This window comes from Myxine glutinosa, chromosome 7 (genome assembly GCF_964187855.1).
Source record: "Myxine glutinosa chromosome 7, kmMyxGlut1.1, whole genome shotgun sequence".
NCBI lineage: Eukaryota > Metazoa > Chordata > Myxini > Myxiniformes > Myxinidae > Myxine > Myxine glutinosa.
Genome location: NC_136267.1, coordinates 121,066,839 through 121,204,719, shown reverse-complemented (window position 1 = coordinate 121,204,719; position 137,881 = coordinate 121,066,839). Strand labels below are relative to the sequence as shown.

The 137,881-nt window shown below is 46.8% G+C and overlaps 1 protein-coding gene across 1 annotated transcript; it reads right to left on the bottom strand.

The window, feature by feature from the left end:
- Nucleotides 1–36,348: 36,348 nt before the first annotated feature.
- LOC137430809 (receptor-type tyrosine-protein phosphatase beta-like) lies at nucleotides 36,349–87,970 on the bottom strand. The gene is made up of 16 exons (XM_078782731.1): nucleotides 87,643–87,970; nucleotides 86,779–87,057; nucleotides 86,414–86,563; nucleotides 79,236–79,458; nucleotides 78,759–78,859; nucleotides 65,327–65,432; nucleotides 63,351–63,419; nucleotides 59,599–59,680; nucleotides 56,864–56,954; nucleotides 56,155–56,231; nucleotides 55,785–55,919; nucleotides 52,938–53,060; nucleotides 52,671–52,834; nucleotides 51,940–52,075; nucleotides 51,620–51,734; nucleotides 36,349–37,015 (listed from the first exon to the last, which is right to left on the bottom strand). The coding sequence occupies exons 1-16, from the start codon at nucleotides 87,968–87,970 to the stop codon at nucleotides 36,990–36,992; spliced, it is 2,205 nt and encodes a 734-aa protein (XP_078638857.1). The 3' UTR covers nucleotides 36,349–36,989.
- Between the last annotated feature and the right edge of the window lie 49,911 nt (nucleotides 87,971–137,881).

Sequence of the window (137,881 nt, the reverse complement as noted above, 5' to 3'; positions counted from 1 at the left end):
CTCCAGGTCCAATCCCACTCCCGGACACCAAATGTTGCGGTTTTGGCGAAGCCCGTTCCCTTACCAAGGGGAGATTAAGCCCCTTGTTCTCCTTGGGTCTTCGAACCGCGAGACTGAGTCGCTACTTCCGGTCGGACGCGGGAAAGGGTCTCGGGACAATTTTCGCACGTACCTAAGTACCCACGCCGCCGCGAAAGCGGGGATCGAGTCTCCACGAACCACACGTAATTGAGTACACCCGAGCGGATGGCGTACCACGTGGTCCATGCTGTTACCTTGCTATTGGACCCCGATCAGAGCGATATAATTCGTACCATGCCAAGTCAATGATGGAGAGACAAAAGCGGTTGAATCAAAGGAATAACAGATTTAATTATTATTTACACTATGTACAATGGTAGAAGAAGCAGAGACACAAGGCAGTCTTAAGCAGTCTTCACTTATTTCCCAGACAATGGGCCCACCCACACTCACAGGGGGATGACGGAAGAATGTTCCTGCACTGAACGCGCCGGCCTTGGTCGTCCATGTACAGCTCACCCGGCGTGGCCCTCTGGCGGTCACCGCACATACCCCGGCGAAGGCAGGCAGGCAGGCAGGAAAATCCTCACAGCACGTATCTCAGCAAAAGCAGGCAGGCAGGAAAATATGCACGTCTGTAGCCCGGCACGGCTGTCTTTCACAGCGCGATTAATACAACTGCGCGCTTTCACTCTCGTAACTGAACTCAGCGCAACTTGCCCTCCAACTCTTCGGGGATCTGACTTCAGCTCAACTGAGAACTCAACTCGTAACTCAACAGAGGACCCCGGCTCATAACTCGTCACTCCAGCTCATAACTTGGCGCATCCCTTCTCATAACTCAATTCAACACCGCGCATCCCTTCTCATAACTCAATTCAACACCGCGCTTCCCTTCTCATAACTCATGGGCTTGCCCTGCACGCATCTCATAACTTGTCTCAGCGCATCCACTCTCAAAACTTAGCGCTCCGAACCAACTCTCATAACTCATGGGCTCCCCTCTCATAACTGAGGTGGGGGCTCTGGGCACAGGGTTATATTGCCCCCGCCCTAGCCCGCATCGAATGTTCCAAACCCCGCCTTTTGTCGTAGTGGTAAGTCACTCCCCTCGAGCCCTGATTGGCGGCTCGTGCTTACTGGTCACTCCCACTCCTCCTGCCCCACCTTCCTCCGGCCTTGATCGACTTGTTCAGGACAGCCTCGTGGTATTTCGCGCCAAAACCCAAAGCATCGAGGCATCGTAAAGGACCTAACTCTCATTGTTCTACTCAACGCAAAACTAAACACAGGAAAGGACTACGCTTACATTTACTATGAAATAACTGAGCTTTAAACGAGGCTACGTGTTGTAGTGTAACTAAACTATGAGGGGAAATTGACCTTTATTGTAAAAACACAAAACTGCAACAATATATATACAGTGAAACCTTGACTTACGAGTTTAATTCGTTCTGTGACCGAGCTCGTAACTCAATTTGCTCGTTTCTCAGATTAAATTTCCCCATTAAAATGCATTGAAATGCTATTAATCCGTTCCAGCCCCCCAAAAACCACACCAATTTTTTTTGTTACGTGTTTTTAAATAAGAAAAATGTACTTTATAAATAACAAATAATGTATAAACAACCACGACCTCGTATATACTGTACATAATAAGCGGCGTTACGCGCGCTGCTTGTAAACAAGGAGGAAGCGGACAACGCGGTAATTTGTAAGAGTCTTTATTCAAGAGCTCACTGTAACACTGGCGCGCTCCGGGCTGCGCGCCCGGTGTATATCCTGAGGCCACGCCTACCCCTCGGCGTGGCCCCCGCCCACTTGGTGCGCGGAATGATGTCACCACGCCAGTGAGCTTCCGTGTCAGACACAATGTAAAGAAATAAACTGGTTTTATTAAGTGTATTTACCTTGAAGATCAGACGAAGATGCTGGCGGAGGTGGAGGAGATGACTTTTGCCTTTTTCGCCACACTTTCCTCGCTTTCACTTGCAGGGCGTTTCAATAAAAACCTGTCCAACGAGGTTTGTTTCTTCCTCCCTTTCAAAATGTTTCGATCGTACTGCCTCGCCAAGTCGACAACACGCACACCTCGCTCATGTTTTTCGACGATTGCGTGTTTTATATCCAAGCACATCATCCTCTTCTTCTTCTCAGTACTGCCCTTGGCACTCAATTTCTTAGGACCCATGGTTAAAACTAAGAAATTTTCCAAATTAACAAAAATGCGAAAACAAAGCAGCAGCGATATACGGCAGAGATGCTTGCACGGCAAGATAACCACGTGACCGGAACCCACCTGGTGGCGGGTGGCGTAAGCTCGTAACTCAGATCTCGGCTCGCATCTCAAAGCAAAAAACCGCCCGAGCAACGGCTCGTATCTCGGAAAACTCGTAAGTTGGTGCACTCGTAAGTCAAGGTTTCACTGTATATATATTGTTGCGGATCCAGGGGTCGGCGCTCTCCTTACCAAGGGGGGTTAATCCCCTTGTCTTTTACACTGGCCGATTTCCCCCAGTCGTGGAAATTACACGCTCCTTTGCGGGTGAGATTGGCCAGGGTGATTGGTCAATGGGTTCCCAGATACCTTTGCCAATCCCTCCGCAAAGCAGGGATATAACTCCCTGCTCGGACCCGGACAAGATGGAAATTGCCGAGAGGTTTCAGCAATCCGAGGTCCGAGCCGTTAGCGGTTGACTAACCCGATTCTGAGCGGTTCCTATATCATGCCACAGGTATTCAATTGGGAAAAGACAAAAGTGACCGGATGGAGAGGAAACCAAAAGTAAGGAAAGAACACAGGTTTATTAACTATGTACAATACTAAAGAGGAAATGAAAGGGAATGTACAGTGAAGAAGAAGAAGCAGATACACAGTGCAAACCTTATACAGTCTTATATTATCACACGCCCAGGACAGAACAAACACACTTACACGAGAGGATGGGGTGGCAGGGATGGTAGGAAGCGAAGGGTCCAGGTAGCTGGGAGGCGTCGAGGTTCGGGCAGGTGGTTCAGCGGTGAGGTCCGGCTCCAGGATCACGCTCCACTCCGGTCCACGTTTCACCCTGGGTCCACGCTTCGGTTCGCGGCGAAACCCGACAGGCAGCGTGGTTAATATTGTCGCGGTAGCGGACCGACCCGCTCTCTCTCTCTCTTCGACTTGCCTCTGGTGGTTCGACTCTGTCACTCTCCTTCGGTCTGACTTCCAACTCCCAACCAACTGTCGAAGTAGTCCCACGCGGCCGGTTATATTGGCCGATCGCGTATTAAGCCGCCTGTTTTTTCGAAACGCCCACCGGTGAGCTTGCCTCGGCCCTGATTAGTCGCGAGGGCTCCCGGACTCCGCCCCTTGATGGTGCGTTGATGGGGCCACGCCTCATTCCTGGCGCTTCGGTAACTCCTCCCCCTTCTTCTCCAACTCTGCCATGTGGCTTATGGCATCTTTAGATTGGCGCTGCGGCTGGCAGAGACACGCCATATAATTTGGAGAGGGTAAAGCCGCCAAATGAATAGGATGGGAATTTGAGAAGGGGGCTAGGTTATTTGATTAATGCAACGCAGAGTCAAACTATTGGGAACACATCCTTACCTGAAACACATACGAATGAAATAACTAAAGAAGATCCTATTGTGTCCTACGTGTTGCTCGTGGCCTATCTGGGATGCTCTCGTTTAACATTAGAAAATGGTGATATTTACAGGGGATTATTTATAAGGGATTATTACAAATATTTACAAAGTGGAGGGTTCTCAAAACCACAACAATATATATATATATATATATATATATATATATATATATATATATATATATATATATATATATATATATATATATATATATATACATATACATATACATATTGTTACGAATTCCGGGTTTAAGGGGGTTACAATTCAGGTCATTTCTGATTAATGTATTGTTACGGACACGGTTTTTAGATGTTATATTGACCGAGCGGTGGTGTATTTAACCGCGTCCGAACAGTTACTCCCCGATTAGAACCCGATTCCAACCGAACGTTGACTAATCGCGCTACAGATATTCAATTGGGAAACCTCTAAAGCGACCGAAAGAGAAGAAGAGAGAAGAAAGACAGAGTTTGGAGGAAGAACAGATTTATTATACACACACAAGCAATATTTTAGAGCGACCAATATTATTTACAGCAATAGATGGAAAAGAGCAGTCACACAGTGCATTGTTAACTTATTCTATTTCATTTACTTAATCCCCAAGACAAACGAGTAGGACAGGACGTTCACACTCACACGATGGATATTGCAGGCAGGTAATGGCTCGAGGTTGATTGCTTGAGAGGAAGGCAAGGTCGGAGGCCGCAGCACCCCTCGCGGTTTTGGCGGGAAAACCTCCGTCGCGTATCCGCGGCCGTCACGCGCTGGCTCGGCACACCTGCTCCTCCTCCTGGGGTGGAGCCGTCTCCCTCCGTTCAGCGCGTCTCTCCAACGACAGGGGGGTATTGCAGGCAGGCAGGTAGGTAGGTAGGTAGGTAGGGCTTGCGGTGGATTGCGCTCCTCTTCCAGGTCATCCCCCAGCGTATCTCTCAAGGCCTCTCTGTAAAGCAGTTCCTTACATTCCTTTTTATCACCTCCGGCGGAATTAAGCCGCCGGCTCCGAGGGCACACCTACCGGGTCACTCACCGCGGTGTTGATTGGCTGTTAGGGCCGGTTCACTCCTGCCCTCTTCTGACGAGGTGGAGCCACGCCTTTCTTCTCCAACCTTACCTCGTGGCCAATGGTGGTTGAAGAGAAAAACCGACCAAAATGCGGAAGGCAAATGGAAGGGAGGTTTTGGGGAAATTGGAAGGGCCTACGCTTATTTTGTTTGATACAATGCAAAGTCAATCTAGTGGAAAACACATACTTAGCCTACATGGAATAAGGAAATACACTATTTAAAAGATATATCGTGACCTGCGTGTATGTTCTATGAAATTAATTAGGAGGACGGCTGCGACCATTATTTACATTACCAGGATGTTACCATACCAAAACCATACTCTTCACATCCGTTACCCTTCCTCCAAAATTGTTACACTCCTCAAAACCCGTTACACTTCCCAAAACCCGTTACACTTCTCAAAATCGTTACACTGCACCCTCCTTTCTTCAGGCACGTCCTCGGGCCTACTAGACTTAACTGAGTGTGACATGTAGGTGTAATTCCCTCTACAATTAACCTGACCCTGAGTGTGACAATTTTAAAACACAAATAAGTATGTCCCCCTATTGCATTGCATCCTGTCTAACAGACTCAAGCCCACAGCTAACCGAATTACGGAATTATTCTGAAACTATACATTTACGGTGGGGAGCATTATTTACAATGACGTGATTTCTTATTTACAACGCAACCCAGGACCTGTGTGTTTTTTTCTTTTTCTTTTTAGGGAACAAGAGAAAGAAATTCCTGTTGGGAGGGAGGAGACAGCACGCATTGCATCGATGCACCAGTACCAGTACCAATACCACCAAAGCACCCAAAAGCACCAAAAGCACCACAAGCACCACAAAGCACCACTCGGTGCGCAGTCACCATGGTTCATAATAAACACAACAAAACAACTGGTGGTGGTCTTCTCCTTGTCTGCTGGGCCGATGTTCTTCCTGACGTCTTCTGGCTTCATGCGGCCTATTTGGACATAATAAAAAGCACAACTTGTGTTCGTTTTTTATTATTATTTAGGGCCTCAGGGGCCAACTAAGGGTGGTCCACCTGTTTGGCATAGGTGCCACCTTACCGAGGCCCGCAAGCAAGATTCCCTGGCCACTATGACCGGTCTCCAACAGAGGTGCTCTGCCCCAGAACCTGGGGTCCATCAAGTGGTACTTGGCCGCCGAACAGCGGTCCATAAAGTGGTACATCAACGCAATGCGTGCTGGTTCTGGGAATCTCGGGCGCACAATGGCCACCTCACGCACGCTCCCCTCGGCACCCAATGGCGCACAGGTCATGTGGGAGACAAAAGAAAGACAATTGAGCGAGGGGTAAGGTCACAAGGGTACACGTCAACCAAGGCAATGCAAGGTGAAATGCGTACGGAGGGCGAAGTGAGAAAGCTCGTCCCTACCGTACGTCACCCCCCTGTCACCTACACTACCCTTGCTCTTACCCCATATTTACAAAATCTACCCATTTACAAATTCGTCACTACTGTCACGTCTTCCCCATATTTCCCTTATACCAAATTCGTCACCACAATCCCTCTACTTCAAAATTTGCCATCATCAAATTCATCATCAATCCTCATAAGGAGGCAGAGATGGAACATCAAAGCACAATGTCACACCCACGTCATGATGCGTCTCACAATCCAAACATTTGCATCATAAAAAATAATCAAAACATGGCATGGTGTGGAGTACCTGTCACCTCAGGTGAGTGGATGCAGATGGTGTGAGGAGATCCTTCATCCTAACTATCCTCTAAATGACTTTAACACACTTTACACTACCCGGGGTCTTTCCCTGCCAATTCATTGGCCAACTTACACTATGGGTTCTAATAACCAATTCCCATTGGCCAAACTGTGGTGCTCCTCAATTTTGGGGTCTCACTCCCCCGATTCATCTCCCGGTGCTCTAGCACAATTTCTGGGCTGCGACGTGTACCTCTCCCAACAGGTCTACCCACCTGCACACCTCCACCACTGTAGTTGCCACCCGAGCTTACCTAGCTCCTCACCCTAACCTATCTAACTGGGGGCAGCCCCTCTCCTGGCTCTGTCACCCCTTGGTGCCCTTTGGCACTGGGCTACCCGGGTCCGTCCTCCGGATCCTCGGGCCCCATCCACACAACTACTACCGGCTCCCAGAGCCCACCTGCGGCCTCACCTGGCCGACATCCTTACAGTGGTGGAGTGCCCAAACCAACTACACACACTAACAGGCTACACGCCCAGCCATTTCCACAACACCAACGCACCCATCCACATACCATTCTGTCACCCGCACCACAGATGCCAATATCCAACTACAATTTACCTATACCCTCTACCTAACACTTACACTACCCGCCCCGGGTATCCGCGATGGGGGTCCACTCTTCCCCCATTCACACCTTCGCACCATCCACTCCACTCCACAATTTCCACCATTCTCACTCCACGACCATCCATTTCACTACTCCATACCATTTATTCCATACAGCCACATACACCTGTTCTTCATTCACCTGTCGTTGCACACCTGTGCAATCATACCTGGTGCCACCTGCACCCTCCTTTCTTCCTGGACCATTTGGTCAACACAACACGCAATCACCACTACTCCCTCATACACTGCTCCACACACCTGTTCAGTTGCACACCTGTGCAATCACACCTGTTCCATTCTCACCTGTTCAATCCTCACACACACGGCATCATCTCAGCTAACTACTCCCCTCTGAAACTTGCGCTTCCCAGTCGTCCCTTTAAACTATTGCGCTCCCACGTCATTATCATCCATACTAATCTACCTGTGTCCCCACTACAGGTATCAGTCACTAACTAACCTTAACGTCACCTAATGTCAATCTCTTCTAGATCCCTATCATTATCCAAGCCCTCCCTGGCTCGGTTGTCATAGCCACCCCATAAACTATTGCGCATTTGCCCCCACCTGTGAGGGATGGTGGATTTGCCATCCCACCACATCGGGGGTCTCTCACTACCAATTTCGCTCGTCCAAATCCAACAATTCAAAAATTTTCCATTTACTGCCAATTCTATTCACTTTTCTAAATTTCGTTTCAAATCACTACTATCACTATCACCATCACCCGTCTACTTATTACATCCTCTCGGTGCGCCAATTCACATCACCCGTCTACTTATTACATCCTCTCGGTGCGCCAATTCACATCTACAGCCCGGCTTCGTACAGCCGAGCAATGAACGCGGGTCGTTTTTTTGCCAGCGGCTGGATACGTCCCGCATTCGGGGCAGGGACGGAGGCTTACCCGGGCCGAGATCCCATGCACCACTTCGGCGTGGAGCCATCCAATGTCCCGATCTCGACCTGCCGGCACGTCTCAATAGAAAGTGGTCGCCATGACGACCCTTCCTATCGAGCTGCCCGCTCCGCCTTGTGGAGCCCGGACGCGGCCGCTCCACGCGAGGCCCAGCGTGGATCGCGCACGGCGGTCCTTTCGAACCCGCCGTGGCTCGGATCTCCGCTGGTTCTCGCGGCACGCGAAGCCCGGCACGCACCGAGGGCCCGATCCGGCTAAAAGTCGACCTAACCTTTAACCCGGTTACCGTCGACGCTTCACCTGCAGGCTTACATGCATACGCTACCTCTTTCTTGCTCATACATGCAGCCGTTCCCATTCTCCTCGTACCTTTTCTTTCACACCTCGGTACACTCACTCCGCTCACCGACTTGGTCACACACCTGACCACCGAACACTTTGGCACACATTCGTTGCTCGCACACCTCACCAATACACCGCTTCGCGCCCCCTCCTCGGTCACCTCCTTTGTGACAATCACAGGTGTGCTCTCACCCGCACACCCAACCACGTGTCTCACTACCAATTCCAGCGTGCATTCCCACTCACGCTCTACCATTCCAGGTGTGCATCCTTCCATCCCAGGTGTACATCCTCGCTCACCTATCACAACCAGCTCACGCTCCGTTTCACTCTCACTACTCTCACCTCCACTCTCAGTCGCGCACTCACCCTTACTCTTGACAGCATGCGCTTTCCCCATGCACCCGTCCGTTACACACCTTTCTCGCGCATCCTCCCGCGCACACTTCTTCGTTACTTCCTCCGTAACACTCACCACAGGCATGCATTCTCCCTTACTCTTGACAGCATGCGCTTTCCCCATGCACCCGTCCGTTACACACCTTTCTCGCGCGTCCTCCCGCGCACACTTTTTCGTTACTTCCTCCGTAACACTCACCACACCGCGCTTCCCTGTGCTCCCTCGCACACGCGCTTTGACCAATTCACTCTTGACGGCACACTCACTCCTCGGCGTGCACTTTTTCCTCACACACCCCATGGTCGGACATTCTCGCACACCCCTTTTTTCGCACACCTGTCCTGTCACACACCTCACCAACGGCCTTTCACGAACACCCGGATCCAAACCAATCCCCAAGCCGACTGAATCTCCCCTCACATCATGTACATTGCCACTCACCTCCGTACCTCGTCGCACCTTCTCTGCCACCTGCAAACTTTTTATTTGGTTAGTGAGCACCGCATCATGATTTGAACACAGACCTTGTACACATTCCATCACCTCCTCCCGGATTTCTCTCTTAGTTTCTGTCCGTCCCTTCTTAATTTCACTCACCTCTTCTCCCACTTCCTCTAATTTTTGTTTAACCTCTTTTATTTCCCGGTGCGTCTCCTCAAGTTCGTCCTCTAAGGCTACCGTGACCGTTTCTACGTGCGTCCTTACCTCCCGGTCCTTCGTCTCCATTGCTTCTGTCACCTCTTCCACCCTCATTGTCAGTTCCTCCCGTACCATCTGACATTGCCTCTGCGTCGCTATTAATTCGTTTTTAATTTCTTTTTGTGTCGCCTTTAACCCTCCTAGTACCGCCGTGTTCTTTTGAACCTGCTCCACTAACTTAGTTTGTCCCTCTGTCAGCTGCTCCACCTCCTCCGTCAGATCTTCTATTCCCCCCTGTAACTTTGCCGTATTATTTCTCACCTCTTTCTCTATACGCTTTTCGCCTCGCTTTACCTCCTCGCGTAGCCCCGAGACCTCCTCACTCATCCCTCTTCGTATTTCCTCCATCTGGTTCCCCATCTGTTCGATTTCCCGGGCGGATTGTTCCCCCATTTCCCGCAATTTGTCCTCCATCCTATTTTCTAACCCCATTAACCCATTTTTCACCCCTTCTATCCCATTGTCTAATCCCTCAAATTTCTTGTCTAACTCCTTAAAATTATTGTCTAATCCCTCACCGGTACCCCTCGCTTCGTCCCTCATTACCCCCAATTGCTCACTCTGAGCATCCATCCGGTTCCCCATTACCCCCATTTGGTTTCCCATCCTGTTTTCCATCCCTTTGAAATTATCGTCTGTTTTTACCATAAAGGCCATCATCTGTTTCATAAACAGGTTCCAATTCATTGGCATCTCGGGTTCGGCTACCGCGACCATGGGCGTGGCTAAATTTGGTGCCGCAACAACCATGTGCGCGAGGACGCCATCTTGTGCACCTGATACACCCTCAACCGCCTCCTCATTGCTCTCCTCCTCCCTTTCTTCCACATACATTTCCCCTGGTTCCTGGGTTACCCCTAACCCGTCTATCTCCCCCACCGACATCCGATCGCCTTGATTGTCCATGGCGCGATCTCAAAATTCGGGTTTTATAAAACAACACAATTTTGGCAGCTCGTAATTTTGACCAAGATTTTTTTTTTTTTAAATTTGGGCCTAACAAATTTAGTCCCGGGTCCGAATCCGACTCCTCGACACCAATTGTTACGGTACTAACACAATTGGTGTCCAAAATTTGGGCTAAATAAATTTAGTCCCAGGTTCGAATCCCATCTCCTGACTACCAATTGTTACGGACACGGTTTTTAGATGTTATATTGACCGAGCGGTGGTGTATTTAACCGCGTCCGAACAGTTACTCCCCGATTAGAACCCGATTCCAACCGAACGTTGACTAATCGCGCTACAGATATTCAATTGGGAAACCTCTAAAGCGACCGAAAGAGAAGAAGAGAGAAGAAAGACAGAGTTTGGAGGAAGAACAGATTTATTATACACACACAAGCAATATTTTAGAGCGACCAATATTATTTACAGCAATAGATGGAAAAGAGCAGTCACACAGTGCATTGTTAACTTATTCTATTTCATTTACTTAATCCCCAAGACAAACGAGTAGGACAGGACGTTCACACTCACACGATGGATATTGCAGGCAGGTAATGGCTCGAGGTTGATTGCTTGAGAGGAAGGCAAGGTCGGAGGCCGCAGCACCCCTCGCGGTTTTGGCGGGAAAACCTCCGTCGCGTATCCGCGGCCGTCACGCGCTGGCTCGGCACACCTGCTCCTCTTCCTGGGGTGGAGCCGTCTCCCTCCGTTCAGCGCGTCTCTCCAACGACAGGGGGGTATTGCAGGCAGGCAGGTAGGTAGGTAGGTAGGTAGGTAGGTAGGGCTTGCGGTGGATTGCGCTCCTCTTCCAGGTCATCCCCCAGCGTATCTCTCAAGGCCTCTCTGTAAAGCAGTTCCTTACATTCCTTTTTATCACCTCCGGCGGAATTAAGCCGCCGGCTCCGAGGGCACACCTACCGGGTCACTCACCGCGGTGTTGATTGGCTGTTAGGGCCGGTTCACTCCTGCCCTCTTCTGACGAGGTGGAGCCACGCCTTTCTTCTCCAACCTTACCTCGTGGCCAATGGTGGTTGAAGAGAAAAACCGACCAAAATGCGGAAGGCAAATGGAAGGGAGGTTTTGGGGAAATTGGAAGGGCCTACGCTTATTTTGTTTGATACAATGCAAAGTCAATCTAGTGGAAAACACATACTTAGCCTACATGGAATAAGGAAATACACTATTTAAAAGATATATCGTGACCTGCGTGTATGTTCTATGAAATTAATTAGGAGGACGGCTGCGACCATTATTTACATTACCAGGATGTTACCATACCAAAACCATACTCTTCACATCCGTTACCCTTCCTCCAAAATTGTTACACTCCTCAAAACCCGTTACACTTCCCAAAACCCGTTACACTTCTCAAAATCGTTACAGTATATTCTATTAAAGGTTGTTGTGATTAAAGGGTCAGGAGCCCTTCTGGGGAAAAGGAGACCGGAAACGGGATTGTGAAGAAGAGGAGGAGGAAAAGAAAGGGCGGCCATCTTAAGCTTGGAGAGCTCCGACGCGAGCGGAGGCGATCGTTACCTACTTTGGAACGGAGTTGGAAAAGCCCGTCTGGCAAGAGGAGTTACCTGCGCGGGGTGATTGATTGCCGGTTACGTGTCAAGGTGCCGTGTGGTCCTGGAAGGAACCAAGCACCCGGCGCTGTTCGCCTCGACGCCTACAAGGGCGTGTACGGGTCGCACCTTGGGCCTGGCACGCGAAATAGATTGGAAGGAGACGGTTGAGAGTTGAGACTGCAGCTCGAGACCGAGCCGCCGAACGTGAAGGACAAGGGAACCGTGCGTCTGTGAACCGAAGTCCGCGCGTCAGGAGAGCTCCGGATTACTGCGGAACCTGCGAAGTCGGGTATCCTCACGGAGGTTGTCGAGTATCCTCACTCCCAGCCCCAGATTGGAATCGGACCTAGATTCCCCGATCGCTGGATCGACTCGACGTCACCTGGGAGGCGTGCAGAGACATTGAGGGCAAGGGCCGTGAGTGTTGCCAACACTGTTGTGGGTTAAGGTGGCGCCACCTATACTATAGATAAGGATTGTATGGAAGTGCTGTAAACGCATTGTGATTCCTGTGCGGGATTTGGGAATATATTGGGGTTTGTTCGTAACCCTTGGTGTGGACTCGTTATTGATTGACTTATCTTCACCCAAGGACCATACATCTTTCTGCCGGGGCTCCCCTCGAGGTTGACCCCGTAACAATATATATATATATATGTATATATATATATATCTATATATATATATATATATATATATATATATATATATATATATATATATATATATATGTATATATGTATATGTATATGTATATATGTATATGTATATATATATATATATATATGTATATATATATATATATATATATATATATATATATATATATATATATATATATATATATATATATATATATATATATATATACTGTATATACAGACTTGGCATTTAATATGGAATATATATTTTTTCCTGACTTGGATTTACTTTCTGAACTCAGTATATCAATCTGGTGAGTTTCTTTTACCCTTCGGTGATGTCTTTGTTGAAAGAACCATGTCATTGATTGTCTTTCGCAGCAAGAAGTCAATAACGGGATGATATCACAGGTGGCGTGACAAAATGTAAGGACAGGTACATTTGACGGCTTCACAATCGGGTATATAAGGGTTGTTGCGTTCTGTATTAGTGGAAAACAACTGCTGCACGTCTCCAAAAGTTATTGCCGCTTCCTCTGGAGATGGTCCGTCAACTCGACAATGCTGTTTGTCATGGAGTGGTGGCTTTACGAAATTACGGCATGAAACAGCTTGCTATTGCTCGGCAGTACGGCATCACTCAAGGTCAGGTGTCAAAGATCCTGAAACGAAATGCTCAGAGGGGTGTCACTACTCCAATACCGAGCCCAGGACGTCCCCGCAGAACCACAAGGTGGGATGATCGCCAGCTGCACCGGTTAGCCCGCAATGGCCGTACCAAGTCAGCTAATCGGCTCAGGGCTGAGTGGCAGCAACTGACAAATGTGCCTGTATCCAGAAGGCGTCAACCAATGACTGGTTCAAGCAGGCTATCGTGCCAGGCATCCCCTGAGAAAGCCACGCCTGACCAGACAACACCGCCAGCGCCGATTGCAGTGGGCCAGAGAGCACCGTCAATGGCAGCCAGGACACTGGAATCACGTGATCTTCAGTGACGAGTCTAGATTTCTGGTCTATCATCAAGATGGCCGCGTCAGAGTGCACAGACAAGTGCACGAAGCCTACAACTAAGATTGTATAGTGCCAAGAGTCCAAGCTGGAGGTGGTGGAGTGACCGTTTGGGCTGCTTTTCATGCAGGGGGCAAAACTGACCTGGTTGTTCTGAATGGAAACCTGAACCAGTTCAAGTACAGGGCCATTCTGGAAGAAACATTGCTTCCATTTGCTCGTGCAGCCTTTCGAGGAAACTTTGTCTTCCAAGATGACAATGCACGGCCTCATCGTGCTCGCATGATCCAACACTTTCTTGCTGACCGTGGTGTAGAGCATATGGAGTGGCCTGCCATGTCCCCGGATATAAATCTGATAGAGAACTTGTGGGCAGAATTAACGCGTCAAATCGACCACTTGGACCAGCAGCCGACCTCTGTGTGTGAATTGCAGCAGGCTATTGTCACTGCATGGCAAGCGATTCCTGTCCAAACCTTGGCAAATCTTGTGAACAGCATGCCTCAACGTGTAAGTGCTCTCCTGAATGCTCGTGGGGGTTACACGAAGTACTGAACTGTAATTTTACTGTCCGTAATCCCAGTCGTAATTTAAATTTGTTTTTGTTAAAAAATTTTTTGGCTAATGTGCAAAATATAGAGATACTTCTGGAAAACGTACAGATGTTTAACACAGTACTGTCCATGAATTGAGTTCGATATCAGTTTACATCACTTTCAAGGATCAATTTATTTGTTTCGAAATGTCAAATGTGGTTTTTGTTTCTTTTAAAGGTCACATTAACAAAATCTAGAATAATTTCAACATAATTCCAATGAACTTTTGGTTCTAAGACATCTCGAAAAGTAAGTTCACCCCCATAAAAAAATATTCCATATTAAATGCCTAGTCTGTATATATATACATACATACATACATACATGCACCAGCCGAAAGCACCCAGCATTGCCCGGGTTCTTTTTCAATGAATTACTCGCGGCCATAGAAGATTGACTACTATAATTCAGCTCAGCTTTTAATTGCAAAATGGGCCCAGCCCTGCCGAGATGGGCCTCGACCGGCCTCGCCACCTAGCCTATAACCTTCCCGGGGCCCGTCCCGACATTTTTGGTTTTAGAGGTTTCCTCCTATTTTTCACCGTTCAGGAGATTAGCGCATGCAGACAAACAAACAAACACTTTCTTTTATATATATATAGAAGAAGATATAAGAAGCAGAAGAAGACCGGGCACTTCCGGTCCCTCGGGCGAAGAGGCTTGCTTCGATCTCTCCACGGCATGGAAGTTTGAGTGTTTTCCCATTCGTATCTTTGTCGGGTTTCTGCTGGTTGTTTTGTTGTGTGTGTGTTGTTGTGTGTTTCTGTTTAGTTTTGGTTTTGTGGTTGTTGCGGATTTGTGTGTGATTGGTCGTTTTTTATTCGCGCCTCGTGCGCAGCCTGGTCTTTCCGGGCTCCCTTCCCCCCCGTCAGTGTTTTGTGAGTGTAAGTTCTTTCCTTCATAGTATTTGCTTGTTTCTTTGATTTTCTTTTCTCCCCCCTGCCTCTCGCGGGCATCTTACCCTTTGTCCAGCGTTTTTAAAAACAGGACAAACGGATAGACAAAGAATTCTATGTCGATTTCTTCTCTCCTCCCGGACACGTGCTTGTTCGTTCTCCTCCTCATCTCGACTTGTGCCCCGCCCCCTGTATCTCGTTTTTCTTCCGCCTCTGCTCCTTCTTTCTCAAATCCACGTTCTCGCTTGGAGACTTTTCCCAGATAGTTTTTCATGGTTTTCATGGTTCTGTTTGGATATTGTTGGAATATGTTTAAGCCGCAGCCGTGATGGACGCCGCCCCCCCCCCCCCAGAATGTCCATGTTTTAAACGTTTCCCAGTGTGTACCCTGGTTAGAATAGGTACACCGTATCCCTGCGTGTCGTAAGAGACGACTAAGAGGGTTGGCGTCAGGAAGGGCATCCGGCCATAAAAACATTGCCTCAAAAAAGAGAACCATGACAATTACAAGAACATATGAGCAGGGTACAGCCCGAAGTGGAGATCGGTTCCTGAGGTTTGGGACATGGAATGTAGGGACAATGACAGGGAGATCAGGAGAAGTGGTGGAAGTATTGGTCAGAAGAAGAGTGGACATATGTTGTGTGCAAGAGACGAGATGGAAGGGAAGTGGTGTGAGAATGGTGAAGGGTAGGCAGGGACGGAAATACAAGATTGTGTGGCAAGGGTGCCTGGAGGGCGTGAATGGTGTTGGTGTCCTGTTTTCTGAGGAGTTTGTAGACAGTGTGGTGAGTGTGACTAGAGTGAGTGATAGGTTGATGATGGTGAAAATGATGATTGGAAAGCTCTTGGTGAACGTCATCTCGGGATATGCTCCGCAGGTTGGTCGAAGCGATGAAGAGGACAAGTTCTGGTGTGCGATAGAGAAGCTGATGGAAAACGTGAAAGATGAGGAAGTTGTTGTGGTGGGAGGAGACCTAAATGGACATGTGGGAAGGAGTATGGATGGTTTTGAGGGAGTTCATGGGGGTTACGGATATGGTGTGAGAAATGGGGAAGGTGAAAGGATTTTGGAGTTTGCTGATGGAGCTGATTTGTTATACTCAGTTCCAGAAAGAGGATAATAAGCTTGTTACATACACCTCAGGTGGGTCGACGACAACCGTTGACTACCTGATGTTGCGTAGACGAGATAGGGGGCACCTCCGGGACACAAAGATGATCCCGGGGGAGGAGGCTGTTTCACAGCACCACTTGGTTGTCTGCGACATGAGGGTGAAAGGTGGGAGGAGAGCTCGGCGGTGAAGTACCAACCGAGAATGAAGGTGTGGAGGTTGAAAGAGGTGACAGTAAGGGAGGCATTAAAAGAGAGGCTGAGTCGGGTAGAGGATGATGTGGTTGAGCTTGAAAGTGGTTGGATGTCAATGAAAGCTAGTCTGTTGGGAGCCGTTGGTGAGGTATGTGGATGGACAAAAGGACCACCGAGGCACTCGGAAACATGGTGGTGGGATGATGAAGTTGGAAAGAGGATTGACGAGAAGAGGAAGAAGTTCAAGGAGTCGCAGAAAGCGAAGGGTACAGGAGCAGAAAAAGTAGAGCATGAAAGTTACAAGGCAGCCAAGAAGGCTGCAAAGAAAGAGGTAGCAAAGGCGCAGGAGGCATGGAGGAAAATGTTCGGAGAACGCTTGGATTCGGAAGAGGGTCAGAAAGCAGTATTCAGGATTGCAAAGCAGATAGCGAAAGAGAGGTGTGATGTGATGGGGGTGAGTTGCTTGAAGGATGAAATGGGACAAATCGTTGTCGACCCAGATGGAATTAAAGGAAGATGGAAAAGATATATGGAAATGCTGTTGAATACAGAGAATGAATGGGATGGCAACATAGAGAGTTACCCAGTTTTAGGACCGGCAGAGAGGATAACTGAGAAGGAAGTTGAGGAAGCGATAAAAGCAATGAAGAGTGGAAAATCGGGAGGGCCGACGGGAGTTGTGGGAGATATGTTGAAGGCAGCAGGAAGTTGGGGTGTGAAGAGAATGACAGAGATCTGTAATCTGGTGGTGAAAGAAGGCCGCATTCCAGTCGATTGGGAACCGAGTACCCTCGTCCCTCTTTCCAAGGGGAAAGGTGACCCTCTGGAGTGTAGCTCATACCGAGTGATAAAGTTATTGGAGCATGTAATGAACGTGTTGGAAAGGGTGTTGGAGAGGAGGATAAGGAAGAAAGTGAAGATCGACGAAATGCAGTTTGGATTTATGCCAGGAAGAGGAACAACAGATGCGCTTTTCATTGTGAGGCAGTTGCAGGAGAAGTACATGGAGAAGAGGAAGAAGTTGTTTCTTGGGTTTGTTGATCTGGAGAAAGCATTCGATAGGGTTCCACGCAAAGTATTGACATGGGCATTGAGGAAGTTAGGAGTGGAGGAATGGTTGATCAGAGTAGTGATGGCAATGTACAAAAGAGCGCGCACAGCTGTAAGGACGAAGGACGGGAACAGTGGTGAGTTTGAGGTGAAGGTGGGAGTGCATCAGGGGTCGGTACTAAGTCCACTACTATTTGTAGCTGTGATGGAGGTGCTGGCTCAGAACGTAAAGGAGGGTTTACCGTGGGAGTTGTTGTATGCAGATGATCTGGTGTTGATTGCGGAAAGTATGGATGGACTGAAGGAAAAGATGAACAAGTGGAAGGAATGTATGGAGACAAAAGGTCTGAAGGTGAATATCGGAAAGACGAAGGTGATGGCAAGTGGTAAAGCATGTGGTGAGGTGGAAAGAACTGGGAAGTGGCCCTGTGCTGTGTGTAGGAAGGGTGCCGGAGTGAACTCCATTCAATGTACAATGTGCGCTGAGTGGGTTCATCAAAAATGTAGTGGTCTGAGAGGGTCATTAACCAGTGTGGCAGCTACATTCAAATGTAAGGTGTGCACAGAGGGAGCTGCAGATGGAGGAAATGTTGAGTTGGATCTTGGAGACGGCGTGAAGCTGGAAGGTGTGAAAACACTTTGCTACCTCGGAGACATGCTGAATGGAGAAGGTGGATCAGACTCAGCAACGGTTGCTAGAGTGAGATGTGCATGGAAGAAGTTTCGGGAACTGAGTGGCGTGTTGATGATGAGGGGTGTCGTTGAAGCTGAAGGGAAAGGTGTATGCTGCATGTGTGAGAAGTGTTATGATTTATGGGAGCGAGACATGGGTAATGAACGTAGAGCAGCAACGAAGGTTGGAAAGGGTGGAAATGCGAATGGTTCGACGGATGTGCGGAGTATCGTTGAGAGAGAGGAAGACAAATGATGAATTGCGAAAGATGATGGGAATATAGCCTGTGATTGATGCTGTGAAGAGGAACAGGTTGAGATGGTTTGGTCATGTGTTGAGGAAGGATGAAAGTGACTGGTTGAGAAGAGTGATGGAAATGAATGTAGAAGGAAGTAGAGGACGGGGAAGACCGAGAAAGACTTGGCTAAAGATGGTGGAAGAAGAAATGTGGGCAAGGAGGTTAACAAGGAGAGATGCAGAAAATAGGGCAAAATGGAGAAGATTGTCATGGGGACCGCAAGGCTAACCCTTGCTCTAGTAGGGAAAATGGCCTTTAAAATGCATGTTGTTGTTGTTGTATATATATATATTGTTGTGGATTTGAGAATTGTGTTTTTTAGTGTGTAAATATCACCCTTCGTGTTGTGTGTAAAGGTCAAAGGTCGTCCCTTAGTTAGTCCATATACAATCACGTAGCAAATCATAGATTTCCCTTTTCAGTAGTTATCTCCTTATTATGTGTATTAGTTTAAGGCTCTGTCTTCCATTAATGGACACTGCATTGCACCGAATTGAAATAAGGTAGATTCCCTTCCAATTCCCCATTTGTCAGCAATTGCCAACTGCACTCCACCATTAGCCACGAGGTAATTTCGGAGAAGAAAGGTGTGTCTCCACCATCGTCATCGGAAGGTGGAGCCAGCGAGCCCCCACCCGCCAATCAGGACTGGTGAGATACCAGCACGGGCGTGGCGCGGGTTGATCGTGAGGCGCGATATAAAAGCGCCCGCGCGAGCCTTTTGAGGGATGCGGCAGATGAGCCTTTGGGAAGCACGCGACGCACCCCCACCTGAGATGATTGAGGAAGTGGATGACCAAGGGAGCCCCCACGAACCAACGAGCTTGGAGACCATCGCCGTTTTGACCACAGCAGCTTGAGCGGTGACGGCAACTGCAGCCAAAAGCAACGTCGCCGTACGAGAGACGGTTGAGGAGAGTCGGCGGCTGCTCAACTCGGGCCGCGATCATACCAACCACCCGCATCCTCCCCGCCTTGTGATCCCGCTTCGTCCGTCCAGCCATTCCTCTGCTCCAGCTGAACCTGCCTCTCCTTCCAGTCCTTCGTTCCTGCCCTCAACCCCCATGTAAGTGTGCTTGTAGTCTGTCTTTTGTCTTGTCCTGGGGTGAAGTAAGACCGTTTAGTTAAGCTAGTGTTGCACTGTGTCCTTCTGGTCCGTCCCTCTTTCTGCCTTTATTTTATTATCCTTCCTCCTCCTTGGTTTCTTTTGAATTGTAAATAGTAGTAATAAATTATATTGGTATTTCCTAATTTTGCCTTCTTCTTCTTCACATCCGTCGTTTTTGTGATTTCCCTCATTGAAAACCTGTGGCGCGATTTTGGCCAACTTTCAGGATTGGGTTAGTCTCTGCTAATGGTTCGTGCCGCGGTTGCTAGACCGCTCGGCAATTAACATCTGTCCGCGGTTACAAACGAGGTTGTGCACCTGCCTCTTCGGGGGTAGCTGTGCAACTTCAGGACTCACGTCGGTCAGTCAAAGACAAGGGGGTTGATCCCCCCTTGATAAGGGGAAGAAGGCCGACGGAGAGATCCGCAAAAATTGGTGTCAGGAGTGTCGGATTCGGACCTGAAGCACGAATAGCGCGCTCAAAATTTAGAGCGGCCAAAATTTAATAAAAAATAAAAAAAATCCCAAATTTGAAAATCGCGCCATGGATGATCAAGGCGACAGGATGCCGGTGGGGGAATTAGAAGAGGGGTTAGGGGTAACCCAGTACCAGAGGGAAGAAATGGAGGAGGAGAGCAATGAGGATGTGGTTGAGGGGGTATCAGGCGCACAAAATGGCGCCCTCGCGCACGAGGTGGCAGCAGCACCAAATGGCGCGGCGCACATGACCGCAGCAGCGGGCTTTGATGTGGGGGACTTCATGGCGCAATTCACCGCGATGCTGAGAATAGAGGGGGAGAAATTGGGAAACCAGATACAAAAATGTGGGGAGAGCATACGGAAATGTGGGAAGAGCGCACAAAAATGTGGGGAGACCATGGATCGCATGTTGAGCGAGAGGGTCCCAAGGGTGCACGACGAGGTAAAGCGGGTGGAGGAGCACTGGTTGGGCGAAGTGGAGAAAAGCACAGGTAACTGGACCGGGGTAGAAATCGCGACCCGGGGTATGGGGCAGCCGGCGACCGCTGAAGTCGAGGGAATTTTAATAAAGCCAACGGTCGTTAAAGAAAAAGTAGTGGGAATTGAAATTGAAAAGACGACAGAGGTAGCCTGGGAATTGAAGGGAGAAATGGATTATGTACAAAGTCTGAATTCGCATCCTGATGCCGTACTTGCTAATCCTTATAAAGATTTGCAGGTGCGCGTGGAGAAAAAGATCCCAAAGGTGAGTCGTGCTGTGTATGGCGCTAAGAGGTTTTTCGGCAGAGTGTTCGGCGCGAAGAGAATTGTTGCACGCTTGGGATCGCAAAAGCCCCCGGGCGTTCGTGGAGGGTCCGTTGTGTGCTGTCTTAAAGCGAATGGCATGCGTGTGAGGAAAAAGTGTGCGTCAAAGAGTGAGCGTGTTACAAAGCGCGAGTGTGAAACCGAGTGCGAGCGAGAATGCACGTCGGGGTGTACAGAGTGTGACACAGGGAGTGAGAGCGATACGGAGTGTACGTGCGAGGGTGAGTGTGACACGGAGAGTAAGGTGGTGGTTTAACGTGTGCGAGGAAGCACACCTGAGTTGGTTGTGGCGCGTGTGCGGGAGGGCACATCGGAGCGCGTGAGTGGGTGGATGCGACAGTGCACGCCCATGGTGAGTGGTACGGAGTACGTACCGAGTGGGGAGAGTGCGCAAGACGGTGCGCGAGGTGTGTTAAGGGAGTGTGCGAACGGCGAGTGTGCGCGAGAGGTGTGGTGTGTAACAGGGAGTGCGTTGGTGGAATGGATGGAGTGTGTGGAATGTACGGGCGGCGTTGGAACGCCGGGCTTGGTGAGTGTGGAAAGAGTCGCGTATGCGTGTGAGCATGCGAGTAAGGCATCGACGTTGAACAGGGTAGCGTTTAGGGTGATGGATAGCCGACGCGGGCACTCGGTGCGCGGCGCGCTTTGTTGGATGCGAAGCTTCGCGCGGATCGCGCTTTGTTGGATGCGAAGCTTCGCGCGGATCGATGCTGCGTCTCCCCGCTATGGAGCGTCGCGCAAGATTCGGGTCGGGCCCCGCACTGAATGGTCAGAGCCGCGTCAGAGCGGCGATCGGCGCGATTCCGGGGGAGGGGAGCCGGGTCGGACCTTCGCTCCCTGGCGGGGACGGAGTTCCGACCGGGCGAGCCTCGGTCATCGGGCCGGAGACCGCAAGGTGCCGCGCCGCGATGGTGCGTGGAATCTCGGGCCGAGCATGCCTCCTCCCCAGAATCGTGAATGCCGGACGGACCCAACCTGCAGGCGACCAAACCACCCGCATTCATTGCTCGGCTTTACGAAGCCGCGCTTTGAGGATGTAAAGACGCACCGAGGTTCAAGTTAATGGACATTTGGTAGGGATAGGGAATTTGTGATTAAAAAAAAAAATTGATGGCAAAATTGATAGTGAGAGATACCCGATGTGCAGGGATGGCAACTCTGCCATCCCTCACACCCGGGGGCACATGAGCAATAGTTTTATGGGGTTTGGCAGTGAAAACTAGCCCGGGAGGGTTAGGATAAAATGTGTAGAGACCTAGAGATGACCATACGTAACGGTAAGGTAAGTAGCAACATTGGACAGGTAGTCGGGGACATAGAGAGGGTAGTTGGATAATAATGACGAGGGAGCGCAATAATATAAGGGGCGACGGGGAAGCGCGAGTTTTAGCAGGGCACCAGGTAGATCAGATGATGCCGTGTGTATTTAAAAGTGAACAGGTATATGGAGCAGTGTATGAGTGAGTAATGGTGATTGTGTGTTGTGTTGAGCAAATGGCTTTGGAGGAAGGAAGGTGCAGGAAGCATCAGGTGTACGAGTGGTGGCACCAGGTGTGATTGCACAGGTGTGCAACTGAAAAGGTGTATGGAACAGGTGTATGAGTGAGTAATGGTGATTGTGTGTTGTGTTGACCGAATGGTCCTGGAGGAAGGAGGGTGCAGGAAGCACCAGGAGTGATGGCACAGGTGTGCAAATACAGGTGTATGGAGAATGGTTGTATGAAATAAATGGTATGGAATATATGGAGTATGGAATGGATGGTATGGAGTGAGTATGGTGGAAACTGTGGAGTGGAGTGGATGGTGCGAAGGTGTGGATGGGGGAAAGGAGGATGGACCCCATCACGAATACCCGGGGAGGGTAGTTTAAGAGTTAGGGAGAGGGAGTAGGTAAATTGTGGTTGGATATTGGCATCTGTGGTGCGTGTGGAAGAATGGTGTTTGGATGGGTGCATTAGTGACGTGGAAATGGCTGGGCGTGTGGCCTGTTAGTATGTGTAGTTGAATGGGCACTCCACCACTGTGAGGATTTCGGCCAGGTGAGGCCGCAGGTGGGCTCTGGGAGCCGTTAGAGTTGTGGATGGGGCCCGAGGATCCGGAGGACGGACCCGGGTAGCCCAGTGCCAGAGAGGGCACCGAGTGGGGAGAGCACCAGAGGGCCTTCCCCAGTTAGATAGGTTAGGGTGAGGAGCAGGTAAGCTCGGAGGCAACTACAGTGGTGGAGGTGTGCAGGTGGGTAGACCTGCTGGGAGAGCTACACGACTCAGCCCGGAAATTGTGCAAGGGCACAGGGAGTTGAATCGGGGGAGTGAGACCCCAAATTGATGAAGCACCACAGCTTGGTCAATGGGAATTGGTTCTTAAAACCCATAGAGTAAGTTGGCCAATGGTTTGGCAGGGAAAGACCCCGGGTAGTGTAAAGTGTGTTAATGTCCTTTAGGAAGTAGTTAGGATTAAGAATCTCCTCGCACCATCTACATCCACTCACCTGAGGTGACAAAACTCCACACCATGCCAGGTTTTTATTATTTTTGTGCAAATGTTTGGATGTGAGACGCATCATGATGTGGGCGTGACATTGTGCTGATGTTCCATCTCTCCCTCCTTATGAGGATTGATGATGAATTTGGATGATGGCAAATTTTGGTTAGAGGGATTGTGGGGACGAATTTGGTATAGGGGAGATATGGGGAAGACGTGACGGTAGCGACGAATTTGTAAATGTGTAGATTTGTGTACATATGGGGTAAGGGCAAGGGTAGAGTAGGTAACAGGGGGGGTGATGTACGGTAGGGACGAGCTTTCTCACTTCGCTCTCCGTACGCACCTTGTTTTGCATTGCCTTGTTTGATGTGTACCCTTGTGACCTTACCCCTCGCTCACCTGTTTTCTGTTCCCCTGTCTCCCACCCGAGGACTGTGCTCTCTGGGCACCGAGGGGAGCGTGCGGGAGTCCGCCATTGTGTGCCAGAACCCCCGCAACCAGCTGCTTGCATCGATGCACCACTAATGGACCACATGTCTGTGGCTGAGCACCACTCATGGACCCCACGGGTTGGGGCATGGCCCCTCTGCTGGAACCGGCCATGATGGCCCGAGATCTTGCTGGCGGACCTTGGTCACATGGCACCTATGCCATACAGGTGAACCACCCCTAGTCGGCCCCTGTGGGCCATAAATAAAAAACGGACACGTTTGTGCATTTTTTATTATATCCAAATAGGCCGCCAGCAAGAAGATGAGAATGACAACATCAAGAACGACAACAGCCAGCAGGGGGAGCCGAAGAGGAAGACCAGCACCAGGGGTGTGTTTATTGTTTATTACGAACTGTGATGACTGTGCACTGGTTGGTGCTTTTGGTGCTTTATGGTGTTTTGGTACATTTTTGGTGCTTTCTGGTGCGTCGATGCAGGGCAGGCTGTCTCCCCCCCAAAAAGAACAATCACAGGTCCTGGGTTAGTTTTGTAAATACCAGCGTCAATTGTAAATAATGCTCCCCACCGTAAATGTGTAGTTTGAAAACCATTCCGCAATTCGGTTAGCTGTGGGCGTAAATCTGTTAGGCAGGGTGCAATGCAGCAGGGGGACATACTTATTTGTGTTTTAAAACTGTCACACTCAGGGTCAGGTTAAATGTAGAGGGAACTACACCTACGTGCCACACTAAAGGTAAAAGTTGAATAGGCCCGGGACGTGCCTAAGAGGATGAGGGTGCAGTGTTGTGGATTTGAGAATTGTGTTTTTTTTGTGTGTAAATATCACCCTCCGTGTTGTGTGTAAAGGTCAAAGGTCGTCCCTTAGTTAGTCCATATACAATCACGTAGCAAATCATAGCTTTCCCTTTTCAGTAGTTATCTCCTTATTATGTGTATTAGTTTAAAGCTCTGTCTTCCATTAATGGACACTGCATTGCACCGAATTGAAATAAGGTAGATTCCTTTCCAATTCCCCATTTGTCAACAATTGCCAACTGCACCACCATTAGCCACGAGGTAATTTCGGAGAAGAAAGGCGTGTCTCCACCATCGTCATCGGAAGGTGGAGCCAGCGAGCCCCCACCCGCCAATCAGGACTGGTGAGATACCAGCACGGGCATGGCACGGGTTGATCGCGAGGCGCGATATAAAAGCGCCCACGCGAGCCTTTTGAGGGATGCGGCAGATGAGTCTTTGGGAAGCACGCGACGCACCCCCACCTGAGAAGATTGAGGAAGTGGATGACCAAGGGAGCCCCCACGAACCAACGAGCTTGGAGACCATCGCCGTTTTGACCATGGCAGCTTGAGAGGTGACGGCAGCTGCAGCCAAAAGCAACGTCGCCGTACGAGAGACGGTTGAGGAGAGTCGGCGGCTGCTCAACTCGGGCCGCGATCATACCAACCACCCGCATCCTCCCTGCCTTGTGATCCCGCCTCGTCCGTCCAGCCATTCCTCTGCTCCAGCTGAACCTTCCTCTCCTTCCAGTCCTTCGTTCCTGCCTTCATCCCCCGTGTAAGTGTGCTTGTAGTCTGTCTTTTGTCTTGTCCTGGGGTGAAGTAAGACCGTTTAGTTAAGCTAGTGTTGCACTGTGTCCTTCTGGTCCGTCCCTCTTTCTGCCTTTATTTTATTATCCTTCCTCCTCCTTGTTTTCTTTTGAATTGTAAATAGTAGTAATAAATTATCTTGGTATTTCCTACTTTTGCCTTCTTCTTCTTCACATCCGTCATTTTTGTGATTTCCCTCATTGAAAACCTGTGGCGCGATTTTGGCCAACGTTCAGGATCGGGTTAGTCTCTGCTAATGGTTCGTGCCGCGGTTGCTAGACCGCTCAGCAATTAACATCTGTCCGCGGTTACGAACGAGGTTGTGCACCTGCCTCTTCGGGGGTAGCTGTGCAACTTCAGGACTCACGTCGGTCAGTCAAAGACAAGGGGGTTGATCCCCCCTTGATAAGGGGAAGAAGGCCGACGGAGAGATCCGCAACAATATATATATATATATATATATATATATATATATATATATATTGTTGCGGATATGGCATTTGGCCTCAATATCCGCTTGTAAATACTCCCCTATTTCCCCAATACTCCCCAACTATCCCCAATCCCCCATTCCCTAGTCCCATTGCCTGTAAATAACACTCTGTAGAACCGACCTTCCCCTTTTTCCCCCATTAAATGTCGTGCCCAGGTCCACCGCATCTCACGTAGACAACTTTCGGACATCTTGCTAGTTATTCTTAGTCTATGTCAGTTAAGGACTCGTTTCCATTAATTATGACTCTTCGTTGCACCAGAATGTGATTGTATGGCACCAGTAGTGAGTTTAGGACCTTCCCATACCTCCTCCCATCTTCTTCCCCAAACAACAACAACAACTACAACAACAGAGGGGCGCGGCACGGCGTGCGGGGAGTGTGCGTCCTCACACCGGCTCGGTTAGCCGCCATGACCATGCGCTCCGACGGGGTTACCACGAAGGGGCTCCCTGTCAGCCCCTCGTCAAGGGCGGAGCCGGTAACCCCCCCGCACGCACCCAATGAGAAGCAACGGGCCGATTCCATCTGGGGCGGAGCTAACGAGCCGAGGGCGTGTCACTCCCCGCCGGATATACGCGGCGACTTACCGGATGTGACGTCAGATGCGCCCCCAGCTTGAGAAGACAATAACCACATCCGAGCGCTGCGACCTCCCCGCATCTCTAGACCGGACCGGGTCGATCCTGCCCTGAGCCCAGGTGCACCTGGAGCCATCGATTCTGCCTTTCCTTGCCATCAATCCCCGTGTGAGTCAGGTTTTGTCCTGTTTATCTGTCGTCTGTTGGGGCTATTATAAGAGTGTGTCTAAGTGCTTGTCTTTCTATGCTGTCCCTCTCATTCCTGTAATCTAACCTTCCGCCCTAATATAACCTCCTCCGGAGGTCTTGAGAACTGAACCCTTGGTGTCGTGTCATTTGAATCCCAGCCGTTGTGTCCTTTTCCTTCATTGACCTAGCGACTCGGCAACGTTCGAGTATAATCGGGTAAACGTGCAGGCGCGGTCATACCAAACCGCTCGGTAAACCAACATCCACCACCGCGTCTGTAACAATTGGTGTCGAGGAGTGGAATTCGGACCCGGGACTAAATTTATTAGGCCCAAATTTTGGAACACCAATTGTACCACTAGGGTAACAATTGGTGTTGGGGAGGTAGAATCGATCCGGAGCGCGTTTCCCGCGCTCGACGAAATTATAACGGCGAAATTTGATTTTGTTATACGGAAATAAAAACCCGAATTTTGAAAGTCGCGCTATGGCAGACCAAGTCGGCTGGGGTCCGGTAGTGGAGAGTGAGGCAGGGTCGGTCCAGGACCAAATTGAGGGACAGGAGGAGAGCGAAGCAGCGAGGGTAGCAGACGCACAAAATAGCGTCGTTGTGCCCGACATTGCGGGAGCGCAAAATGGCGCCTCGCTTGTCACCGCGCCCGCGACCGTGGCAGCGCCCCTGGTGGATTCGAACCTTTTCCTCCTGCAAATGGGGGCCCTTATGGAGAGGCTAGAAGCAAAAATGGGGGTAATGGGAAACGAAATGGGGGTAATGAGGGACGAAGCGAGGGGTACCAGTGAGGGGTTAGACAATAATTTTAAGGGATTAGACAAGAAATTTGGGAAGTTAGACAATAATTTTGAGGAGTTAGACAAGAAATTTGGGAAGTTAGACAATAATTTTGAGGGGTTAGACAACGGGATAAAAGAGGTGAGAAATGGGTTAATAGGGTTAGAAAACAGTATGGAAGGCAAATTGAGGGACATGAGGGACCAAGCGGAAAGGGAAGTTAAACAAATGGAGCAGCAGATAGAGGGGGTCAGAATGGGGGTAGAAACCAAACTGGATGCTCACAGGGAGGAAATGGAGCAGATGAGGGTGGCATCTGGGCAGGAGATGCAAGTGATGGGAGAGGAGATCAGAAGAGGAGTGAGTGAGGAGGTCGGAGGAGTGCGCGAGGAGGTGAGGCACTGTAAGGAGCACATGGAGAAGGAGGTGAGAAAGGGGACTGTAAAGTTACAAGGGGGCATAGAGGTCCTGACGCAGGAGGTGGAACAGCTGACAGAGGGACAAAAAGAAGTAACGGAGCAGGTTCAAAGGAACACTGCGGTATTAGGAGGGTTAAAGGCGACACAGAAAGAACTAAAAGATGACTTGATAGCGACGAAGAGGGAATGTCAGATGGTACGTGAGGGACTGACAACGAGGTTGGACGAGGTGGTAGAGGTAATGGAGACGAAGGACCGGCAGGTGAGGACGCACATGGAAACGGTCAAGGTAGCCTTGGAGGACGAGCTGGAGGAGACGTACCGGGGAATAAAAGAGGTGAAGCAGAAACTAGAAGAAGTGGAAGAAGGGATGAGCGAAATTAAGAAGCGACGGAGAGGGGATAAGAAAGAAATAAAAGAGGAGATAAAAGAATTGGTCCAAAGTCTGTGTTTGGATCGTGATGATGTGCTCATTAACCGGATGAGGGATTCGCAGGTGATGGAGGAGAAGCGAAGAGGAAGAGGACCCGGTGTAAGTGGTGACCAATATGGTCGTGCGTATGATGCGCCAGGGGATTTAAGAAGCTTGGGGGTCGAGATGGACCCGGATGTTCGTGAGAGGCCGTTGGTGAAGTGTGCGACAGGTCTGGTGTGCGAAAAAGGAGGTGTGCGAGAAAGTCCGACTCTGGGGTGTGTGAGGAAAAAGTGCGTGCCGAGGAGTGAGTGTGCCGTCAAGAGTGAGTCGGTCGTAGCACGTGTGCGAGGGAGCACATGGAAGCGTGGTGTGGTGAGTGTTACGGAGGGTGTGACGGGAGAGTGTGCGCGAGAAAGGTGTGTGACGGACAGGTGCATGAGGAAAGAGTGCGCTGTCAGAAGTAAGGAAGAGTGTCCACCTGTGGTGAGTGTTACAGAGGGTGTAACGGGAGAGTGTGCGCGAGAAAGGTGTGTGACGGACAGGTGCATGAGGAAAGAGTGCGCTGTCAAGAGTAAGGGTGAGTGCGCGGTCAAGAATGGAGGTGAGAGTAGTGAGAGTGACAAGGAGAGTGAGTTGGTTGTGACAGGTGAGCGAGGATGTACACCTGGGATGGAAGGATGCACACCTGGAATGGTAGAGCGTGAGTGGGAATGCACGCTGGAGTTGGTGGTGAGGCACGTGGTTGAGTGTGCGAATGAGGGCACACCTGTGATTGTCACAGAGGAGGTGACCGAGGAGGGGGCGCGAAGCGGTGTATTGGTGAGGTGTGCGAGCAACGAATGTGTGCCAAAGTGTTCGGTGGTCAGGTGTGTGACCAAGGCTGTGAGTGGAATGGGTGTACCTGGGTGTGTAAGGAAAGGTACGAGGAGCATGGGCACGGCTGGATGTGTGAGCAAGGAACGGGCTGCGGGGTGTAAGCGTCCAGGTGAAGCATCGACGTTAGACGGGGTAGAGTTTAGAACGACTTATAGCCGAATCGGGCCCTCGGTGCGTGCTGGGCCTCGCTTTGAATGGCCGCGTCCGTGCTCCACTAGGCGGAGCGGGCAGCCCGATAGAAAGGGTCGTCATGGCGACCACTTTTTGTTGAGGCAGTCCGGCAGGTCGAGATCGGGACATTGGATGGCTCCACGCCGAGATGGTGCGTGGGATCTCGGCCCGGGTAAGCCCCCGTCCCTGCACCGAGTGCCGGACGCATCCAGCCGCTGGCACAGAACAACCCGCATTCATGGCTTGGCTTTACGAAGCCGGGCTTTGGACAGGAATTGGCGCACCGAGAGGTATTAGTGAGTAGACTGGGTGATGAGGTTAGTGTTTTGGACCCAAAATTAGAGAAAAACAAAATTTGATGATTGGCAAAGGATTGGCAGTAATGATTGGCAGATGATGGGTAGTGATTGGCAAATTTTTGATTTGTTGAAATTTGATGTGCAAAATTGGTAGTGAGAGACCCCCGATGTGGTGGGATGGCAAATCCACCATCCCTCACAGAAGGTGGGGGCAAATGCGCAATCGTTTATGGGGTGTATGGCAGTGAAAACTAGCCCGGGTGGGTTAGGTTATATTGATAGGGCCCTAGAAGATGACATTAGGTGACGTTAAGATTAGTTAGTGACTGATACCTGTAGTGGGGACGCAGGTAGATTAGTATGGATGATAATGACGAGGGAGCGCAATAGTTTAAAGGGACGACTGGGAAGCGCAAGTTTCAGAAGGGAGTAGTTAGCTGAGATGATGCCGTGTGTGTGAGAATTGAACAGGTGTGATTGCACAGGTGTGCAACTGGACAGGTGTGTGGAGCAGTGTATGAGTAATGAGTGTTGTGGATCAGCGCGAATGCGCTTGGGGAGAGAAGGGTGCAGGTGGCACCAGGTGTGAGAGCACAGGTGTGCAAGTACAGGTGTGTGGAATACATGGAGCAGAGAATGACTGGTGTGGAGAGAGTTGGAGTAAGTGGTACGGAGTGGTGTGCATGGTGCGAAGGTGTGAATGGGGGAAGAGTGGACCCCCATCACGGATACCCGGGGCGGGTAGTGTAAGTGTTAGGTAGAGGGTATAGGTAAATTGTGGTTGGATATTGGCATCTGTGGTGCAGGGTTGCAGAATGGTATTGCGGATGGGTGCATTAGTGTCGTGGAAATGGCTGGGCGTGTAGCCTGTTAGTGTGTGTAGTTGGTTGGGCACTCCACCACTGTGAGGATGTCGGCCAGGTGAGGCCGCAGGTGGGCTCTGGGAGCCGGTAGTTGTGAGTGGGTGCCTGAGGATCCCGGGTGTGGATCGGGCAGCCCAGTGCCAGAGAGGGCACCGAGTGGGGAGAGCGCCAGAGGGCCTTCCCCAGGTAGTTAGGTTAGGGTAAGGAGCAGGTAAGCTCGGAGGCAACTGCAGTGGTGGAGGTGTGCAGGTGGGTAGACCCACTGGGAGAGGTACACGCCACAGCCCAGAAATTGTGCGAGGGCACCGGGAGATGAATCGGGGGAGTGAGACCCCAAATTGAAAAGCACCACAGTTTGGCCAATGGGAATTGGTTTTTAGAACCCATAGTGTAAGAGGGCCAATGGTTTGGCCGGAGAAAGACCCCGGGTAGTGTAAAGTTGTTAAAGTCATTTAGGAAATAGTTAGGATTGATGAACCTGTCGCACCATACGCAGCCACTTACCTGTGGTGATGATGATGACTCCACACCTGTGTTTTCTTTGTTTTGGTGCAGGAAATGAGAATTGCTGTGGATTTGTGAGACGCATCACGACGTGGATGAGACATTGGGGTGATTCCATCTCTCCCTCCCTAGGAGGGACTGATGATGAATTGGTGATAGCAAATTATGATGTTGAGTTGGAGATGGCAAATTTTGATGAAAGTTGAAAATGGCAAATTTGATTGGTTAGGAGGGAGAGAAGACGAATTTGGTTTATGGGAGGAACGGGGAAGACAGTAGGGATGTTTGTTGATTTGTAAAATAGATGTTTATGGGTAGTGTTGTGTTTTGTGGATACAGTAAGGGGTAAGGGAGGGGCCATGTAGGTTACCTGGTGGGAGGGGGGGGCGTACGATAGGAACGTACCTGTCTCACCTGGTTCCCATGTGCCCCCAGTGTGCATCATCTTATATTGCGTGCACTTTTGCGCCCTTACCACCTTACTCACTTGTCTGCTTCTTTTGTCTCCCACCTCCGAGGATCTGGCTTTGGGGTAGAGAGAGAGGAGAGAGAGGTGCTGGCTACGCAGTTGTGGGCCTGCACTTTCGCTGCTTGCTGCCTGGATCGATACACCATATGGACCGCAATGTTTGTGGCCACCCACAATGGACCGCAGTTCTTTTGCGGCCAAGCACCACCCGTGGATGGACCTATGGGTCAACGTGGCACCTATGCCATACAAGGTGAACCACTAACAGTTGGCCCCCTGACGGCCACAATAAAGAAATGGACGCGGTTGGCGCCTTTCTTTATTTTTCTAAGGAAGTAAGAAGGCCAAGTGCACCACACGAAGGCAAGACCAGCGGCAGAACATCGGCCGGCTGCGACACCACACAATGATCACTAAACATTTTATTGGTGCACCGGATGGTGCTGACTGTGTGATGGGGTGGTGCTTTTGGTGCTTGGATGGGGTGCTCTGCACATTATTAAAGGCCGTAGGCCACAGAGCACTCGTGGGTTGGTGTATCGATGCTGGCATGCGTGCTCTCTCTATGCATAACATCTGCATGTGTTCCTCCAAAAACAGGTCCTGGATCGTAGTGTAAATATCAGCGTAGTCTTGTAAATAATGCTCCCTACCGGCTGTATGTTTAGTTTGAGAATTCTTTCCGCAATTCGGTTATCCTGTGGGTGTGTTTCTGTGAGGAGAAGGGTGCAACGTCGCAGGGGGACATATTTACTCATTTGTGAATATCTGTAAAACTGTCGCACTCAGGGTAGAGTTAATAGTAGAGGGAACTACATCTGCGTGCCACACTAAAGTAGGTAAAAATTTATCGGGTTGGGACGCCCCGAGGGTAGAGAAGGGTGCAATGTTGCGGATATGGCATTTGGCCTCAATATCCGCTTGTAAATACTCCCCTATTTCCCCAATACTCCCCAACTATCCCCAATCCCCCATTCCCTAGTCCCATTGCCTGTAAATAACACTCTGTAGAACCGACCTTCCCCTTTTTCCCCCATTAAATGTCGTGCCCAGGTCCACCGCATCTCACGTAGACAACTTTCGGACATCTTGCTAGTTATTCTTAGTCTATGTCAGTTAAGGACTCGTTTCCATTAATTATGACTCTTCGTTGCACCAGAATGTGATTGTATGGCACCAGTAGTGAGTTTAGGACCTTCCCATACCTCCTCCCATCTTCTTCCCCAAACAACAACAACAACTACAACAACAGAGGGGCGCGGCGCGGCGTGCGGGGAGTGTGCGTCCTCACACCGGCTCGGTTAGCCGCCATGACCATGCGCTCCGACGGGGTTACCACGAAGGGGCTCCCTGTCAGCCCCTCGTCAAGGGCGGAGCCGGTAACCCCCCCGCACGCACCCAATGAGAAGCAACGGGCCGATTCCATCTGGGGCGGAGCTAACGAGCCGAGGGCGTGTCACTCCCCGCCGGATATACGCGGCGACTTACCGGATGTGACGTCAGATGCGCCCCCAGCTTGAGAAGACAATAACCACATCCGAGCGCTGCGACCTCCCCGCATCTCTAGACCGGACCGGGTCGATCCTGCCCTGAGCCCAGGTGCACCTGGAGCCATCGATTCTGCCTTTCCTTGCCATCAATCCCCGTGTGAGTCAGGTTTTGTCCTGTTTATCTGTCGTCTGTTGGGGCTATTATAAGAGTGTGTCTAAGTGCTTGTCTTTCTATGCTGTCCCTCTCATTCCTGTAATCTAACCTTCCGCCCTAATATAACCTCCTCCGGAGGTCTTGAGAACTGAACCCTTGGTGTCGTGTCATTTGAATCCCAGCCGTTGTGTCCTTTTCCTTCATTGACCTAGCGTAGCGCGACTCGGCAACGTTCGAGTATAATCGGGTAAACGTGCAGGCGCGGTCATACCAAACCGCTCGGTAAACCAACATCCACCACCGCGTCTGTAACAATATATATATATATATATATATATATATATATATATATATATATATATATATATTGTTGCGGATATGGGATTTGCATCCATCCATATCCGCTTGTAAATATTCCCCTATTTCCTCAATACTTCCCAACTATCCCCAATCCCCCATTCCCTAGTCCCATTTTCTGTAAACAACACTCTGTAGACCCGACCTCCCCCTATTTCCCCCATTAAATGTCGTGCCCAGGTTCACCGCATCTCATGTAAGACAACATAAAGGACACCATGCTAGTTATTCTTAGTCTATGTCAGTTAAGGACTCGTTTCCATTAATTCTGACCCTTCGTTGCACCAGAATGTGATTGTATGGCACCGTTAGGAAGTTTAGGACCTCCCAATACCTCCCCGCAGCTCTTCCTCACGGTTCAGCAACAACAGCAACAGCAACGGCGGCGGCGTGCACAGGGAGTGCGCGTCCTCACTCCGGCTTGGTTGGTAGGGGGTGTTGGGAGGGCATGAGGCCTTCCCAGCGAGCCGCCATCGAACATGTGCTCGACGGGGTTACCAAATAGGGGCTCCCTGTCAGCTCCTCGTCAAGGGCGGAGCCCGGTAACCCCCGCACCCAATGGAAGCGGCGGACCGGTCCCATCTGGGGCGGAGCCAACCAGCCGAGGGCGTGTCACTCCCCGTTGAGCATGCGCAGCCGAGGGAGTGGTGACGTCAGATGCGCGCTGAGCTTGGAGAAAGAAAGACGCCACCTCCGAGCGCTGTGAGGCCTCCCTGCATCTCTTGGACCGTGCTTTATCCTGTCCCTGAGCCAAGGTGCACCTTGTGCTATCGACTGCCTGTCCCTTCCTGCCATCAATCCCTGTGTAAGTCAGCCTTGTTCCGTTTGTCTGTGGTCTGTCTGGGCTAAGATAAGATTGTAATTTAAGTGCCTATCTCTTCTGTGTCTTTTACCTCACTCTACCTTGTAATCTACCCCTTTTCTCCACCACTAATTATACCCTCCTCCGGAGGTCTTGAGAACTGTACCCCTGGCGTCGTTTCATTTATCCCAGTCGTTGTGTCCTTTCCAATCATTGATTTAGCGTAGCGCGATTTGGCCAACGTTCGGGTGGAATCGGGTGAGTTGGGGAAGAATTGGGGGAACTGTTAGGTCGCGGCAATACCACCGCTCGGTAAATAACATCTAATCCGCGATCCGTAACAATATATATATATATATATATATATATATACGTATATATATATATATATATATATATATATATATATATATATATATACACACAGAACATGACCAAAGTATGCGGACACCCCTTCTAATTAGTGGATTCGGCTGTTTCAGCCACACCCATTGCTGACAGGTATATAAAATCAAGCACACAGCCATGCAATCTCCATAGAAAAACATTGACAGTAGAATGGGCCGTACTGAAGAGCTCAGTGACTTCCAACGTGGCACCGTCATAGAATGCTGCCTTTCCAACAAGTCAGTTCATCAAATTTCTGCCCTGGTCAACTGTAAGTGCTGTTATTGTAAAGTGGAAACGTCTAGCAGCAGCAACAGGTCAGCCGCAAAGTGGTGCGCCACACAAGGTCCTCGGTTGCAACACTCACTACCGAATTCCAAACTCCCTCTGGAAGCAATGTCAGCACAACAACTGTTCGTCGGGATCTTCATGAAATGGGTTTCCATGGCCGAGCAGCCACACACAAGCCTCAGATCACCATGCGCAATGCCAAGCGTCGGCTGGAGTGGTGTAAAGCTCGCCACCATTGGACTCTGGAGCAGGGGAAAACGCGTTATCTGGAGTGATGAATCACACTTCACCATATGGCAGTCCGACGGACGAATCTGGGTTTGGCAGATGCCAGGTGAACGCTACCTGCCTGAATGCATAGTGCCAACTGTAAAGTTTATTGGAGGAAGAATAATGGTCTGGGGCTGTTTTTCATGGTTCGGGCTCGACCCCTTAGTTCCAGTGAAGGGAAATCTTAACGCTACAGCATACAATGACATTCGAGACGATTGTGTGCTGACAACTTTGTGGCAACAGTTTGGGGGAAGGCCCTTTCCTGTTTCAGCATGAAAATGCCCCCATGCACAAAGCGAGGCCCATACAGAAATGGTTTGTGGAGATCGGTGTGGAAGAACTTGACTGGCCTGCACAGAGCCCTGACCTCATCCCCATTGAACACCTTTGGGATTAATTGGAATGCCGACTGCGAGCCAGACCTAATCGCCCAACATCAGTGCCTGACCTCACTGATGCTCTTGTGGATGAATGGAAGCAAATGCCCGCAGCAATGTTTCAACATCGAGTGGAAAGCCTTCTCGGAAGAGTGGAGGCTGTTATAGCAGCAAAGGGGAGGGGGGGGGGGGGGGTACCAACTCCATATTAATGACCATGATTTTTTTTATTTTTTTTTTGTATACAAGATCGAGGCTCGTAAAAGAGCGAACATTAATCACACAGAAAGACAAACCGACACATAAAACAAATAACATCGGGAGCGGTAGACAAGATGGGGAGAGAGGGGGAAGGACACAAACACAACATTTGAGAGCAGGGACCGAGAGACATGGAGACATCGAGAGATCTGTGGGAGGGAGAGGGCTTTGGGAGGGGAGGCATGGAAGGGGGGGGGGGGGGTGGGAGAGGTATAAAACATATGGACACTGCCAGGACTTCCAGGAAAGAAGTTGGAATTTCAAACAAGGTGGATCTGGGGTGAATTAGCAGGGGTAGAAAAGATCAAGGTTTTGGATGGGGGAAGATAAGAGATGGTGGTGAACAGCTGTTTTAAAGACCTGGAGGGAGGAGTGGGATTGAAGGGAGTGTGGGAGTTTGTTCCAGAGGCGGAAGAAATTTGGAAGATGTGTGATGTTTGGGTGTCCACATACTTTTGGTCATGTGGTGTATTATTATTTATTTATTTTTTTTTTTGATGGAGAGCGAGAAAGAAAGAGAAAACAATTTGGCAACCACAAAATGGTTAAAAGCAATTGTTTAATTCAGTCATTGCATGGAAATGAGGGAGGGGGGGGGGGGGAGGAGGAGGGTTGAAAGGCATTGCACTCAGAGGTCGGTTTATCTGTTCACGTCTCACGTCGCTTATATCAAAATGGTGACGTCAATTCAAATCAATGGCACCATATTTCCCATCACCTGGTGGCTCCAATGTACATTTGCGATCATTGATCCCATCATTATTTAACCCTTATCAATTTGTACAAAATTATAAATAGTGCAGTTTTAATATTATAATTATTGTTGTTATAATTCTTGTTATCATTATTATTATATTATTATTATTGCCATTAATGTGCTGAAGCTCTTGTCCATTGAAATGGCTTTCCTTAAACCTCTCCACAAAATGGTGTCGAAAGGCAACTAAACTTTTTACACACTCTGGACACAACAGTACGTATTATTACACAACTTTATACGAAAACATTTATTCACAATAAACCAATGTTGCATTGTCCTGTTTTTAATATTTATAAGTTATGTGCAAGTAAGGATGGAATGACATGGCTAATGCCCATTGAAGGAGCAAATTAAAGCTGAAATCACTGTTGTAGTTGTATCCACAATGCTCTTCCAAACGAGATGGAATCAGAACTTCCATTACCGAAACTCCAAAGAGCCAGCATCTGAAACAAAACAACGTGAGATGTCAACATTCTACATTTTCCATAGACATACGAGGTAAACATCATTAAGTAGGCCTAAGGCTCATTATCGAGGTGCAACTTTACTCTATTTGTCACCCTCTACTGCTATTTGCCCCTCCACATCACTCCTTAAGGTGGGTTTTCACGGGACACGCGAACGGTTCGCGAAGGATGCGAATGTCGAAAAAATGGCAAAGTCCAACATTCGTATTTTAGGCTCCAAAAGTTCGCCAAACATGCGCGGGGGTTCGGAAGCGTCGTCAATTGTTCGCAGGAGTCGTTTTTTGTTCGGCGGGTATTTCAAAAATGTTTGAAATTTATAGCGAACGTTTCCAGCATCCCGGGTCGTGATTTGCTCTCAAAAATGTCTAAAAAGCTTCGTCATATGCGCACGACCTACTCACGACGTGCGTGATGTTCGCAAAATCTTCGTTAAACCCCAAACAGATTCCGACAGTTTCAGTGTCAGGGCAACCTTGAGTCCAACAGGTAGAGCTTTCCTCATTTTGGTGTCTTGCTTCAGCAGTCGGGGAGTGAGTCTGTCCACCAGTACCCTGAAGAGGTCAGGATCCATTCTGAGCAGTCTCTTGTATGTTGTCAGGTCTCCTTCTTCCAGTGCCTCCATGAGCTGTCCGTACCAACCATGCTGAAGTCTCTGCTGCTCCAGCAACCAGTTGTGGACCCACACAGTCTTTACATACTGCTTTCTCTTTTTCTCTGGTGCCTTTCCTTCCTCTTCTTCACACTTGCGCTTCCAACACAGTCCCACAGCAACAAGCAGCAGAGCTTTTTTTTTTTTTTTTTTGTATACAAGATCGAGGCTCGTGAAAGAGCTAACATTTATCACACAGAAAGACAAACCAACAAACCGACACATAACCGACAAACCGACACATAAAACAAATAACATCGGGAGCGGTAGACAAGATGGGGAGAGAGGGGGAAGGACACAAACACAACATTTGAGAGCAGGAACCGAGAGACATGGAGACATCGAGAGATCTGTGGGAGGGAGAGGGCTTTGGGGAGGAGGCATGGGAAAGGGGGTGGGAGAGGCATAAAACATATGGACACTGCCAGGACTACCAGGAAAGAAGTTGGAATTACAAACAAGGTGGATCTGGGGTGAATTAGAGGGGGTAGAAAAGATCAAGGTTTTGGATGGGGGAAGATAGGAGATGGTGGTGAACAGCTGTTTTAAAGACCTGGAGGGAGGAGTGGGATTGAAGGGAGTGTGGGAGTTTGTTCCAGAGGCGGGAGAAAAGAGGAATGAAGGAGTGAAGGTGAGCAGAGAGCCGAGATTTCGGCAGTTTAACCATCAGAGGCTTGCTGGCAGATCTTGTGCGACCTGTAGGAATATTTGGGGGACAGAGGACAGAGAGAGCTGGGGGAGCAAGGCCGGAGAGGAGTCGGTAGAAGACAGAAAGACCACCTACCTGCCTGCGGTGAGTGAGTGAAAGGCCCTCAGAGATAGCTTCCTCTTCAATATCAAAAGCTTCCTCTTCATCAATGGACAGGACAGATTTCAGAGCTTGCTGGTCCATCTTCTGTTACTGACCTATGGGCAAGAACTACTGGCAATACATTTCAAGGCATTTATATACTGCCCAAGTGTCGGTCGGATCGCCGGTCGCAAGATAATCGCGCGACATATGTACAAATTTCGCATGAATGTCGCACGACGTTCATTATTCGCGAAATATGCGCAAAAAGTTTGCATGTGTCGCGAAATGTCCGCACGAATGTTGCCCAAGATTCGTCCAACATTCGTGTTGTTCGCATTTTAGTCGCGTGTTCTTCGTGTATGTGGACTGGCCATAGTTCGGCAATGCTACACACGACATTCACCCATACGTTGTGAGAACTACGCACAAACTGCGCAAGAATAGTTTACGGCTCCATTGTCGCGACACATTCGGAGAAAAACTTCTCCGAATGTTGGACTTTGCCATTTTTTCGACATTCGCATCCTTCGCGAACCGTTCGCGTGTCCCGTGAAAACCCACCTTTACCATAAACCTTGGAAAAACTCACCCAACAATCAGAAAACTGAGGCGAAAGATTTCACTCGGCCGAAAGAGCTTGATGTGGGTGGTACCCACACCCTTTTCAAAAGATGGCATGTTGTACCTTGTTACATTCTGAGGTTACATTGTTACATTCTGCCGTTACATTCAAACCACAAGCCGTTACATTCTGAGGGTGTCGCCAATCTGTGTGCGAGGAGCCAAGTCTCCGAATCAAGCTTTTCTTTGATGCTGCACTTGCAATTTAACGGAAGGCAATACAGGCCATGTCATGTTTGTGATGCAGACCATGTGGAAGACTATATTATGCATGTGACCAGAAGCGGGTTAAATGAGTGAAGCAGGAATGTAAGAGCACACTGACGTTTTACTGCTGTGTGCATCCTCATTTAGAGTCAAAATTAACATGAACTGTGTGCGGAAACAATGATACGAACGAGTGCTTTTTGAACGAGTGCTTTGACGGCTTCTTCTTTCACGAGTGCTTCTTCTTATATGGCATACATGTTCATGCTGATTCGCTTCACTCATACGTTTTTCGTTTTTCATCACAAAGGGAACCAAGAAATCATGTGAAAATGGAAAGCCCATCTGTGTCCGTTTGTATTCAGACTTCTTCTTTTGTACGCTCAAAATAACGAAAACAGTTTAAAAAAAAAATACATAATGAAAATTGATGATTTTATGCAGCCTTGACCTCTGACCTGTTGATATTTAAAAAAAATCCCCTTGTTGCTTTTGATTGGTGAACCAACTCGGTGACCCAATATGCAAATTCTTTAATTTTCAGGTCAATCGGATGAAAATTGACGATTTCATGTGATGCTCACCTTTGACCTTTTGACCAAATTATTACTTTGCCTTCTCCAAATTCTCTTAATAAAGCTTTGGTGAAAATTTGATGACAAAACTCAAATGGTAAATTTAAATTTTACGTCAATTGTCCTTTCCTCCTGACAAGGTGGAAAAGTTTCTGTCAACCCTCGACTCTGATTCTGCAACTGGACCCGACGGCATCAGCCCACGGGTCCTAAAATCCTGCTCTGCTGCTCTATCTCACCCTCTCTCTGTTCTCTTCACCCTCTCTTTTGCTCAAGGTCAACTGCCATCTGCTTGGAAATCAGCCAACATCACCGCTTTGCACAAAAAAGGTGCAAAAACAGATCCTAGCAACTACAGACCAATCAGCCTTCTCCCAATTATCAGCAAAGTCATGGAATCCATCATTGCTTCGGATATGAAATCTTTCCTCTTCTCCAATGGCTTGATCTCTGATCATCAATTTGGTTTCAGACCAGGTCACTCTACTCTGGACATGCTGCTTCTGCTGTCTCAACAATGGATGGAGGTCCTCAATGCCAAACAGGAAATTAGAGCTGTCTCCCTCGACATATCACGTGCCTTCGACACGGTCTGGCACCCCGCTCTGCTCACCAAACTCTCCTCCTTTGGTGTCCATGGAAATCTCCACGCATGGCTGGCGGACTTCCTCTCTAGTCGTCGTCAACGTGTGGCCCTGAATGGGTTTCTCTCATCTCCTCTTCCTGTTCAGGCTGGAGTTCCCCAAGGCAGTGTTCTGGGCCCCGTGCTTTTTCTGGTCTTCATCAATGATCTCTCTGACTCTCTCGAAAATCCTCTCTATCTCTTTGCTGATGACTCCACTCTCTGCCGCTCCATTCCTCTTCCCTCAGATCGGCAGTCTGCTGCCTCCTCACTCTCTGAAGACCTGGACAAAATCACAGACTGGTCAAACAAGTGGAACATGTCTTTCAATCCTGACAAATCTCACACTCTTACTATGTCCCTCCGAAAAGATCGACTGGACAACCCTCCCATCTACTTTCTCAACAATCCTCTCCAAGAAGTTCTGTCGCTCAAGATTTTGGGTCTCACTATCTGCCATGATCTTTCTTGGGAAAACCACATTTCCAAGCTGGCCTCCAAAGCCAGTCGCCGACTGGGCATCCTCCGTCGTGCGAAGTCCTTCCTCGGCACACCTGAGCTCCTCACCACATACAAGGCTTTCATCCGCAGCTCAATGGAATACTGTTCTCCCCTATGGGCCGGTGCTCCTGCCTCACACCTAGCTCGGCTTCACGCTGTTGAAACCAAAGCTTTCAGAATTATTGGAATCTCCCGCGATGAAGCTATCTCTGAGGGCCTTTCACTCACTCACCGCAGGCAGGTAGGTGGTCTTTCTGTCTTCTACCGACTCCTCTCCGGCCTTGCACCCCCAGCTCTCTCTGTGCTCTGTCCCCCAAATATTCCTACAGGTCGCACAAGATCTGCCAGCAACCCTCTGATGGTTAAACTGCCGAAATCTCGGCTCTCTGCTCACCTTCACTCTTTCATTCCTCTTTTCTCCCGCCTCTGGAACAAACTCCCTCACTCCCTTCAATCCCACTCCTCCCTCCAGGTCTTTAAAACAGCTGTTCACCACCATCTCTTATCTTCCCCCATCCAAAACCTTGATCTTTTCTACCCCCGCTAATTCACCCCAGATCCACCTTGTTTGAAATTCCAACTTCTTTCCTGGAAGTCCTGGCAGTGTCCATATGTTTCCCCCCCAAGTGTCCCCCCCCAAGCACCCAATGATCATGTTTTATACCTCTCCCACCGCCCCCTTCCCATGCCCCCCCCCCCACCAAAGCCCTCACCCTCTCTCAGATCTCTCGATGTCTCCATGTCTCTCGGTCCCTGCTCTCAAATATTGTGTTTGTGTCCTTCCCCCTCTCTCCCCATCTTGTCTACCGCTCCCGATGTTATATGTTTTATGTGTCGGTTTGTCTTTCTGTGTGATTAATGTTCGCTCTTTCACGAGCCTCGATCTTGTATACAAAAAAAACAAAAAAAACAAAAAAAAAAAATTGGATTAAAATTAATGATTTTATGTGACGCTGACCTTTGACCTTTTGACAAAATTATTAATTTCCTTCTCTGTATTATCACATTAAAGATTTGGTAAAAATGTGATGCCGATAGCTCAAATGGTAAAGAGTTACGGCCAGAGGCGTAGGGAGCCAGCACGGGACCCGAGGCAAACAACCTCGGGGCCCCCACCCCCACTCCCACCTGGACCTTTCTCTCTTTTATAACCTTTTAAGGAACTTTCTTCAATGAAAAACAAAAAACTAAAAAAAAAAAATTGTCACTTTTATCTAGCCGTATGATCGAAAATAAAGGAGATAGCGGGACGTTTGGACAGATCAAGTCAATTCGCACCCTCGACTGTTGAACACTTTCTCCATAAGATTGGAAAAAAGTATGTTGAGAAGATGGCTAATAATTTTTACGGCGTAGCCCATAGGGCAAATCCATCTAGAACAGTGTTTGTCCGTCTGTATGTATGTCCCCTCAAATGTATACCAATCAGAGCTGAGGATCTGGTCACATGACAAGTGTGATGTGATTACATCTGATGTCATTAGGGTGGTATGGCGGCTGACTCTCCACACTCCGGCATTTTGATTCCAATTTTGTTCAGGCCGAACATATTGTCGACCCTGTTATATATCACAATCGCCATGCTCTACCTTTACGATTTTCATTCTGTGTGAAACACAAACAAACTGATTGTTAAAATGACCATCAAATATCAAAAGCATCGGTGTTACGGCTCTTCCAACAAAATGGTACGTACAGGCCTTAGGCTTCATGCCTCACCTTCGGGCCATTTCGGACAAATTAAGCCCAGGTTTCTTAATACAGTAGTGTATCGTTTCAGTCGTATCGATTTCATAACAGTAATAATAAACATAGGGGCAATACCCTTGGTGCTCACCTGGTAGAATAAACAGTATACTGTACATTTTTTAATGCCATGAACAAACTTTGGAACATCATTTGGTTCATCTTTGGTACATGAAGGTTGTGGTCAAGTTTCATAAAAATTCTGTGCGTAGTTTCTGAGAAGAAAGCAAATACCTATTTTGGGGGGAACCCCCCCCCCCCCCCATATATTCCCAAAGGGGCAGATTTTTTTTAATGCCGTGAACAAACTTCGGTACATCACGGGTGATGAAGGTTGTGGTGAAGTTTCATCAAAATTGTGTGTGTAGTTTCAGAAAACAAAGCAAATACCTATTTTGGAGGGTCAAACCTGGACCCACTTTGACCCCCCCAGACTCCCTTAGACTTTGATTTTCTTAGTGCCGTGAAAAAACTTTGGTACAGCACGGGTGATGAAGGTTGTGGTCAAGTCTCATCGAAATAGTGTATGTAGTTTCAGAGGAAAAAGCAAATTCCTATTTTGGGGGGTCAAACCTGGATCCACTTTGATCCCGCTAAACCACGTTAGACCCCGATTTTTTTAATGCCGTGAACAAAATTTAGTCACAACACAACAAATATAATTTGTGCCAAATTTGGTCGCAATCCCATCAGCGGTTTCAGAGAAGAAGTTTCAAGTGTTTATGGACTGACAGACGGACAATGCGCCATCGCATAAGCTCCCCTGAACTCGTTCCAGGTGAGCTAATAATATAGTAAATATGACCATAACACTTTAATCCCCATGTCGTGAATACAAAGTTAATGGATTGAAGCGGTGTATGGTTCATGAATCAATAATAAGTGGTGTACGGTCCGAACAACCGCGGAAATAAGAAATTCAGCTCGGTTTTTTAATAGCATGTTATTAATCCAACCCTGGTGGGGTATATAGATTACAGTGGATCTCCCCTCAGTTCTGTAAGTAAAACTTACCTCACGTAAGTAAAAGTAAAAGTGGATTCCTCCAAATTTATTTGTTCAATGTTGTAGACAGCATTAGCGACTGTTAAAAAAGCTAATCATGTGTGTTTGTGGTTTATAATATATTACAAGCCCGGCCACGCAATCCCAACTGCTGTTAGACTTTCGGTTTCGGTCTTGTTTTTGGACAAAGAGGATACAAACCCATTTATTTTGGGTACAAAGAGGATACAAACTCTTAACTCCTGTGCTTCTGGTCAACGCACATTTCTGGTTAATAGCAATTTTCTGTAAAGTTTGAAACTGTACCATTAACAGCGGTAAATGCTGTTTTGTTTCTGGCAAGAAAACCGGCAAGGAAAGCAAAATCAGCTTCTGGGTTTAAATGTAACGATGAGGAAATGAGGATGAGCCGATGTGGGGTTTCACTGTACTGTTTAAAAAAAAAAAAATGACAAGAGAAGCTCGGGCCCTGAGCCAGAGACCCCCCTGACTCCCCTGGTTACGGCCCAGACAGACACACACACAGACAGACAAATAGATACACAGAAGTGATTACGATACCTCGTCTCCTGCTGTGCAGGGGACAGGCTAATAAAAATATTTCTGCTTCGTTCACAATTCCGACTCCTCTTACTGCACATTTTACAGACTTGGCATTTAATATGGATTATATATTTTTTCTTGACTTGGGTTTACTTTCTTAACTCAGTATATCAATCTGGTGAGTTTCTTTTACACTTTGGTGATTTATTTGTTAAAAGAACCATGTCACTGATTGTCTGTCGCAGCAAGAAGTCAACAACAGGATTATATCACAGGTGGTGTGGCAAAATGTACGGACATGTGCATTTGATGATTGGCTTCACAGTCGGGTATACAAGGGTTGTTGCGTTCTGCATTAGTGGAAAACAACTGCTGCACGTCTTCAAAAGTTATTGCCGCTTCCTCTGGAGATGGTCCGTCAACTCGACAATGCTGTTTGTCATGGAGTGGTGGCTTTACGAAATTACGGCATGAAACAGCGTGCTATTGCTCGGCAGTATGGCATCACTCAAGGTCAGGTGTCAAAGATCCTGAAACGAAATGCTCAGAGGGGTGTCCCTACTCCAATACCGAGGCCAGGATGTCCCCGCAGAACCACAAGGAGGGATGATCGCCAGCTGCACCGGTTAGTCCGCAATGGCCGTACCAAATCAGCTAATCGGCTTGAGGCTGAGTGGCAGCAACTGACAAATGTACCTGTATCCATAAGGCTAGTCAACCAACGATTGGTTCAAGCAGGCTATCGTGCCAGGCGTCCCCTGAGAAAGCCATGCCTGACCAAACAACACCGCCAGCGCCGATTGCAGTGGGCCAGAGAGCACCGTCAATGGCAGCCAGGACACTGGAATCACGTGATCTTCAGTGACGAGTCTAGATTTCTGGTCTATCGTCAAGATAGCCACGTCCGAGTGGGCAGACAAGTGCATGAAGCCTACAACAAAGATTGTATAGTGCCAAGAGTCCAAGCTGGAGGTGGTGGGATGACCGTTTGGGCTGCTTTTCATGCAGGGGGCAAAACTGACCTGGTTGTTCTGAATGGAAACCTGAACCAGTTCAAGCACAGGGCCATTCTGGAAGAAACATTGCTTCCATTTGCTCGTGCAGCCTTTCGAGGAAACTTTGTCTTCCAAGATGACAATGCACGGCCTCATCGTGCTCGCATGATCCAACACTTTCTTGCTGACCGTGGTGCAGAGCATATGGAGTGGCCTGCCATGTCCCCGGATATGAATCCGATAGAGAACTTGTGGGCAGAATTAACGTGTCAAATCGACCACTTGGACCAGCAGCCGACCTCTGTGCGTGAATTGCAGCAGACTATTGTCACTGCATGGCAAGCGATTCCTGTCCAAACCTTGGCAAATCTGGTGAACAGCATGCCTCAACGTGTACGTGCTCTCCTGAATGCTCGTGGGGGTTACACGAAGTACTGAACTGTAATTTTACTGTCCGTAATCCCAGTCGTAATTTAACTTTTGTTTTTGTTAAAAAAAAATTTGGCTAACGTGCAAAATAAAGAGATACTTCTGGAAAACGTACAGAAGTTTAACACAGTACTGTCCATTAATTAAGTTCGATATTAGTTTACATCACTTTCAAGAATCAATTTATTTGTTTCGAAATGTCAAATGTGGTTTTTGTTTCTTTTAAAGGTCACATAAACAAAATCTGGAATAATTTCAACATAATTCCAATGAACTTTTGGTTCTAAGACATCTTGAAAAGTAAGTTCACCCCCACAAAAAAAAAATTCCATATTAAATGCCAAGTCTGTAAGACAACACAACAAACAACAGGCATTTTAAGGCCATTTTCCCTGCAAGAGCGGGGGTTAGCCTTGCGGTCCCCATGACAATGTTCTCTATTTTGCCCTATTTTCTGCATCTTCCCTTGTTAACCCCCTTGCCCTCATTTCTTCTTCGACCATCTTTAGCCAAGTCTTTCTCGGTCTTCCCTGTCCTCTACTTCCTTCGACATTCATTTCCATCACTCTTCTCAACCAGTCACTTTCATCCTTCCTCAACACATGACCAAACCATCTCAACCTGTTTCTCTTCACAGCATCCATCACAGGCTCTATTCCCATCATCTTTCGCAATTCATCATTTGTCTTCCTCTCTCTCAACGATACTCCACACATCCACCTAACCATTCGCATTTCCACCCTTTCCAGCCTTCGTTGCTGCTCTACGTTCATTACCCATGTCTCGCTCCCATAAATCATAACACTTCTCTCACATGCAGCATACACCTTTCCCTTCAGCTTCAACAACACTCCCCTCCTCGTCAGCACGCCACTCAGTTCCCGAAACTTCTTCCATGCACATCTCACTCGAGCAACCGTTGCCGAGTCTGATCCACCTTCTCCATTCAGCATGTCTCCAAGTTAACAAAATGTTTTCACACCTTCCAGCTTCACGCCGTCTCCAAGATCCAACTCAACATTTCCTCCATCTGCAGCTCCCTCTGTGCACACCTTACACTTGAATGTAGCTGCCACACTGGTTAATGACCCTCTCAAGCCACTACATTTTTGATGAACCCACTCAGCGCACATTGTACATTGAATGGAATTCACTCCGACACCCTTCCTGCACACAGCACACGGCCACTTCCCAGTTCTTTCCATCTCACCACATGCTTTACCACTTGCCATCACCTTCGTTTTTCCGATATTCACCTTCAGACCTTTTGTCTCCATACATTTCTTCCACTTGTTCATCTTCTCCTTCAGTCCATCCATACTTTCTGCAATCAACACCAGATCATCTGCATACAACAACTCCCACGGTAAACCCTCCTTTACGTTCTGAGCCAGCACCTCCATCACAGCTACAAATGGCAGTGGACTTAGTACCGACCCCTGATGCACTCCCACCTTCACATCAAACTCACCACTGTTCCCGTCCTTCGTCCTGACAGCTGTGCGCGCTCTTTTGTACATTGCCATCACAACTCTGATCAACCATTCCTCCACTCCTAACTTCCACAATGCCCATGTCACTACTTCACGTGGAACCCTATCGAATGCTTTCTCCAGATCAACAAACCCAAGAAACAACTTCTTCCACTTCTCCATATACTTCTCCTGAAACTGCCTCACAATAAAAAGCGCGTCTGTCGTTCCTCTTCCTGGCATAAATCCAAACTGCATTTCGTCAATCTTCACTTTCTTCCTTATCCTCCTCTCCAACACCCTTTCCAATACCTTCATTCCATGCTCCAATAACTTTATCGCTCGATACGAGCCACAGTCCAGAGGGTCACCTTTCCCCTTGTATAGAGGGACGAGGGTACTCAGTTCCCAATCCACTGGAATGCGGCCTTCTATCACCACCAGATTGCAGATCTCTGTCATTCTCTTCACACCCCAACTTCCTGCTACCTTCAACATATCTCCCACAACTCCCGTCGGCCCTCCCGCTTTTCTACTCTTCATTGCTTTTATCGCTTCCTCAACTTCCTTCTCGGTTATCTTCTCTGCCGGTCCTAAAACTGCGTTACTCTCTGTGTTGCCATCCCATTCATTCTCTGCATTCAACAGCATTTCCACATATCTCTTCCATCTTCCTTTAATTCCATCTGGGTCCACAACAATTTGTCCCACTTCATCCTTCAAGCAACTCACCCCCATCACATCACACCTCTCTTTCGCTATCTGCTTTGCAATCCTGAATACTGCTCTCTGACCCTCTTCCAAATCCAAATGTTCTCCGAACATTTTCCAACATGCCTCCTGTGCCTTTGCTACCTCTTTCTTTGCAGCCTTCTTTGCTGCCTTATAACTTTCATGCTCTGCCTTTTCTGCCCCCATACCCTTCGCCTTCTGCCACTCCTTGAACTTCTTCCTCTTCTCGTCAATCTTCTTTCCAACTTCATCATCCCACCACCATGTTTCCGAGTGCCTCGGTGGTCCTTTTGTCCATCCACATACCTCACCAACGGCTCCCAACAGACTATCTTTCATTGACATCCAACCACTTTCAAGCTCAACCACATCATCCTCGACCATATTCAGCCTCTCTTTTAATGCCTCCCTCACTGTCACGTCTTTCAACCTCCACACCTTCATTCTCGGTTGGTACTTCACCCGCCGAGCTCTCCTCGCACCTTTCACCCTTGTCGCAGACAACCAAGTGGTGCTGTGAAACAGCCTGCTCCCCCGGGATCACCTTTGTGTCCCGGGGGTGCCCCCTATCTCGCCTATGCACCAGCAGGTAGTGAACGGTTGTCGTCGACCCACCTGACGTGTATGTAACAAGCTTATTATCCTCTTTCTGGAACTGAGTATTGCAAATCAACAAATCAGCTCCATCAGCAAACTCCAAAATCCTTTCACCTTCTCCATTTCTCACACCATATCCATAACCCCCATGAACTCCCTCAAAACCATCCATACTCCTTCCCACATGTCCATTTAGGTCTCCTCCTCCCACAACAACTTCCTCATCTTTCACGTTTTCCATCAGCTTCTCTATAGCACACCAGAACTTGTCCTTCTCTTCATCGCTCCGACCAACCTGCGGAGCATACCCCGAGATGATGTTCACCAAGAGCTTTCCAATCATCATTTTCACCATCATCAACCTTTCACTCACTCTAGTCACACTCACCACACTGTCTACAAACTCCTCAGAAAACAGGACACCAACACCATTCACACCTTTTGGGCACCCTTGCCACACAAACTTGTATTTCTGTCCCTGCCTACCCTTCACCATTCTCACACCACTTCCCTTCCATCTCGTCCCCTGCACACAACATATGTCCACTCTTCTTCTGACCAATACTTCCACCACTTCTCCTGATCTCCCTGTCATTGTCCCTACATTCCATGTCCCAAACCTCAGAAACCGATCTCCACATCGGGCATCAGACGTGTCTTCGTCATAAATGGAATGATTTCCACCCTTGCTTCGTTCGGGTTCCCCACCTTGAGTTTTGACGAGAGGGAGTGGGGTCCCCCATGAGGTACTTCGGGCTGTACCCTGCCCATATGTAGTTGTAATTGTCATGGTTCTCTTTTTGAGGCAATGTTTTTATGGCCGGATGCCCTTCCTGACGCCAACCCTTTTAGTCACCTCTTTCGACACGCAGGGATACGGTGTACCTATTCTAAACCGGGGTACACACCGGTTACTGCACATTTTAATACTTGCAAGTAATTATGTACAAGTAATAACAATAATTAACAAGTAATTCAACAAATTATTATGAAATAAGCAGCGATCAGTTTGGTTCGAATTTGTTAGGGAAAACATGTTTTCAGAAAGCACAATTTGTTCATCCGAAGTGTAATGATAATACGATTTATTATAAAATAAGTGTGCTAATACAGTCAATTAGCTCAATAAATGCACAGCATTAAAAATGTATTATTTAAATCTCAGATCTGAGCTGCATCTCACGCGAGCCAGCATTTTCATTCCCTTTTGTCTGCCGTATAACAGGTTGTACACTGAGAAATGCGATTACGAACAACGTATTCCAGACCACAGCTCTGTGCGAGTACCAGGGTGCTTATGGTGCTGCTGGAGCACAGAACCAGATTAAGGTGACAGTAGGAAGTACTTTTAGTTTCGGGGTTTACTGCACACGGACGTCGTCAGATCAGCAGTTCCTCCTTCCACTTCATCAAAGCTAAGTTCCCTGGACATGATACATTGTGTTTTACTTTTTTAGTGTCATTCCTGTGCTTCTGGTCATGTTTTTGTCCACTTTTTCTGTGCCAAACTGTATCTTGTGTTGAATTGCTGGTCGAGTTGTTCCTTCTGCCTCCGTTTTTGATCGCACATGCTTCATTTTCACTCCTTTTGCCCCAGGTATTGTTCCTCCCTCAGCTGAATCCTTTTCCACGACTCGCTCCATAAAATTACAAACAAGGAAAAAACTCTGAACTCCAAAAAACCCCCAAGAAAACCCAATAACAACAGCATGAAAAGAAAGTGAACTCAGTCTCCCATGCGCTGTTACTACTTAATTGAATGAATGAATGAATGACCGGCATGAATGAATCATTCATTCAATCCATTCATTCTTTTTCTTCACCGACATGTCTTTCTTTTCGTTTTCACAAAGCTTATTTCCCAAAACCTCTTCACTCCGATACGCTCTGTTCATCCAGCCTCCTCTTGTTTCTTCAGCCCCATTTTCCTCTGTGCCTTCAACCATTAACTTTTTTTTACCACCCCACCCATGAGGTCTGCCATCGTATATCAAATTTGGGAATCCTGAGAAGTCCATTTTGCAGAGGTTGTGTGCACACAAAATGAGCCCCAATTCACCGACAAGGCTTTCATCTGCAGGTTGATGGAGTACTGCTCTCCCCTCTGGTCTGGCTCCCCTGCCTCAAATCTTGCTCAGCTTGATGCCATGGAAACCAAGGCCTTCAAGATCATTGGAATCTCTTGCGACGAAGCTGAGTCTATGGCCCTATCACTTTGCTATCGCTGACCGCTCAGTGGTCTCTCTCTGTCTTCTTCACCCTCTGCCCTCTCTGCGTTTTGCCCATCCTCCCCCCTCCTACGTGTCTCCAGAGGGCACGCAGTCCACCAGCAAACCCTTTCTTGTGAAACTCCCAAAATCCACAATCATTGTTCTCCTCCACTCATTTGTTCCTCCTTTTTCCCCATCTGTGGACCCAACTTACACATTCTCTTTAATCTCATCCTTCCCTCCAGGGCTTCAAGACAGCTGTTCACCACCATCTCAGATCATCCCCCATCCAAAACCATGATGTTTTCTACACCTGTTAAACCATCCCCCTCCAATTTATTTTTAATTTTTGCTCCTCTATCGATCTTATCCACCTCCTGCATTCCCCATATCCTTACCCGCACATCCCTTGTTGTCCATCTCAGTTTGTTTTCTCCCTCGGCCATGATGTTGGCATTCCCCCCTTCTCTTTATGTTGTTCCCTTTGTTGCATCCTGATTGCTTAAGTTGCATCCTGATCAATTGTTTGTTCTAGCTCTTCCATGAGCCTTGACTGTTAAAAATAAGCAGGTAGGTAGGACATCATCATGTTAGCGTCAAATGGGTTCATAAGGTAAACAGGGTTTTACTGCCCAACGACATGAGTGCATTTAAGTGTCAACCATAAAGTGAGGACTGGACCACCTAGTAGACAGCACTGGACAGGTTAGGTAAATTAATCTACTCAAAAAGTTATTGGTGACCAGGCAGTTGCATGGGTTCCCAACCATGGCATCGGAAGGTATAATGTGGTTAAAAATATAGATTTTCACATATTCTTGAGTCAATTCGAAAGACAGTGCCATATAAACAAATAAATTGACTATTATTTGGCCATACGCACCGGATAGGTCACCGATGTTCTCAAAGGAAGCGCATGAAGCATTGCCGTGGAGGCTTCTCGCTTTCCTCAGCCAAATCTCCTCAATGACACATTGATGTAGAAAGGCATATTGACACTAAAAGCAGAAGATACAATGATAAAGAAGCATCATGCTACCAAAGTTGCTCTTTGACTCGTGCAGAATGCATCAAAGATCATCATAAACATGGCCTGCTGTTTGTAGTCAACAAGACACTTGAAACTTCATTATGCTGGCCCGTCCGTGGTGTTCACGATCTAATGAGGGTAGGTGTATGGTCCTAACACACGCGCTTATGCACCTCTGTCTGCACCATCAGGATGTGGTGGCTCCGCAGATCCATCACCGTGCCGTGAATGTCCACCCAGGAAGCGGTGTCCATTTGGTGCAGAATCCTGTCAAGTGCGATGAGTGTTCCAGTTCGTCCAACACCAGCACTGCACGGTCACAGGAAGAACTTTGCTCACATTGTAAGCAATCACAGTTTACTTTACAACTGTGTGTTGAACCTGTGTGTGGTCAAAGAAATTGTTCCTCAACGTGATAACAAGATCTTCCTAACTTGGTATGAAACAGCTCCAATGTTTTGTTCATCCTACTTTACTGCTTTTGAATAATGGTCAGCTTTACTTTTCACCTAAAGCACTCCAAAATTATTTTCAAGTGGACACTAAGCTGCCTATCTTACTATAATTCACCAAATGTCCATCCGTCTGTGTCCGTCCGTTCCCAGGTACCGCAAAAATGGCTGCACCAATCGCAACAAAATTTTGGGTGGGTAATCCTGGGACCCCCTCGAGTAAAATAGGCTATATTGTTTTTCCAATTTCAGCCTTTGGTCTCCAGCATTTTCAGGTTTGGACTCCCGCCTAACGTTATTGTCCCGGATACAGCAAAAATGGCTGCACCGATCGCAACGATACACCTTCATGCCCGTGGGATCGCAACGATACACCTCCATGCTCAGACGGGTGACCCCACTAGTTATAATAATGGAGGGGTAATCTGTCGGTCGAACAGCAGCATACACACCTGCAATGCACGATTGTGGGTCCTGCACCAGGCGTGCGGTTCGTGTAATCTTGTACCGTCCTCACAAACTTTATAAGTGAGCCTGCCATTTCAGGCACACCATGGTCAGGCCACACGGTGTAGTGAAACTGGCGCACAACTCTTGGTCTTAGGGTTGGGTCTTCCTGTTGGAAACACTCCATTAATCAGTTGTGGGATGCCGTCGTACCCAACGAATGAATGTGGTCGATCAATGAAAATAAAGGTGGAAAGAAAAACAAACAGTACCATGAAAACCTTAAATTCACGAAGAGTCCACTCTGGCAGCACTGACTCTGACAGCATCTGTACAACGAGGTCACCATAGAAAATTGGATCCTGGTCGAATGGCCAGTAGTGGTCACACTTTACCTGTGAGAGACAAAATTTTCAACTTTTAACCAAACCCTGGAGTTTGTGTAGTCAAATTCAAACTCTGGAGTTAGTGCAGCAAACGCTGGAGTTAGTGTAGTTTAATTAGCAAACTCTGGAATTATTGTTGTTTAATTAGCAAACTCTGGAGTTCGTGTAGTGTAATTAGCAAACTCTGGCGTTAGTGTAGTTTAATTAACAAACGCAGGAGTTAGTGTCATTTAATTAGCAAACTCTGGAGTTAGTGTAGTTTATTTAGCAAACTCTGGAGTTAGTGTAGTTTAATTAGCAAACTCTGGAGTTAGTGTAGTTTAATTAGCAAACTGTGCAGTTAGTGTAGTTTAATTAGCAAACTGGAGTTCGTGTAGTTTAATTAGCAAACGCTGGAGTTTGTGTAGTTTAATAAGCAAATGCTGGAGTTAGTGTAGTTTACTTAGCAAACTCTGGAGTTAGTGTAGTTTAATTAGCAAACACTGGAGTTATTGTAGTTGAATTAGCAAACTCTGGAGTTAGTGTAGTCAAATGTACATTAATGTGTTGAAGTGGAGGTACTGCTTCACAGTTGCATTGCAAGTCAATTGATGCAAGGTCATCAGGGTGCTCTGCATTTAATGGGAATTTCGATAAAACTGAGATTTAATGGCATTCCCATTGCCGTAGGACCAGTCTGCCAGAAGTATTTATTGGTGGACATTAAAGATTCCATTTCAATCTTTTGTGAAGAGTATGTGAGTTATTGAAGAGTAGTTATAGCAGGGTACAAATATGCATTCTCTAAAATAAGTCTGCATGTTGCATGTTGCAGTGAAAAGTGGAAGTTTGTTCTAAATAGGGTGTTTTATAGAGGTTGCGCTGTATATTTCAACATTCATTGCTTAAAAGTATGCACTGTAATATTTTCTATTCTATACTGTATATCGTCCATAAACGATAAATGTTTACTACTTTTTTATGACTGAACACCATCCGGTTATGATAAAAACCCACATACACTTCTCGAAACGCGTGTACAGCGCGCACACAAAACAAGCGCACAGCTGTAAGGACGAAGGACGGGAACAGTGGTGAGTTTGAGGTGAAGGTGGGAGTGCATCAGGGGTCGGTACTAAGTCCACAACTATTTGTAGCTGTGATGGAGGTGCTGGCTCAGAACGTAAAGGAGGGTTTACCGTGGGAGTTGTTGTATGCAGATGATCTGGTGTTGATTGCGGAAAGTATGGATGGACTGAAGGAAAAGATGAACAGGTGGAAGGAATGTTTGGAGACAAAAGGTCTGAAGGTGAATATCGGAAAGACGAAGGTGATGGCAGGTGGTAAAGCATGTGGTGAGGTTGAAAGAACTGGGAAGTGGCCCTGTGCTGTGTGTAGGAAGGGTGTCGGAGTGAACTCCATTCAATGTACAATGTGCGCTGAGTGGGTTCATCAAAAATGTAGTGGTCTGAGAGGCTCATTAACCAGTGTGGCAGCTACATTCAAATGTAAGATGTGCACAGAGGGAGCTGCAGATGGAGGAAATGTTGAGTTGGATCTTGGAGACGGCGTGAAGCTGGAAGGTGTGAAAACATTTTGCTACCTCGGAGACATGCTGAATGGAGAAGGTGGATCAGACTCGGCAACGGTTGCTAGAGTGAGATGTGCATGGAAGAAGTTTCGGGAACTGAGTGGTGTGCTGATGATGAGGGGAGTGTCGTTGAAGCTGAAGGGAAAGGTGTATGCTGCATGTGTGAGAAGTGTTATGATTTATGGGAGCGAGACATGGGTAATGAACGTAGAGCAGCAACGAAGGTTGGAAAGGGTGGAAATGCGAATGGTTCGACGGATGTGCGGAGTATCGTTGAGAGAGAGGAAGACAAATGATGAATTGCGAAAGATGATGGGAATAGAGCCTGTGATTGATGCTGTGAAGAGGAATAGGTTGAGATGGTTTGGTCATGTGTTGAGGAAGGATGAAAGTGACTGGTTGAGAAGAGTGATGGAAATGAATGTAGAAGGAAGTAGAGGACGGGGAAGACCGAGAAAGACTTGTCTAAAGATGGTGGAAGACGAAATGCGGGCAAGGGGGCTAACAAGGAGAGATGCAGAAAATAGGGCAAAATGGAGAACATTGTCATGGGGACCGCAAGGCTAACCCCCGCTCTAGTAGGGAAAATGGCCTTTAAAATGCATGTTGTTGTTGTGTTGTATACACTTCTCGAAACATGCCGCCACAAAACCGAGAAACACCAGTTTATTTGTCGAGCGATCGTGCGCATGCAATATCACGTAACGTGCCATTTTGTCTTTGGTCACGTGACCCTCCGTAAATGGGAGTGAAGCTCCGATGGCCGACTTTCAGACAAATATTTTCATTTGCGGATAGTTGTGATTTTTCCAGGAATCGTGGCTACGAGTTACATTGTTGTGCAAAATTCCAGCTTTACAGCCCACCTAGAAAGTACTAAGTGCAGTACATATTTATATGAGTGAGTGAGTGATATTGGGCCAATCTCTCCTTGCTTGCTACAGACATTAGCAATGATACCTATCTATTTTGGCCAGCTGGGATAAGAGACAAAATGAATGCAGCAACAGGAATACCATGACTGAATTGTAATAAGGGTGGGTTGTAGGTGGAACCATGATGCACCATGCTCGTTGCTTTCACAAAACGTCTGAGAGCTATCTTAGAGCGAGTCGATTTTTTTTTTACAATGGTGAGAACCCCCAATTGTGCTTCGTACTCACCCGACCACGCTCCACACACTGCGTGAGCATGACCACGTGGTGGACACCCTGCTCCCACACCATGCGCCAGAAATCATCCTTTGTGCCAGGCAGTGGGCCTTGTGTTGCAATGAACTCACGCCGGAACCTGCTGCCCTACAAATGCACATCTTGTGTATAATCAATAAATGCTGAGCACCTTTGTACATTAAAATGTGTAAATAAGTACACATCAATGTCTCTTTGTTTAAACCAGAACCAAAACTGCATCAACATTGTGTTCTCTCTGCCAAATAGCTCAATTTGTACTCAAGATCACATGACATGTCACTCATTTTCCAGTAGGATAAGTGTGACCCAAATTGGTAAAAACTAGGAAAGAGCTCTTTACCGGAATGTAATTCGAGTTTATGTAGTCAGAGCTTGGATCATCATCAAGGCAGGAAAGCTTCACACGAGTGGAGTCATCTGTCAAAACATTTAGTGAAGGATGAAATGTAGGAAACACCTAGCCCACATTCATGCTTTTCACAACACTTTACAGGTAGGTATGAACGACTCGTACATTCATTTTGTGACTCCATTTTAGGGTCGAAAGGGTGGGGTTGAGGGATGACAACCTCATCTCCTCAAATTACCTCCTTATGGTCATCTCAAAAGTGTCTTCTAGGCCAACTCCTACTACCTGACTTCTCGTGCTGACCTTATATCAACAAATCACGGAAGTGTGAAAGGCGAGTTTCGAGGACCTTCAAAAAAAACTGCTCCGAGCAGGTGAGCCCGAATTAAAACCAACAGTGGTAGTGTAGTTTTTCCTAGCCAATCTGGATAAGTACCACCACTCACTCCAGAGCGACCGTCAATGGCCTTTTTCAGCCACCTGAGGTGAGATGTTGGGCAATGTCTTCACTGCCAAGGGCCACTTGTGTGCCAACAGGCTTATCCCTTCCTCTGCGTGCTATCCATAAAAATAAAACAATTTATTGTTGGCATCATCACTTGTGCAGCCGAAGGATGCTCATGCACATTTTGGTTTGTGTGAACAACAGGTGCCAATCGAGAGCAGGGCATGGCAATAGAGGCAACTGGGAGTTACTCACAAGGCAGGATGTTATTGTAACGGTTTTTCCCTCTGTTCTCAGACAACAATGCAGAATCTTGGCTTTGATGTCTCCCCACTTCTTTAAGACTCTGAGAAACAAGTTTGATACATTTGTTAGAAAGAATTGATGAATGCTTTCCAAATCGTTTTTTACAACTATGATGGAATTTTGCTGGACTAGGCAGGCCTACAACAGTGAACAGAGATAAGACCAAAGGTCTGAATAATAATAATATTAACAATACAGTAATTATAATTAGAGGGAGAATTGCTTTGCAACAAATGTCCCCTAACAGTCCCTATGAATGTTCTTGTTCCAAGCAAAAAGAGCATAACTCTGTGAAAAATTGGCAAAACGTCCCAAAACTCAAACATGTTCTGCAACTTATCATAATAAAGCCATGTTCCAGGGTTCAGATGAATATGTTAAAGGATTTGGAAAAAAGGTGCAGAAAACCACAGGTAGGACTGACAGATGGAAAGCAAACCTATAGTCCCCTCCGGGTAGGGACGAATAACTAGAACTGCGAGCAGGGCTGCCAGAATCCAAGCATTACGGATCTGCCACCCACATGGAGCCCCTTCGTATGTTTTTGGGGAAAATGGAGCCCAAATCCATCATCAGCAGGAAGAAGTATGTAAAGTATGTTACTTTTTGTGGCCCATTCAGCATCAGCTGGCCAAACTACACAGAGAAAGCATTTTGCACACCTTCTACCAATAGCAAGCCTTCAGAGTTTTTAGAGCAGAAGCTTCAAACTCACACTTAAATACCTCCTTGGGGTGCTTGAGCCAACTGCCAAATTTAATGACGATCGGTTTAGTAGTTCTGGAGATTGTTTGTTTGGAACAAAATCCAAGATGGCCACCAATAAAGGGTCAAAAAACAAAACAAAAAAAAAACCTTTCGGATCATGTTCCAAGGGCGTGCTATAAAAATTCGCACATTGGCATAGCCAATCATAGATTTGCATAGATAGTGAATCATCGAATCATAGATAGCGAATCATTCATAGATTGGCATAGTGTAACGGTTTATTGGAAAATCATTTCGCAAAAATCGGACATTTTGCAAAAAAACAAAAGAGCTACAATAGTAATAATCCCAACGACAATAAGCCTCCCACCTGTCTGCTTGGAAGCCTAATAAGTAATAATAATAATGAGTTTCTTGCAATTTAAGTTCCTATATGCAAGATCTTGGGCAGAGTCTGCATTGCAGCCAATTAAGGTGAGGGATGGAATAGAAGTAAACATACACCAGGTACAGTGTTGACAGGGCACCACCATGACTTGGAGGAAGGAGACTGGTTGGACGTTGGAGAGTTCAGCGTTGAGATTTGTAAGTTGATGTTTTATGGCTTGCTTCGCTATGGACACACATTTGGTGTGGAGCCTTATGGAGTGAACTAAAGTTTATTAGTCAGACTAACCTTCCATAAAAATTTTTTAAAAACCTCCAGAATGAAACTGCCTCACCACAGGCGCATGAGAGAAAGTAGACTTTTGTGAAGGTATTCCCAAGTGGAATCAACACCAGGTGCTGTGGAGATGGCTGGTGGTGCAATCCTTTTGTGAGAGGGAAGAATGCAGTCCCTGCTAGTTTGTAAAAGGTGAAGAGCCATATGCTGTGGCATTCAGATTCCTCCCTCACTGTAGACAAAGAGATGTGGCCTTTGACAGGAACATGGTCAGAGGTCCTCAAAGAGGCAGGGCCCAGGAATAGAAGGAATAGAAGGCCCAGAAGCCTGATAGTCTGATGTAGATTCCTTCTTCATAAGATGAAACGGTGAAGGGTTTCAAGATATTTTTTGTGTGCAGGGTCAAGGCTCATGGAAGCGCTCATGTGCAGGGTCAAGGCTCAGTACACTGAACTAGCTCATAACAGAACAAAAGCAACAGCAGAGAGAGGGTGGAAACACCAACAGCAGAGAGAGGGTGGAAACAACAGCAGAGAGAGGGTGGAAACACCAACAGCAGGATTGAAGGATAAAATAGAGGGAGACCTGGACAAATGCATGGGATGGGCAAGATGGATACAGAAGCAAACTCTCGGGAAGAAAAAAATGGAAATTTGGAAGGAGGTGGGCTTGGGGTAGGGGAGGAGGGGGAGTATGCTTAACAAGGATAGAAACGATCATGGTTTTTGATTGGGGACGATCTGAAATGGTGGTGTACAGCTGTCTTGAAGACTTGGAGTGAAGAATGAGATTGAAGAGACTGAGGACATTGGTTGCACAGGTGGGAAAGAAGGGCAACAAATGAGTGGAGGTGAGTAGTGAGTCTGGATTTTACCAGTCTCACCAGAAGTGGGTTTCTGGCAGATGGTGTTCACCCTGAACAGCCTCCCACCCCTGTGTTGGGGCAGAGCACGGAAGGGCCAGAGTGTGCAAGACCGGAGAGGAGGCGATAGAAGACAGAGAGACAACCGACCTGTCTGCGATGTGAAAGTGATCGGCCCAGAGACTCAGCTTCACCACGGCAGATTCAAACGATTTTGAAGGTCTTGGCTTCCTTGCCATCAAGCTGAGCAAGGTGTGGAGCAGGGCGGCCGGCCCAGAGAAAAGAGCAGTACTCCATCAAACTGCGGATGAAGGCCTTGTAAGTAAATAAAGGTTTAGATGTACCAAGGTCAGGGTTCCTAAAATGTACCAGTTTAGATGTGCCATTTGACCACTAAAACTCATCTCTCATCCGCATTGAAAAAATAAAAATACAAGGAAGTAATTTTACTTCAAACTCTTGCGAGAGAACGTAGCTGGAGTCGGCTTGCAGCTTCTTGAAGTGGTTTTCAAATTGCAGCAACTCAACAGGCCTGAGGATAAGGAAAATGAATAATGACCATCATAATGATCATAACGCTTTACCAAACTTACTATTCGTTACGATACAGAGCAAGCGAGTAGCTCATACATTTCTTACATATGATATGCAACAGGATTATTGGCCTTACTCCCCCATGTACAGAGTGTACCTGACACCCACCCTCCCCTGTGCATTAAAATATTATTCTCATGTCAGAATTTAAGATGGTTATCAGCATTCGAGATGGTTATCAGCATTCGAGATGGTTATCAGCATTCGAGATGGTTATCAGCATTCAAGATAGTTATTTGCATTCTAAATGGTTATCAGCATTCGAGATGGTTATCAGCATTCAAGATGGTTATCAGCATTCAAGATGGTTATCAACATTCAAGATGGTTATCAGCATTTGAAATGGTTATCAGCATTCGAGATGGTTATCAGCATTCGAGATGGTTATCAGCATTCGAGATGGTTACCAACATTCAAGACGGTTATCAGCAGTTGAAATGGTTATCAGCATTTGAAATGGTTATCAGCATTTGAAATGGTTATCAGCATTTGAAATGGTTATCAGCATTCGAGATGGTTATCAGCATTCGAGATGGTTATTTGCATTCGAAATGGATATCAGCATTCGAGATGGTTATCAGCATTCGAGATGGTTATCAGCATTCGAGATGGTTATTTGCATTCGAAATGGTTATCAGCATTCGAGATGGTTATTTGCATTCGAAATGGTTATCAGCATTCGAGATGGTTATCAGCATTCGAGATGGTTATCAGCATTTGAGATGGTTATTTGCATTTGAAATGGTTATCAGCATTCGAAATGGTTATCAGCATTCGAGATGGTTATCAGCATTCGAGATGGTTATCAGCATTCGAGATGGTTATTTGCATTCGAAATGGATATCAGCATTCGAGATGGTTATTTGCATTCGAAATGGTTATCAGCATTCGAGATGGTTATCAGCATTCGAGATGGTTATTTGCATTTGAAATGGTTATCAGCATTCGAAATGGTTATCAGCATTCGAGATGGTTATCAGCATTCAAGATGTTTATCAGCATTCAAGATGGTTATTTGCATTCAAAATGGTTATCAGCATTCAAAATGGTTATCAGCATTCAAAATGGTTATCAGCATTCGAGATGGTTATCAGCATTCAAGATGGTTATTTGCATTCAAAATGGTTATCAGCATTCGAGATGGTTATTTGCATCCGAAATGGTTATCAGCATTCGAGATGGTTATCAGCATTCGAGATGGTTATTTGCATTTGAAATGGTTATCAGCATTCGAAATGGTTATCAGCATTCGAGATGGTTATCAGCATTCAAGATGGTTATCAGCATTCAAGATGGTTATCAGCATTCAAGATGGTTATTTGCATTCAAAATGGTTATCAGCATTCAAAATGGTTATCAGCATTCACAATGGTTATCAGCATTCGAGATGGTTATCAGCATTCAAGATGGTTATTTGCATTCAAAATGGTTATCAGCATTCGAGATGGTTATTTGCATTCAAAATGGTTATCAGCATTCGAGATGGTTATCAGCATTCGAGATGGTTATCAGCATTCAAGATGGTTATTTGCATTTGAAATGGTTATCAGCATTCGAGATGGTTATCAGCATTCAAGATGGTTATTTGCATTCGAAATGGTTATCAGCATTCGAGATGGTTATTTGCATTTGAAATGGTTATCAGCATTCGAGATGGTTATCAGCATTCAAGATGGTTATTTGCATTCGAAATGGTTATCAGCATTCAAGATGTTATCAGCATTCAAGATGTTATCAGCATTCGAGATGGTTATTTGCATTTGAAATGGTTATCAGCATTCGAGATGGTTATTTGCATTTGAAATGGTTATCAGCATTCGAGATGGTTATTTGCATTTGAAATGGTTATCAGCATTCGAAATGGTTATCAGCATTTGAGATGGTTATCAGCATTCAAGATGGTTATTTGCATTCGAAATGGTTATCAGCATTCGAAATGGTTATTTGCATTTGAAATGGTTATCAGCATTCAAGATGTTATCAGCATTCAAGATGTTATCAGCATTCAAGATGTTATCAGCATTTGAGATGGTTATCAGCATTTGAAATGGTTATCAGCATTTAAAATGGTTATCAGCATTCGAGATGGTTATCAGCATTCGAGATGGTTATCAGCATTCGAGATGGTTATCAACATTCAAGATGGTTATCAGCAGTTGAAATGGTTATCAGCATTTGAAATGGTTATCAGCATTTGAAATGGTTATCAGCATTCGAGATGGTTATCAGCATTCGAGATGGTTATTTGCATTCGAAATGGATATCAGCATTCGAAATGGTTATCAGCATTCGAGATGGTTATCAGCATTCGAGATGGTTATGTGCATTTGAAATGGTTATCAGCATTCAAGATGGTTATCAGCATTCAAGATGGTTATCAGCATTCAAGATGGTTATCAGCATTCAAGATGGTTATTTGCATTCAAAATGGTTATCAGCATTCAAAATGGTTATCAGCATTCAAAATGGTTATCAGCATTCAAGATGGTTATTTGCATTCAAAATGGTTATCAGCATTCGAGATGGTTATTTGTATTCAAAATGGTTATCAGCATTCGAGATGGTTATCAGCATTCGAGATGGTTATCAGCATTCAAGATGGTTATTTGCATTTGAAATGGTTATCAGCATTCGAGATGGTTATCAGCATTCAAGATGGTTATTTGCATTCGAAATGGTTATCAGCATTCGAGATGGTTATTTGCATTTGAAATGGTTATCAGCATTCGAGATGGTTATCAGCATTCAAGATGGTTATTTGCATTTGAAATGGTTATCAGCATTCAAGATGTTATCAGCATTCGAGATGGTTATTTGCATTTGAAATGGTTATCAGCATTCAAGATGCTTATCAGCATTCAAGATGGTTATTGGCATTCAAGATGGTTATTGGCATTCAAGATGGTTATTGGCATTCAAGATGGTTATCAGCATTCAAGACGGTTATTGGCATTCAAGATGGTTATTGGCATTCAAGATGGTTATTGGCATTCAAGATGGTTATCAGCATTCAAGACGGTTATCAGCATTCAAGATGGTTATTGGCATTCAAGATGGTTATTGGCATTCAAGATGGTTATTGGCATTCAAGATGGTTATTGGCATTCAAGATGGTTATTGGCATTCAAGATGGTTATCGGCATTCAAGATGGTTATCAGCATTCAAAATGGTTATCAGCATTCAAGATGGTTATCAGCATTCAAAATGGTTATCAGCATTCAAGATGGTTATCAGCATTCAAGATGGTTATCAGCATTCAAGTATTTGAATTCATTTGAATTTGAATTCATTGTTTTGTGTTGCACCAAAGAACAATAATAAACTTCGTTGTTTGTTTCAGGTATTGTTCTTCAAAATGTGTATATATTTTAGGTATATGTCACAGAGAAGATGGGCTAAATGGCATCCTCCTGCATCAAAGTTCCTTCTGTATCCTTGTGTACTTGCACCAATTTACAATTATACAGTGTTGGCCAGAATGGGTTGAATTAAACTTTGTACAAACCAAATAAATCATGATGATTTAATAACGTATGGTTTTTTAAATCCAGACATCCAAGCAAACAACTGAATTCCCCATTCCGACTCTCAACTGACCCACACTGACCTACGGCAAGGCTTTTGACAAGCGATGTTATCTTGAAGTTTAATGGCGCCGTGACCATGGCATCGATGTCTGGAACGAAACATTCAACGTTGTTATCAAGTTGAAAACACAAATGGCATGCAAAGAAAATAACGCAGGCCACCACTCATAAGACATGCAGTTATATTCAATTATAACTGCTAAACAAACATGAAAAAGCATGACTTGCACAAACGTTTCCTTCCAATTACAATTGGAACAAATGAGGTGTAAATAAAACACTCAACAAACACACTAATGAATAAACTCGAAAGACGTGCTCGCACGATACTTGCAAAATCCACCCCTGGCCTCCCCAAAAAAGTTGCAATAGATACATCAAATGTCCATGTCATCAACATTAAAATTGACTATCTTAACCGAAGCTCGGGCTAATCGGAGTAAAATTGATTCTTTTTCAGAATAAAATTGATGATTTTAGAAGTTTGACCTTGAGTTGACCTTTAACCTTAAAATAGTTGGTTTCCCAATTCAGTGAGGCACTATGCAAATGCTGTTAAATTTTCAAGTCAATCGGATAGAAATTGATGATTTTTCAGATGAAAATTCATGATTATAGAAGTTTGACGTTGAGTTGACCTTTGACCTTAAAGTAGTTGGTTTCCCAATTCAGTGACAACATACAAATGCTGTTCAATTTCCAAGTCAATCGGATAGAAATTGATGATTTTTCAGATGAAAATTCATGATTATGGAAGTTTGACGTTGAGTTGACCTTTGACCTTAAAATAGTTGGTTTCCCAATTCAGTGGCTCAATATACAAATGCTGTTCAATTTACAAGCCAATCGGATGGAAATTGATGATTTTTCAGATGAAAATAGAAGTTTGACCTTGAGTTGACCTTTGACCTTGACATTAAAATAGTTGGTTTCCCAATTCAGTGACATAATATACGAATTCTGTTCAATTTTCAAGTCAATTGGATTGAAAATGATGATTTGCGAAATTTGACCTCCAGGTGACCTTTGACCTCAAAATCAATAGACTTCTCAATTGTGACGACCTTTATACCTTGGTGAAGTTTCTTGACAATCGGTTTAGAATTGTGACTTGTAGGCGGGTGACAAACAGACAGACAGAATAAGAAACGCAACTGACAAATATACTTTAATTTTGCTATAAATAAAGATTCCACAGTGATGCCCCCATCATCACAGAGCCTTTATTTATAACTCGGTATTCCCACGCTTCCTCTCCCAAACACTCATACACTTTTTGTTTTCTTGCTGTTGTGTCAAGGAAACTAAATAAGACATGTTCATTAAATAATCTTTTTCAAGGAAAAGAGAAATGGGATGGGGTATCCGATGCCAGGTCGTCCCACAGCATGGTGTACAGGTGGGTGCACTTACCTACGAGCCATTGAACCTGAGTTTGATTTCTAACCATATCATGAACTGTCAGATTGGTCCTTGCATCACAAAATGCAAATTCCCTCGGATTGACGTTAAACTGGGTGTCCCATCTGCTCGCATTACGATGGATGTTCAAGATCCCACTGTGTCTTACATAAAGAGTAAGAGTTATCACCAACAGCCCAAACAAATTCGAGAAAATTCCTGCACAAGATGATTCCTCACACCTTCAAGAAGAAGAAGACTATTGCTTTTGTATCTTCAGATGCAAAGGGCTGCCGAAGCAGTTTCTTGGCTATTGGGCACAATCCTGGACAGGTTGCCACTCCGACGCAGGATACTCAAATGGCTCATTCTTCCAGGTAAGCTGGTAGTCATTTTACCAACCTCAGAAGGATGACAGCCTGAGTCAACCCACCTGGTGTTAATTCAACGGCTTGACAGGTGCTCAAACTCAGGACTTTGAGATCTTAAACCAGCCACGTTTACCATTAAGCCAACAACTGCCTTTTACACCTTTAAAACGAATAATAATTCAACACAACACCATAGATATCTGATCTTTCCAAAAAAGACTCACATCTGTGCCGACCTTCTCTTCCAGAAAAAAATGGCTGTCACTGTACAGATGAGCACAAACATCACGAAAGCAAAAACTGCTCCGCCGATCATTCCCCACAATGGCTCTGTCAAAGAAGGTCAACACACAATGATCCACCAGTCAGTGAAGATGCGAGTTAATGACAAATCCTGGTCTTTCACCGAATTACAAACAGGAAACACAGACATTCATTCCATAATGACACGAGTTCATTGTAAATGGTGTACAAGGTGTCATGGAACAATGACAAATTTGAGGTGGAGTTGTGGGTGTGTTGTGTGTGTGTTGATGGGTGTGTTGTGTGTGTTGGTGGGTGTGTTGTATGTGTTTGTGTATGTCTGTGTGTATGTCTGTATATGTGTTGTGGGTGTGTGTGTTGTGTTTGTTGGTGGGTGTGTTGTGTTTGTTGGTGTGTGTGTTGTGTTTGTTGGTGTGTGTGTTGGTGTTTGTTTTGGTGGGTGTGCTGTGTGTATGTTGATGGGTGTGTTGCGTGTATGTTGTTGCCTGTGTTTGTGTGTGTGTGTTGGTGTTTGTTTTGGTGGGTGTGTTGTGTGTGTGTGTGTTGGTGTTTATTTTGGTGGGTGTTTTGTGTGTGTGTAGTTGGTGTGTTGTGTGTATAAACCTGGTTTTTTCGAGATTCAACTGAATATTGCACCATTTGATAAACGTTCCTAAATCTTCAATGGATCGGCAAATAATGTGGCTATACTTGTATATACAGATGTGGACTGTTCAATGAGCATCGACTTTGTATATACAGGTGTGGACTGTTCTCCATGAGCCCCATACTTGTATATGCAGGTGTAGATTGTTCCATGGATCTTAGTCTTGTATGTACAGGTGTGTACTGTTCATTCAGGATCGATCTGATATATATATACAGGTGTGGACTGTTCCATGAGCCTCGGTCTTGTATATGCAGGTGTAGATTGTTTAATGAGCCTCAAACTATTATATACAGGTGTGGACAGTGGCATAAGCTTCAATCTTGTATTGACAAGTGTGGACTGTTCTATTAGCCTCAATCTGGCTGAAAGGATGGATTGGAGGTACACCCACTCGTTGTCGCAAAGCTATCTAGCCTGGGTTTGAATTCCGACCCAGCTATAAATTGTCTTCCCTGTGTTTCACAGGCAGGGTGATTCGTTAATGGACGTCAAATGGGAGTTCTGTGCAGCATTAGTTGGTGGACTTTAACCATCCCACGGTGTCCTTCGCGAAGAGTAGGTGTGACATCTCTAGCACCCTGAACAAATTACAAATTCCTGCCTCAACTGACAAAGGGCACTGCATCAGCAGCACCGCTGCTCCCTGAGCCAACTATGCTACCCTGTAGCCTTGTGCTGCGTATGGAAGAAGAAATGTCAACCTTGTAAATACAGGTGAGGACTCTTCCATTAGCCTCAATCTTGGATATAAAAGTCAGTTCGTGGTCTATGCCACAAGCGCTGCCATTCTACAGGCCACACCTTTCCCTCCAGCGGGCCAGAAATTGCAGGAATTTTTTTTCGCTTCGTATAGCTTTTTGGCTTCATGACATCTGGTGTGCATTTGAAGACTGTGTAGCGCCGTAGCGGTTACCTTACTGGGACATAATCCACGGGCACGGACCAGTGGGGCTTTTGATGGTGTGGGCGTGGCGTGCGCGCGGTTGTTGGAGCCACGCCCTCCGAAGAGGGTTTTGGCGTTATAAAAGCTGTATGAGTTCCGTTCGCGTAGAGTGCTGTTGGAATAAAGGAGCTTTGAACAGCAAAGAAATGGCCTCGTCTTCTCGTCATCCGCAACTCCTACATTGGTGACCCCGGCTGTTCCTGAACGTTTTCGGGGACTTCAAACGAACATGGCAAACGCAGTTTCGATCGAACTGCCGGAGTTTTGGGAACGACAAGCGGCCGTTTGGTTCACGCAGGCTGAGGCCCAGTCCGCCCTTCGGAACATTTCCGCGGGCGACACGGCATATTGTTGGGTCGCGTCTGCGCTCGGCTCCTCCATTGCGACGAGGATCCTCCGAAGGGACGCAAGTACGAGACGTTGGCGGCACTGCTGCTCGTCTACTTCGCGCGCACTGAGGCCGAGCACTGCTGCTTGAAACCTTCGCGCGCACTGCGGCTGAGCACTGCTGCTCAAAACCTTCGCGCGCACTGTGGCCGAGCACCTCCTCTGCGACCAGAGTGGTGAGCCTTCTCCAGGATCCTCCGAAGGGATGCAGGTACGAGACGTTGGCGGCACTGCTGCTCGTCTCCTTCGCGTGCACTGAGGCCGAGCACTGATGCTCGTAACCTTCGCGCGCACTGCGGCCGAGCACTGCTGCTCGTCACCTTCGCGCGCACTGCGGCCGAGCACCTCCTCTGCGACCAGAGTGGTGAGCTATCTCCAGGATCCTCCGAAGGGACGCAGGTAGGAGACGTTGGCGGCACTGCTGCTCGTCTCCTTCGCGCGCACTGAGGCCGAGCACTGCTGCTCGTCTCCTTCGCACACTGACGTGCACATTGACGTGGGCAGCACTGCTGCTCATCACCTTCGCGCGCACTGTGGCCGAACACCTCCTCTGCGACCAGAGTGGTGAGCCTTCTCCAGGATCCTCCGAAGGGACGCAGGTACGAGACGTTGGCGGCACTGCTGCTCCTCTCCTTCGCGCGCACTGCGGCCGAGCACTGCTGCTCGTCACCTTCACGCACACTGACGCTGGCAGCACTGCTGCTCGTCACCTTAGCGCGCACTGACGCTGGCGGCACTGCTGCTCGTCACCTTCGCGCAACTCCTACATACTACAACTACAACTCGCGAAAACTCTACAACTACAACTCGCGTGTAGAAAACGACAACTCGCGCAACTACAACTCCTACTCAGCAGCCTCCCCCAAGGCCTTGACCAGCCCCCTCGGTTGGCTCAACCCCACGGTGGGGCCGTCCCCCGTCAGGTAAGTCCCTGGTTGGCCCGCCCACCGACAAGCCGCTCACAGTCCCTGCTCGGGTCATCAGTCGTTTCGGCCGGGTGGTTAAGGCCCCCCAAAAACTGACATTGCCCGTGCGAGTGCATTCTGTGGGGGCGCATGTAGCGGTTACCTTATTGGGACATAATCCACGGGCACGGGCCACTGGGGCTTTTGATGGTGTGGGTGTGGCATGCGTGCGGTTGTTGGAGCCACATTCAACTTCGGACTTCGGCAGGTCCGAAGAGGGTTTTGGCGTTATAAAAGCTGTATGAGTTCCGTTCGCGTAGAGAGTGCTGTTGGAATAAAGGAGCTTTGAACAGCAAAGAAACGGCCTCGTCTTCTCGTCATCCGCAACTCCTACAACTGAACATTTTTCGTCTTGGAGAGTCACAATGGCTCAGCTGTAATGTACCTTTTGTAATGTCTTTGTCAAAGCTGGGCACCAAACCGTTAATCGTTAATTAACGAAGTTAACCTTTTCGTTGACGATTTAACTTTTAAGTTAACTTTGAAAATCATAATCGGACAAACTCACTTCCGTTACATTTAACTTCCGTTAACTCAAGTCCGCTAACCCAAAAATTTAAAGGTCTACCCGGCTTGTGGGAGGGATCGGCTTGTGGGAGGGATCGGGTTGTGGGAGGGATCGGCTTGTGGGAGGGATCGGCTTGTGGGAGGGATCGGCTTGTGGGAGGGATCGGGTTGTGGGAGGGATCGGGTTGTGGGAGGGATCGGGTTGTGGGAGGGATCGGCTTGTGGGAGGGATCGGCTTGTGGGAGGGATCGGGTTGTGGGAGGGATCGGGTTGTGGGAGGGATCGGCTTGTGGGAGGGATCGGGTTGTGGGAGGGATCGGGTTGTGGGAGGGATCGGGTTGTGGGAGGGATCGGCTTGTGGGAGGGATCGGCTTGTGGGAGGGATCGGGTTGTGGGAGGGATCGGGTTGTGGGAGGGATCGGGTTGTGGGAGGGATCGGGTTGTGGGAGGGATCGGGTTGTGGGAGGGCAATGGGTTGTGGGAGGGATCGGCTTGTGGGAGGGATCGGCTTGTGGGAGGGATCGGCTTGTGGGAGGGATCGGCTTGTGGGAGGGATCGGGTTGTGGGAGGGATCTGCTTGTGGGAGGCATCGGCTTGTGGGAGGGATCGGCTTGTGGGAGGGATAGGGTTGTGGGAGGGATCGGTTTGTGGGAGGGATCGGTTTGTGGGAGGGATCAGGTTGTGGGAGGGATCGGCTTGTGGGAGGGATCGGCTTGTGGGAGGGATCGGCTTGTGGGAGGGATCGGCTTGTGGGAGGGATCGGGTTGTGGGAGGGATCGGGTTGTGGGAGGGATCTGCTTGTGGGAGGGATCTGCTTGTGGGAGGGATCGGCTTGTGGGAGGGATCTGCTTGTGGGAGGGATCGGCTTGTGGGAGGGATCGGCTTGTGGGAGGGATCGGCTTGTGGGAGGGATCGGCTTGTGGGAGGGATCTGCTTGTGCGAGGGATCAGGTTGTGGGAGGGATCTGCTTGTGGGAGGGATCGGGTTGTGGGAGGGATCTGCTTGTGGGAGGGATCGGGTTGTGGGAGGGATCTGGTTGTGGGAGGGATCTGCTTGTGGGAGGGATCGGGTTGAGGGAGAGATCGGCTTGTGGGAGGGATCGGGTTGTGGGAGGGATCTGCTTGTGGGAGGCATCGGCTTGTGGGAGGGATCGGCTTGTGGGAGGGATCGGGTTGTGGGAGGTATCGGGTTGTGGGAGGGATCGGGTTGTGGGAGGGATCGGCCTGTGGGAGGGATCGGGTTGTGGGAGGGATCTGCTTGTGGGAGGGATCGGGTTGTGGGAGGGATCTGCTTGTGGGAGGCATCGGGTTGTGGGAGGGATCGGCTTGTGGGAGGGATAGGGTTGTGGGAGGGATCGGTTTGTGGGAGGGATCGGGTTGTGGGAGGGATCGGCTTGTGGGAGGGATCGGCTTGTGGGAGGGATCGGCTTGTGGGAGGGATCGGCTTGTGGGAGGGATCGGCTTGTGGGAGGGATCGGCTTGTGGGAGGGATCGGGTTGTGGGAGGGATCTGCTTGTGGGAGGAATCGGCTTGTGGGAGGGATCGGCTTGTGGGAGGGATCTGCTTGTGGGAGGGATCGGCTTGTGGGAGGGATCGGCTTGTGGGAGGGATATGCTTGTGCGAGGGATCGGGTTGTGGGAGGGATCTGCTCGTGCGAGGGATCGGGTTGTGGGAGGGATCTGCTCGTGGGAGGGATCGGGTTGTGGGAGGGATCTGCTCGTGGGAGGGATCGGGTTGTGGGAGGGATCTGGTTGTGGGAGGGATCTGCTTGTGGGAGGGATCGGGTTGAGGGAGAGATCGGCTTGTGGGAGGGATCGGGTTGTGGGAGGGATCTGCTTGTGGGAGGCATCGGCTTGTGGGAGGGATCGGCTTGTGGGAGGGATCGGGTTGTGGGAGGGATCGGGTTGTGGGAGGGATCGGCTTGTGGGAGGGATCGGGTTGTGGGAGGGATCGGGTTGTGGGAGGGATCGGCTTGTGGGAGGGATCGGCTTGTGGGAGGGATCGGCTTGTGGGAGGGATCGGCTTGTGGGAGGGATCGGGTTGTGGGAGGGATCGGGTTGTGGGAGGGATCGGCTTGTGGGAGGGATCGGCTTGTGGGAGGGATCGGGTTGTGGGAGTGATCGGGTTGTGGGATGGATCGGGTTGTGGGAGGGATCGGGTTGTGGGAAGGATCGGGTTGTGGGAGGGATCGGGTTGTGGGAGGGATCGGGTTGTGGGAGGGATCGGCTTGTGGGAGGGATCGCATTGTGGGAGGGATCGGCTTGTGGGAGGGATCGGGTTTGTGGGAGGGATCGGGTTGTGGGAGGGATCGGGTTGTGGGAGGGATCGGGTTGTGGGAGGGATCGGGTTGTGGGAGGGATCGGCTTGTGGGAGGGATCGGCTTGTGGGAGGGATCGGCTTGTGGGAGGGATCGGGTTGTGGGAGGGATCGGCTTGTGGGAGGGATCGGCTTGTGGGAGGGATCGGCTTGTGGGAGGGATCGGCTTGTGGGAGGGATCGGCTTGTGGGAGGGATCGGGTTGTGGGAGGGATCGGGTTGTGGGAGGGATCGGGTTGTGGGAGGGATCGGGTTGTGGGAGGGATCGGGTTGTGGGAGGGATCTGCTTGTGGGAGGGATCGGGTTGTGGGAGGGATCGGCTTGTGGGAGGGATCGGCTTGTGGGAGGGATCGGCTTGTGGGAGGGATCGGGTTGTGCGAGGGATCGGGTTGTGCGAGGGATCGGCTTGTGGGAGGGATCGGGTTGTGCGAGGGATCGGCTTGTGGGAGGGATCGGCTTGTGGGAGGGATCGGCTTGTGGGAGGGATCGGCTTGTGGGAGGGATCGGCTTGTGGGAGGGATCGGTTTGTGGGAGGGATCGGTTTGTGCGAGGGATCGGCTTGTGGGAGGGATCGGCTTGTGGGAGGGATCGGCTTGTGGGAGGGATCGGCTTGTGGGAGGGATCGGGTTGTGCGAGGGATCGGTTTGTGGGAGGGATCTAAGCACGGGCAGCGTCTCCGGTCCGCGCCGGAACTCCGTTTATTTTTCGGGGTCCCTTAGGACAACCAACAACAACAACCATGTACTTGCTTCTCAATTGCAGGTGCAGGCACTTCAAACATACATTACAGTTCGATTCGGAACGATCGGCTTGGCGAGCGATATCAATGTGAATGGTAACAAGCGTTACGCCTAGGTCCCCCGTCGGGGAAGTGATGTGAGTTGACAAAGTGGAACACGCAGAAAACATGCTATGATATGATATTTCGCTCACAAGGGTCAGACATACATGGAGGCGGCCATCTTGGATTTTGACGTGGCGGCCTGATTTTAAACAGCGTTCTTCCTTGTGCCTAGACACACCCACACACCAGATTAGAAGTTGGTACTTCGCTTATTTTTCGAGATATTTCGCTCACAAGTTTCAGACATATATATGGTGGCGGCCATCTTGGATTTTGACGTGGCGACCCAATTTTCAATAGCTTTCTTCCTTATGGCGAGATACACCCACACATCAAATTAGAAGTTGGTTCTTCGCTTATTTTTCAAGATATGCAGGTTACAAGGTTCAGACATACATGGCATCAGACATACATGGCGGCGGCCATCTTGGATTTTGACGTGGGTTGCACCCACACACCAAATTCGAATGCGGTCCTTCGCTTACGCACGCACACACGCACGCCCGCACGCACGGACGGACGGACGGACACACGGACGGAGGGGAAAGCCATAGTCCCCCTTTCGCTCCGCTGAGCGACGGGGGACAATGAACGCGCATCTGTCCTGTGCTGTGGTGTGCTGTACTGTGCTGTGCGATCGTGTGGTATAGTGTGCTATAGTGTGCTGTACTGTGCTGTCGTGTGCTGTTCTGTATTGTGCTGTGGTATGTGGGCCCCGCAATTTTTTTTTTAAATCAGGCCCCTTAACATGTTAGGCCGGCCCATGTTCTAAAGCCCTTAAAAACACCCAAAAAAAGGCTTCTTTTATAGTTTTGGCACTTTTTTTAGGTGGTTTTAGAGCAAAAAACTGTTTTTTGGGGGGGTTTTTTCAATAGTAAAAATTAACGTTAACGGTTTATCGATAATTTTCGTTACATTTTAAACGAATTAACTAATTAACGGTTATCGAAGTTAACTTTTTGGTCAACGGATTAACGGATAACGAAGTTAACTTTTTGATTAACTGTGCTTTTTGAGGCCAGCGCTTTGGCCTGCCTTTTTTATAATAAAAAAGGTAAAAAATCAAACATTTGAACAGCCTCGGACGTGTACCTTGACCCCACGGCCAAGGCACACCGTCTATCAAGACTGTCCCATTAGCATACACATGCACTTCAACCCCAAGGCTGAAGCGCATGGTCATTCAAAACACATGCATCCTGACCCCGAAGGACCAGAATGCATGGTCATACAAGTGGTTTTAACACAACGAGTATTAACTGTGCCCACCTTTGGTCTTTGTTATAAAGATGCGGACACGCAGAGAGCATCAAGCACCATCTTTATTCCAGGCAACGGCAACGCAGGCCAAACTCGGCCCCGCCCACAGAAGCTTCTATCGGGACCACTCACAGCGGCCTCACTCGGCCGTACACGGCACTACACTCCTCCCCCGTAAGTCCCATCGTCTTTCAAATATGCTGCTCACACAATGCGTTGAGAAGAAACATGCGGGCATTGAGCCGTGGACACGACCGGCAACGGTGAGACATTGGAAACAGATGACGGCTCCCCGCCGGACACTAAACTAGGCTCAACTTAAACCGGAGGAACATCCACACTACTCTCACTGCCATGAACATCAGGCTCCACAGATGGATGGGCAGCTGGCCGAAACGTGGTCACGGGCACCTCAATGGATGAGGACACATCGCACGGCGGAACGGAATTGGTTGTGGGTGAATGACCAGACCAGCGAGCCAACAACTGATTCACATGACATTTCCAGATAAGCCCGGACGAAGTATGAACAAGGTAGTTAGCCGGACCGAAAACTCGGACCACAACAGCCAGCACCCATTTCTGTCGGTGTACATAGTCCCGTGCCGAAACTGGCTGGTCCACCATGAATGAACGAACATTGGTTGCCATAACAACTTCAGGTGTACCAGGTCGAAGCAAAACCAGGCGCGACTGCAACTGTCGGCCATACATGCGGAATGCAGGCGTTTCCTGTGTAGTAGAATGCACTGAATTACGATAGACATGCAAAAACACATCAACCCTACTCTGCACACATCGAACCGCTTGGCCTCTATGCAAGGCATGTTTCAACGCTTTGACAAATGACTCAGCCTGGCCATTTGTAGCTGGGTGGTAAGGTGCCAACCTCAGGTGTTTGATACCATTAGCATGCATGAACACAGCAAACACCTCAGATACAAACTGTGAACCATTATCCGAAACTAAAATCTCCGGAACCCCGTTGTTCACAAAAATACTCAGATGCTCCACCGTGTTCTCTGCCGAGGTGGACTCCATTATAGCTACTTCTGGCCACTTTGAGAAAGCGTCGATCACCACCAGAAACATGCGGCCCATGATTGGCCCTGCAAAATCCACAGGAACGCGCTGCCACATTCTATCAACAGGCGGCCATAACAACGACACACGTGAGGGATTATCAGCATCAGTTTGACACGTATCACGTTTTTACCGTCCGCTCGATGTCCGCATCAAGCCTGGGACACAACAAACTCCCGGCTAAACTTTGTTTTGACCATACCCAAATGACCCTCATGCAACTCATTGAGACAGCGTTGACGTAAAGCAGCAGGAATGACCACCCTCATGGCCCACATTACACAACCTTGAGCTAAAGACAGCTCGGACGCACGTGATACGTATGGAGCATACTCTGACGTCAAGGGCAACTCACGCCAAGAACCTGACAAAACAATGTGTGCAAAATGTGACAGCACAGGATCACGACGAATGGCAGCAGCCTCTTCCGCAGCGATTACCGGACCAGATTAAATCTGTTCCAACATGAACACCTCGACCTCATCCGCAGGTTCGGCACCGGCCTTTGTAGATGGCAATCGGGGCAGGCCATTACAGTTAGCGAGCGTTTGGAGGCACAAAATTTGATTTCATAGTGGTACGCACTGAGGACAAGACACCATCTCTGTAGTCGAGCAGCGGTAGTGACTGGAATGGTTTTCTGAGGATTAAACAAGAACTGAAGCGGCCGATTATAGGTTTGTCGGAGAAAATTCCGACCTATCAAGTACTGACAAAATTTAAACACACCCCATACCAAACTCAGTGCTTCACACTCAATCTGAGCATAGTTCTGCTCTGCTGCTGTCGGAGCACGTGACGCAACACACACCGGCCGAACAGCACCGTCATTCATTACCTGAGACAAGACGGCAACGATGCCGTACGACGAGCTATCACACGCCAGAATGAGAGGACGTGAAGGTTCATTATGTGCGAGTACCGTGTCTGCAGTAGGGCGACCTTTCACTCGTTCAAATGCTGCTTGTTCCACCGAACTCCACCTCCAACGAACATCTCGATGCAGCATGTGAGTCTGCGGAGCAGGCTCAGTGCTCAGGTTGCTGACATACCTCAGGTAATAATGAGCAAGCCCAATGAAGGAACGAAGCTAAACTTTGTCCCTTGAGCTGGGCATGTCGGCTATAGCGACGACTTTCTGAGGGGCTTTTGACAGCCCCTCTGGGGTGATGACATGCCTCAGGTACTCCACTCGCTTCTGAAAGAATAAGCATTTGTCCTTGTTCAAGAGAAGGCCATGAGCAGCTAACTTAGACATCACCTTGTCAATGTTCTCAAGCTGTTGTTCGGCCGTGGTGCCCGCAATGAGGATGTCATCCAAGTAGCATTGTGCAGGTAATTCGGTACAAAGAGGATTCATCTCCTTCTGCCACATGGCCGGAGCTGAAGTGATCCTGAAACAAAGACGGGTATACTGGTACATACCCTGACACGTATTGATGGTAAGGAGGTGACGATCCTCCAGAGCGATCTCAAGATGAAAGTACGCATCGCGTAAGTCCAACTTCGTGAAGTACCGACTCCCCGCCAACTTTGCAGTATATCTCGTCAATGGATGGGAGTGGATACTGCTCCACACAGAGGTTGGGGTTAACAGTCGCTTTAAAATCACCACACAGGCGAATACCTCCATTCCACTTAAGCACTGTGACCACGGGCATCACCCACTCAGAGTGTTCCACCAGTTCAATGACCCCCAATCTTTTCCAATCGATAGAGCTCTGCTTTGACCCGATCGAGAAGGGCGAAGTTGCACCGGTTAAGGCTTACAGAATCGCAGACCGACACCCTCCTTCAGGTGCAGGTGACCTTGAGCACCTTTGAACTTCCCAAGTTCAGGCACAAATAGAACTTGGTGTTTTTTCCAAGATCCTCTCCAAGCACGAAGGAGACAAATGACGTATGGACACTGTAAATGTTTGCCCAATCCAGACGATTGGTGTGCAACCAATCACGATCAAGTAGAGATGGTCCAGAACTATCAACCACATGCAGGGCAACACCGCTTGCTGGTCCCGATAACGAATCAATACATCCATCAAGCCTAATGGCTTTAACATCTCCCCTGTGTAAGTACGAAGGGTAGTGTGTATCAAGGCTAACACCGGACAACCCAACTGCCGCCAGATCCGTTTACTCACGAGACTGACAGTGTGTCCACTGTGAAGTTGACTGGCTTGCCATTCACACTGACAGCCACCACAAAGGGGTGATTCGCAGCTGACGTCATCGGAAACAAGCCCTATTGATCAAACTCACTGCCAGCCCCAACCACATCAACCGATGATGGTGCCCGGCCCCGACAGGTCCTCCACACATGGCCTGTCTTACCACACCGGTAACACACCGCATCCGAAATGGACAGCTCCCATGAGAATGTGAACCACCACACCCCTGACAAGGCTGCTGTGGTAGTTGTCCCTGTAACGCACTGCTTGCATGTACCTGGGAAGAAGAAGAAGATCTCTGATCCGCTGACCAAGATGGAGAATTGTAAGCATGTAACCCTCCCACAGAAGAATTGCAAACACGTGACCTTCCCGCAGCTATGGCATTAACAGCCGAGTCCTCCCCAACAATGGCGCGAACATCCTTTCTAGCTTGTTCCACAACAGCCACAGTTTCAACCGCTTTGGCAAACATAATCTCTTTGAACGATAAGTAAAATTGACGCGACCATCCTCTCATCTCGCAACCCACGATAAAACGATCCTTCAATCTTTGTGATCGTTCATCGTCACCAAAACAAAAATCCCCCGCCAGATGCTTGATCCTGGCCACAAAATCAGCTACCCTCTCATCGGGAAACTGAACCAGGTTGTCGAACTCGTACTGCGATAACTGTGGTGACTTGTCTGGTTTAATATGATCATGCAGCGTCTTCACTATGGACCTTGTAGGTAACAGCGTCATCCGAAGTCCTCGCCGGCAAAATCAAGTCACACGGCAAACGGAAAACCTCCAGCGAGAGGGATGATAGAAGAATCACTTTCTGCTTCCCCACCTCGACGACGTCCTTAGCAATGAAATAAAAGCTCAGCTGCTGCTCAAAAAGTTCAAAGTTGTCCCCAGCATACTCCAGGACCTTTCCATACGACGTAGCCATGGTCCGAAAAATCCTCGTCGCCAATTGTAATGTCTGTTATAAAGATGCAGACACGCAGAGAGCATCAAGCGCCATCTTTATTCCAGGCAACGGCAACGCAGGCTTCCTCGGCCCCACCCACAGCGGCCTCACTCGGCCCTACACCTTACCTTTGAGCTGTCCAGTCTGAGTTCAATATAAACAGTCATCTAACGCTAACCCTTCAGAATGGATGTTAAGCTGGCTGTCCTATTTGTTAACATTCACTTGTAGACATCGAAGACCTCGTGGTACTTGTATAAATGTGTAGACCATTGTGGTGTGCTGGTACCCTTGGCCAAATCAATTCTTGCTTTGGTTGGGGAATGCTTCAGTAGCACTTTGTGATGGAGGAGCAACCTCATCATGGGTAAATTACTAGCTATTGAAACGTGGGTTAACGTTAACCCGAACAGCTCAATGCCCGTAGATGGGCATAGGAGTAACGACAGTTCAGAAGTGGAACTGTGTGTATGTGTATACTGTGTGTATGAACAACTTGGCCCGTGAACACCAAAATAATTCTTGCACACAATACGACTAACTTGGTTAAAAAAATAAAATTGTAATGCCAATAACCAGACTGATGTTGAAGACAAAGCACAAGACACAGCCTTCCTGGCAATGAAATAGAAGAAAACTTTGGCCTAGGAGTAGGTCAATCAATATGACCTATCGAAGATCAAACCCAAAGTAGATGGATCAATGGTGAGCACCTGTGGACTTTTCTTTAACAGTATCAACAGTAAGATAACATTTATATGCAAATTACTTGCATTTTCAGCCGTTTAAAAATAATAATAATAATAATAATAATTGAAATAAAATTTAATTTAAAAAATGTCATTTAATTTAAATTTTATAATTTTTTAAAATTAATTATATAAATATATATATATATATACATATTTTATAAATATAAATAAATATAATTTCTTAGATTTTAATTATATAAATATATATTTTTAATGAATTATATATTTTATAAATAAATTTTAAAAACAAAAACAAAAAAAAACAACAATTTTTTTATTTAAAAGTATGTTTAAAAATACTACGATTTTGTTTTATGAACTATCATGGTCGTCAGCCTGTCTCATCCACCACTGGTGACACCACGCATAAAAAGTTAGTGTGTGGAGCTGCACAGAATAATGTTTCGGTTTAGAAAGGTTCCGATCACATTTTCCTTTCCAGACGTTTCACAACATAAAAGGATTAAGTTTGGTCATGATCAGCTGCTTTGCAAGTATCCTTAAATTGTTTTGGACCTCAGGTTGGCCGAGAGAATAATGTCAGTGGTACTGCATTCACACCTGCGGCAGTGACAATCGGAAGGGAGTAGAAGGTGTCCGAGTAGAGAGATCCACGCAAGTCCGGTGATTTTCCAAGGAAGGTGAAGGCTCGCACACTAAACCTAAGAAAAAACAAAACAAAAAAAAAAACAGTTCAGTTAGTTAAAAAATTGATCAAATCATAATGGATCTGGAGATAATGTAGGTACAACCATGGAAAAACCAGAGATATGCCACAAAATAGCAAGCATTTCCAGTGAGATTCAACTTAGAAAGAGAGATTTGGAATGCAATGACGATATGTAGATTTATCGATGATCGCAACCACACCCGCCTCAAATATCCCAAATAATTCCCTTTGAGGTCGTGCATATGCAATAAGTAGACATCACTGAAAAACATTAAATTTAGTGATTACACCAACGATTGCGTTGATCAATTTGACAAGATAAATTTACACAAGTAAAGCAACCGACATGAAGTGATGGAAGGCGAGACCTGTACTGGGTCTTTGGCTTCAATGGGCCGTGGCACTGAGAATCTGTTTGATCGCAAATGACCCCAGAATCTTCGTTGCCAACGATGACGCCGAACATTCGATGACCTCGTCCACACCTATTCGGGAAAGGCCTCGTTTCAAATGTTCTTAGTGAAGAGTTTGAAGTGTATTCCCAGTATGAAGGAAACGTCTCGCTCAGCTCTGGTCTCAATTCACGAGTGTCTGAAAATGACAATTCAATGGCATCAGCTCGTTTTGGACGATTTGTACACATCAAACAAAGGGTTTTGTTTTGAAAAAAGGAAGATGCATTAGGAACTTTCTTACATCTTCAGGGTTTGAGTACAAGCTGTGAGGAATGAGCAGGATAAGCTGATTTTTATTTTAATCAACAGATAATCAACTTTAATGTCACCTGATATCAGGTGCATGATGAAGCAGTTTCATTCACTGCTCCGGAAACGTGGAGGTATATATCCTTCTCAAAAAAAGAAGGATATATATTGGTCCTATTTGTAGTATTGGGGCGACGGGGTGCTCAAAGCCAAGAATCGTAGCTTGAGAAGGAAAAACCCTGATATAAAATAAAGTGATAGGATGAATTTTCCAATTTCTGGAGGGTTTGGTTTTAAGAGGTTTCACTCCATATCAAAACAACACCTTTTTGACGATGTATCAAGCTCATACCACACAACTAAACATTCGATTTCATGGGTGTCTAGAGTCCATTCTGGAGAAGCAGTTTGTTGGCTAGGGGTGCAATCCTGGATGGGTTGCCACTCTGACACATGAAGTCAAGGCAGGAACTTGTAATTTGTTTCGGGTACCAACGACAGATCGCCTACGTTTCGCGAAGGACACTGTGGGATCTTTAACGTCCACCAACTAATGCCAGCAGACATGTATGTACAGTCCTTTCAGAAAGTATTCACACTGCTTGACATTTTCACATTTTGTTGTGTTACAAACTGAATTAAAAATGGATTCAACTGAAAATTTTTGTCACTGATCTACGGATAATACTCCACAATGTCAAAGTGGATATTTTCTTTTCAGGAAATTTTTACAAGATAATTAAAAATGAAATACGGAAATATATAATTTACATAAGTATTCAATCCCCTGAGTCAATACTTTTCAGAAGTGCCTTTGGCAGCAATTACAGCTTAGAGTCTTCTGGGTATGTTTGTATCAGCTTTGCACATCTGGATTTGGGAAGTTTCTCCCATTATTCCTTGCAGATTTGCTCAAGCTCTGTCAAGTTGGATGGGGAGCGTCGGTGAACAGCAATCTTCAAGTCCTTCCACAGATTCTCAATGGGATTCAAGTCTAAGCCTTGACTGGACCACTCAAGGACTTTCATGTTCTTGTTCTGAAGCCATTCCAGTTTTGCTTTGAATGTATGCTTCGACTTTGGCTTGATGCCGGAAAAGAGACATTGGGAATGTTCTTCTTTTCGCTCACTTGGAGCACAGTGAGTTATATTGTACGAACCTGATGGTACCATCATAGGAAATATATATTGGTTGTACAATTGATTACTATTGTTGTTGTACTGTTATTCTTGTGTGATCTTAATACAATACTTGTTTGTTGGTAGCAATTGGTGTGGTTACACCATTGATCTTTGACATACAGAATAACACATCTTTCTGCCGTGACTCTCGGGGCTCGGAGATACACCGTGACCGGGGTTTGGGGAGGAGCACGAAACAGAAATTGGGGGCTCGTCTGCTGACAAAATTCCCAAATCTCGTTCGGGATTAAATTCCCTAACACACTCGTTCGGGATAGAATTCCCTAACATTCCCAAAATTCCCAAATTTTGAATTTTTTCTAGCATTCCCAAATTTTTCAAAAAAAGAAAATTTGAAATTTTTTGTGTGAAGGTTAACAGGTGCTAACTAATAGTCACCATGGTGTTTGACGCAGAAAAGTTTGCGGCGTCCCCTAATGAGGCACAGTTCCAAGCGTTAAAAAGATCGGAACTCTTGATATTGGCGAAATATTTGAACTTGGAGGTCCGAGTTAATATGAAGAAAGCAGAGATGCAGACATTGGTGGTAGAATCTCTGGTGGGATAAGGAACATGGAAAGAGGTAGCCTTGGATTGGTTACCAGAGGAAAAAGAAAATGTGGAGCTCCGGAAAATGGAGATGCAACTGCAGAGCCAGGAAAGGTTAAAAGCAGAGGAAAGGAGAGCTGAAAAAGAACTCGAGGAGAGAAGAGCAGAGGAAAGGAGAGCTGAAGGAGAAAGAAGAGCAGAGGAAAGAGCAGAGGAAAGGAGAGCCGAAAGGGAGTTAAAGGAACGTGACATGGAGTATCAGAAGGAACTTAAAACTCAAGGAGCTGGAATTAATGGGAGAACGGAGAGAAGTAGTATCCATGCCGGCTAGTTCGACAACTAGTCAGAACACTTGGGATGTTGGTAGGCATGTGAAGCTGGTTCCACCCTTCAATGAAAAGGAGGTAGCCAAGTTTTTTTTACACTTTGAGAAAGTGGCTCAAATGCTAAAATGGCCTGTGGGGTCCTGGACTATGTTAGTGCAAAGTGTTCTGGTGGGTAAACCTCAAGATATATTTTCGGCTTTACCGATTGACCAATGTGCAGATTATGAGATAGTGAAGAAAACCATTCTCAAGCCTATGAATTGGTCCCTGAAGCTTACCGGAAAAAATTCAGGAATGCCAGGAAGAGGGAGAGTGAGACCCATGTGGAGTTTGCCAGAATGAAGGAAACCATGTTTGATCGGTGGTGTGACTCGAAGGGGATTGGGAAAGACTTCAACCTGTTGCGACAATTGATCTTGGTGGAGGAATTTAAACTGTGTCCACGCGGACATTAAAGTACATCTGGATGAAAAGAAAGTACCAGAGTTGTATTAGGCAGCAACCGTGGCAGATGACTATGCCTTGACACACAGGATGGGGTTCCACAAACCTAACTTCCCGCCTAGAGTTATCCAGGGGAGTTATGGTAAATCAAGTGTGGAGAACAAATATTCATGGAGGCGGCCCAGAGATGACTATGGGGACAAATCTGATACCGCGACTTTTAGGGATCAGAAGACTACAGTTCCAAGACAGACTTCTGGGGGGCCCGAGGCAGACCATGAGTTTTTCCTCCGGGCCTACTTGTGCTTTTTGCAAGAAACCTGGGCATTTGATGTCCCAATGTTACGCCCTGAAAAGGAAAAATCAGGAGCGGAGTCAGACTAGTACAACTCTGAATGCATTGGCCAATGCGAGAAATCGTCCTTGGAGGACAGTGCCTTGTGAAGGTTCCCATGCCAAAGTTACGGCATCACAGAACGACTTTGTTCAAGAGGGTTACAAACCTTTTATTTCAGAGGGGTTTGTGTCACTGGATGGAGACTTAACGAACCAGAGACCTGTTAGGGTATTGAGGGACACAGGAGCACATCAATCTTTGATGCTTGAGGGCATTTTGACATTGTCAGAGAAGTCGGCAACTGGTGTTAGTGTTCTTTTACAGGGGGTTTGTGGCTATGTTAAAGCTCCACTTCATGTCATCCATTTGAAGTCTGATTTGGTGTCAGCACCGGTCACCGTAGGTTTACAAGCCACTCTTCCTGTAAAGGGAATGTCTTTTGTTATCGGGAATGATTTGGCCGGTGGTCGAGTTTCTGGTAATCCGATGTTGGTTGAAAAGCCTAGTATGGATAATAACACCGCACGGTTGGAGCGGGAGATTCCGGGTATCTTTCCATCCTGTGCCGCGACTCGTGCTATGGGTAGGAAGCGCTCTGAAGAGAAGGAGAAGGTACTGATGTCACGCTTTGCACAGGCACTTCTTGTCGAGTACCTTGAAACTAAGTGTCAGCACACACAAGTCATGGATGGAGGCAATGTTGGCAAGCTCTTTGTAGGTGGACTGAACTTTGACACAAGTGAAGATGTTCTGGACTCTATTTTTGGCAAATATGGACCAATCTTGGAAGTGCGGCTGATAAAAGACAGGGAGACGCAAAAGTCGAGAGGGTTTGGCTTTGTCACGTTTCAAAACACAAAGGACGCCAAAGATGCAGAAAAGGATTTGAATGGCAAGGATTTGGATGGTCGGACCATAACAGTAGAGAAGGCAGGCCATGGGCATCGAGTGGGCTACAGAGGAGGAAAACGTGGAGGTAGTTTCAGGGGTGGCTATGGCTCCCGGGGTGGGAGTAGTAGTTTTGGTGGCGGCTGCAGTCGTGATTACTACGGAGGCTCCCAGCAGCAGCAGCGCAGTTTTGACAACTCTCGACGGGATGACTATTACGGTGGTAGCCGAGATGGGGACCGCTACTCACGTGACTACAGCACCCGACTCTACAACCGTGATTATGATTTTTATGATCAAGTGAAGAGTTGGAAGCACTGAGTGCTCAGGAGCAGCCGAGCCATGATTCCTACACGGATTAACCCGTGAACTCCACGTTCCTAAATGCGTCCATGCAGTGAATACTTCCAGGCTTCACCACCCAACCACCATGAAACCTGGCTCTCAGCTCGGCCTCTTTCAAAAAGTGCTATAGATTTGCTTTGCATTGGATACCTGATCACAACCCCTTATCCTTCATTCAAAAAATGAAAAATAAAAACCAGAGGTTGATGAGATGGAGTTTGGCTTTGTAGGAGTTCAACTTGGAAATTGAGCATGTAAAGGGCAGGGACAATGTCGTTGCTGATGCTTTGTCCAGAGTGAACTAACTTTGGAAATTTCTGTAGGTTGTTTTGGAAGTTTTGTTGCTTTATTTTGGGATATATTAATTATTGTTGCTCACGTGAATTGATAATTTGGGTGTGAGTTTTACTTTTATTTGTTAAAAGCGTTTTTGCCTGCAAAGAAAGTTTTCACTATCTTCAAACTTTCTTTCTTGAGGGGGGGAAGTGTTACGGATTCGTCACTTCCGTTGTTGTGGTTTTCATCCACTGTAAACATTTTTGATTCCATGTACTATTATCGTTGTCGTTTAAGGGAGTTAGAGATTACTATTTTCAAAAGGTAAAAAGTTAGTTTTAAATGAAACCGGAACCGGATGACAAAGAAGAGGAAGAGGAGGAAGAGAAGGCGGAGCGAGTGAGTCGGAGAAGAAGCCTAGCTGCTTCGAGGTCTGAAGCGAACGATTGGCGAACGAGGGTCACGAGTGAACTTTGGGTTTCCCGGGAAAGGGATTCCTGCGACAGAGTTGTTATCGCTGTGACAGATCAACCTGAGTGTCAGGTTGCGGTCGATTCCGAAGAGAATCGTTGGAGTGCCGTTACGCCACGAGAACGGGCCGTCGGCCATTTTGACTCATGCGCTTTGCGCTTCGCTCAAGGTTTTTCACTTCGTTTCAACCATTTTCACCGCATTCAGACGTTAATCTGGTGTGCGTGTGTCACGTGGCTTTTGAGTGGGAAATCTGCGGTTCGCCGATTTGGAGCCGTGGAACGTCCATACCCGAGGGTGTGATTTCCCAGTCGCCTTGAGGGCGCCTTTGCGCAGCTCTGGCAGCGGGACTGTGACTGTCATCCGAACGGGATTCTGGTCTCAATTGGACATCGTACGGACGATCGCTGGAGCGGATCGACTTTGGCTTGATGCCGGAATAGAGACATTGGGGAATGTTCTTCGTTTCGCTCACTTGGAGCACAGTGAGTTATATTGTACGAACCTGATGGTACCATCATAGAAAATATATATTGGTTGTACAATTGATTACTATTGTTGTTGAACTGTTATTCTTGTGTGATATTAATACAATACTGGTTTGTTGGTAACAATTGGTGTGGTTTCACCATTGATCTTTGACATACAGAATAACACATCTTTCTGCCGTGACTCCTCTCGGGGCTCGGAGGTACACCGTGACCGGGGTTTGGGGAGGAGCACGTAACACTCTGTCAAGTTGGATGGGGGAGTGTCAGTGAACAGCAATCTTCAAGTCTTTCCATATATTCTCAATGAAATTCAAATCCAGGCTTTGACTGGGCCACTCAAGGAGTTTCACGTTCTTGTTCTGAAGCCATTCCAGTTTTGCTTTGGCTGTATGCTTGGGGTTATTGGACTGTTGGAATGTAAATCTTTGCCACAGTCTAAGTTATTTTGCACTCTGAAACAGGTTCTTCTCACGGATTTACCTGTCATTGGCTCCATTCATTGTTCCCTCTATCCTTACAAGTCTCCCAGTCCCTGCTGCTGAAAAGCATCCACATAGCATGATGCTGCCACCACCATGCTTTATGGTAGGGATGGTGTTAGATCGGTGATGAGCTGTGCCCGGTTTCCGCTAAACATAGTGCTTTGCATTCAGCCCAAATAGTTCCGTTTTCATCTCATCAGACCACAGAATCTTTTGCCTCATGTTCTCGGAGTCTGTCATGTGCCTTTTTGCAAACTCCCTGCATGTTGTCATGTGCCTTTTCCTCAGGAGTGGCTTCCATCTGGCCACTCTCCCATAAAGCCGAGATTTGTGAAGTGCTGCGGAGACTGTTGTCCTTCCAGTGGGTTCTACCATCTCAACTAAGGAACTCTGTAGTTCTGCCAGAGTGGTTATTGGGTTCTTGGTCACCTCCCTGACCAAGGTCCTTCTTGCCTGGTTGTTCAGCTTGGTCGGACGGCCAGCTCTAGAAAAAGTCCATATTCTTTCCATTGCACAGTGAGCTCCATCATGAGGTAGTTCCTAATGTGTTTGTGTTTTACAGGGCGAGGCATCAAGGTATGCTCAATTTTTTAACAATGACGTTAAGGTGGAGGAATCACCCACCAACACTGCTCATTAGTGGACATCAAATATCCCATGGGTCGTTTGTTAAAAGTAGGTGAGTCACTCTGAATAAAGCCGAGATTTGTGAAGTGCTGCAGAGACTGTTGTCCTTCCGACAGCTTCTACCATCTCAACGAAGGAACTCTGTAGTTCTGCCAGAGTGGTCATTGCCAGCACTCATGCCAGCACTTTGAATGAATTAAAAAATTCCTGCACCTACAGTGAATGACAGGCCTGGCCAATCGATACCTGAAGGAATTGGGTGAAAAACGTTGCCCCAGCCGATCCCACATTAAGGTTTGAACAATTGAGGCTGTTAAAAGGAGAAGTATAACTAGAGGCATAGCAGATGGTAGTACTAGTAGTAGTAGTCAAAATGTACCAGGATTAGTCGAAACACTTTACAATGTCCAAGCATGAATCCATACCTCCAGATTCATACACAATGATGCTGTAGTACTTGATTTCACCGTGAACCTCATTGAACCAGTCACAGCTGATGTTGATGTGTATTGCCGTGGTAAGTACGTGGATATGGATCTCGCTCACTCTGCATGCTGAACAGGGCAGCGGAGGCCCTGAAGAACACCACAACCACGTCACCAGTGATGTAAAACATTACGAGAAAAGAAACAACCACATTAGGTGCAGAATTGATGAGTACACGTTGTGGAAATTTATGGTTTTGTAAAATTCAACAAGTTTGGTGAATTTTTGAACAACCAAAGACCTGGTTAGTTCCTGGTTTAATTTTTTTAACATAGAGATAACAGTACAAGGAACACTAGCTTACTGTCTATCATGGTAACCACAGATTCGTAGGTGGTTAGACTGTGCCTTTTCCCAGAATAGGAAGTGAGGGACAGGTTGTAGTGTTTGTGAGGTTCAAGGTGCTTGAAGACAAATGAGGTGTAGTGCCGCCTGTTGAAGTAGTGAGTGGTGCTCCATCCGCGTTCAGTCTGGACACACGACAGGATGTAACCGTCCAGCTCTGAGTTCGGCTCTGACCAAGCGCACGACACCGCACTTGAATTCTCGGGACGGCAGCGGAAATCTACTGGGATTTTGGGATCTGGGAAACAAAAAAGGTTAGAGTTCACTTGTAAAACACATTTTATTTGGCACACAGCATCAATTTTTCACGTCATTCGGCCAGTGAATGATACAACTCGGACCTCAATCACTATGATTTTTATTTACTCAAGATGGAGGCTGACAATCATCTTATGCCAATTCCTCCCTGAATCCTCCATTTGTCTGCCCTTGCTAAATGTGCTCGTATAGCCAATGTTCACCTATTCTCACTGCCAATTGCAGGGCCACTACTGATGTCACACGTGGCTGATATTTAATGGTACACAAGTTATTTGCATTTTCTCCAGTGTGGGCACAGATTTATTTGAGTGCAAGATGCAAAGTTGTAAACAAAATGTCCGATGCAAAAAATAGCTTTGACTTCCCGATTTTGATTTTTTTTTTTTAATACAGTGTCGAGGCTCGTGGAGGCTTGTCAGAGCTCCAGATATAGTTAAAATACCAGGAGAGAGCAAAATTCAAGTGGCCTTGAAAAAGATTGATTGATCAGAAAATGCACAATGAAAATGCACAAAATGTAAAAGAGGAATCCAGTGTTACATAAAGAAACAAAAAGGCTCACATGTGCGGATGAACACAAAACTGGGTGAACTGAATGTCTGCACAGCCAATCCACTGACTGTTCGAACAGAAAAGCGGTAATAGCGCCCAGGGTAAAGGCCTTGGACAAGGCGGCTGGTGCTGGTACTGGAGCCGGGGCTACGCCGGCCTTTGACAGGAATGGTTCGAATTGAGATCCTGGGGTGTTCTGGAGTGTAGTTGATAGAAAATCCATCATAGTCAGTCGGAGCCTCTGGTAGCTCCCAGCGCAGGTTGGCCGTCGTCGTGGAGATGTTTGAGAAGGTGACCGACTTCGGTGAGTTTGGGACTTGGGTGGTGGGAGGTATCATGGTGCAAGGAAAATGTAAGTTAGAAATAGTGTCCACATATCCTACAAAATGTTCATATTTCTATACAGTCAGGTGAAAAAGTAAGTACACCCCATGTCAAGTTTTGACATTTTTCAACATATTTCAACATACAGCTATTTGATCTTCATTTCAACAATATTGATAGGTAAAGGTGATATAATATAACAAATATCATGAAACATTTACATTTTATAGTCCATTGTATAATTTAAATAAACATAAATGCAAATTTCGCATGTGGAAAAAGTAAGTACACCCCTACATTTATCACTACTTCAAACACCTAAAATTAGAATCAGGTGCACCAGCTCAGGTGCGAATGATTAGAACATCGTTAGAGAGGATCTTGGAGGAACCTGTCTTATTTAAACCTCAGACATTTAGTTTGGTTTGCTCTTTGTTGTTGAAGTGTGCGGCGTCACCATGCCTAGATCAAAAGAGCTCTCTGAGGCCTTCAGAAAGAAGGTTATAGATGCCTACAAGTCTGGGAAGGGATTTACAAAGATCTCCAAACAATTTGAAATCAATCATTCGACTGGCCGGAAGATCATCTTCAAGTGGAGAAGATTCCAAACAACTACCAACTTGTTCAGGCCAGGCCGCCCCAGCAAGTTCAGCCCGAGAGCAGACCGCAAGATGCTGAAAGAAGTCTATAGAAGGAGGGAGGTGGACTGGACACGAGGCATAGCGGGCGCCATTTGGAAGAGCTGAGAGGACTCAGTCGTGATAGAGTGAGCCTGAGTGAGTATATCAAGACAAGAACAAGATCTAGAAGGAGGTATGTACGGTGCGATTCATATAATATATTGTTTAGTTATCGTCGATGAGGAATTTGGGGTCGGAATGGGTGATCGGCCGGGGTGACTTGGTCTCGACTAGATGCTAGGCCGCACCTCATTTTGTTAAATAAAGTGGTCACAAAATATTTTTTTATGGTTTTAATGCTTATCATTAGATGCAGAACGTTCGTAGTGAGGTATAGATATATGGATTGACATCGGATGACATGGGATTTGGGATTTAGGAACTCCGGGGTTCTTTTTCATTAGGAATATATGCGATTTGTTTTGGGGGGTCCTTAGAGCTAACGGAGGCTCGGATTTTAATTCTGATTCCGGATTTCGCAGTCGCTAGTACGTCTTAACACTCGACAGAAACTGGCCCCGCGAAATCTCCAGGATTTTCGATAAAATTACTTCAGGGTAAATTTACATAGGAAAACCCCATGCTAAATTTTCGTTGCCAAAGGACTTTAATTTTTGCGAAATTCATCCTGACTTCGCCTCTAGGAGGATACAGGGGTATCTGTGGATAACGGGAACCTTTATTTGGCGAAATTCGGACTGATATTGACCGAGTTATTCAAAATATTAACTTATATCAAATAAATCTTTTGTGATTTTGTATTTTGCGCACCTGTATCGTTGGAGGTATTGACTTATATAGGGTTGGTTTTCTAAAGCTTATATCAGAATATTAACTTATATCAAATGGGTCTTTTGAGGGGAAAGTGTGATGACGTCACCACGTCACGCGGCACGAATGCGTGCCTGTGTCGTTGGAGATACTGACTTCTATAGGGAGGCCCCATCACCCTCCCCCATCACCCTCCCCCATCACCCTGCCATCACCCTCCCATCACCCTGCCATCACCCTCCCATCACCCTCCCATCACCCTGCCATCACCCTCCCATCACCCTGCCATCACCCTCCCATCACCCTGCCATCACCCTCCCACCACCCTGCCATCACCCTCCCATCACCCTCCCATCACCCTGCCATCACCCTCCCATCACCCTCCCATCACCCTCCCATCACCCTCCCATCACCCTCCCATCACCCTTTATTGGACCATTTGACTTCTGTAGGGTTGGTTTTCTAAGGCTTATATCACAATATCAATTTATATCAAATAAATATTTTAAGGTGAAAGCGCGATGACGTCACCACGTCACGAGGCACGAATGCGCACCTGTGTCGTTGGAGGTATTGACTTATTTAGGGTTGGTTTTCTAAGGCTGTAGGCCGCACCTCATTTTGTCAAATAAAGTGGTATTCGGGTGGTTCCGGTATTTGGGACCGCAGGGACGGAAAGTGCAGGTACGGGGTGCTTGGCACTCCCCAGCCGGCCCGCTCTGAAGGTTCGGATCGGGACACCGGGATTCATTCCGGTCGCCCGGTCGGCCCGGAGGTGGGGGTGCGGGGCCTGTCACGGAACGTCAAAACAAACTCCTCCCTCCCATCCCATCACCCTCCCATCACCCTCCCATCACCCTACCCCATCACCCTGCCCCATCACCCTCCCCCATCACCCTCCCCCATCACCCTGCCATCACCCTCCCATCACCCTCCCATCACCCTCCCATCACCCTCCCCCGTCACCCTCTGCCATCACCCTCTGCCATCACCCTCCCATCACCCTGCCATCACCCTCCCATCACCCTGCCCCATCACCCTGCCCCATCACTCTCCCCCATCACCCTCCCATCTCCCTCCCATCACCCTGCCATCACCCTCCCATCACCCTGCCATCACCCTCTCGTTGGAGGTATTGACTTATTTAGGGTTGGTTTTCTAAGGCTGTAGGCCGCACCTCATTTTGTCAAATAAAGTGGTATTCGGGTGTTTCCGGTATTTGGGACCGCAGGGACGGAAAGTGCAGGTACGGGGTGCTTGGCACTCCCCAGCCGGCCCGCTCTGAAGGTTCGGATCGGGACACCGGGATTCATTCCGGTCGCCCGGTCGGCCCTGAGGTGGGGGTGCGGGGCCTGTCACGGAACGTCAAAACAAACTCCTCCCTCCCATCCCATCACCCTGCCCCATCACCCTCCCCCATCACCCTGCCATCACCCTCCCATCACCCTCCCACCACCCTCTCGTTGGAGGTATTGACTTATTTAGGGTTGGTTTTCTAAAGCTGTAGGCCGCACCTCATTTTGTCAAAGTGGTTTTCGGGTGGTTCCGGTATTTGGGACCGCAGGGACGGAAAGTGCAGGTACGGGGTACTTGGCACTCCCCAGCCGGCCCGCTCTGAAGGTTCGGATCGGGACACCGGGATTCATTCCGGTCGCCCGGTCGGCCCTGAGGTGGGGGTGCGGGGCTTGTCACGGAACGTCAAAACAAACGGCCTGCCGGGGCCGCCCAAAAGTCGGGCGTGAGGGGCGCGTCCACTAATGGAACGCCTCTCGCTTCCCAGATCGAGGGCCACGTGGTCAGGAGAACCTCGTCCCTTCTGGTTGCCCTGCCGTCCCACCGGGAGCGCTGGCAGGGTGTACTTCAAACTAAGCTTAAGTGTCAAGTGTTAAGTTCCTCCTTGCCCTCGCAAGGGAAGGGCTAGGTTCAAGCTCTTCCAAATTTCCAAACACTCGGAATCGGACATCTCAAATTAATTAATTAATTTGTTAACACATCTCAGTCGCCCGCGACCTCTCTAGCGCGGGCGTCGAACCAGTTCATTCCCGGTGCGGCCGGGCCGAATATCGGCCCGGACGTGGCTGAAGCCATTGATTCCGCCGTAGCCCACTAACGCGTAGGCTCGCGCGTCCCCGGTCCGCCTGGGCTCCGCGGGTGCCCTACCGTGCCCGGCACTGCTGATCTCTCTTGCTTCCGGGAGTAGGTGCCGGTGCCCGGGGACGGAGTTCGCTGTCTAAACATGGTAGCGCTAGGCCAGTGGGACCGCCGGGACCCACGTGCACTCACAAGTTGTTCTGCGCGTGGGCGGCAGTATCAGACTGGGGCGCCCAAACGCTCCCCGGCTAAAGTTCATCCTGAAAGCGCCCACATTGTGCGGACAAACCAAGTCAAGGGCCACGTGGTCAGGAGAACCTCGTCCCTTCCGGTCACACTGTGCCTATCGGCCGGCCTCGAAGACCGAAATTGTGACTGTGTCACCCTAAAAATCATGCAGCGAAAATGAATGAACTCATTCATTTCGTCATCTAAACAGTGACGCGCATGAATGGATGAACGAGATCCTCACTGTCCCTATCTACTATCCAGCGAAGCCACAGCCAAGGGAACGTGCTTGGCGGAATCAGTGGGGAAAGAAAACCCTTTTGAGCTTGACTCTAGCCCGACTCTGTGAAGGGACTTGAGAGGCCGCAGGCACTCAATAGGGCTGGACCCGTGAAATTTCGGGTAAAATTACCTCAGGGTAAAGTTACATAGGAAAACACCGTGTTAAATTTCCGTCGCCGAAGGACTCTATTTCTTATTGCGAAATTCTCTCAGACTTCGCCTCTAGGAGTTATTGAAAATATTAACTTATATAAAAAATTAGTTTTCTAAGACTGAAGTGCAGTGACGTCATCACGCCCTTAGTTTTCTCAGACTGAAGCGCAGTGACGTCATCACGCCCCCGCCATGAGGGTCAAAGGTCTTTCGAAGAAGAAGAACTCGGAGTTGGACTGGACACGAGGCGGAACGGACGCCATTTGGAAGAGCTGAGAGGACTCAGCGTGATAGAGTGAGCCTGAGTGAGTATATCAAGACAAGATCAAGATCTAGAAGGAGGTATGTACGGTGCGATTCATATAATATATTGTTTAGTTATCGACTTATCGTCGATGAGGAATTTGGGGTCGGAATGGGTGGTAGGCCTGGGTGACTTGGTCTCGACTAGATGCTAGGCCGCACCTCATTTTGTTAAATAAAGTGGTCACAAAATATTTTTTGATGGTTCTTATGCTCACCGTTAGATGCATAACATAAATAGCTATGGGGAACATGATGGATTGTCGAAGGATGTTAAGGGATGGAGATTTAAGAGCTCCGTACATTCTTGCAGAGGAAAAATAATCCTAGTTCTTTTTGAATCCTTCCAGGGCCAACGATAGGTCGGATTTTAATTCTGTTTCCAGATTTCGCAGTCGCTAGATTAGCTTAACACTCGATAGAACTGGCCCCGGAAAATGTCGATGATCTTTGGTAAAATTACTTCAGGGTAAATTTACTTTGGAAAACCCCATGCTAAATTTTCGCTGCCGAAGGACTTTATTTTTTGCGGAATTCATCTTGACTTCGCCTCTAGGAGGATACAGGGGTATCTGTGGATAACGGGAACCTTTATTTGGCGAAATTCGGACTGATATTGACCGAGTTATTCAAAATATTAACTTATATCAAATAAATCTTTTGTGATTTTGTATTTTGCGCACCTGTATCGTTGGAGGTATTGACTTATATAGGGTTGGTTTTCTAAAGCTAATATCAGAATATTAACTTATATCAAATGGGTCTTTTGAGGGGAAAGTGTGATGACGTCACCACGTCACGCGGCACGAATGCGCGCCTGTGTCGTGGGAGATACTGACTTCTATAGGGAGGCCCCATCACCCTCCCCCATCACCCTCCCCCATCACCCTGCCATCACCCTCCCATCACCCTGCCATCACCCTCCCCCATCACCCTGTGCGATCACCCTCCCATCACCCTGCCCCATCACTCTGCCCCATCACCCTGCCCCATCACTCTCCCCCATCACTCTCCCCCATCACCCTGCCATCACCCTGCCATCACCCTGCCATCACCCTGCCATCACCCTCCCATCACCCTGCGCCATCACCCTGCCCCATCACCCTCCCCCATCACCCTCCCCCATCACCCTCCCATCACCCTCCCATCACCCTGCCATCACCCTCCCATCACCCTTTATTGGACCATTTGACTTCTGTAGGGTTGGTTTTCTAAGGCTTATATCAAAATATCAATTTATATCAAATAAATATTTTAAGGTGAAAGCGCGATGACGTCACCACGTCACGCGGCACGAATGCGCGCCTGTGTCGTTGGAGGTATTGACTTATATAGGGTTGGTTTTCTAAGGCTGTAGGCCGCACCTCATTTTGTCGAATAAAGTGGTATGCGGGTGGTTCCGGTATTTGGGACCGCAGGGACGGAAAGTGCAGCCGGCCCGCTCTGAAGGTTCGGATCGGGACACCGGGATTCATTCCGGTCGCCCGGTCGGCCCGGAGGTGGGGGTGCGGGGCCTGTCACGGAACGTCAAAACAAACTCCTCCCTCCCATCCCATCACCCTCCCATCACCCTCCCATCACCCTCCCATCACCCTCCCCCGTCACCCTCTGCCATCACCCTCTGCCATCACCCTCTGCCATCACCCTCTGCCATCACCCTCCCATCACCCTGCCATCACCTTGCCATCACCCTGCCATCACCCTCCCATCACCCTCCCATCACCCTCCCATCACCCTACCCCATCACCCTGCCCCATCACCCTCCCATCACCCTGCCATCACCCTGCCATCACCCTCCCATCACCCTCCCATCACCCTCCCCCGTCACCCTCTGCCATCACCCTCTGCCATCACCCGCCCATCACCCTGCCATCACCCTCCCATCACCCTGCCCCATCACTCTCCCCCATCTCCCTCCCATCACCCTGCCATCACCCTCCCATCACCCTGCCATCACCCTCTCGTTGGAGGTATTGACTTATTTAGGGTTGGTTTTCTAAGGCTGTAGGCCGCACCTCATTTTGTCAAATAAAGTGGTATTCGGGTGGTTCCGGTATTTGGGACCGCAGGGACGGAAAGTGCAGGTACGGGGTGCTTGGCACTCCCCAGCCGGCCCGCTCTGAAGGTTCGGATCGGGACACCGGGATTCATTCCGGTCGGCCCTGAGGTGGGGGTGCGGGGCCTGTCACGGAACGTCAAAACAAACGGCCTGCCGGGGCCGCCCAAAAGTCGGGCGTGAGGGGCGCGTCCACTAATGGAACGCCTCTCGCTTCCCAGATCGAGGGCCACGTGGTCAGGAGAACCTCGTCCCTTCTGGTTGCCCTGCCGTCCCACCGGGAGCGCTGGCAGGGTGTACTTCAAACTAAGCTTAAGTGTCAAGTGTTAAGTTCCTCCTTGCCCTCGCAAGGGAAAGGCTAGGGTCAAGCTCTTCCAAATTTCCAAACACTAGGAATCGGACATCTCAAATTAATTAATTAATCTGTTAACACATCTCAGTCGCCCGCGACCACTCTAGCGCGGGCGTCGAACCAGTTCATTCCCGGTGCGGACGGGCCGGATATCGGCCCGGACGTGGCTGCAGCCATTGATTCCGCCGTAGCCCGCTAACGCGTAGGCTCGCGCGTCCCCGGTCCGCCTGGGCTCCGCGGGTGCCCTACCGTGCCCGGCACTGCTGATCTCTCTTGCTTCCGGGAGTAGGTGCCGGTGCCCGGGGACGGACTTTCGCTGTCTAAACATGGTAGCGCTAGGCCAGTGGGACCGCCGGGACCCACGTGCACTCACAAGTTGTTCTGCGCGTGGAAGGCAGTATCAGACTGGGGCGCCCAAACGCTCCCCGGCTAAAGTTCATCCTGAAAGCGCCCACATTGTGCGGACAAACCAAGTCAAGGGCCACGTGGTCAGGAGAACCTCGTCCCTTCCGGTCACACTGTGCCTATCGGCCGGCCTCAAAGACCGAAATTGTGACTGTGTCACCCTAAAAATCATGCAGCGAAAATGAATGAACTCATTCATTTCGTCATCTAAACAGTGACGCGCATGAAGGGATGAACGAGATCCTCACTGTCCCTATCTACTATCCAGCGATCCCACAGCCAAGGGAACGGGCTTGGCGGAATCAGTGGGGAAAGAAAACCCTTTTGAGCTTGACTCTAGCCCGACCCTGTGAAGGGACTTGAGAGGCCGCAGGCACTCAATAGGGCTGGACCCGTGAAATTTCGGGTAAAATTACCTCAGGGTAAAGTTACATAGGAAAACACCGTGTTAAATTTCCGTCGCCGGAGGACTCTATTTCTTATTGCGAAATTCTCTAAGACTTCGCCTCTAGGAGTTATTGAAAATATTAACTTATATAAAAATTAGTTTTCTAAGACTGAAGCGCAGTGACGTCATCACGCCCTTAGTTTTCTAAGACTGAAGCGCAGTGACGTCATCACGCCCCCTCCATGAGGGTCAAAGGTCTTTCGAAGAAGAAGAGCTCGGAGGTGGACTGGACACGAGGCGTAGCGGGCGCCATTTGGTAGAGCTGAGAGGACTCAGTCGTGATAGAGTGAGCCTGAGTGAGTATATCAAGACAAGAACAAGATCTAGAAGGAGGTATGTACGGTGCGATTCATATAATATATTGTTTAGTTATCGTCAATGAGGAATTTGGGGTCGGAATGGGTGATCGGCCGGGGTGACTTGGTCTCGACTAGATGCTAGGCCGCACCTCATTTTGTTAAATAAAGTGGTCACAAAATATTTTTTGATGGTTTTAATGCTTATTAGATGCAGAACGTTCGTAGTGAGGTATAGATATATGGATTGACATCGGATGGCATGGGATTTGGGATTTAGGAACTCCGGGGTTTTTTCATTAGGAATATATTTCGTTAGGAATTAGGAATTAGGAATATTTCATAAGGAATATATTTCGTTGGAGGTATTGACTTATATAGGGTTGGTTTTCTAAAGCTTATATCAGAATATTAACTTATATCAAATGGGTCTTTTGAGGGGAAAGTGTGATGACGTCACCACGTCACGCGGCACGAATGCGCGCCTGTGTCGTTGGAGATACTGACTTCTATAGGGAGGCCCCATCACCCTCCCCCATCACCCTCCCCCATCACCCTGCCATCACCCTGCCATCACCCTGCCATCACCCTGCCATCACCCTCCCGTCACCCTCCCGTCACCCTCCCGTCACCCTCCCGTCACCCTCCCGTCACCCTGCCGTCACCCTCCAATCACCCTGCCATCACCCTGCCATCACCCTGCCATCACCCTGCCATCACCCTCCCATCACCCTGCCATCACCCTGCCATCACCCTCCCATCACACTGCCATCACCCTCCCATCACCCTCCCACCACCCTCCCATCACCCTGCCATCACCCTCCCATCACCCTTTATTGGACCATTTGACTTCTGTAGGGTTGGTTTTCTAAGGTTTATATCAAAATATCAAATAAATCTTTTAAGGTGAAAGCGCGATGACGTCACCGCGGCACGAATGCGGCACGAATGTGTGTGTGTATGTGTATGTGTGTCGGTGTACGTGTGTGTCGGTGTGTGTGTGTGTGTGCGTGTGTGTGCGTGTGCGTGCGTGCGTGCGCGCGCGCGCACACACACACACGTACGCACGCATTTTACATGAGATGTAACAAAACATTTCAAACTGTATTTCCCATGTGCACGCACATGCATATGCATTCACATGTTATCAGAAGTAAATACATTGTGCAGATTCCATTATTTGTGGATCTGATAAATTGCCAGCAACCATTTTGTGAAACTGAATGTGCAGGTGCAGCATCCAACTCAATATGTCGAAATGTCACACACGTCCATGCCCGTGGGATTCCCACGGGTGACCCCACTAGTATGACAGTACTTGGTTTAAATGTGAAAATAAACCTTTTTGGGATGGAAATAAGAAGTGTCAATGAAGGAAAGAAAATACAGAAGCAGAGATGGACAAAGAGAAAGGAGTGGCTCACCCACCTTCCCACATGCCATGCAGGTAATCTTCGATTCAAACTGGCCCAGAAATACATCATTAACGATTGAGTCCTCGGCTACCTCTTGAGAGAACAAGATGTGATATTGCACAAGACTGTGAAATAGTCATTGGCCACAGGTGGTCTTTGTGAGAACAGCATTTGGTGAATTTATTGAAGCCACTGAAGAAATGGCTAAAAGGTTATGTGTGTCAGAGATGTCAGAGATATTTTGTGTCAGAGATGTTAAAAGATGTCCCATTACCTGTACCTGCCTTGCTGCTTCATGGCTGGTCAGTGGATGTGTGGCATCGTTGGTAGAACAGCACATATGCCTCATTTGTGCAAATGTCAATTTCATTGATCTCCTTCACTTTTTTGTCGTCAAACATCCTCCATCCTGCTCAACATACAAACATGTCGAGGTAGGCAAGTTAAACATTTCAGCCATAGAGTGACGTGCAGTCGTTGTCGGACAAAACAGAGGGAGACTTGGGCAAATTAGGGATGTGGGGAGTAATGAGGGAGAGGGGAGGATGCATGGGGTAGACAAGATGGATGCAGAAGCAAACTCTCATTGGAAATTTGAAGGAGGTAGACTTGGGGGTTGGAGGGGTAGAAAAGATGAAAGCTCTCATTTACAGCAAAAATAACTGAAGGGTGAAGAAATGGGAAGTGAAGTTTGGGGGATGGGGTAAGGACACACTCAAATAAATGAAGACACCCACTCGGCCCTTCTGACCTACCTTGGTGGTTCCCCATTGTGTTTCTTCTTTCTGGTAGCTGCGCCATACTCGTGTAATGGTTAAAGGTAGAGAACTCATGGTGATTGACAACAGCATACAAATTGTAGGTCATGTCCATGCTCCTCTGTCCATTGCCGAGACAATATGCTGTGAGGTCAAGACCACTTTGGTAGGTTGGGGGAGGGAGGGGAGAGGATGGGGGGGGTGAAAGGTAATGATTATTACATATACATTGGATCAAAGTTGAAACTTGAAACAGGAGTTGATGCAGGATGGTGTAAAAGGGAATTATAGGCGATGTAATTCGAGAGGATTTGAATGAATACACAGCACTGCGATGACAGTGTTTGCTACATGAAGCAGCAGATCATTGCAGTCGTTTAAATTCATTTTTCCCCTCATCAATCTACACTCAATACCCCATAATGACAAGGAGAAAACAGGATTTTAGAAAGTTTTGCAAATTTATTAAAAATAAAAAACTGAAATATCACATTGACATAAGTATTCATACCCTTTGCTATTACCTTTCCACCTGTTGTGTGCCTTTCCAAATCATGTCCAATCAATTGAATTTACCACAGGTGGACTCCAATCGGAGTAGAAACATCTCAAAGATCATCAAGAGAAATTGGAGGCACCTGAGATAAATTTCAAGTGTCATTGCAAAGGGTCTGAATACTTATGTCAATGTGATATTTCAGTTTTTTCTTTTTAATAAATCTGCAAAACTTTCTAAAATCCTGTTTTCTCTTTGTCATTATGGGATATTGAGTGCAGATTGATGAGGGAAAAAATGAATTTCAACGATTTCAGCATGAGGCTGCAACATGACAAAATGTCAAAAAAGTGAAGGGGTCTGAATACTTTCTGACTGCACTGTACGTAGCACGTGGCTGCATGTAATCATCAGTTCTCACAGGGGTGCAGCACCATCGGTGAAGTGCAGTGCCCCCTGTAAGTGAGAACAGAAATTTGCTATTCGTTGAAGGTCCCGGCCATAACTCGCTTATGGTCTTCACAAAGGACACCTCGGTATTTTCAACATCCACAAACTACTGCCGGCAGACGGGACACCCAGTTTAATGTCCGTCCGGGGGACGGCACACACATTGATGAATTGCCCTGCCTGTGAAACACCAGGATGACATTTTATAGCTGGGTCCGGATTTGAACCCAGGCTAGACTGCTCAGAGGTGAATGTGCATGCAGCCCTGTGGATCACGTGCTCACCTTATTGGCAAGTCCACATGAGTTTCAATTTTCTCTCCATTCTGCTGGAACCGTTTAAACTGAATGACCAGCACTTCTGGTAGATGGCTGATACAAACTTGTATAATTCCCACTCTATTCACGTTGCACTGTGAGCAAACCCTGACAGGTACAAGGAGTGAAGGTTTACAAAAGGGAAAATTTTTTTTAAAAGGTCAAACGAGGGGAAGATGTAAACAAGAAATAGTATATTTCACATGGAATAAACTGAAACACAGAGAGAGGAAGATGGTCAGGTGGTTATTAACCATTTGACCATAAGGTTCTGTCCTTTTCCTGCCTTACCACATTGCATCGAGTTTCTCTGGCGCAGTGAATTTGAAAAGACATTCCGATAGGGTCGTGCTGATGCAGGGGTCCAATGGCATTGGCAATTGCAGGCACTTGAAGGGTTCGCAGGTGATTGACACCTAAAATGAATCACGTTTAATCATACCACCAAAATCCAATAATCACACCCACAATAAACCACTCTGGTGTTGGGCTAGCGGCTAGGGTGCCGGCTTAGGATCCTAGGATCCTGGGTTCGAATCTCGGTCGATCGCCGAATTAATGCCAGGGGGGTTGACTCAGCCTGTCATCCTTCCGAGGTCGGCTAATTGAGGACCAGTTCACTGGTAATTCCCTGTTTGTCGTTAAAGGCGGCAAAAAGGGTTGGCGTCAGGAAGGGCATCCGGCCGTAAAACATTGCTTCAAAAAGGGGACCAAAAAACAACAACTACCACGGTCCCCGAAAAGGCCAACCCCCGCTTTGCGGGGAAAAATGGCCTCTAAACGGTGGTTACACCCACAAAATCCACAAAAGGTGATAAGTGAACGGAACAAGGGTCAACTCTTTAACCACGTTTTGTCAAAAGCCATGCACAATGTTTTTTTAAATATCATGCTATGTGTCGTCTTTGGCACTTCACTCAATAGTGGTCACATTTTTTTTGGATAATTCTTGTACCGGATCCGTATTCGAATCTTCACCAAAATCTAATAGATTCGGTCTTGTCACACACCCAAATTGTCCACAAAGTTTCGTCCAAATACATCCATAACTTTTTTATGTATCATGTTATGAATGATCATTTTAAGGCCGATAGAGCGGGGGTTGGCCTTACAGGCCCCATGACCTCATGGTTCCCTTTTTGAGGCAATGTTTTTATGGTCGGATTCCCTTCCTGACGCCAACCCTTGGTCACGCTCTTACGATGCGCAGGGATACGGTGTACCTATTCTAAATCGGGGTACACACCGGAATCATTCATCCCAGCAAGCTGGTACTCAATTTGCCGACCTCGGAAGGATGACAGGCTGAGTCAACCCCTCTGGCGTTAATTCAGCTATCGACCGGGATTCGAACCCAGGATCCTAGGATCCCAAGCTGGCACCTTAACCGCTAAGCCAACAACACCAGGGTAAAATCAACTTTGTCCGTGCAATTATAATAATTATTAGTGAAGTAGAGAATATATAACAGCAGAAATGGAGGCGATTCACACATTCACAAAATGGAGGTGAAAGACGAAGGAGCGATTCGCACACCTTCCCACATTCTGTACAGATAGTCTTCGATACAAACTGGCCCTGAAATATGTCATTAATGATGGAGTCCTCTTTGAGCTTGTGAATTAACCAGTGCTCCTCTGCGATCTCCTGATGGAAGAACCAAACACATGCATTGGTGTTAGGGATGTCCTCTTAAACGCACAGACAAAGGGTGTGACGTGTGTCTACAAACTGAACAACAAATTATTGTCTGTCCAATTGAAGGACGAATGAAATTATTGCTATCAGTGACTATATTTATTTTGGATATGAAAAAGGCATGGAAAGAGGAAGTCAAGATTGTTTAGCAAAGATAAAATTAATGAAACGGGATTATGGGGTGTGAGGAAGTGTGTCCAAAAAAAAAAACCCACTCTATTGTGTCTTTAATATTTTGATAACTCTGAACTGAATGCCATTTGAAAATAATTAAATGCACAGCACTTTTAGGTTTGAAAAATAATTCACAATTTTTGATGGGGGATTTATTTTGTGCAAATTATTTTTATTCTCAATCTTCAAAAACAGTATGGGTACAAAAATCAATCCTCCGAAGTCTTAATGAACTGAAACCAATCTTAAGCCATTGGACTCACACTCTCGGGACGCCCGTTACCATCTGGAAGGTCGACGCAGATGTTACCATGCAAGCGGTTCAGCCCCTCGTGAAGGCAGCTTAGAAGACAGTCCAAAAACTCCAGAGCATCCTGCTCCTCAAGGTATGCAAACTCGGGAAAATTATTGTCCAATAACTTCTGGCAAGGGTACGGGTGGAGGTAAATCGACAAAGAAATTATTAATCAATTCGGTCAGAGAACACATAAACCACCACCATTTCATCAGAATCTGTAACTGAAAAAAAAAATTTTTTTTTTAGTACTTCATTGAATAATTAAATAATTAATCGATTAATTGATTTATTGATTAATCAATAAATCAAAAATATCCTTGATAGCCACATCACTTGGTCACTCATGTCCAAATATTAGCTTCCGAGCTCAAAAGGTGCCTGAGATATTGGCCAAATGAGAAAGAAAATAAATAAATGATTAATAATGAAAATAAATAAATAAAAATCACTAAAAAATTAAATTATTAATCAATTCGGTCACAAAACACATAAACCACCACCATTTCATCAGAATCTGTAACTGATTTAAAAAAAAAAAGTAATTAATCGAATAATTAAAAAATTAATTGATTAATTAATAAATCAAAAATATCGTTGATAGCCACATCACTTGGTCACTGTCATGTCCAAATATTAGCTTCCCAGCTCAAAAGGTGCCTGAGATATTGGCCAAATGAGAAAGAAAATAAATAAATAATTAATAATGAAAATAAAGAAATAATAATCATTAAAAAATTAAATTATTTATCAATTCGGTCACAGAACACATAAACCACCACCATTTCATCAGAATCTGTAACTGAAATTTTTTTTAAAAATAGTAATTAATCGAATAATTAAATAATTAATCGATACATTGATTAATTGATGAATCAATAATAATAATCGAATAATTAAATAATTAATCGATACATTGATTAATTGATGAATCAATAAATCAAAAATATCCTTGATAGCCACATCACTTGGTCACTCATGTCCAAATATTAGCTTCTGAGCTCAAAAGGTGCCTGAGATATTGGCCAAATGAGAAAGAAGACAAATAAATGATTAATAATGAAAATAAATAAATAATAATCATAAAGAAATTAAATTATTAATCAATTCGGTCAGAGAACACATAAACCACCACCATTTCATCAGAATCTGACTAAAAAAAAAAAAAAAAAAATTTTTTTGTCATTAGTCGAATAATTAAATAATTAATCGATTAATTGATTGATTGATTAATTAATAAATCAAAACTATCCTTTGCAGCACAATCACCTGGTCATTGGCATGTCCAAATATCAGCTTCCTAACTCAAAAGGTGCCTGAGTTAATGGTACGAAGAGAAAGGAAATTTAATTAATTAAATAAGTACTTAATTATATATATAATAATAACCACCTTTAGAGGCCATTTTCCCCCGCAAAGCGGGGGTTGGCCTTTTTCGGGAACCGTGGTTGTTGTTGTTTTTCGGTCCCCTTTTTGAAGCAATGTTTTACGGCCGGATGCCCTTCCTGACGCCAACCCTTTTTGCCGCCTTTAACGACAAACAGGGAATTACCAGTGAGCTGGTACTCAATTAGCCGACCTCGGAAGGATGACAGGCTGAGTCAACCCCCCTGGCGTTAATTCAGCGATCGACCGGAATTCGAACCCAGGATCCTAGGATCCTAAGCTGGCACCCTAGCTGCCAGCCCAACACCAGGGCTAGGAAATGGCATAGGAAAGATGGCATAGGAAAGGAGCGGTGTACAACAAGTACACATATATTCAAAGTACACCGCCCCCATGACCAAATAATTAAATATCCAACAGCGCGGCATTGCCGGGGTGCCTCCGGCACCCGGCAATACCGCAGTGCAGCTCATAGAGGCTGCATTGGGAGGGAGAGGAGTATTGAACACCGCTCCTTTCCTATGCCATCTCCAGGCATTGCAAATCGTCATTGCTGGGCACCGAAGGGGGCTCGGCAGTGACGCACGCTGAAAGAGTACTCAGTTTTCACTCTGGTTGTTTGTTTTCTTGCTTTCTTACTTTCTTGTTTGTTTGTTTGTTTGTTGTACACCGCTCCTTTCCTATGCCATCTCCAGGCATTGCAAATCGTCATTGCTGGGCACCGAAGGGGGCTCGGCAGTGACGCGCGCTGAAAGAGAGTACTCAGTTTTCACTCTGGTTGTTTGTTTGTTGTACACCGCTCCTTTCCTATGCCATCTCCAGGCATTGCAAATCGTCATTGCCGGGCACCAAAGGGGGCTCGGCAGTGACGCACGCTGAAAGAGAGTACTCAGTTTTCACTCTGGTTTCTTGTTTTCTTGCTTTCTTGTTTGTTTGTCCGGGCGATATCTCAGGTGTGACCAAGTGATGTGGCTATCAAGGATATTTTTGATTTATTGATTAATCATTTCATCTATTAATTATTTATTGATTAATCGATTAATTATTTATTGAGTAATCAATTAATTATTTAATTTTTGATAAATGACTTATTTAATTAAATTTCTAAAAGATACATCTTCGGATGAAGCACTTGTGGTTTAGTTATGCGATTAGCCAATTGATTATGAAAATATTTTGTGATAATCTTTTATTGATTTTAATTATACAACAAGTACACATACATTCAAAGTACACCGCCCCATGCCAAATAATTAAATATGCTGCAGCGCGGCATTGCCGGGGCGCCTCCGGTGCCCGGCAATACCGCAGTGCAGCTCATTGAGGCTGCATTGGGAGGGAGAGGTGTACACTAATTGATTGATTAATTGTATAATTAAAATCAATAAAAGATTATCACAAAATATTTTCATAATCAATTGGCTAATCGCATAACTAAACCACTACTGCTTCATCCGAAGATGTATCTTTTAGAAATTTAATTAAATAAGTCATTTATAAAAAATTAAATAATTAATCGATTAATCAATAAATAATTAATAGATGAAATTATTAATCAATAAATCAAAAATATCCTTGATTGCCACATCACTTGGTCACTCATGTCCAAATATTAGCTTCCCAGCTCAAAAGGTGCCTGAGATATTGGCCAAATGAGAAAGAAAATAAATAAATGATTAATAATGAAAATAAATAAATAATAATCATAAAAAAATTAAATTACTAATCAATTTGGTCAGAGAACACATAAACTACCACTATTTCATGAGAATCTGTAACTTAAAAAAAAAAAAACATTTGTCATTAATCGAATAATTAAATAATTAATCGATTAATTGTTTAATTAATAAATCAAAAATATCCTTTGCAGCCAAATCACCTGGTCATTGGCATGTCCAAATATCAGCTTCCTAACTCAAAAGGTGCCTGAGTTAATGGTCAGAAGAGAAAGGAAATTTGATTAATTAAATAAGTACTTAATTAATCGCTAATAATTAAATAACTCCTCAATTTATTGATTAATCAAAAAAATAATAATACCGTTTTTGACAAAGGACTTGCTCACTATTGTGCCGAAATTTCAGCTTCCTAGCTCAAAGGATGGCTGAGATATCGCCCGGACAAACAAGAAAGAAAACAAACAAACAAACAAGAAAGAAACCAGAGTGAAAACTGAGTACTCTCTTTCAGCGTGCGTCACTGCCGAGCCCCCTTTGGTGCCCGGCAATGACGATTTGCAATGCCTGGAGATGGCATAGGAAAGGAGCGGTGTACAACAAACAAGAAACCAGAGTGAAAACTGAGTACTCTCTTTCAGCGTGCGTCACTGCCGAGCCCCCTTCGGTGCCCAGCAATGACGATTTGCAATGCCTGGAGATGGCATAGGAAAGGAGCGGTGTACAACAAGTACAGATACATTCAAAGTACACCGCCCCCATGCCAAATAATTAAATATCCTACATCGCGACATTGCCGGGGCGCCTCCGGCGCCCGGCAATACCGCAGTGCAGCTCATCGAGGCTGCATTGGGAGGCAGAGGTGTACGCTAATTGATTGATTAATTGTATAATTAAAATCAATAAAAGATTATCACAAAATATTTTCTGAATCAATTGGCTAATACCATAACTAAACCACTCGTGCTTCATCCGAAGATGTATCTTTTAGAAATGTAATTAAATAAGTCATTAATAAAAAATGAAATAATTACTTGATTACTCAATAATTAATTAATCGATTAATCAATAAATAATTAATCGATTAAATAATTAATCAATAAATCAAAAATATCCTTGATAGCCACATCACTTGGTCACTCATGTCCAAATATTAGCTTCTGAGCTCAAAAGGTGCCTGAGATATTGGCCAAATGAGAACGAAAATAAATAAATGATTAATAATGAAAATAAATAAGTAATAATCATTAAAAAATTATATTATTAATCAATTCGGTCACAGAACACATAAACCACCGCAATTTCATCAGAATCTGTAACTGAAAGATTTTTTTTTTTTTAGTAATTAATCGAATAATTAAATAATTAATCGATTAATTGATTGATAAACCAATAAATCAAAAATATCCTTGATAGCCACATCACTTGGTCACTCATGTCCAAATATTAGCTTTCGAGCTCAAAAGGTGCCTGAGATATTGGCCAAATGAGAAATAAAATAAATAAATGATTAATAATGAAAATAAATAAATAATAATCATTAAAAAATTAAATTATTAATCAATTCGGTCACAGAACACATAAACCACCACCATTTCATCAGAACCTGTAACAAAAAAAAAAAAAGTAGTCATTAATCGAATAATTAAATAATTAATCAATTAATTGATTGATTAATTAATAAATCAAAAATAGCCTTTGCAGCCAAATCACCTGGTCATTGGCATGTCCAAATATCAGCTTCCTAACTCAAAAGGTGCCTGAGTTAATGGTCAGAAGAGAAAGGAAATTTGATTAATTAAATAAGTACTTAATTAATCGCTAATAATTAAAGAACTCCTCAATTAATTGATTAATCAAAAAACAAAAAATACCGTTTTTGAGAAAGGACTTGCTCACTACTGTGCCGAAATGTCAGCTTCCTAGCTCAAAGGATGGCTGAGATATCGCCCGGACAACCAAGTAAGCAAGAAAACAAACAAGAAAGCAAGAAAACAAACAAACAGAGTGAAAACTGAGTACTCCCTTTCAGCATGCGTCACTGCCGAGCCCCCTTCGGTGCCCAGCAATGACGATTTGCAATGCCTGGAGATGGCATAGGAAAGGTGCGGTGTACAACAAGTACAGATATATTCAAAGTACACCGCCCCCATGCCAAATAATTAAATATCCTACAGCGCGGCATTGCCGCAGTGCAGCTCATAGAGACTGCTTTGGGAGGGAGAGGTGTACGCTAATTCATTGATTAATTGTATAATTTAAATCAATAAAAGATTATCACATAATTATTTTCTTAATCAATTGGCTAATAGCATAACTAAACCACTCGTGCTTCATCCGAAGATGTATCTTTTAGAAATGTAATTAAATAAGTCATTAATAAAAAATTAAATAATTAATTGATTCACCAATAAATAATTAATCGATTAAATGATTAATCAATAAATCAAAAATATCCTTGATAGCCACATCACTTGGTCACTGTCATGTCCAAATATTAGCTTCCCAGCTCAAAAGGTGCCTGAGATATTGGCCAAATGAGAAAGAAAATAAATAAATGATTAATAATGAAAATAAATAAATAATAATCATGAAAAAATTAAATTATTAATCAATTCGGTCACAGAACACATAAACCACCACCATTTCATCAGAATGTGACTGATTTTATTTTTTATTTTTTGTTAGTAATTAATCGAATAATTAAATAATTAATCGATTAATTGATTAATCAATAAGTCAAAAATATCTTTGATAGCCACATCACTTGGTCACTCATGTCCAAATATTAGCTTCCGAGCTCAAAAGGTGCCTGAGATATTGGCCAAATGAGAAAGAAAATAAATAAATGATTAATAATGAAAATAAATAAATAATAATCATAAAAAAATTAAATTATTAATCAATTCGGTCAGAGAACACATAAACCACCATCATTTCATCAGAATGTGTAACTTTAAAAAAAAAAATTTTTTAGTCATTAATCGAATAATTAAATAATTCATTGATTAATTAATAAATCAAAAATAGCCTTTGCAGTCAAATCACCTGCTCATTGGCATGTCCAAATATCAGCTTCCTAACAAAAGGTGCCTGAGTTAATGGTCAGAAGAGAAAGCAAATTTGATTAATTAAATAAGTACTTAATTAATCGCTAATAATTAAATAACTCCTCAATTAATTGATTATTCAAAAAACAAAAAATACTGTTTTTGATAAAGGACTTGCTCACTACTGTGCCGAAATTTCAGCTTCCTACCTCAAAGGACGGCTGAGATATCGTCCGGACAAACAAACAAGAAAGAAAACAAACAACCAGAGTGAAAACTGAGTACTCTGTACACCGCATAGGAAAGGAGCGGTGTGCAACAAGAAAGAAAACAAACAAACAGAGTGAAAACTGAGTACTCCCTTTCAGCGTGCGTCACTGCCGAGCCCCCTTCAGTGCCCAGCAATGAAGATTTGCAATGCCTGGATATGGCATAGGAAAGGTGCGGTGTACAATGATTGCTCTAACCTTTATGGCGCAAAGCTACACACCCAGAAAATGACGCTTCCTGCAGCCATTTGCTGGATATTAAAGAAGAAGAAGAAGTCTCAACAGCAAAACACCTTTCTTTCGTTTGGATGTGATAACCTGCCATTATATTACCTGGTATATATCGCAGGTAATGAGGAATATTGTAAAATGGAACTTTCGTGAATACTTCAAATGTGTAAAAGCAAAAACAAGAAGCAATCTTGACCACATTTAACCCAAAATAAATAATTATACAATTCCAATCGTTGTGCCTCCAATGTCATCCCATGAAACCTGCACCTGGTTGCACAACCAGCCACAAAATAATGCTCTGGCTTTCCTACACTTTTTGCTTACATTCAGTTTTTTCTTACCTTCACTTTTTCCTTACCTTCAGCTTTCGTGGCTTGATTGCGGGATGTCTTTTAGAACAGTACACTCTGAGGTTCTTCAAACAAAAAGATATCTGTTGCTTGTTCCAAAGAGCAAACAGAATTTGGGCAAAGGCAATGGCCATATTTCCACCTGTCCTAAATGGGTCATTGTGGTTTAAATCTTTCAAGAATGCCATTCCTGTCAAACACATTGATAGTTCAAGGAGAATGAGCGGAAAAAGTAGTGAAATACATTTTCAGAATGACATTGTGATCAGTGTAGGTCTCGAGGTCTTCCATGAGACCATGAGCCTAAGTTATTATAATATTTAACTATTTATTGAGTGACTGCACATCCTCTATCTTGTAACTTCCTCAGAAACGATAGAAGTAGTCATCTTTAAATTCATACTCCCTGGTTACGTCAGATGGTGTGTTCATTGGATTACGATTTTGAAGGACTGGAAACTTATGTCATCCAAGTCGAGCTTGTACCTCTAAGGTAGTGGACTTGTGTATGAGCTGTGAGGTCTGAGTTTGATTCTGGTCAAGATGGGATCTGACTGTAAACTGTTCATCTGGTGGCCCACAGACCAATTATTATGGAAGTTACATTGAGGCAACCGACATCTGCTGAGCAATCGCTGGTGCGGAACTTCAACGATCCAATTGTTCCTTTCAAAAAGGGTCGGCAATGGTGTGCTGAGACCCCAGAGAAGGTGTGCTGAGACCAATGTCCGAATTCCTGCCCCGAATAACCTCGCAACAGTGATAGTCAATCACCTGGTGTATCCCTTGGTGATGTCTCCACTGCTTCAGCAGCATCTTCGATTTATTAGAGGAAGGCTCTTGACTATTCTGGGCAGACATTTTGTCAGGTCACCATTTGAAGATAACATTTAATTTGGGTACGGAACATGTCCTGTAACTAGGTGGTAGCTCAAGAAATGTGATACTTTAGAGTTAAATAACTTTTGCAGAAACATCGATTTAAACACCTCTATAAAATCATACAACTGTAAGAATGAACTTCACAACAAGCCATTAGCTGACCAAGTTACGAACCGTGGAAGTACTCCAGTAGACTCGGAGTGTTTGCCAAACACTGCAGGATGCAATTCATGTAGCAAGTCAGTCCGAGGTTCACTAGGCCAATGAACCCATCACGGGTATCGGTCTCCAAATGTGTGCTCTAATGTTGGGTTTGTGAGGAGGAAAACAACACGAGGGATTGTCTAAGAATAAAGGAGGAGGAAAGGAACATATCGGTATAGGTATACTGTCATTCAGGTGTTCCATTTGTTTCTCTATTTCTGTACCTTTTTAGCCACGGTAGAATCCCCGGCATCTGGTGGAAATTGGCCATCAAAACCATTCATTCCTGGAACAGAAAGTTTTTGTTTCAGGAGAGTTGAGTTTTACAAAGATACAGACACTCATAGAGAGGAAAATGTAGATTGTGTTTCGTCATACCTATGATTAAAGATGTGGTCAATGAGGTGTTCGCTGGTTTGACAGCTCCTGGGGCTTTGTTATGATTGACCATCGTGGTCAATTCGAATGCAGACAACAAGATCTTTTCAGGTTTGTCAGCAGATGGGCAGCAAGGCTTTGTGCCACTTTTAACTGCAGACATTGTCTTCTTTCCTTGTTCTTTACACTTTGAATGAGGTCTTGCCTCGACTTGGATTGTAGGCAGTATTGCAAATCCTGGTTTCGCTGGTTTGACAGCTCCTGGGGCTTTGTTATGATTGACCATCGTGGTCAATTCGAATGCAGACAACAAGATCTTTTCAGGTTTGTCAGCAGATGGGCAGCAAGGCTTTGTGCCACTTTTAACTGTAGACATTGTCTTCTTCCCTTGTTCTTTACACTTTGAATGAGGTCTTGCCTCGACTTGGATGGTAGGCAGTATTGCAAATCCTGGTTTCGCTGGTTTGACAGCTCCTGGGGCTTTGTTATGATTGACCATCGTGGTCAATTCGAATGCAGACAACAAGATCTTTTCAGGTTTGTCAGCAGATGGGCAGCAAGGCTTTGTGCCACTTTTAACTGCAGACATTATCTTCTTTCCTTGTTCTTTACACTTTGAATGAGGTCTTGCCTCGACTTGGATGGTAGGCAGTATTGCAAATCCTGGTTTCGCTGGTTTGACAGCTCCTGGGGCTTTGTTATGATTGACCATCGTGGTCAATTCGAATGCAGACAACAAGATCTTTTCAGGTTTGTCAGCAGATGGGCAGCAAGGCTTTGTGCCACTTTTAACTGCAGACATTGTCTTCTTTCCTTGTTCTTTACACTTTGAATGAGGTCTTGCCTCGACTTGGATGGTAGGCAGTATTGCAAATCCTGGCTTCGCTGGTTTGACAGCTCCTGGGGCTTTGTTATGATTGACCATCGTGGTCAATTCGAATGCAGACAACAAGATCTTTTCAGGTTTGTCAGCAGATGGGCAGCAAGGCTTTGTGCCACTTTTAACTGCAGACATTGTCTTCTTTCCTTGTTCTTTACACTTTGAATGAGGTCTTGCCTCGACTTGGATGGTAGGCAGTATTGCAAATCCTGGTTTCGCTGGTTTGACAGCTCCTGGGGCTTTGTTATGATTGACCATCGTGGTCAATTCGAATGCAGACAACAAGATCTTTTCAGGTTTGTCAGCAGATGGGCAGCAAGGCTTTGTGCCACTTTTAACTGCAGACATTGTCTTCTTTCCTTGTTCTTTACACTTTGAATGAGGTCTTGCCTCGACTTGGATGGTAGGCAGTATTGCAAATCCTGGTTTCGCTGGTTTGACAGCTCCTGGGGCTTTGTTATGATTGACCATCGTGGTCAATTCGAATGCAGACAACAAGATCTTTTCAGGTTTGTCAGCAGATGGGCAGCAAGGCTTTGTGCCACTTTTAACTGCAGACATTGTCTTCTTTCCTTGTTCTTTACACTTTGAATGAGGTCTTGCCTCGACTTGGATGGTAGGCAGTATTGCAAATCCTGGTTTCGCTGGTTTGACAGCTCCTGGGGCTTTGTTATGATTGACCATCGTGGTCAATTCGAATGCAGACAACAAGATCTTTTCAGGTTTGTCAGCAGATGGGCAGCAAGGCTTTGTGCCACTTTTAACTGCAGACATTGTCTTCTTTCCTTGTTCTTTACACTTTGAATGAGGTCTTGCCTCGACTTGGATGGTAGGCAGTATTGCAAATCCTGGTTTCGCTGGTTTGACAGCTCCTGGGGCTTTGTTATGATTGACCATCGTGGTCAATTCGAATGCAGACAACAAGATCTTTTCAGGTTTGTCAGCAGATGGGCAGCAAGGCTTTGTGCCACTTTTAACTGCAGACATTGTCTTCTTTCCTTGTTCTTTACACTTTGAATGAGGTCTTGCCTCGACTTGGATGGTAGGCAGTATTGCAAATCCTGGTTTCGCTGGTTTGACAGCTCCTGGGGCTTTGTTATGATTGACCATCGTGGTCAATTCGAATGCAGACAACAAGATCTTTTCAGGTTTGTCAGCAGATGGGCAGCAAGGCTTTGTGCCACTTTTAACTGCAGACATTGTCTTCTTTCCTTGTTCTTTACACTTTGAATGAGGTCTTGCCTCGACTTGGATGGTAGGCAGTATTGCAAATCCTGGTTTCGCTGGTTTGACAGCTCCTGGGGCTTTGTTATGATTGACCATCGTGGTCAATTCGAATGCAGACAACAAGATCTTTTCAGGTTTGTCAGCAGATGGGCAGCAAGGCTTTGTGCCACTTTTAACTGCAGACATTGTCTTCTTTCCTTGTTCTTTACACTTTGAATGAGGTCTTGCCTCGACTTGGATGGTAGGCAGTATTGCAAATCCTGGTTTCGCTGGTTTGACAGCTCCTGGGGCTTTGTTATGATTGACCATCGTGGTCAATTCGAATGCAGACAACAAGATCTTTTCAGGTTTGTCAGCAGATGGGCAGCAAGGCTTTGTGCCACTTTTAACTGCAGACATTGTCTTCTTTCCTTGTTCTTTACACTTTGAATGAGGTCTTGCCTCGACTTGGATGGTAGGCAGTATTGCAAATCCTGGTTTCGCTGGTTTGACAGCTCCTGGGGCTTTGTTATGATTGACCATCGTGGTCAATTCGAATGCAGACAACAAGATCTTTTCAGGTTTGTCAGCAGATGGGCAGCAAGGCTTTGTGCCACTTTTAACTGCAGACATTGTCTTCTTTCCTTGTTCTTTACACTTTGAATGAGGTCTTGCCTCGACTTGGATGGTAGGCAGTATTGCAAATCCTGGTTTCGCTGGTTTGACAGCTCCTGGGGCTTTGTTATGATTGACCATCGTGGTCAATTCGAATGCAGACAACAAGATCTTTTCAGGTTTGTCAGCAGATGGGCAGCAAGGCTTTGTGCCACTTTTAACTGCAGACATTGTCTTCTTTCCTTGTTCTTTACACTTTGAATGAGGTCTTGCCTCGACTTGGATGGTAGGCAGTATTGCAAATCCTGGTTTCGCTGGTTTGACAGCTCCTGGGGCTTTGTTATGATTGACCATCGTGGTCAATTCGAATGCAGACAACAAGATCTTTTCAGGTTTGTCAGCAGATGGGCAGCAAGGCTTTGTGCCACTTTTAACTGCAGACATTGTCTTCTTTCCTTGTTCTTTACACTTTGAATGAGGTCTTGCCTCGACTTGGATGGTAGGCAGTATTGCAAATCCTGGTTTCGCTGGTTTGACAGCTCCTGGGGCTTTGTTATGATTGACCATCGTGGTCAATTCGAATGCAGACAACAAGATCTTTTCAGGTTTGTCAGCAGATGGGCAGCAAGGCTTTGTGCCACTTTTAACTGCAGACATTGTCTTCTTTCCTTGTTCTTTACACTTTGAATGAGGTCTTGCCTCGACTTGGATGGTAGGCAGTATTGCAAATCCTGGTTTCGCTGGTTTGACAGCTCCTGGGGCTTTGTTATGATTGACCATCGTGGTCAATTCGAATGCAGACAACAAGATCTTTTCAGGTTTGTCAGCAGATGGGCAGCAAGGCTTTGTGCCACTTTTAACTGCAGACATTGTCTTCTTTCCTTGTTCTTTACACTTTGAATGAGGTCTTGCCTCGACTTGGATGGTATCTGGTGGAAACTTTCCTTCTCTGTTCTCATTGCAAATCCTGGTTTCGCTGGTTTGACAGCTCCTGGGGCTTTGTTATGATTGACCATCGTGGTCAATTCGAATGCAGACAACAAGATCTTTTCAGGTTTGTCAGCAGATGGGCAGCAAGGCTTTGTGCCACTTTTAACTGCAGACATTGTCTTCTTTCCTTGTTCTTTACACTTTGAATGAGGTCTTGCCTCGACTTGGATGGTAGGCAGTATTGCAAATCCTGGCTTCGCTGGTTTGACAGCTCCTGGGGCTTTGTTATGATTGACCATCGTGGTCAATTCGAATGCAGACAACAAGATCTTTTCAGGTTTGTCAGCAGATGGGCAGCAAGGCTTTGTGCCACTTTTAACTGCAGACATTGTCTTCTTTCCTTGTTCTTTACACTTTGAATGAGGTCTTGCCTCGACTTGGATGGTAGGCAGTATTGCAAATCCTGGTTTCGCTGGTTTGACAGCTCCTGGGGCTTTGTTATGATTGACCATCGTGGTCAATTCGAATGCAGACAACAAGATCTTTTCAGGTTTGTCAGCAGATGGGCAGCAAGGCTTTGTGCCACTTTTAACTGCAGACATTGTCTTCTTTCCTTGTTCTTTACACTTTGAATGAGGTCTTGCCTCGACTTGGATGGTAGGCAGTATTGCAAATCCTGGTTTCGCTGGTTTGACAGCTCCTGGGGCTTTGTTATGATTGACCATCGTGGTCAATTCGAATGCAGACAACAAGATCTTTTCAGGTTTGTCAGCAGATGGGCAGCAAGGCTTTGTGCCACTTTTAACTGCAGACATTGTCTTCTTTCCTTGTTCTTTACACTTTGAATGAGGTCTTGCCTCGACTTGGATGGTAGGCAGTATTGCAAATCCTGGTTTCGCTGGTTTGACAGCTCCTGGGGCTTTGTTATGATTGACCATCGTGGTCAATTCGAATGCAGACAACAAGATCTTTTCAGGTTTGTCAGCAGATGGGCAGCAAGGCTTTGTGCCACTTTTAACTGCAGACATTGTCTTCTTTCCTTGTTCTTTACACTTTGAATGAGGTCTTGCCTCGACTTGGATGGTAGGCAGTATTGCAAATCCTGGTTTCGCTGGTTTGACAGCTCCTGGGGCTTTGTTATGATTGACCATCGTGGTCAATTCGAATGCAGACAACAAGATCTTTTCAGGTTTGTCAGCAGATGGGCAGCAAGGCTTTGTGCCACTTTTAACTGCAGACATTGTCTTCTTTCCTTGTTCTTTACACTTTGAATGAGGTCTTGCCTCGACTTGGATGGTAGGCAGTATTGCAAATCCTGGTTTCGCTGGTTTGACAGCTCCTGGGGCTTTGTTATGATTGACCATCGTGGTCAATTCGAATGCAGACAACAAGATCTTTTCAGGTTTGTCAGCAGATGGGCAGCAAGGCTTTGTGCCACTTTTAACTGCAGACATTGTCTTCTTTCCTTGTTCTTTACACTTTGAATGAGGTCTTGCCTCGACTTGGATGGTAGGCAGTATTGCAAATCCTGGTTTCGCTGGTTTGACAGCTCCTGGGGCTTTGTTATGATTGACCATCGTGGTCAATTCGAATGCAGACAACAAGATCTTTTCAGGTTTGTCAGCAGATGGGCAGCAAGGCTTTGTGCCACTTTTAACTGCAGACATTGTCTTCTTTCCTTGTTCTTTACACTTTGAATGAGGTCTTGCCTCGACTTGGATGGTAGGCAGTATTGCAAATCCTGGTTTCGCTGGTTTGACAGCTCCTGGGGCTTTGTTATGATTGACCATCGTGGTCAATTCGAATGCAGACAACAAGATCTTTTCAGGTTTGTCAGCAGATGGGCAGCAAGGCTTTGTGCCACTTTTAACTGCAGACATTGTCTTCTTTCCTTGTTCTTTACACTTTGAATGAGGTCTTGCCTCGACTTGGATGGTAGGCAGTATTGCAAATCCTGGTTTCGCTGGTTTGACAGCTCCTGGGGCTTTGTTATGATTGACCATCGTGGTCAATTCGAATGCAGACAACAAGATCTTTTCAGGTTTGTCAGCAGATGGGCAGCAAGGCTTTGTGCCACTTTTAACTGCAGACATTGTCTTCTTTCCTTGTTCTTTACACTTTGAATGAGGTCTTGCCTCGACTTGGATGGTAGGCAGTATTGCAAATCCTGGTTTCGCTGGTTTGACAGCTCCTGGGGCTTTGTTATGATTGACCATCGTGGTCAATTCGAATGCAGACAACAAGATCTTTTCAGGTTTGTCAGCAGATGGGCAGCAAGGCTTTGTGCCACTTTTAACTGCAGACATTGTCTTCTTTCCTTGTTCTTTACACTTTGAATGAGGTCTTGCCTCGACTTGGATGGTAGGCAGTATTGCAAATCCTGGTTTCGCTGGTTTGACAGCTCCTGGGGCTTTGTTATGATTGACCATCGTGGTCAATTCGAATGCAGACAACAAGATCTTTTCAGGTTTGTCAGCAGATGGGCAGCAAGGCTTTGTGCCACTTTTAACTGCAGACATTGTCTTCTTTCCTTGTTCTTTACACTTTGAATGAGGTCTTGCCTCGACTTGGATGGTAGGCAGTATTGCAAATCCTGGTTTCGCTGGTTTGACAGCTCCTGGGGCTTTGTTATGATTGACCATCGTGGTCAATTCGAATGCAGACAACAAGATCTTTTCAGGTTTGTCAGCAGATGGGCAGCAAGGCTTTGTGCCACTTTTAACTGCAGACATTGTCTTCTTTCCTTGTTCTTTACACTTTGAATGAGGTCTTGCCTCGACTTGGATGGTAGGCAGTATTGCAAATCCTGGCTTCGCTGGTTTGACAGCTCCTGGGGCTTTGTTATGATTGACCATCGTGGTCAATTCGAATGCAGACAACAAGATCTTTTCAGGTTTGTCAGCAGATGGGCAGCAAGGCTTTGTGCCACTTTTAACTGCAGACATTGTCTTCTTTCCTTGTTCTTTACACTTTGAATGAGGTCTTGCCTCGACTTGGATGGTATCTGGTGGAAACTTTCCTTCTCTGTTCTCATTGCAAATCCTGGTTTCGCTGGTTTGACAGCTCCTGGGGCTTTGTTATGATTGACCATCGTGGTCAATTCGAATGCAGACAACAAGATCTTTTCAGGTTTGTCAGCAGATGGGCAGCAAGGCTTTGTGCCACTTTTAACTGCAGACATTGTCTTCTTTCCTTGTTCTTTACACTTTGAATGAGGTCTTGCCTCGACTTGGATGGTAGGCAGTATTGCAAATCCTGGCTTCGCTGGTTTGACAGCTCCTGGGGCTTTGTTATGATTGACCATCGTGGTCAATTCGAATGCAGACAACAAGATCTTTTCAGGTTTGTCAGCAGATGGGCAGCAAGGCTTTGTGCCACTTTTAACTGCAGACATTGTCTTCTTTCCTTGTTCTTTACACTTTGAATGAGGTCTTGCCTCGACTTGGATGGTAGGCAGTATTGCAAATCCTGGTTTCGCTGGTTTGACAGCTCCTGGGGCTTTGTTATGATTGACCATCGTGGTCAATTCGAATGCAGACAACAAGATCTTTTCAGGTTTGTCAGCAGATGGGCAGCAAGGCTTTGTGCCACTTTTAACTGCAGACATTGTCTTCTTTCCTTGTTCTTTACACTTTGAATGAGGTCTTGCCTCGACTTGGATGGTAGGCAGTATTGCAAATCCTGGTTTCGCTGGTTTGACAGCTCCTGGGGCTTTGTTATGATTGACCATCGTGGTCAATTCGAATGCAGACAACAAGATCTTTTCAGGTTTGTCAGCAGATGGGCAGCAAGGCTTTGTGCCACTTTTAACTGCAGACATTGTCTTCTTTCCTTGTTCTTTACACTTTGAATGAGGTCTTGCCTCGACTTGGATGGTAGGCAGTATTGCAAATCCTGGTTTCGCTGGTTTGACAGCTCCTGGGGCTTTGTTATGATTGACCATCGTGGTCAATTCGAATGCAGACAACAAGATCTTTTCAGGTTTGTCAGCAGATGGGCAGCAAGGCTTTGTGCCACTTTTAACTGCAGACATTGTCTTCTTTCCTTGTTCTTTACACTTTGAATGAGGTCTTGCCTCGACTTGGATGGTAGGCAGTATTGCAAATCCTGGTTTCGCTGGTTTGACAGCTCCTGGGGCTTTGTTATGATTGACCATCGTGGTCAATTCGAATGCAGACGACAAGAACTTTTCAGGTTTGTCAGCAGATGGGCAGCAAGGCTTTGTGCCACTTTTAACTGCAGACATTGTCTTCTTTCCTTGTTCTTTACACTTTGAATGAGGTCTTGCCTCGACTTGGATGGTAGGCAGTATTGCAAATCCTGGTTTCGCTGGTTTGACAGCTCCTGGGGCTTTGTTATGATTGACCATCGTGGTCAATTCGAATGCAGACAACAAGATCTTTTCAGGTTTGTCAGCAGATGGGCAGCAAGGCTTTGTGCCACTTTTAACTGCAGACATTGTCTTCTTTCCTTGTTCTTTACACTTTGAATGAGGTCTTGCCTCGACTTGGATGGTAGGCAGTATTGCAAATCCTGGTTTCGCTGGTTTGACAGCTCCTGGGGCTTTGTTATGATTGACCATCGTGGTCAATTCGAATGCAGACAACAAGATCTTTTCAGGTTTGTCAGCAGATGGGCAGCAAGGCTTTGTGCCACTTTTAACTGCAGACATTGTCTTCTTTCCTTGTTCTTTACACTTTGAATGAGGTCTTGGCCTCGACTTGGATGGTAGGCAGTATTGCAAATCCTGGTTTCGCTGGTTTGACAGCTCCTGGGGCTTTGTTATGATTGACCATCGTGGTCAATTCGAATGCAGACAACAAGATCTTTTCAGGTTTGTCAGCAGATGGGCAGCAAGGCTTTGTGCCACTTTTAACTGCAGACATTGTCTTCTTTCCTTGTTCTTTACACTTTGAATGAGGTCTTGCCTCGACTTGGATGGTAGGCAGTATTGCAAATCCTGGTTTCGCTGGTTTGACAGCTCCTGGGGCTTTGTTATGATTGACCATCGTGGTCAATTCGAATGCAGACAACAAGATCTTTTCAGGTTTGTCAGCAGATGGGCAGCAAGGCTTTGTGCCACTTTTAACTGCAGACATTGTCTTCTTTCCTTGTTCTTTACACTTTGAATGAGGTCTTGCCTCGACTTGGATGGTAGGCAGTATTGCAAATCCTGGTTTCGCTGGTTTGACAGCTCCTGGGGCTTTGTTATGATTGACCATCGTGGTCAATTCGAATGCAGACAACAAGATCTTTTCAGGTTTGTCAGCAGATGGGCAGCAAGGCTTTGTGCCACTTTTAACTGCAGACATTGTCTTCTTTCCTTGTTCTTTACACTTTGAATGAGGTCTTGCCTCGACTTGGATGGTAGGCAGTATTGCAAATCCTGGTTTCGCTGGTTTGACAGCTCCTGGGGCTTTGTTATGATTGACCATCGTGGTCAATTCGAATGCAGACAACAAGATCTTTTCAGGTTTGTCAGCAGATGGGCAGCAAGGCTTTGTGCCACTTTTAACTGCAGACATTGTCTTCTTTCCTTGTTCTTTACACTTTGAATGAGGTCTTGCCTCGACTTGGATGGTATGCAGTATTGCAAATCCTGGTTTCGCTGGTTTGACAGCTCCTGGGGCTTTGTTATGATTGACCATCGTGGTCAATTCGAATGCAGACAACAAGATCTTTTCAGGTTTGTCAGCAGATGGGCAGCAAGGCTTTGTGCCACTTTTAACTGCAGACATTGTCTTCTTTCCTTGTTCTTTACACTTTGAATGAGGTCTTGCCTCGACTTGGATGGTAGGCAGTATTGCAAATCCTGGTTTCGCTGGTTTGACAGCTCCTGGGGCTTTGTTATGATTGACCATCGTGGTCAATTCGAATGCAGACGACAAGATCTTTTCAGGTTTGTCAGCAGATGGGCAGCAAGGCTTTGTGCCACTTTTAACTGCAGACATTGTCTTCTTTCCTTGTTCTTTACACTTTGAATGAGGTCTTGCCTCGACTTGGATGGTCGGCAGTATTGCAAATCCTGGTTTCGCTGGTTTGACAGCTCCTGGGGCTTTGTTATGATTGACCATCGTGGTCAATTCGAATGCAGACAACAAGATCTTTTCAGGTTTGTCAGCAGATGGGCAGCAAGGCTTTGTGCCACTTTTAACTGCAGACATTGTCTTCTTTCCTTGTTCTTTACACTTTGAATGAGGTCTTGCCTCGACTTGGATGGTAGGCAGTATTGCAAATCCTGGTTTCGCTGGTTTGACAGCTCCTGGGGCTTTGTTATGATTGACCATCGTGGTCAATTCGAATGCAGACAACAAGATCTTTTCAGGTTTGTCAGCAGATGGGCAGCAAGGCTTTGTGCCACTTTTAACTGCAGACATTGTCTTCTTTCCTTGTTCTTTACACTTTGAATGAGGTCTTGCCTCGACTTGGATGGTAGGCAGTATTGCAAATCCTGGTTTCGCTGGTTTGACAGCTCCTGGGGCTTTGTTATGATTGACCATCGTGGTCAATTCGAATGCAGACAACAAGATCTTTTCAGGTTTGTCAGCAGATGGGCAGCAAGGCTTTGTGCCACTTTTAACTGCAGACATTGTCTTCTTTCCTTGTTCTTTACACTTTGAATGAGGTCTTGCCTCGACTTGGATGGTAGGCAGTATTGCAAATCCTGGTTTGCAAGTTGATGTCACAGGACCACTTGCACACACTTGTACTGCACACGATTTTGCCTTCTTGCGTTTGGTTTTCGGCATTACAAGAGGCTTTTTCTTGTCTGACGATGTCGGACATTTGCCAAGGACTACATCCTGGGGCCGTTCACTCACGTCACAGGTCTTACGCTTCATCCTGTGCCAAAACCTCTTTTTTGTTGTTGCTCCCTTTGGTGGTTTGTCAACAGGACTGGAGCTGCGAGGAGTTAAATCACAAGAGGAGAAATGATTATGTATTCAATGAGTTAAATTTACACTCGCAAAAAGTTGAGGGTGAGACGAGGGATGTTTTCTTCTTTACACACTTGCACAAACATCCTATCAGCACTCCTAAATATTGTTCCCAAATATCAGGCATATCTGTTTTGTTAACATCACACCTATCTGTTTTGTTAACATCAGATCTCTCTGTTTTGTTAACATCAGATCTCTCTGTTTTGTTAACATCAGATCTCTCTGTTTTGTTAACATCACACCTATCTGTTTTGTTGACATCACACCTATCTGTTTTGTTGACATCACACCTATCTGTTTTGTTAACTTCAGATCTCTGTTTTGTTAACATCAGACCTATCTGTTTTGTTAACATCAGACCTATCTGTTTTGTTAACATCACACCTATCTGTTTTGTTAACTTCAGATCTCTCTGTTTTGTTAACATCAGACCTATCTGTTTTGTTAACATCACACCTATCTGTTTTGTTAACTTCAGATCTCTGTTTTGTTAACATCACACCTATCTGTTTTGTCAACATCACACATCACACATCACACTTGGTAATCACCCTTGACTGTTCTTGTGTAAATGTTTGAATCAAATAACGATTTAATAAAACAACATTACATTTCCTGAGACAATTTCAATTATTGTATTGTCATCAGTTTCTCTGTTTTCTGAGTTCTCTCATGTGCTCGTTTACCTGATTGATAAACTCATTGTTTAACGACATACAGGAAAATGCTTCATGACTCGTCCGAGATGCATTCACCTGTTAATTAAAGATTAATCAATAACCGATCAACTCATCCCCCCCTCCCCCCCCCCCCCCCAACGCGAGTTTACCTTTTTGAACGAAAAACACGACAGAAAGCACTTTTCACTTTCTTCCAAAGCCGCGACATGTTCTGGCGACTCAACGAGGGTTCGTTATTCGAGCACACCGTAAACCGTCATAACTTTATGACGTCACATTTTATGACGTCTTCGTCTGGCGGGTTCTTCAAATAACACGCCGTATCTATGGCAACGTGGAGTTCTATAATTCAAATTTTTCACGTTATAATGTTTATATACTCCTCATCCACGTCTATAACATCACAAATTCCAATTATTATATTTAAAAACGTAAAAGGTTGTTCATCGTTTACCGCACCTCGGTGTTTGAACATTTTAATGTTCCTCGTTCGACGGAATGATACAAATGATCGTTTGAACATTTTAATGTTCCTCGTTCGACGGAATGATACAAATGATATCCCATAATATATGTTATATCATTATTTTGTATTCCCATTAACAAATGAGCATCATGAAGCGGTACGCGGTTCAAAACATTCCGACAGATTGCAGAGGGTTTGCTGAGTTTCCCATAATGCCGTGCGCGCCGCCATGTTGGTTGCGCTCACTTCTTTAGCAACGATGGCATCAGTCGCTCTGCAATCTATCACGTTTATCTCGTTATTGTGACTTACTGCAATAGAAGGTTACGCTAATTATTTGGCCTTTGTTAGGTCTTTAGCTTTTCTCGCTCGTTTAGTTTGCCGAATGCCGACCAATATGGCGCCGGCGCACTGCATCATGGGTACTGAAACGCTTCGATTTGGAATTTTCCATTGCAATAGAAAAACCTTTAAATGATTCCACGTCTCGGAAGTCGGAATCCATGGCTTGTGAGAGACACGACCGTGGGACGAAGAGCGAAACCGTTTCATATCGACCTTCATTGCACTTGGATTGGGTGTCCCAGACACGTGACCACTAATCCTATCTTACAGGAAATCCAGGATCATTGCTCACCTCCAAATCGTCGTTCCCCTTTTTCCCGCCTGTGGAAGCTGTAGTAAGTTCAGGAATCTCCTTTAATCAAGCCGTTTATTAAAGACGATACCAAGCTCTCACAGAGCACACTGCCATCATGACGAGCCACCATTAAGCACTGAAGCCACGCCCCCAGACGTCACTACCCAGTACGTAGTACCAATCACAACATCTCCCTTTCATTGAAATTATTATGTTTGTATGTAACAAAACACTACTAAACTAAATCAAAATAATAAACACAATCAAACACAACTTGCACCACATATAGATGGGATCTGGGGTTACTGTTATAAGTTTATAACTCTTAACCAAAATGTAATTACTGCTCAGTATGATTAGCTAAAACAGAGAAAACACAATCATTCCAATCAACGCATTGTCTCTGCACCAATATTACAAGGGCTGATTTCTGATGGTCGTTATTCACTATCACGATATCTCAATGGTTTTCGAATCACACGGCCTGATCTGGTCGAGTACGGAGAGTTGTCCGGCCTTGTCTCAGCACTCTCGTCATCCTTGGAGCTGGAGCAGCCATTAGTTTCCATTGCTGAAGCGTCGTTGTTGAAATGTACGTGTCAAGCAGTTGGTAGACTTTGATGTGTTGGTTGGGTCGGTTCGTCCTTCCACTTGGCGCCACAATCGGGTGGATGAAGTTCACGCAAGTGTGCCCTGGTTCTTCGAAGACGCGTCCCATTAGGCGTCTGTACTATATACGAGCGGGGTTCATTACAGCGGGCCACAACTTTCCCGGGGTACCATTGGTGCGTGTCCTTGTTCAGAATCCGAACCCGATGTCCAACAGCCAATTCAGGTAATTGCGGCCCAGCCGTTTTGTTGTATTGCTTCGCCATCTGGTCTCCACGTTCCTTCAATCGTTCCTGAATTTCCTGATGCCCTTGTTGTGCAGGAACCAACAGACGACTTGGTAGGTTGGTGCGTATGGGCCGGTTGAACAGCATTTCGCTTGGACTTGGGAGGTGGGAACCTACAGGTGTGCACCTCAGGTGTTGTAGTGCAATATCTATGTCACTCCCTGATCTAATACACTTTTTGATCATGTTCTTCACTGTTTGAACTTGTCTCTCAACCAATCCATTACTGCGTGGATACCTCGGCGATGTTGTCGTGTGTTTTACATTCCATTTGGTACACATATCATGGTACGGCTTACCCACATATTGAGATCCATTGTCCGATATGATCTCCAGAGGTGGGCCGAACATACTGAAACACTCAGATGTGGCCTTGGCTACTGCACTGCTCGTCGTGTATTCCATTCTCTTCACAACTGGGTACTTGGTGTAATAATCCGTCACCAAGAGGTAGGTCTGCCCGTGTAGCTCACACATATCACTAGCTACCTTTGTCCATGGTACCGCTGGTATCTCATGAGCTATCATAGCCTCACGCCTTTGTTCTGGTTGGTTCTCTTGACATGCCTTACATGTTCTGACAGCTCTCTCAATGTCCAGATATATACTTGGCCAGTAAACACATTCGCGTGCTAGACGTCTTGTCTTTTCGATCCCCATGTGCGCCTCATGGAGCTGGTCGAGGATATCCTTCCGTAGCTGCTCTGGAATTAGTACCTGTCGACCATTGAAGAGAACACCCCGTTACAAATACTAGACAACTCTTGTATGGTGCTGTTCTCTATTGCGTTCTCATCTTGTGTAATACTGCGCATTGTTATTTGTATATTCTGTATCTATTATCTTATTCTAATATCTACCATCGCTTTCTTTGTCTTGTAGATTGATTGTTCATCGTTGTTGCTAATAAACCTGCATTCAATTGATACATTCTTGTTTATGAACAATCAACTCATCTGAAGATGCCTGCTGCAGTCTGCCCCTTCCTGAGCTGTGTCTACGTTACTGACAGCACTGACAATGCCGTTGCTGCTATCCAGCTCTCCATCCACGCCATGACTCACACGTCCATTGCACCAGCCAAACCGGACAAAGTCAGCCGTCCTCGTATCCAAACCGGCGGTACCAGCGAAGATTGGCAATATTTCACCAGAAGATGGGATGGTTACAAGGCAGCGACCCAGATAATCGGCAATGATGTTCGCGTTCAACTCCTTGAATGTTGTGATGATAACCTACGACGTGACCTCCACCGCAGCAACCCATGCATTGAAATCAAGGACGAGGCAGCTATACTACAAGCTATTCGGTCCCTTGCTGTCCGAGAGGAGAATACTATGGTGTCCCGCGTCAACCTCCACAACATGCGACAGGACCGAGAAGAACCAATTCGTACCTACGCAGCCCGTCTGGCTGGTCAAGCTGAGATCTGCAAGTTTTCTGTTGTATGCTCATGCAATCCCCCTACTGATGTCAACTACACCAAGGACATGGTTCGCGATGTCCTATGTCGGGGACTCGCCGATCAAGATATACAACAGGACATTCTCGGCGATCAAAATCAGAACATGAGCTTGGAGGAAGTTCTCACTTTCGTAGAGGCCAAGGAAGCAGGGAAACGCTCCCAGAATGCCTTGCTCGATAGTGAAGGCGCTCATGGCGCAAGCCAATACAAAAACTGGAAGAACAAAAGAGCCCTGATCACTACCGACAATCAGGCGGCCATAGTTATTGCGGCAAAACTGGTCATGGCAAACAGCCGAACATCGACCAAAGGCATCAATTCTGCAATGCCTACGGGAAAACATGCAGTAAATGCGCCACTCGCGGCCATTTTGCACATGTCTGCCGGGGAGGCACGAAAAAGGCGGACAACAAACCTACGGACAAATCAATGGATGCTCATGATGTGGAAGAAAGCAGCCAGGTCCACCATCTCCTCTGCTCTGTCACGGAACGAGAAACGGCCATTTGGAAGCCGCAAATTAAAAGGGCCATGGCCACCTTGTCAACTCCACTACACCTCGACCACCATATATTTGACCACCTCTCTGGCTGGACCAAGAAGAAGTCTCAACCACAGCCGTACATAACACTCATAGCACGGATCGATAAGGAAGCTTATGACCATTTCGGCCAGCCACTGTCATCCCGACCAAAATCGGCCAGACTCCAGGCCATGGCCGACACTGGCTGTCAAAGCTGCCTCACAGGACTCAATATTTTCCACAAACTCGGGCTGCGTAATGAAGACCTGTTACCTGTCAACCTGAAGATGAATGCTGTTAACAGTGGAAGGGTCCGGATTATCGGCGCCATGCTCCTACACCTGTCTGGTCGCACAGCCAATGGCTACATTATTGAAACCCGACAAATCTGCTACATCTCACCTGACACACGGAACATGTATCTCAGTCATGAAGCATGCGTCGATCTAGGCCTCGTGTCTAGTAGCTTCCCAACCATTGGCGAATCCAACACAGTTGGTGCTGCAGTGGCAGCAGTTATCGATGCAAATTGTAACTGCCCGGAAAGATCGCTTCCCCCTACACTGCCTACATCTATCCCATTTCCGGCCACTGACGAGAACCGAGAGAGGCTGGAGAAATGGCTACTGGAGTACTACAAAAGCAGCACATTCAATGTCTGCGAACACCAGCCACTACCCCACATGGAAGGTCCGCCTCTCACACTGATGGTTGACCCCGAGGCAACACCAAAAGCGGTGCACACCCCAGTGCCTGTCCCCTTACACTGGCAGGCAGAAGTCAAGGCTGGTATCGATCGCGACATCAGGTTAGGGGTTCTGGAACCGGTGCCAATTGGTGAACCAGTGACATGGTGCAGCAGAATGGTCGTCTGTCCAAAGAAGGATGGGACCCCACGGAGGACAGTTGATCTGCAACCACTGAATGCGCACTGCACACGTGAGACCCACCACACCCAGTCACCCTTCCATCAAGCAATGGCGGTGCCACATAACACCAAAAAGACGGTAACAGACACCTGGAATGGCTATCACAGCGTTCCAATCAGAGAATGTGACCGCCATCTGACAACGTTCATCACACCATGGGGCCGATACCGTTACTGCACCACTCCCCAAGGTTACATCGCTTCAGGTGATGGATACTCCAGACGATTTGACGAAATTGTATCGGACTTCAAAAACAAGTCCAAATGTATTGATGATACCATCATGTGGAGCGACACATTGGAAGAGAGCTTTTTTCAGACATGCAACTGGCTCGACCTGTGCGGCCGTAATGGGATTATGCAAAATCCGACGAAATTCCATTTTGGTCAGGACACGGTCGAATTCGCTGGATTCGAGATCACCATGGACAGTGTCGACTATGCCAAAGGTATCTCCAAGCGATACAGGACTTCCCCACACCAAAAACAATTACTGACACCCGCTCCTGGTTTGGGCTAGTCAATCAGGTAACATACTGCTTCAGCATGACCGAGAAGATGCGACCTTTTCGGGACCTCCTAAAACCATCCACCCCCTTCTACATGGATGCAACACTACAATCCCTATTCGAAGAATCAAAACGACTCATCATATCTGAAGTCGCAAATGGGGTCCGGATCTTTGACAAGGAACGGACAACATGTCTCGCAACTGACTGGTCGAAGGATGGGATTGGCTTCTGGCTCCTCCAGAAACACTGCAGATGCCCTGGTGAAACCCCACAGTGCTGGAAAATCACCCTTGCTGGAGGCCGCTTCACCCATGCAGCGGAGTCGCGCTATGCTCCGATAGAGGGTGAAGCTCTAGCAGTGGCGGACAGCCTGGAAAAAGTAAAGTATTTTGTGTTGGGATGCAAGAACCTGATCATTGCCGTCGATCACAAACCCTTAATCAAGCTTCTTGGCGACAGACGATTAGAGGACATCCATAACACGCGGCTTGCCAACTTGAAAGAAAGGACTCTAGCATATCGTTTCCGAATTATCCACGTCCCGGGAAAACGACACTGCATACCAGATGCGATTTCACGACATCCGCCGGGTGCCAGACCATCGGAACGACTGCCACTGGTGGATGACATTTCCTCCATTATGGATGTGGCCACATCGACTACACTACGACAGCACGCCTTGACTGGGCTGTGGACCACAGATGACGACACTGGCATGGAAATGGCTATTTCTATGGCAGCCATCAAGACGCTCGATTCTGTGCGGTCCGTCACTTGGGACGATGTTTGGGACGAAACAGCAAGTGACACTCAGACGCTGCAGTTACTCAATTCTATTGAGCAGGGTCTACCTGTCAGTCGGGACGATTTCCCTGTGTCCATTTTGGAATACTTTCCCTTCCGTGAACACCTCTACACTATTGATGGCATAGTGGTCTACAAGGGGAGGATTATCATCCCACCGAAGCTACGGAAGCTTGTCCTTGAGAATCTTCATGCTGCTCACCAAGGAGTCACGGCTATGACCACCCAGGCCAGCAGCTCGATCTTTTGGCCTGGAATCACTCCCCAGATTCATGAGATGCGCAATCGCCGCTCACACTGCAATCGGATGGCCCCATCGCAACCAAGCGCTCCGCCTACAGCCTCAGCTGAACCTGCCTACCCTTTCCAGTACGTTTGTTCAGATTACTTTCATCACAAGGGTCAGAGTTATTTAGTCACCGTTGATCGTTACTCTAATTGGCCAATCATTCAGCTAATAACTGGCGGGACACAAGGCCTAGTGAAATGTCTGCGGTCGAACTTCGCCACTTATGGTATCCCCGAAGAATTGACATCTGACGGTGGGCCAGAATTCACGGCACATGACACCCAAGACTTCTTGCGTCGGTGGGGCGTTAACCATCGATTGTCATCCACTGCCTTCCCACACAGCAACTGTCGTGCCGAGATCGCAGTCAAAACATCGAAAAGAATGATCACCGATAACACTGGTTCCAATGGTGAACTAGACACTGATCGGTTCCAACGTGCAATACTCCAGTACCGGAATGCACCGGATCAGGACATTAGGTTGTCTCCAGCCATGATCATCTTCAAGAGGCCAGTCAGGGACTTCATACCCATCATCCCAGGCAGATACTTGCTGTTGTAGAAATCATTCAAGACCACAACTTTAGTCCATCTGTTGGTTTAATTCCATTAAGACCTTTGACATCATTCTGCAAATACAGGGATGCAATAGAAATAAGGTTTGGTTTCACATAGGTCAATCCACAATATCATTCAATGAAAGCAAGCGTAATATTCTATGCGGTACGTACCGTTAACGAGTCTACTAGTCAATGTAACATGTCACAGGAGAAGACGCCTAGAGCAGTGGCCGTTTCGGGTCTTATAGCCGCGCCCCCCTAGCGGTGTCAGCGAGCAGCGAGCATCACCTGGGTTCAGCATTAATACGATTTCACTACATTCTTCCCCACCGTTAGAATTACACTGCCTTGCGGCTAGAATCGAGCGAGGCGTCAGCATTAACAGGGTGCGGAATATGGTATCAGTCGGCCCAGCCGTACCGGTCCGGGCAGCGAAATTCCCTGCCAGCACGTGTCCGAAATTCCCCGGGTACGGCATCACGTAACCCAGAGACCCCGGCATCGGAGTAGCTGCCAGAATCAGGTGACGAAGGGGGTACCGCCAAGCCTTCAGGCAAGGGTGGCTGTGGCGAAGGGAGGGTCGGCAGACGTTCAGTGACGGAAGTGTCGGAAGAGTCCATAGTCTCATAGATTGGCTCGTCCGATTCCTTATAAGGGTCGGTGACCCCGCATGGGGCAAGATGGCGTACGGAGACAGTGGACTCACGCCCATCTGCCGTCATCACACGTGCATGCTCGGGATTAGCCTGGAGCACCTGCACTTTGTCCACTGAGGGGTCGTATTTGCTCGTGCGGACCGCCCGTTTGAGATAGGCCGGCCCGTGCTCAGCGAGCCAACTGGGTAAAGACCGGATACACCCCGAGCTCCTTGGGTGGTGGAAAAGTCTCTCGTGGGGAGTCTGGTTGGTGGCCGTACATAGGAGAGCCCTAATTGAGTTCAGCGCCGCAGGTAGCGACCAAGCCCATTTATCGAGGCCCCGGCCGAGGGTCCGGAGATTGAGCACGACGGCCCTCCATATAATCCCGTTGAAGCGTTCGATCTGCCCATTCGCTTGGGGTCTGTACGGCGTGGTATAACTAGAAGCGACGTTATTTTGGAGCAAGTAGCCTCGCACTTCCTGAGACAAAAAGACCGCACCCCGATCTGTATGCACGTAGGCCGGGTACCCAAACATAGAGAACAAATTTTGCACGCATCGCATTACCGTGGCAGCCGTCATATCCACGCACGTATAAGCAAAAGGAAATCGCGAGTACTCATCGACGATAGTGAGCAGATAGCGAGGGTTACTCGACACCGGCAACGGGCCCTTTAAATCCATCGCCAATCTTTCCCACGGCCTCGTAGCCCTAACCAGTGTCCCCATGGGAGGGTTATAGAAACGTGGTTTGATTTCTGCGCATATAGCGCAGTCGCGACAGATACGGCGGATATCGTCAATCGAGTACGGCAGATTACCACTTCGCACAAAATGAGCGAAACGCGTCATGCCCGGATGCCCTGCAGTTGCGTGCAAAGCGCGTAGGCCCTCCAGAGTGACGATACCCGCGCACGTAACCGGCCTCGATAAGGCGTCGGCGACCTGGTTATCCTTCCCCGGGCGGTATTTGATAGTGTAGCAAAAGTCGGCAAGCTCGATATGCCAGCGAGTGATTTTCTCATTCTTAATGCGCTGGGCGTGTAAGGTGTCGTACATGAACGCAACACTTTGTCGGTCCGTGATGATTTGGAAGCACCGCCCGAGTAAGTACGGGCGCCATCGCCGAATCGACTCGACGATCGCGTACGCTTCCTTTTCGACAGACGAATGTCGCCGCTCAGCGGAGGTAAGAGTCCGTGAAAAGAAAGCCACCGGGCGCCCTCCTTGGGAGAGGGTCGCCGCTATGGCATGATCCGAGGCATCACTTTCTAGGACGAAAGATCCACTCTCGTCGATCGTCGCCACAGCGGCACTGGCGATGTCGGCCTTAAGGCCCCCAAAGGCCGCTAAAGCAGACGGACGCAGAGGGAATGTGTCGCAGGTCACAAGGGGGCGAAGTTTCGCGGAGAAATTTTGGACCCACTTGGAGTAATGGGCGAATAGCCCGAGAGCGCGCTTCAGGGACGCCCGATCGCTGGGAGGGGCCATGTCGAGCAGAGGTCGCAGACGCTCCTTATCCGGAGCGACAGAGCCATGGGTCACGGTGTACCCCAGAAGATCTATCTTGCGTAGGGAGTATTGACACTTAGCCTCGTTCATGGTTAAGCGATACCTCTGCGCGACCTCGAGGAAGCGCTTCAGATTAGTATCATGGTGCCCTTGGTCATACCCACAAACCGTAAGATTGTCTAGATAGACGAAAACATCGGTCAAGTTCTCCCTCGCAATGAGGTCATCCATGGCCCTCTGGAAACAGGCGACCCCGTTCGTCACCCCAAAAGGCAATCGAGTAAACTGGTACAACCGTTGCCCCGACTCAAAAGCGGTATAGATACGATCTGCCCTAGAGATAGGGATCTGATGATACGCACTACGGAGATCGAGAGTGCTGTAGACCGAGTATTGGGCCACCTGTCGCACCAGCGCGTCCATCCCCGGAAGGGGGTAGGCATCCAGCTGTGTAAAACGGTTAATCGTTTGGGAATAGTCGATTACCATGCGTCTGCGGTGTGCTTCGCTTCGCACCACTAAGACCTGGGCCCGCCACGGCGACCTGCTTCGTTCTATGATGCCGTCTTTCAAGAGCTGAGCCGTCTCTCCCGCAATGAATTGCATGTCCGCTCGAGAGTAGCGCCGTGATTTTACCGCTACAGGTGTACAGTCGGAGGTTAAATTGGGGAACAGCGAAAGTGGCTGAATTTCCATTTTCGCTAGGGCACACACAGCAAGCGTGTCAGTCCCACCAACAGCAAGCATGTCTGGCCCACCAAACTCCATTTCCAGTCGTCCATGTCGCTTAAGGAAATCGTGTCCTAACAGAATGTCAGCACATAACGCAGGTAAGACCATGAGGTGTACATCTGGGAAAACCCGTCCCTTTATCACGAGTTTCAATCGACATTCCCCCTTCGTGCTGAGCCGAAGTCTCTGGGAAGCCATGAAGATCCGTCTCGTAGTCCCCAAGACCCGCCAACCATGCCTGTGCACTAGTCGCTGATCGATAAAACTATCCGTAGACCCTGTATCCACCAAGGCATGCACACAATGGCCCTCGACCATGAGGGGAATAACGGCTTGAGCCAGGCCGGACGAGCCTGCTGGGAGTGGGGCCGAACCTCCGGAGTGAGGCGGTCGCGCCTCGCGGGTGGGTCCTATGCCAGCCGCAGTTTTCCGGGCGTCAGAGGGTGCCCGTGGAGTTTCGTATAAGTTGTCAGGGAGCGTTCCCATGCAATCTGCAGTGTTGCGGTCGTTGCCGGAGTATTCGTTGTTCATGGGGCATTCGTTAAAGCTGTCAGAGAGCCTCCCCATGCATTCCGCAGTTTTGCCATTCAAAATCGCCGTTTGACGAGTATGGGCCTCCGTAGTCTTGCCATTCAAAATCGCCGTTTGACGAGTATGGGCCTCCATAGTCTTGCCATTCAAAATCGCCGTTTGACGAGTATGGGCCTCAGTAGTTTGTACCAAACGCGTGTCGCCGCCAGAGGACGCCGTACCCTCTGGAGAGACGTAGCGTGTACGTACCGCCGGGGTTGGGCGAGGCTCCAAAGTCCCTCGCGTTGCCCGGAGTGTAGTCAAGGACGCACGTTCCGTGTCCGATTGAGGATGAGACTGTTGTGGCTGTTCGGTGTCTCTAGCCAAGGTCGATTGGGCGACCAGGGGCCCGCGAGGAGGTACACTGCCCATCAAAGCCGGGTAAGGCGCCGTGTTCCGTGCTCGGCCCGTAGGCTCCGCAATAAGCCCATTCAAGGTCGCGCGTGGCCACGAACCACGTGCGGTTTTCCGGCACACTTTTGCATAGTGCCCCTTCTGCGAGCACAAATGGCATATCGCGTCCCGAGCCGGACACACTGACCGGTGATGTCGTTGACCCCCACAGAAGTAGCATGTGGCTCCGCGTAAGGGCAAGGCCTTGGGTCTGGCCATAGCGGCAGCCATCAGGATCCCCGGATCCTCCGCCGGGGCAACCTGGAGTTCCGCGAGCGGGTCCGCTCCCGGTTCATCGGCGGTAGCACTCTCCGGCCGTGCGTGTAGCGAGGTCCCCGCCAAGAGGCGCGTGCGATCATAGTCGTTCGACTGCAGCCGCGCTTCAGTGTATATTTTTCCTTGTTCCAGAGCTGCCGTGAAGGTCAGGTCGGTCTTCTCCAAGAGCTTGAGCCTGAGGTCCTGAGAGGAGACCACGGAGACGAAGGCGTCTCGGAGAAGGTCATCTTGAACCTGCTCGTGAGTCCGTGGCTCCCGGGTGCTGTCTAGCAGGAGTTGCCGGAGCTCCTGGGCATAGTGATCCATCGGCTCGTTTGGTTGCTGGCGTCGCGATAACAGCAAATGCCGAGCATATATCACGCTCTTTTGCTTTATGTACAATCGCTTGAGCTCCGCAACAGCGAGGTCGTACGTCGCACATCGCGCAATACTGTTGTACACCTTGTAGTCGACTCTGGACTGGAGCGCTGCTAGCTTCGCGGCAGCTGTCGGCTCGGTGTCCTGGTCAGCGAACTGATTCTCCAAAGTTTTCAACCAGTGAGTCAGTTGCAAACCAGCATCCGGGGCTTGCGGGTCGGCGCAGAATTGCGAAACCGCCAGCATCTTGCTTCCCGCCATGTCCGTAGATTTTAATAGAATTAAGTGTTGTGGAAATCATTCAAGACCACAACTTTAGTCCATCTGTTGGTTTAATGCCATTAAGACCTTTGACATCATTCTGCAAATACAGGGATGCAATAGAAATAAGGTTTGGTTTCACATAGATCAATCCACAATATCATTCAATGAAAGCAAGCGTAATATTCTATGCGGTACGTACCGTTAACGAGTCTACTAGTCAATGTAACATGTCACAGGAGAAGACGCCTAGAGCAGCGGCCGTTTCGGGTCTTATAGCCGCGCCCCCCTAGCGGTGTCAGCGAGCAGCGAGCATCACCTGGGTTCAGCATTAATACGATTTCACTACACTTGCCATCGGACACCTGGCTGGAAACACGCAACAATCGTGAGGAAGCTTTGCGCATTCGGCATGCCAGGGAGATCGAAAGACTCTCTGAACACACGACAAAACTACCTCCACTGGCCATTGGGGACCATGTCCGGATCCAGAACCAGACCGGCCTGGAACCACGAAAATGGGACCGGACCGGAACCGTGATTGAGGTGAAACAATTCGATCAATACGTTGTCAAGGTGGATGGCTCTGGAAGAATCACTCTCCGGAATCGTAAGTTCCTGCGACGTTTTACGCCTTTCAGCATGACAACTCCCACTACGACTGGCAAAAGTGGCATGCTGCCAAGCGTTATGCCAAGTGTTATGCCAATCATACCGAAATACTTAGTGTCTGGTACCCAACCCATCGCCGCTCCAAGAGTCTGTCTCAATCCTGTTACCACTCTCCAGAAGGGTGAACCCCAACATGTCATTGCGCCGGGCTTACCATCGCAGACATTCCGCTCCACTACCGCGATGACACCACCCGCGAGAGTCGCTAACCAACCACATGTGCAGACCACCACCACACCTCCACAGTCACTGCCTATTTCTGCCCCCTTGACGGTTCGGGTGATGATGGACCAGCTGGAGGGGACTCCGGCGTCGGACAGGGCGATAGTGAACCACCCACCGGAGACTCCCACAATGGACCAGGAAATTACGAACTGCCCTCAGAGGACTCCGACGATTGATCGGGTGGTGACGGGCCGCCCGAAGCGAATTATCAAACCACCAGCCCGATTCAATTCAGAAGAATATCAATTATAAACTCATGTGATCCTTTTTCTCGGTCTCCAGTTTTCGTTCTATTCTGTGTCACAATTGAACGTTTTTGGGAAAGGGAGATAGACAACTCTTGTATGGTGCTGTTCTCTATTGCGTTCTCATCTTGTGTAATACTGCGCATTGTTATTTGCATATTCTGTATCTATTATCTTATTCTAATATCTACCATCGCTTTCTTTGTCTTGCAGATTGATTGTTCATCGTTGTTGCTAATAAACCTGCATTCAATTGATACATTCTTGTTTAAATACCAATTTCATCACGGTATGGCCAGTATGGACGTAGGTCCACAGGCAGCTCTGTAATCCTAGCAGGCCACCCTCGATGTACAACCTGCTGCAATGCTCGAAAGGTTCTATCAGCCTTTCCACACTCTCCGAGTTGGTCCTGTTTCCTTGAGCTGAAATCAATGAGGTCAAAGCGATGATGATCATCCACAACATCAAGCTCAATACCATCTACACGTGTGTCCAACTGCAGTTCCTGATTGTTCTCTGGGTTCGGTAGCCTCGGCAGCGTGTCTGATAGCATCATCTCACGGCCGGCCTTATACTCCAGATCAAAATCGTAGCCTTGGATTTTCACAAGAAGGCGCTGAAGCCGTGGAGGGGTGCTTGTAAGCGGTTTGCTGATGATCATGACCAATGGTTTGTGGTCTGTGTATACCTTGAAGCGTTTCCCAAACACATGAACTTCTGTATGCCAGCAACAAGGGCCAGGGTTTCTCGTTCAATGTTTGAATATGCAGACTGAGTGTGTGTCAGAGTACGTGACGCAAAAGCAACAGGCTTGTCATCCTGCAAAAGGCATGCACCCAGTCCCTTCTGTGACGCATCTACTTCCAAAACTGTCTCCTTGTCATGATGATAGTGTGTTAGACAGGCGTCTGCAGCAACACTCTGTTTCAGTTGCTCAAATGCAAACTGATGGTCTTCCTGCCACATGAATGGCACTCCATTCTTCAGTAAATCTCGGAGGGGTGCCACTTTATCCGCAAAGTGGGGAATATGTGGTGACAGATAGCTCATCAGTCCAATGAATCGGCTCAAGTCTTCCTTATCCTGCGGTGACGGCATCTTCCGGATGTCGCAGATCTTCCCAGGATCAGGTGAGATTCCTTGTTTGCTGTAGATCGAGCCGAAGAAGTTGATACGGTCGGTCTTGATGATACATTTCAAAGAGTTGAAAACCAGACCCTCTCTTCGTGCTACTTTCATCAGGTTCAGAAGATTACGATCATGCTCCTCTTCAGTTCGTCCTGATACTGCCACATCATCGGAGATACCAATACAGCCTGGTGCTTGCTCGAGTATGCGGTCCATGGCTTGCTGGAACAGATCCTGGCTGACATAACCCAAAAGGCAATCTCTTGAAGCACCAGCACCCAAAAGGTGTGCGGAATGTGGTCAAATCCTGGCTTTCCTCTTCCAGATGCACAGCCCAATAACCAGCCCGAGCATCTAATTTTGAGAATATTGTGGCGTCAGCAAATTCTGGCTTCAGCTCGTCTAATGTCGGTATTTTATGCGGACACCTCTTCAGCCAAGAGTTTAGGCGTTTCGGATCGAGACATACTCTTAAGCTCCCATCTTTCTTTACACTATTACAGATGGAAGAGCACCAATCCGTATGATAGTCCACTTTCCTGATGATACGCTGTGTTTCCATTTTCATTATTTCCTCCTTCAACTTCCCTTTGATGTGAACACTACACTTCCTTGGTGCGTCAATCGATGCCTTTGCATCAGGCTTTAGATGAAGCCTCACTTTTCCTTTAAAATTCCCAATGCAGTCAAACCTGTCCGGGAACAGCCTTTTCAAATCATCCACGGAATTCACCTTGTAGGCCTATTCCTCATGGCGCATTGGTTTCGGAATCCTTGATGCTGGAGGTGCAGCCTTCAGCAATGTCCTCCATTGCCCAGCAATGCTGTTTATGGTGACGATGTTGAGCCGTTCACATGCTGGTAGTCCAAGTACTGCAGGTCCAGGTACTTCAACCACATAGAACCTGTACTTGAACCAATCTGAGTCTTTATATCGACACAAAAGCTTGAGGATTCCATGACACTTGATCTCACTGCCATTGTAAGCAGTGAGCTTGGTCCCACCAAGCGGAGTCAGTTTTGACATCCATTTGTTTCCATGCATGTCCTTCACAATACGCGTTGGCAAAGTATTCCCTGACGCACCTGTATCCACTTTCAACTGCAGTTTGTATACACCTTTCATGTCAGGGCATACAATGTTCAACAATGTGTACACTTCATCCCTCGTCTCCTTCATACACAGTGCGGATACCCTGATCACGCGAAACGGCTTGAAGGCTGGGCCAAATCGGAGGTGGTTTTCCTAATTCAATGTAATTTACCTAAAAGTTGTGAGTGAGTATCAGGAACAAAATCATGAAAAAAAAATTCAAAAATATTGACGTTTTATGGTCAGACAGCCCGTTACCATAGCAACAGTTACAGACGACTCAAAAAATGCCTAAATTGACGATTTCTCAAGCTGTGTTTGACCCCCAGAGTTGATTCTGGTACCAAAAGATGCAGAATTGAAAGCCAAGGATGATTGGATAGCTTAACAATGTCTGTGACACAATTCAATACCACTTTTATCCAAAAAACTGATTTTTGTCTGAAATTTCAAGCATATTTATGGAAAAAAATTGAAAATTTTGCTTTTTAATCATAGGATAACCATTAATCAAATTAAATTTACTTTAAATTGTCTTTTACAACCTTGTATTGTCCAGTTTTTATAACTGTTATAACGTTGTTTAAATTTGGCCATCTTAATTTCAATAAAAAAAAGTTAACAAAAGCAGCTTACAATCATTAATTTTAATGCCTGCTTTCGGTTGTTACTGTAACTATTCATCAGGCAAGTATGCTGTTTTTGTTTACTTTTCTCATTCAAACATTATATTAATAATTGTTTTTTTTATTGCAGTGCATCACATAGGCAATTAGGCATGGATACAAAAGCCAAGACCGTGTTGTGGCTCTTCGAAAAGTGTCCCCCCATCTTCAATCTACCAGGAAACCAGGGATTCACTGGCCCTTATCCACCAACAGGGGAACTGGTTGTTCTCCAGTACCATGGGTATCACAGACATCTGCAGGAAACCAGCCACCTTCAGTCTAGCAAAAAGGATGCAGTCAAGCTTGTAGTGAAGGACTTGCAGGACTGGTGGGGAAATACCGGTTTTACCCTCAAGTCGTGGCAAGCCATAGAGAAGATGATATTTAGGGATATTGAGGAGTTCAAACTAAGGAAGAGTAAGAAGAGTAGGACGACAGATGCAGAGACCAAGAAAAGGAAGGACTTCTTAGCAAATATGAGGCAGACATTTTGGGTCGTTCAACCTGACTTTGAAAAGAAATTGGAAGCAGCACAAGCTGTGGAGAAGCAAGACAAGAGAGATAAAGACGACTGGCTTTACCTAAAAGGTGTACGTGGGGATAGCTGTACACGTACAGCAACGCTTGGGTCTAGCGATGAGAAATTAGCAAATAGGAGGAAGCGCAAGTTTCTTGATCAGCAGGCAGAGCATGTGAGAAGAGATAGGGATTGTCTGCG

Excerpts from the sequence above, each read along its gene's own strand:
- LOC137430809 (XM_078782731.1), bottom strand. The coding sequence starts at position 87,970 with ATGATACCTCCCACCACCCAAGTCCCAAACTCACCGAAGTCGGTCACC. Across the intron at positions 87,058-87,642 it reads TTTTGTGTTCATCCGCACAT|ATCCCAAAATCCCAGTAGAT; the intron begins GTGAGCCTTTTT and ends TTTGTTTCCCAG. Across the intron at positions 63,420-65,326 it reads AAGAGAAGGTCGGCACAGAT|ACATCGATGCCATGGTCACG; the intron begins GTGAGTCTTTTT and ends GTTTCGTTCCAG.